This window comes from Bos javanicus, chromosome 18 (genome assembly GCF_032452875.1).
Source record: "Bos javanicus breed banteng chromosome 18, ARS-OSU_banteng_1.0, whole genome shotgun sequence".
Lineage (NCBI taxonomy): Eukaryota > Metazoa > Chordata > Mammalia > Artiodactyla > Bovidae > Bos > Bos javanicus.
The window spans coordinates 25,824,497-25,963,109 of NC_083885.1; the positions used below are offsets into that span (position 1 = coordinate 25,824,497).

The window sequence follows — 138,613 nt, forward strand, 5'->3', positions numbered from 1 at the left end:
CCCCTGAAGGCAGAGGACAGACCTCCTCTCCCACTCCGTTGTCCCGATTGCGCATCTGGGTGGGATGCACAGAGATCAGGGCCATCTCCCCTTCAGGGACCTCTCTGGGAGTCTCTCAGACCAAAATTACTTGGCTAGACCTTAGGAAACACCTCCAGCCATCCTCAGGGAGGGCAGGAAGGGCGACCCAGCCCCTTCCTCCAGGCCGGGAGCACGCCCCTCAAACAAATCCTCCCACTTCAAAGGCCTCTCTGGAGCACCTAGTGTCTGTTTACGGGGCCAGCTCAGGTAGTGGGGACCGGGTTTCTGGTCGGGTCTCATCCTCTCGTGACAGCCCTGAACGGGCCATCTGACAGCTCTGCGGTGCTCCTTAACCCAGATGGTTCTTATCACACACGACTCTGGGCTGTGGGACTTTGAACAGTAGGACCACTGGTCTCACCAGGCTTGTCTCCCTGTTTGTGTGGGAAATGGGCTGGAATAGCCAGGGGGTGAAAGCTGGCTGGGCCTGTCCAGAGTACCGGAGGCCTCGCACCAGGAGACTCCAAACCTGGAGCCGTTTGGACAAGCCGAGGGTGGGAGATGGTTGAAGGGAGGAGGTGTTCCTGGGAATCCCCAGGGCTCTAAGTGGCTCCAGGCTAAGCTCCAGCCCCCATGGGGCCTAGGAGAGGTGGCCCCTGCTCTGGCTCTGTGGCACCCTCCCTCATCACTTTGCCAGTCCCCAGTCCTGTCTTCCCAGGTGGGTTGCACACACACTCTGGGTTCCAGTCTGCAGGGCTCAGGCTCTTTACAAAAAAGCATCTGGGAGTCCCTCTGGGAGACCCAGATGCCAGATGGGTCTCCAGGTGTGGAACCTAGCAGTCATGGTTCACAGAGCCCTTGCCCTGACCTGTGACTGGGAGAGAGGAGGCGACCAGTCAAGTGGAGGTGGGCGGAGGGGCAGGCCAGTGGCTCCCATTCACCCTCCCAGCCTTCCCTGACGAGGAAGTGCCTGGGGTCCTGTCAGATTCCCACCTGGCCCCTGTGTGGCCCTGACCCTCCCGGGGCCCAGAGGGCCTAGAAAGAGGCTGAGTCCTGTCTAGACACTATGAGTGAGGAAGGGGAAAGAGAGGCCAGCCAGGGCTGGGCGGGCCTACCCATCTTTTGAGTCCTCCCTGTGCCTCATAAAAAACTCGGAGAAGAGGTTAGCTCACGCAAGCTCAGGCAGCCGGAAAGTGGCCAGGACAGACGTCAGCCCAGCTCTGACCAAGCCCCAGGGCCCTCGCTCACATCTCTCCTGTTATTCCATCTGCTGGGTGGGGGAGGAAAGTGGCCCCGGGGGCCTCCAGGCCTGGCTCCTCCTCTCCTCCCAGGACCCTAGCAGGCCTGGGCTTGAACCTTGGTCTTGTTCAAATCCTAGGCCTGAAGGAGGGAGTGTGAACTCTCTCCCCATCTTCATCCCTACAGCCGAGCTGCATGCCTGGCACGTGACGGGTCTCCTCACACACCCGACATAGCCCTAGGAGGCATTGCTGCATTGCTGTGTCTGTTTTGGTGGTTTAGTCGCTCAGTCATGCCCGACTCTTGCGACCCCATGGACTGTAGCCCACCAGGCTCCTCTGTCCGTGGGATTTTCCAGGCAAGAATACTGGAGTGGGTTGCCATTTCCTCCTCCAGGGGATCTTTCCAACCCAGGGATCGAACCCTGGTCTCCTGAGCTGCAGGCCGTCTCCTACAATGCAGGCGAATTCTTTACTGACTGGGCCACCTGGTGTCTGTTTTACAAAGGGGGAAATTGAGGCTCAGAGAGGCCCCTCGCTTGTGAAAGGAGGATCTGAGAAAAGAATTGTTGATTCCAAAGCTTGGGCCCATCATCACTCCCCAGGAATCTGCTCAGAGCTTCCGTGGCTGCTGGATCCCCACACCCACCCAGATATGACCCCAGGAGCAGTGTCCCTGGTGTGGGTTCAGCAACTCCCAGGGAGTCTGGGCCCCTCTGCAGGTGGTCATGGGGCGGGATGAGGCTAGGAACTCTGCCCAGTTCCCCACACTCACCTTTCACAACTTAACCGACGGTGCCATGGCACAGGAAGGGTGAGAAAGAGGCCACAGGAAGTGGTGACACTGCGGGGTGGGGGCCAGGGAGGGCTGGCTCAGCAGAGACTGGGACCAGAAGGACACACAGCTGCAGGGCTCTGGCCGGCGTGGACGAGGCTGGCCCAGGATGGTGGCGCCCAGGGCCCTGGGGATCCTGCTACTCCTGCATTTGGCCTCAGGTGAGCAGTGGGCTCCTCACCCCCTCCTGCCAAGCCTGGGAGAGCCAGGGTCGGGGACAGGGAGGGGGCATGTCCGGAGCGTGTCCTCTGAGGAGCCCACCCTGACGGCCGCCTCACCTCCTCTGACCTCTGGGCCAGTTTTACTGTCCTGATAAACTTGGGTCAGCAGTCGTCTTGGGTCCCCTTGGCTTCCCCACAGCAGCCTGGACATGGGAGGGGGCCATGGAGGGTGCTCCCCGACCCCTATACCTCACACTGTGGCTCTCTGACAGTCATGGCTCTGGGACATGGGGTGAAGGGATGTGACAAGCCCTTCTCCACTGCCTCTGAGCTCCTTGGAAAGGAGTCTGGGACCCTCTGGAGGCTGAGGCCAGACATGGCCTGCACTGCCCTCCCACCACCACCCCCAACCCCTTTCCCCAGCCACACAGGCTCCCCTTCCCTGACCCCACAATAGCTCCACGGTACCCAGTCACCCAAGCTGAGAATTAGACTTTCCATTCCTTCACTTTGGCCTTTTTTTCCCAAAGATTTTTTTTTTTTTTTCATGTGGGCCATTTTAAAAGTCTTTGTTGAGTTTGATACCTTATTGCTTCTGATTTTTTGACCCCGAGACGTGCGGGATCTTAGCTCCCCAACCAGAGATCGAACCCACACCCCTCACCCTGGAAGGTGAAGTCCTAACCACTGGTCCGCCAGGGAAGCCCTCACTCCTGGTCTGGCACACACCCACACGGTGGTTGTCCAGAGGCAGCCCGAGGGTGCCAGGCTGTGCCCTTGCTGTCCTCCTTCCTGGGAAAGCAGGCCCCCGCCCCGGCCCACCTGGCCAGCTCTCCCTGGCTGCTCTCTGCCTTCTGCAGCGACCCCCTGGGGCAGAGGACGATGCACTCTCCCCATGGGCTGTCTGTTTTTCTGAGCTTTGCCTGCTCCTCCTGTTTCACTCTTGATTCAGTGAGTGGCCTTCATGCCTGTCCTTCATCCCCACCCCTGTGTGTGTCCAGCTTGGGGTCACATGGCTTTGGATTGATCTCTCGGGGCTTCAAGTAATTCTCTTCTCTTCAAAAGTTGGGAAATTCAGGGAAATGCAAAATTCAGTCTTTGGCACAAAATAGGGCTTCCCTGGTGGCTCAGATGGTAAAGAATATGCCTGCAATGCAGGAGACCTGGGTTCAATCCCTGGGTCAGGAAGATTCCCTGGAGAAGGGAATGGCAACCCACTCCAGTCTTCTTGCCTAGAGAATTTTGTGGACAAAGAAGCCTGTGGGGTCACAAAGAGTCCGACATGACTGAGCAACTAACACACATGGACATGGCTCAAAAAAGTGTGAAAAATGGCAACATTGTACCAGAGGTGTGGCAGCAACACTTGAAGGATTAATTAACTTCATAACCAATAGTGGCTCTTGCTTGACCTCATAAGGACTCTAGGCCCCTCACAGAAGTTGTAATTTTCTGGTCAGGCCTCGAAGTCCCCTTGGAGTGACAGAGTTTCCCCTATGGTAAGATGGGTGCTCTGGTTCATCTGTTTAAACAATGTGAGGAGCCCTGAGAGGTTTATATCTTGAGGTCAGTACTCTTGCCTGGAAAATCCCATGGATGGAGGAGCCTGGTAGGCTGCAGTCCATGGGGTCGCTAAGAGTTAGACACGACTGAGCGACTTCACTTTCACTTTTCACTTTCATGCATTGGAGAAGGAAATGGCAACCCACTCCAGTGTCCTTGCCTGGAGAATCCCAGGGACGGGGGAGCCTGGTGGGCTGCCACAGAGTTGGACACAACTGAAGCGACTTAGCAGCAGCAAGGTCTTTTCTTTGTGGGTGTTTTTGGGCAGTTGCCACGCGTTCATTTGTTCTTTTCATTCATTCATTCCCAAATGAATGGAGCCCTCGACACAGTATAAGGCCCTGTGCTCATATACCATGTGGTCCCTACTCTCAAGGGACTCACATTCTAGCAGAGTGACATGGGTGCGTCAAAGGAGTAGGGACCCAGAGGAAGAAGTGTGTGCGTGCTCAGTCACTCAGTCATGCCAACACTTTTGAGACCTCATGGACTGTAGCCTGCCAGACTCCTCTGTCCATGGGATTTTCCAGGCAAGGATACTGGAGCGGGTTGCCATTTCCAACTCCTGGGTATCTTCCCAACCCAGGGATCGAACCCTCTTGCATCTCCTGTGTTGACTGGATTCTTTATCACTGTGCCACTTGGGAGGTATCTAGAGGGAAGCAGACGGTCTCTTTAATAAAGGGTTACCTTCCTGGGACTTCCCTGGTGGCCCAGTGGTTGACTTCACCTTCCAATGCAGGGGATACAGGTTTAATCCCTGGTCGGGGAGCTAAGATCCCACATGCCTTGTGGCCAAAAATCAAAAACATAAAACAGAAGCATTGGGGAGTTTGTAATTTCCTCAGTTTTGTCTCATTGCAACAAAAATTTGAAGTGATGGACAGACCAGTGTTACAGCCCTCGGATGTGCCAGTGTTACAGCCCCATGTAATTTCCTTGGATGGACCTGTGTTACAGCTCCGTGTTACAGCTCGGTTTTTTTTATTCTTCTTCTTTATTTTAATTGGAGGCTAATTACTTTAAAATATTGTGGTGATTTTTGCCATACATTGACATGAATCAGCAATGGGTGTACATATGTTCCCCATCCTGAACCCCCCTCCTACCTCCCTCCCCAACCCATCCCTCAGGGTCATCCCAGTGCACTAGCCCTGAGCACCCTGTCTCATGCATCAAACCTGGACTGGTGATCTATTTCACATACGATAATATACATGTTTCAACGGTATTCTCTCAAAATCATCCCACCCTTGCCTTCTCCCACAGAGTCCAAAAGTCTGTTCTCTACATCTGTGTCTCTTTTGCTGTCTCGCATATAGGGTCATCGTTACCATCTTTCTAAATTCCATATATATGTGTTAGTATACTGTATTGGTGTTTTTCTTTCTGACTTACTTCACTTTGTTTAATGGGCTCCAGTTTCATTCACCTCATTAGAACTGATTCAAATGCATTCTTTTTAATGGCTGAGTAATACTCCATTGTGTATATGTACCACAGCTTTCTTATCCATTCATCTGCTGATGGACATCTAGGTTGCTTCCATGTCCTGGCTATTGTAAACCGTGCTGCGATGAACATTGGGGTACACGTGTCTCTTTCAATTCTGGTTTCCTCGGTGTGTATGCCCAGCAGTGGGATTGCTGGGTTGTATAGCAGTTCTATTTCCAGTTTTTTAAGGAATCTCCACACTGTTCTCCATAGTGGCTGTACTAGTTTACGTTTTTTATTTAGGAAGCAAAGGAAAATACATCCTCGAGGTGTGAGGGTGGGCCGAACCAAAAGACGTGACGAGAAGAGAAGCCCCTGGCCCAGTGTTGGTTCCTCTTTTTTTATGTTTTTTCTCCTCCCCTTGAGCCTGCCCTTTGTAAGTTGGGCTAGCCAGGAGGGCTGTTTGTTTTACCTGAGGTTCTCACTCCGGTCCTCGAATCTTCCTTTGTTCTATTTTCAGGGGCTTTTCCCTTCTTTGTCTTAGTCTTTTAGCCACTGCCATTCTGGACTCCCTTTTCCTTTCTAACTACCTAACAGAAGCAATATTGTAACAAATTCAATAAAGACTTAAAAAATGATCTACATTAAAAAAAAAGTTTAAAAAAGGCGGAGGGGGGGGTACTTTACTAAGCACAGGTCAGGAACAAGAATTTGTGGCTGTCGGCAGAGAGAAGCAGGCCAGTGATGGGGAGGCTAGGGAGGGGTAGGTACTGTCCTGCCCTCTGACCTCTTTGCCCATCCCCCACTCCCCGTATGAACCCAGTTTGAGGTGGTCCTCGGAGACCAACCTCTAGGTCAGAGCAGGATGGAGAAGAGTAGGGTGGGTTTGGAGGGACCCCACTCCAGTACTCTTGCCTGGAAAATCCCATGGATGGAGGAGCCTGGTAGGCTGCAGTCCATGGGGTCGCTAAGAGTCGGACACGACTGAGCGACTTCACTTTCACTTCTCACTTTCATGCATTGGAGAAGGAAATGGCAACCCACTCCCAGTGTTCTTGCCTGGAGAATCCCAGGGATGGAGGAGCCTGGTGGGCTGCCGTCTATGGGGTCGCACAGAGTCGGACACAACTGAAGCAACTTAGCAGCAGCAGCAGCCGGCACAAAGGCCTGGGTCAGGCTCTCCCTGTCTGGGCTAAATGCTTCTGATGACGTCTTCCAAAACTAATTGCAAAAAAAGATGTTTTGTAATCTTCTCTGCCCCGGGTACTTGCCAAGTGCTTCCTAAGTCTGAAGTCCCTAAAATCTCATGGCGGGCCAGGAGGGAGTCTCTGTTTACACCTGCGGAGGTACCCTCTGTACCCCGCACCCATGAGTAACCCCTCAGGCACACAGAGGGCTGCCATTAAAAGACAATGTTCCCTCCCCTGGATCTGACGTGACACTTTCCTTGGCTCCCCTCCTCTTCCTCTCTGCTCTTCTTCCTTCTTTCTTTCTTCCTCCTTCCCTGTTTTCTCTCTCTTCCTCCTTTTTAAAAATTATTCATTTTTATTTTTGGCTTTGCCGGGTCTCATTGCTGCCTGGGCTTTTCTCTAGCTGTGGTGCATAGGCTCCTCATTACGGTGGCTTCTTTTGTCTCGGAGCGTGGGCTCTAGGGAGCGTGGGCTCTAGGGAGCATGGGCTTCAGTAGTTGTGTCTCCCAGCCTCTAGAGCACAGGCTCAACAGTAGTGGCTCCCAGGCTTAGTTGCTCTGCTTCTTGGGGGTCTTTCCAGATCAGGGATCGAACCCATATCTCCTGCAGCGGCAGGTGGATTCTTTATCGCTGAGCCACTGGGGAAGCCCCTCTCTTCCTCCTTTGCTTAAAAAGCAAACATGGATCTTGTTCTGTATATTCTCACCCACCCTGTGCTTTTTCCCCTTAAACAACATATTATGAATATCTTTACAATCTAACAGAAAACTAAAGTTCCTTTATAAGCTACTTAAAACATTGTCATATATAGCCCTAATTATTATAAAATCCACTTGAAAATGTTACTGTTTTACCCTACATTTACCCTAACTTTGGTGTGCTTTTGTCTTTACTATGTATTTCATTTTTGTCTTAAAATTTAACTGATTTCATTTAATGTGAAAGTAATACTGTACATAATTTTTAAAAAATCAAACACTGGAGAAGGGTGTGAAAAAATGAAAAGTAAATGTCTCCCTGCCCACCTCACCCTCAGCTCCTGGTGGGCCAGTCAGAACTTAAAGGCACAGATTGTCAAGATCCAGGCTCACCCCGGTAAAGGAAACAATAAAGCAGTTCATGGAAAAAGACATACAAATAGATGCTCAGACTCCTTCTAAAATAAAAATGAAATCCAATTTTACCCCCAGTCTAGCAAAGATTTGAAAGTTTGGTGAAGTCTAGGACTGTGAGCGTGTGAGTAAGCAGTCACTCTTGCCCATTTGGGTGCAAGTATAAAGAGCTGTAGCCCTTTTGAGAAGGAAATTTGAGGACTTTGAGGACTTCCCTGGTGGCCCAGTGGTTAAGAATCTGCTTGCCAATGCAAGGGTCATAGGTTCAATCCCTGGTCCAGGAAGATTCCACATGCCGCCAGACAACTAAGCCCACAGAGCAAACTGGTCTGTATGCCACAATCACTGAAGCCTGAGTGCGTAGAGAAAGCCTGTCAAAGACCAGGCTGCTGACTGGGTCAGCAGCAAAGACCCAGTGTAGCCAAATAAGTAAGTAAAACTGAATACATCTTTTTTTTTAAAAGAAGGAAATTAAATAATATCTAGCAATTTTCCAAAGTGCGTACATTTTGATATAGAAATGCCGAGGATAGGAATGTTTTCTACGAATTCATAACATACACTGACAAAGATGTAAGTAGCATTATTCAAAATAGTAAATAAAATAAAACAACCCCCCCCTAAATGTTCACCAAGAAGGGGCCAACTGAAGAAGCATTGCAATACCCGTATACTGAAATAGTATGCAAATATATGATGAATGAGATGGATCGGTATGTGCCGACACAGAAAGCTCTTTTAGATATATTGCTAAATGATCCCATTCATGTAAATTTGTAAATTCGCATAAAATGCTTGCATATGCATAGTCATTCCCTGGAAAGTTGTACAATAAACTTTTACAGGTAGTGAATTCTAGAGTGTGACCTGGGAGTTGCAGGGACTTTTACTTTTCATCTTATGTCCTTGTACACAGTTTGTTTTTAAAAACTCTGTTCAGATATTATTTTTGTTGAGAGATAGGTAAATATATAGACACATCCTTCCATCCAATGTAAATACATAAATATGCAAATAGTCTTACAATGCCTTTCTCACCTCCTGGAATAAATAATACTGACTCTTTGTACCCCTACGGTGAGCTATGTCCTTAACACGTATGATCTCTAATCCTCCCCACAACTAGGAAGGAAAGTATCATCAGCTTCATTTGGCCAATGGGACTGAGTATCAGAGAGTTTAAGTAATTTATCTGAGGTCACACAGCTAGTGACCCGAAGCTTGCACTCCATCCCCTACCAGGTGAAAGCTGACCTCTGGTCCTGGAGTCTCCAACTAGATGTTGACCTTGCTCAGTCATTCTGCTTCAGGGAGCCTCATTCTGCTGTATTTTCCACCTATACCAGGAGGTAGCCATGAAGGTTGTGCTGGGAATGTGGGAGAATGAGGCAAACCAAAACAGATCATGTCTAAGAGTTACACCATGTGTCCCACTTGTGAAGGCTTTGAAAAGTCTGATGTGGAACAAATGCAAAAAAGCCAGGCAGACTCCCTGGAGGAGGTAGGAAAGGGTACTCGCACTAACATGAACCTTTATCTATAGTCATGTGCCAAGCCTTTTGTATGCACTTTCCCCGAAGTAGCCCACTGGCCCTGTGAGATGTTGGGGGGTGGGGGGTGGTGCGGCAGGGGCAGGATATTATCTCCTTCACCTTGAAATCGAGGTCCAGGGAGGATATAAATCCATCTCAAGTTCACACAGTTGCTGTGGATGGATGGAGTTGGGGTTCTAGTCCACACCACTAGACTCTGGACCCTGAACTCCTCTACCCTCTGCCCTTGTGGTGCCTGTTCATGCAGAACATTCACATTTTGCATCCCTCCGTTAGGTGAGGAAGATTCCACACCCAAATATGAAGAGCCAAGAAATGTCTGCCAGGGCTTCACCAATATGAACTCGTATGAAGACTTTGACCTTAACAGAACTGCTGGTTGCTTCTCAAAGTGTACACGGTCTCAGGAGAAACTGTGCCATCTGGGAAATTTGCAGAGGTAAAAGGCCCTCTGAGCTGGAGCAGGAATCTGGGCCTCTTCCATAAACATTTGAATTCTAGTTCTTTGTAGACATATGTTTTCATTTCTTTGGGAATGGAATTGCTGGGATATACAGTAAGTAAATGTTTAGCTTTATAAAAAACTGCCAAACTGATTCTCAAAGTGGCTATATCATTTACTTTCCCATAAGCAGTATAAAAGGGTTGTAGTTTCAACACATTTTAACAATACTGTTGGTATTTTGGGTTATAGCCATGTCACTGAGTATGGATGGTATTTCACTATGGTTTTATTTGCATTTAGCAAATGACTAATGATGTTGAGTAACTTTTCATGTGCTTGTGTATTTTCTTTGGTGAAATTCAAATCTTCCTCTCTTTTAAAAAACTGGGTTGTCTTCTTACTACTGAGTTTTAAGAATTCTGGATACAAGTCCTTTATCAGATGTATGATTTGCAAATATGCATTCTCTCCCAGTATATGATTTGTTTTTTCATTTTCCTAACAATGCCTTTTGAAGATCAAAAGCATTTAATTTTGATAAATTCTAACTTAAATTTAAAACATATCAAAGAAATGTTCATCAAGCAAAGCTATAAAATTTTTCTTCTGCTCTAAGTTTTCTGATCTAAGTGTATTGTTTGAAGTCTTATAATTAGGCTCAATTAGCATTTGAGGTTCATTTTTTGTACACAGTGTGAGACAAATGTCTAGCTTTATGTTATTGCCATCATTTTACATTTAGATAGCTAATGGTTTTGGCACTATCTTTTTTTTTTAATTAATTAATTAATTTATAGCTGCCCTGGATCTTTGCTGCTGCAAGGTGAGTGGTGGCTATTCTTCGCTGCACTGCGCAGGCTTCTCATTATGGTGGCTTCTCTTGTGTGGAGCATGGGTGTTCCACACCCGTGGAATATTCTGGGTGTTCGGGCTTCAGGAGTTGCAGCTCACTGGCCTAGTTGCCCCGAGGCATGTGTAATCTTCCTGGACCAGGGATCGATCGAACCCATGTCTCCTGCACTGGCAGGTGGATTCTTAACCTCTGGACCACCGGGAAGTCCAGTTTGGGCACTATTTATTAAAGAGATTATGCTTTCTTTATTGAACTGCATTTGCGAGGGCATTTCATTGAATGGCTAAATACTAGCTCCTGGAATGTCTTCTTCCCACTGAGATAGTAAACCAGAAACAAAACAACATCGATGGGGGCAAATATAGAGGTTAATGCATCCATGAAAGTCTTGAAAGAACCAGAAGTGATAATACCTGCCCTAACTCCATTTAACACACCATCAGTCAGGTGGGTCTTGGAGAATGACACGGACTGTCATAAACTTAATCAGGCAGTGAATCTAATTGCAGCTGCTGTCCCTGATGAGTATGTTTACACAAAGAAATCAACACAGCCCCTCGCTATTGCTATGCGGCTACTACATGGCTGATGTTTTTTTTCTCCAAACCATTTTTCAAGGACTTCCAAAAGTAGTTTGCTTTTTGAAAAAGTTTTTGAAAAAAATTTTGGCTGTGCTAGGTCTTCATTGCAGCATATGGACTTTTCTCTAGTTGCGGTGAAAGGGCTTCCCGTTGTGATATGTGGACTTCTTCTGCTGTGGAGCATGGGGTCTAGTGTGCTCGGGATTAGTAGTGTAACAGCACGTGGACTCTCTATTGGCAGTGAGGGGGATTTAGTGGCCCCGAGGCATTCGGGGTTTTAGTTCCCCAACCAGGATTTGAACCTGAGAGTAGTGAAAGTGAAAGTTGCTCAGTCGTGTCCGACTGTTTGCAACCCCGTGGACTATACAGTCCATGGAATTCTCCAGGCCAGAATACTGGAGTGGGTAGCCTTTCCCTTCTCCAGGGGATCTTCCCTACCCAGGAATGGAACCCAGACCTCCTGTATTGCAGGCAGATTCTTTACCAGCTGAGCCACAAGGGAAGCCCAAGAATACTGGAGTGGGTAGCCTATCCTTTCTCCAGCAGATCTTCCCAACCCAGAAATCAACCCGGGGAATCCTGCTTTGCAGGATGGTTCTTTACCAACTGAGCTATGAGGGAAGATAGTTGAACCTGAGTCCCCTACATTGGAAGGTGGATTTTAACCACGGGACCACCAGAGAGGTCCCCGAAGTCGTTTCCTTTTACTTGGCAGAGCTAACAGTATATAGCCACAGTGTTTCCTCAGGGCCACATCAGGTCTCTTCACTGTCATAAGATAATTCACAGAGACCTCACTCATCCTGACATTCTACAAATTTCACTACATTGACAACATTGCTGATTAGATCTGATGAGCAGAAAGCAGCAAGTAGTGAAGATGCTGTAGGAAGACACGTGTGAACCAGGAGATAGGAGACAAACTCCCTAAGAATTCAGGGTCCCTGCACCTCAGTGAATCTCCTGGACATTCAGTGGACTAGAGAATATCAAGATGCCCCCTCCAAGGTAAAAGACAAGCTGTTGAACTTCACACCACTTACAATGAAAAAAAAAAATGTACCATGAAAACAAACACAAACAAAAAATTATCTCAATAGTTAATTTAGTATCAGACAAAGAAGATGACCCTTAAATAAGTGTCAGCTTTACAATTAAAAATTCAGGTATACATCTATGGAGAAGGGAATGGCAACCCACTCCAGTATTCTTGCCTGGAGAATTCCATGGACAGAGGAGACAATCCATGGGACCACATAGAGTTGGACAGAACTGAGTGACTAACACTTTCTTTTCACTTTCATTTATGCTTTAGAATTTCTGAATATATGTTACTTTCACAACTAAAATAATTTTTTTAAAGTGCTCTGAAAACCAGATCAGAAAATCTTCCCTCAAGAAAGTAAATTCATGGTCTGTTTTGTAAGGGAAAGGAATGTTTGGAATGCATGAGGTGAGCTATTTGTATTGTGAAATACAATTCTCTATTTTATTTGGTAACAATAAAAATCACAAAACTTCTTTGTTTAGATTTTTGAAAGATAAAAAGTAGCATCAATTGGTGTATCTCAGTCAATGGATTTGGACAGTCTCATCCCACTGTTTCTGGCTGGATTTCTAGTTGCCTGATCCATCCAATCTCATTTGCACATGTTTTCATGGATTATATTTTACAATATTTTTGTCCTGTGGTTTCCTTGGAGTTTTATTCCTTGGTGCTGTGCTAAGTCACTTCAGTTGTGTCTGACTCTTTGTGACCCTATGGACCATAGCCCAGCAGACTCCTCTGCCCATGGGATTCTCCAGGCAAGAATACTAGAGTGGGTTGTCATTTCCTTCTCCAGGGGATCTTCCCGACCCAGGGATTGAACCAGAATCTCTTATGCCTCCTGCATTGGCAGATGTGTTCTTTACCACTAGCACCACTTGGGTAACTGTGACTATTCAAAAAACAATGTTGAAATAAAATTCTCCCTTTTGTCTCCCTTGCAAGCCCTCCGTAGCTACTCCTTTCCAGTAGCCTTGATCTGGCTCTATCTGCTCTTGTTCCACTTCTCTCTCATTGCTACTTCAGCCTTCACCTGTTTAAAATTACTTTTAAAACCTGGGCAACACATCTTAGGACCCCTTGCTTAGGAAAAGGAACTCTGGCCAGAGAAGTTTCAGCACCATGGATAGCACCAGTACAGGGACCAGGTTGGGAGGCGGGACTTGCCTCACCCCAACTTTCTAGCCCAGTGGTCCCCGAAGTTTTTGGCACTAGGGACTGGTTTTGTGGAAGACAACCCCTCACCTCCTGCTGTACAACCCAGTTTCTAATGGTCCATGGACCAATACCCATCTGTGGCTCCCGGGACTAGGGACCCCTATTCTAGCCTATGGCAAGAGGGCTACAGTAAAATAAATGACAATTAAATTTGTGTTCTATGTATTTCCAATGCCAGTTCAGTTCCCATAAGTCAGTGTCCATAGAGCTAAGTCTTCAAAGGCTGAATTCCCTGTATTCACTTAGCCCTTAGTAATAAATGTGAATGAGCTCTCACACAGGGGTTTCCCTGGTAGTTCAACTGGTAAAGAATCTGCCTGCAATGCAGCAGACCCCAGTTTGATTCCTGGGTCAGGAAGATCTCCTGGAGAAGGGATAGGCTACCTGCTCCAGTATTCTTCAGCTTCCCTCATGGCTCAGATGGTAAAGAATCCACCTGCAATGTGGGAGGCCTGGGTTCAAACCCTGGGTTGGGAAGATCCCCTGGAGGAGGGCAAGGCACCCCACTCCAGTATTCTTGCCTGGAGAATCCCATGGACTGAGGAGCCTGGTGGGCTGCAGTCCATGGGGTCACAAAGAGTCAGACACGACTGACAGACTAAGCACAGCCCTCACACCACACACTGATCATCCCATAGTTTCAACTACTCAGAAGAATTTCTCCAAAGAAGATTTACACAGACCAATGAGCACATGAAAATGTGCTCAACATCATTAGTCACTCAGATCAGATCAGTCACTCAGACGTGCCCGACTCTTTGCAACTAGAGAAATGCAAATTAAAACCGCAGTGAGATACCACTTCACATCCCCTAGGATGGCTATATTTGAAAATGAAACAAAACAAAGTGGAAAATACTAAGTGTTGGCAAGAATCGGGAGAGGTCCAAACCCTCATCCACTGGTGATGGGACTATAAAATGATGCAGCTAATATGGAAAACAGTTGAATAGTTCTGCAGGAAGTTAAACATAGCATTACCAGCAATTCTGCTCCCAGGTATCCACCCAAAAGAATTAAAAGCAAGTCTTCAGGGGCTTCCCTGGTGGTCCAGTGGTTAAGACTTTGCCTTCCAATGCAGTGGGTGTGAGTTCAATCCCTGGTCGGGGAGCTAAGGTCACACATGTCTCCTGGCCAAGAAACAATAACACAAGACAGAAACAACATTGTATCAAATTCAATAAAGACTTAAAAAAAAAAAAAAAAAAAAAACCTCTTCAAACAAAAGCCTCTACATGAATACAAGCAGCTCTACTCACAATAGCCAAAAAGTGGAAACAATCCAAATGCCTATCAATGGAAACATGTATAAACAAAAGGTGGTATATACATATGAAGTATATTATTCATCCATAAAAAGGAATGAAATGCTTACACATACTATAACATAGGTAAACCTTGAAAACATACTAAGTGGAAGAAGCCAACAGACCTGAGAGCACACACTTCCATTTATATGAAATATCCAGAATAGGCAAACTCATAGATTAGTGGTTGCCAGAGCCTGGGCGAAGAGAAACTGCTTTATGGGCTCAGGGTTTCCTTTTAGGATGATGGACATTTCTGGAGCTAGATAGCAAAGATGATTTCAAATGTTGTGCATGTCTTTAATGCCACTGAATTGCACACTTTAAAATGGTTAAGATGACAAACTTTACATTGTAATGTATTTTGTTACCAAAAAAGAGAAACGTGTACTCAGGGGGACCTCTGACTAGAATCCCTCAGAACCAGCATGAATCCCTCCCATGCACCCCTCTTCTTCTGCAGCATCATGGTCTTCCCTTTGATATCCCGGGTCACCCCTCCTACACCAAAAGCCTGATGATCACTGTCCATGGTATTCCTCCTCCTGTCATCCAGGTGAGCGGACCAGGTGAGTAAGTGACTCAACCTGCAAGACCCTATTTTCCCTTGTAGATATTGGCTGAACTTCGAGACCTATCTGGTGGAGAGGAATCAGACGGACACATTGAATACGTCTTTTTTGACAGCGTTTGTCAAAAGCATCAACACCAATGTCTCAGAAGACCTGTACTTCTCTCTGACCCCGTCTCAGGTGAAGACTCCCTGGTCCCCTTTGTTGGGTTCTGGCCCTACTTTCCTCAGGCATGCTTTTCTGAGAGAATCATGGTCTGTGCTTGGTGTCCATCAACAGTTGTCCTTCCCATGTCACACTGGGTAGTTCTCTGCCACCTGGCTAGTGTGTGCTGGTGAGTTAACTGGGTGAGTGGATCCTGGTAACAGATTGTCCAGGGTGCTAGCATGAGACCTTCGGAAGATCGCCAAATTGAGAATCAGGGTTCTAGTCCTGGACTTTCCCCCACCTGACAAAGTGTCCTCAAGGAAATCCCCTCCCCTCTCTGGGCCCCTGAGTCCTCATCTATAAAATGAGCTTGAAGGCTCCTCCAAAGTCTGACATTCCCATGAGAACTTCTAAAGGGTTAACAGGCAGACTCTGGATTCTGCCCCTAACTAGTTACTGTGATCTTGGGCAAAGTACTGAACTTTTCTGAGCCTCGGTTTCCCCATCTGTAAAATGGGGATGGTATTGCCCACTTTCAAGGTTATCAGACAGAGAAAATGTGATAACTTACAGGGAATATTTGGTGCAGTGAGGGCACAGCCTCCCTCCAGGCATAAAGCAGAGGGTGGAAGTTTGAGCAGCAGGAAAGTGGTCTGTCACTGAGACTTTTAGGTCAGCCTAGAGAAGGAGAGATGGAAGATGGAGGGGCCTTTCTCAACCCTTTATCACATCACCCTAGCAGCTGAGCCCTCTGCATGGGGTAGGCACCGGCCTCTGAAATCACCCACATGTCCTTTTGACAAGGTTCTGGGCTAGGAAGCAGAAAGTTGAGGCTCTCGGCTACAACACTTAGCTCCCTCTCTTTCCATGCCCATGGGTGCTTTTGAGGCAGGATCCAGTGGGACCAGGCTGCAGCCCCAGGGGAACAGTGAGGTCATAGAATGGACGAAACACGCTTGGCAACTACCCATGAAAATTTAATATTTTGACCATCTTAGCTGTTACAAAATGTGTTGTTGGGTAGGAATGGATATCACATTCAATATGAATTCTTGAATTCTTCTTCTTTGTCCTCACTGTCTCCCTTCCTGATGGCCTTTTGCTTTTCCTTTATATCTGAGTCAGAAACCAGACACTCTCACCCTAGCCCTATGTCAGCACAGCAGGGGTCAGAACGCTGGCCAAAAGCACTACCACTGACCCTTCCTCACACCTGCAAACTGACTTGTCCAGGTGTTTCCCCTTCATAATCCACTTTCAGCCTGCCTGACTGGTGGCCACAAGGATACCTTGCTGGTTCCATTCTCCATATTGGGAAAGCTGAGGCTCCACAAGGGCTATGACTTGGCCAGGGGCTCACAGCCTGAACAGAGGAGAGGTTGGACTGTGTCGCCAGGTGTCCCACCACTCAGAGCTGTTCTCGGACCCTGGTGCTGTCCCACCACCCAGCGTACCTCAGGTTCTGAGGGGCAGGAACTGTGTTGGTGACTGGGCTCCTCGGGGAAAGACAGAAGTGGCTGGGTCTGTGGTTGCAGATTCCGAAGCAGGTGACCAAGGATGAGCACCAGCACCCTGACAGAGTCCGGCTGCCCAAGAGCCTTTTCGGATCCCTGAAGAGCGGCGGGCCGATGGTCCGGTTGGGCATAATTGTCCTGGACATCGGTCCAGGGAATGTCTTCAAGGTAAGCAGAGGCACAGGGTGGCTGAGATTCAATGCTGGGTTCACTGGGACATGCTTGCCCCCTCTGGAATCTTTGCTGAGGGACCCAGTGGGGATGAAGGAAGTGATGAACGTCTCCAGCCAAGGTCATCTAGACCCATGTCCTTAGAGTCTGGACCGCAGGGTCATGCTGGTTATTCCCACTTGGTATTTAGACACCACCTGCCCCCATCAGTGTCTGTGGACTTGTATCTGTATCCCAAGTGAGTTCATGTCCTGTGTGCGTCCTTGTCCGTGCACAAATATGCATCTCTTTTCTTATTCCTGATTATATACATAATCATGTATGTGCTGGTGTGACCATGTTCACACTAACACGCATGCGCATTCCCTTGCAAATGTGTACCAGGTATGCCCCAGAGGTGTGTCTGCACTCACACAGGGGCTTGTGCATCCCTGAGTGCTGGTGGGCAGGGGCTCCCCACTGTAGGCATCCACTGTCCTCCATCTCTCGTCTCATCTTCCTTCTAACCCTGTGCTCCAGTTAAGAGGGCAGAGGAGGCCTGGGGACCAGAAATAGACAGCTATCAGATACACAGCATTGTGGCCATTCGGCCTAGAGTGTAGGGCCTGTCCTGGCACAGCCGGTGCAGATTCCAGGGAGCAGCAGGAAGAAGGTCGCCCATGACCCCTTTTCCCCTGGACCTCTGGCTCCAGACCTTTCCCTCCAGGCAAGGTGCACAAGCCCTAGAGGGTCCTAGGAGCCCCCACCAGGGTTGGGTCGGGGGAGCCCCTTGTGTAGCCTGGCTTCCCACGCATCCTTCCACAGGGCTCCCTGCTCAGCCGGGAGGACGGCAGCAGAGTGTTGAACAATCGCATAGTGGGCTTGACTCTGGGTCACATAAACGTCACCGAACTGGCTGAGCCTTTGGAGATCACCTTCTCCCACCAGTACCAGCCCCCCGTGAGTCCCCCACCCTGGACTGGCAGTTCCCGAGGGGCACATGGGCAGGTGGGCATCCCCAGGCATATAGACAGACACGCAGGGGACTCTGCACCCTCCTACCCTCCCACATCCACCTGGGAGAAGCCATTAGGACCAGACACACAATTGTGCCCATGGATACATGTCCAGCCTATGCATGCATGTCCTCCCAACATGCTCCACTCACGTGCTCCCAGAGGGGCCCGGTGGACCTGGGAAACCCACATGCACACACACGGCTTTGCACATCTGCTCACATGTGCGTGCCCCTAAAGGAGCCCCCAGATATACGCCCCTCCCACCCACACCAATCCACACCCCACACGCTGACCTGGGATACATGAAATGCTTCAAATGTGGTTCCTATGTGACCACAGGCTGAGCCTTGCTTCCACCTAATGCAGGCACATGCTGAGACACGGAGCACCCCCCTCTCCCCTCACCCTCCTCTCCCCGCTCCCAGTCACCCCTGCCTCGCCCCTGTCTCCCACTCTCTGGTTTTAGAACATGAACCTCAGCTGTGAATTCTGGGATGCGACTAAAGGTAGGGCCTGGAGGACCTTCCCCGGGTAAGATGAAGGGAGGGTAAGGGTAAGTCGGACTCCAACAGCAGGGCCGTCCCCTCTTCCTTTCCTCTCCGGACCTCTCTCTTCCCTTTTCCTGCCCTCCCCTCTGCTATGCTCCCTCTCCTTCTCCCCTGGGTCATCAGGAGACTGGTCTTCCAAGGGCTGCTCCACAGAGGTCGGAGTCCGCAGGACTGTCTGCCGCTGTGACCACCTGACCTTCTTCGCCCTGCTGCTGGTAATAGTGCCCCCTCCCCGACCATCCCAGCAATTCCAGAAATGCCAAGGCTCCTGGGCCAGGGAACAGGGTGGCTGTGGGCAGGGGCCAGGCCTTTGGGGTGTGCGGGCCTGGCCTCCAATTGATAGGATTCTCGTTCGGGGGAATCACCCACAGAGGCCAATCTTGGATGAGGCCACCGTGAGGGCCCTCATACACATTTCCCAGGCTGGCTGTGGAACGTCCATGATCTTCCTGGCCTTCACCATCGTCCTCTACGTTGTCCTGAGGTGGGTCACCCTGCCCAGCCCCACCCCCCATCTCCTTCCTGCCCTCAAGGACAGCAGCAAGGTAGGGTAGAAACCAACAGAGCAGTGTTAATCCTGTGTTATACTCATATTTTCTCCAAACCTCAGCTTCCTCATCTATAAAATGGGATTGGAGGCTGAAAAGTGTCTGGCTATTTCAGTTACAGGTGGCAGAAACTCAACTCAAATTGACTTAAAATAGATAACACATGGTTCATGGGATTGTAAAACCCAAGGTGATCTCATTTCAGGTGATGCTGGATCCAGGTGCTCAAAAGACGTCCCTGGGACTCCGTGTCCCTCTGATTCTCACCACTTCGCTTTCTCCTTTGTCAGTCATGTCAGGCAACTTCTTCATACTCAGGGGCCTAGGGGAGCCCCAGGCTAGCATCATAGCTTCTCAGCTGCCTAAACAGCTAATCTTCTGAACTAAGCCTCAGAATTGAAGTCTCTAAAAAAACTTTATTTTGAAATAATTATAGACTAACAGGAAGTCGCAAAAATAGTACCTAGAGTCCCAGTTCCTTCATCCAGCTTTCCTCAGTGATGACATTTTCTATAACTGTGAAAGTGAAAGTGAAGTCGTGTCTGACTCTTTGCAACTCCATGGACTGTAGCCCACCAAGCTTTCCATCCATGGGGTTTTCCAGGCAAGAATACTGGAGTGGGTTGCCATTTCCTTCTCCATCTAAAACTGTAGTAGAGTATAAATCCAGGAAATTGATATTGGCACAGCACTGCTCTTTGGAGAAGGAAATGGCAACCCGCTCCAGTATTCTTGCCTGGAAAACTCCATGGACAGAGAAGCCTAGGCGGGCTACCATCCATGGGGTCTCAAAGAGTCAGATGTGAATGAGCAACTAACACACACACACACAGCAGCTAACGAGAATACAGAGCTCATTCAGTTTTCACCATTTTCCACATGCATTCAATTGTGTGTGTGTGTGTGTGTGTGTGAGCATGTTTGCACATACTGACAGGACTGGCTAAATCATTTGCAGGGCCCAGTCCAAAATGAAAACACGTAGCCCCTTGTTCAAAAATCATTAAGAATTTCAAGATGGTGGCAACAAAGCATTAAAACAAGCATAGAGCCCTTCTGAGTGCAGGGCCCTGCAGAGATCACACCCCAAAGAAGTTGAGCCTGTGCATGCCCTGTGTGTGTGTGTGTGTGTGTGCGTGTGTATTCAGTTTTGTCCCTGTACTGCAGAGTTGAGTCTCACTGGTGTAACTTAGACCATGTGCCCATGACTTAACAGGCCCACTGCGGTGAAAGGATGGATGACACTGATTGGTCAGGCCAGATCACGTGCCTGCTCTTGGGTCTGAGGTTCATGGCTGAGAGTGGGGAAGGGTACTCCTTGGGGAAACCCAGGGCTGTTCCTGGAAGAAGGAGGAGCAGGGACAGCAGAAGCTGCTGTAGCTGGTCCCAGGCTCTCCCAGGCCCCAGCCATGGCTGAGGGACCCAAAGGAACTTCTGCTGAAGGAACCTGTGGGAGCAGCCCCATGCCTGGCCTTCTGACCCATGACTGGCTTGGAGCAGCCCTTGGTCTCCTGACTCCCAGTCTGGGCCCTTCCATTGCCCTTATCCACATGCTGGTGCTGCTTTTCTGGGGAGCTGTGGCCCCCACCAGCTCCACCCCCCATCTCAGACCAAACGATGAGTGTAAGTGGTACCACCCCTGCCCCCATCCCCAAGCCCTGGCCCAGGACACTGCCTTCATCCCCAACAAGCTGAGCGTGACTTGCCAGCTGGTTGCCCTGCTGGACCCTGAGAGAAGTGCTTGGAGTGCCAGGAGGAAGTGTCAGTATCTCCCAAGGGTGCCTGGCATCTCAGGTGTGGTGGACGTTATCCCTCATGCCCCCTCCCGGCAGCCCTAAGGGCCCATCCCTCGAGTGAGAGTCCTGCAGGAACTGATTGGCTAGGAAAGTGCAGTGAGCTCCACAGAGCAGGCGTGGAGCCATGGGCTGAGAGCCTGGAGCCCCTGTCCTGCTCTGTGACTCTGAGTCCCTGTCTAACTCTGAGCCTCATCTCCTTACAATTTCTAGGCCTCGGGCATCCACGTGCCATCCATTCAGTCACTCAACCAGTGCAGGGCCTCCTCCTGCTTATTGTGCTAGGCCCAAGGTCACAGCATGGAGAGAGATGGAAATAAGGGTCAGGAGAGTTACACCGCACTCACTTCTGGGAAACTTCCACCTAAGCCTGGGATAAGTGGCCTTTAGAGACAGCCTTCACAGGAGGAAACATCCAAGGAGGGTTTTGAAGGTGGAGCAGGGAAGCTGAGAGCAGAGAGAAGCACATGGGCAAAGTCTGGGAGCTGTGGAGAAGCAAACGGCATTCAGAGTTTCAAGTTGTGCAGTTTGGCTCAAGCATGGAGTCAAGGAATGAAGCCAGAAAGGTCCAGAACCCACAGGGTCCTGCAGGTCATGAGAGAGCCCCTGGACTTGAACCAGAGGGTGCTCACACTGGCAGAGAAGTGGACCAGAGGTGGTCAGATGGGGAGGTCTGAATACCCTTCTTCACTAGCCCTTCTTGCCCTAGGTTCTCCCGGCAGAGGTTCAAGTCTGAAGATGCCCCCAAGATCCATGTGGCCCTGAGCATCAGCTTGTTTCTCTTAAATCTGGCCTTCTTCCTCAATGTGGGGCAACGCCTGAAGGGGTCCAACGCTGCCTGCTGGGCCCGGGGGGCCGTCTTCCACTACTTCCTGCTCTGTGCCTTCACCTGGATGGGCCTGGAAGCCTTCCACCTCTACCTGCTTGTCATCAAGGTCTTTAACACCTACTTCAGCCACTACTTTCTGAAGCTGAGCCTTATGGGCTGGGGTAGGTGTCTCCTGGCCAGGCAGAGGGTTGGCTGGCTCTGTCTGGATGAGGCCAGAAGGGGACCAGCCTTGGGGAGGGCCATGGGCAGTGGCAGCTCCCACTCTGATTAGCTCATAGCTCGAGGGATCGACGGTGAGAGGGGGATGTGAAGGAGGACGTGCCAAGGGAGCCTCAGCGACACCATACGTCCTTCCCTCCTCGCCCCTAGTCCTGCCTGCCCTAATAGTCATCGGTACTGGGATCGCCAACAGCTACGGCCCCTACTGCATCCGTGATGAGAAGAACGTCATCACACTGGAGCTGTGAGTGGTGGCTATGGGAGTCGGGGTGACCTCAGGGCCCTGGGGGCACAAATTAGGGCCAGAAGGAGGTGGGAAGAGGGGAGAATCCCGAGAAGAGAGTAAATCAAGGCCGGATCCTCAGATCCAGCTAGCTCATGGCCTGGAGGGGTAAACTCCAGAGAGGAAGGACAAGGAGAAGGGGCTGAGAAGGGGAGAGGACTGGACCAGGAGGCAGGACGCCCTGCTCCAGCCTGTGGCACCACCAGCCTCTATAGCACCTTTGGGAAATTTTTAAAAGGTACCCCCTTTATCCCTCTGACCTGCCATGCCAGGTGCCCAGCCTGGTGAGTGCAGGGTGAGCTGGATTTCAGCCTCCACCTGACCCCCCGCCAGGTGCCCTTGTGCAGGGCACAACTCTCCAGTGCTTGTAGCAGCTCTGGTTCTATGCAGACTCTGCCTCTGAGTTGCTGTGTGACCGTGGGCAAGTTCGTCCCCTCTCAGAGCCTGCGTCTCCTCGTCTGTACAATGGGGGTTGATCACACCTGCTCTGGGGCCTCTCACCCCTGCAGTATAGGGAACAGTGGAGCCAACTTGAGTCTCTCTCAGGGCTCCCACCTGAGACCCGTGACTCTGTGCTAAGAAGAGTTGGCGGGGCCTTGGTGCTGTGCCCAGGGCCTCGAATGCAGAGTCCCAGGGGCCAGACGGGTAACATAAATGCATGCAGCGGCCTGGGTGGGCACGGCCGCAGACCGGCAATCACACAGCGGCCTAATTGGCAGCTGATTACTGTCCCTCAGGAGGGTGTCCACAGAGCTGCCAGCTGTATGGTTTTATAAGAGAAGCAGAAATTGGCATATTTAGGGAATTCCCTGGTGGTCCAGTGGTTAGGACTTGGTGCTTTCACTGCCATGCCTGGGTTCAATCCCTGGAGGGGGAACTAGGATCGAACCCAGGTCTCCTGCATTGCAGGCCGATTCTTTACCATCTGAGGCTCCAGCAAAGCCCAAGATCCCGTAAGCCAAGTGGAATCTGGATGTATATGCCAAACCTTTCACTTTTAAAAGGGTGTTCCTTAATTCAGTTTTTTTTTCCCCAATATAAGGTGGGGTGAACAAAACATGCCTTTGGGACCAAATTGGCCTTTTGTGCCCACTGGTCTGAAGGGATAGCAACCTGGAGCCTTATGACATCCCCTGTCCTGGGAGAGCAGGGGAAGGATGGATGGACATGTGGGCGGTGCATCTTCTTAGAGAAGAACAGGCTGGGGAGACTGCCCGGGGCTTGCTCTCAGGGGACTTCCTCTGGTCCCAACGGCCATCCATCTCCTCCAGGTGCTGGTTCCGTGAGAAAACTGCCCTCTACGTCACCGTGTACGGCTACTGCCTCATCATTTTCCTCTTCAGCGCGGTGATCCTGAGCCTGGTGTCCTGGAAGATCTTTACTCTGTCGAGTGCCACAGCGGGCAAGGAGAAGGGGCAGCACTGGAAGGGGGTCCTCACCCTGCTGGGCCTCTCGTGCCTGGTGGGCCTGCCGTGGGGACTGGCCCTCCTCACGTCCCTGGGCCAATTCACGGCCTATGTCTTTGCACTGTTCACCTCTCTGCAAGGTGAGGCTCCTGGGCTAGGGAGGAGACGGGCTGCCTTCCTGCACCAGAGGGTGTTGGGGGGCTTTGGGGGAGGGTGTAGCTAGCAAGAAACAGGATTCTACTCAGGCTAGCTCAAATCAAGGGTTGTTGTTGTTTAGTCGCTAAGTTGAGTCTGATTCTTTTGTGACCCCATGGATTGTCACCCACCAGGTTCCTCTGTCCATGGGATTTTCCAGGCAAGAATACTGGAGTGGGTTGCCAGTTCCTTCTCCAGGGGATCTTCCTGACCCAGGGATCAAACCCACACTTCCTGCATTGGCAGGTGGATTCTTTACCACTGAGTCACCAGGGAGGCCCAGTGGTACTCAAGGGTACTGATTTTAAATATCCAAGGCTCCCCCAAGGACCCCAGGGTAGAAAGACTGGCTGACTTCATGGGAGCTGATAGCAGGGTCAAGAACAGCCACCAAAACCAAAGCAGATACTTGCTCCATCTTTTTCTCCAGAGTCACAAGAAGTCTCTCACCTTCTCTTTGTGGTAACTTTTTCCCTCCACTGGCCCATTCTTACCCATGGTCTCCAACTGGCTGCCCAAGATGACCACCTCATCCCTATGTCGTCTTCCCAGTCTGCTAACCGTGGTCTGGTTCAGTCTTTTCTATGATCTTAAGAGAGTCAAGGATCTGACTGGGCCATCAGACGTCCATCTCTGGTCCAGTCATCTGTGGCCAGGAGAGCAAGATCCTGTGATGTGATGGCTATGTGACATGAACAGAGTCCGTGGAGGCGGGAAGGAAATGATTAGTGGAGGAAATGGTAGATAAGCCTGCTCCCTGCCCCCGCAGAATTTTTCCTCCCATATCCAGCAAAGGGGCAGGTACTCAGGGTACATGTGGGGCAGGGTTTCCCTGCCTGCACCTGTCCCGTTTCCTCCTCGTACTTCTGTTTCATACACACAACTTAAAAAAGTATATCACAGCCCGACTGTGAGGGAAAACAGCCCGGAGAGGAACAGCAAGTGTGGCTTTGACTCACAGTCTCATCCTGTCCAGAGCAGTCACTAGGGACGCAGGGTGTCTAGATCCAGTGGGTGCAAACCCACAGGAGCAGAGCTGGCTCCCAATGCCTCACGAGACTGCCTGGCAACATGGTTGGCCGCCGCTTGGGCTCAGGGCGTTGGCAGCATGGGTACAAGCAGTTCTTGTTGTTTAGTTGCTAAGTCATGTCTAACTCTTTCCTGACCCTGTGGACGGTAACTCTCCAGGCTCCTCTGCCCGTGGGATTTCTCAGGCAAGAATACTGGAGTGGGTTGCCATTACCCTCCAGGGGATCTTCCTGACCCAGGGATCAAATCTGCATCTCCTGCATTGGCAGGCGGATTCTTTACCACTGAGCCACCTGGGAAACCCGGGGAGAGGCAGACCTAGGTTCAAATCCTGCCTCCCCTCACCACCTCAACAACTCATTCAGCTCCTCAGATCCTTGTCATCTGTACAGTTGGGATTATCCCAGTACTTTTCTCACCAGATCTCATGATGAATACCTGAGATAATGTGTGTGTGGGACACAGTAAGCCTTCAATATGTGGGAACTATGTTAACAACAGAGTCATTATTATTAGGCCATCAGAGACTGGCCCTAGATGAAGACTCATGAGTCCACATCTGAGAAGTCTCAGGGGTTAAGGTTTGGGGGCACGTCTTGAAACTGTGGATTGTCATTTTTTCTGAGGTTACCCATTATAGCTAAACCTGAACACTTCACCGCACTGAGGTTTTTCCACTGACTGTGAGTAACTCAGTATTTCTCTCTTTCTCACAAACAGAGCCCTCAGCCTACTTTAACTACCCTTGAAGTCTTTTCAATATATTTTTTAACAAGTTTACTTTTTTTTATTGTTGCCTGTGCTGGGTCTTCATTGCCGCACACAATCTCTTTGTTGTGGTGTGTGAAGTTTTTTAGTTGTGGCACACAGGCTTTGTTTCCTGGTGGCATGTGGGATCGTAGTTCCCTGACCAAGAAACCTGTGTCCCTGCATTGGAAAGCAGATTCTTTACCACTGGATCACCAGGGAAGTCCCCTCAATACTTCTGCTGTTGTATAGGGTTTTAGTTCTAAATTTCTTTTAAAAACCCCAAAAGATTTTTACTTCTCCCTTAATGTCTGTACTTACTACAGTTTTCACACCTCACACCTTCCCTCTTGATGAAGCGCATCCTGGAATAACTGTTTATAAGAAGGGCAGTGGTCGTTGTTTCGTATGGTTGAAAATCTCTTCATTTCGGCCTTTGTTATATCTGATAGATATGTATACAGATTTTATTTCAAGGACTGGCTTTCATTCCCAAGATATTGATTAGGTCCTTTTTCAGGAATAGATTTCATCTCGGGGGCTGATGTTTCTGTACATTCTTGAACTTTTACAGTGGAGCGGTTTCGCCTCTGAGCAGCCGCCAGCCCTGGCCCTGCCCCAGGCTCACTGAGGCTTTCTCCTCCCTGACAGGTGTCTTCATCTTCTGCTGGTTCATTGTCCTCTACTGCCCAAGCCAGAGCACCGTGACCTCATCTTCTGGCACTGCCCGGGTTGACCATGCCCAGACCGTGTCTCATGAATAGAGGAAGGCCATGTGGCCAGGCCGGGCCCGCCCTGCACTCTGGACTCAGCTCTAATTCGCCGTGTGACCTGGGGGTGGCGGGGAGGGGGTGCCTGCCTCCTGGGCCTCAGCGCCTTTCTCCGCACAATGTGACTGGGGAGCCAGGGGATGGGAAATATGTTGGGCCATGTTGTCTCAAAGGTCTTATTCAGATACACCTACGGGTCTGAGAGTTCACAGATCCAGGACGGCAGGAGTCTCAAGTCCCTGTGATCCTGAGACCCCTGCCGGTACAAAGTGACACCCTCACCCTGCCCCCACACCCACCACCCGCCCTCAGAGCAAAACGGCCTTCTAGTCTCAGAAAGCCTGAGTTCCAATAAGGAGGTTGGTCCTTCCCAGTCGCTCCCCTTCCTCCCTTCCCCTCATCACTGCCCTCCCACAGCTCCATCCTTGGGCCGCCTGTACCTGAGGGGACACTCAGGGCCACCGCCCGCTCAGGCGTGGGGGGCTCTTGTGAACTGGAGGTTTGTTTTGAGGGGGTGGGGGGGTTGCTCCTCCTCTGGTCTCACCTGGTCTCAGCCACTCTCTCCAGGGCCCATCGTCACAGAGGTCCCCTTGCCGCTCAGGGGCGCTGGGAGCCCCTCAGGTGCTGGGGACCCTGAATATCAAGGAATGCCACTTACTCAATAGGTGGGCTACCTCAAGCAGTCCCCAGTTCCACCTCTGACTGCCTCACGGGTGGCCCTGATACCGACCAGGGTCCTTGGCCTTTCTCAATCAACAGACATTGATGGGAGGCCAGACGAGAAATTCAGGCAAGGCTTTATTGGGGCCCCTGCTGCAGAAGGGGAAAGTGAGAATTAACAACAGGTTGCCTTGCTTGCTCACTCCCTGAGGGCAGGGGTGGTGAAGCCGATTCCTTTCATGGGGTGAGGGTAGGGATATGTCCAGGGGTTTGGCTGGAAGCCTAGCTTAGGTGGTTTGCCCATCCTTCTGGTGGTGCTGAGTACAGGGGGCATGCACAGTACCCAGCTTTTTTCCCTCAACACCCTGTTTTTATTCCTGGCTCTTCAGAAGTGGCATTAGGGACTTTTTTAGTTTTTTGTTTTGTTTTGTTTCTTTTGTCCAGAATTGGCCCAACTGCACATGCACGCAGTTATTTCTAGTCCCATATAGCTTCTCTGCATTTTGTTGCTGGAGAAGAGGTCTGCCCAGGTTGCAAACATTGCAGCAAAGGGTCCCAGGTCCCAGCAGGTCTCAGGTGGACTGACCTCTGACCTGCTGTCTTGGTGGGGGTGGAGGGCATAAGGTTCAGGGCTCAGCACACCTGAGGGCTGAGGAGCCAGTGCGGGGGGAGGGGGTTGTGAACAGAGAGAGGATGGACATTTCTTCTGGCATCCAAGCTCCCATAGTGCCAGGGGAGTGCCTCAGGCCAGACCCAGCTGGGTTTGTCACTTCCAGTGGCTGGGCTTGGTTTTGAAACCACTGGTTTCCTCAGTAGGAAACAAAAAAGAGGCAGAGACAGTAGAGATAGACACAGATATAGAGAGATGGAGAGACAGAGAGAGACAGAAAGATAAACTGAAAGAAAGATGAACAGATAAACTGACCCAAAGAAAGAAAACAAAAGGAGAGATAGACAAATGCAGGGACACGCTGGCCTCCTGGGCCGGCCCGACCAGGAGGGCAGGGCGCTGGCGTCCACCCCTCTCTTCTGCCCTACACTGCACCTCACCCAACTTACTGTTCAGCCTCACTCTTCAACCCCCACCCTCCCCAGTGTGCTTTGCAGAAAGTCTAGCACCTTCCGCAGGTGAGAAGTTATTATTATTAGAGCCTCACTACAACCCCTGGCTGCCAGTCAATTTGCTCCCCACAAATGCCCTGGACTTGGATTTCCCTTCTCCCTCCTCCCACTCAGCAAACAGATGAAAGAAAGGAAGCCCAGGACCCTGGCTTTATGCAAATCACTGTGTTCCTAGAAGGGAAATCTTAAGAGTGTGGACACTGCAACAGTTGAGCCACGTTATCAGTTTTTGGGGACAAACTTGGTGGGTTTCAGGGCTTATCTTCATAGACATCTGTTTCTCACACTGAAGTTCTCAGCAACCTTACCCCAAAGTCTCAGAGCTAGTAACCTGTCCTCAGGAAGAATGGCTGCTTCAGTGTCTGACAGGCCTGGCTTCAAATCCTAGCTCTGCTATTTAGAGGCTGGGTGACCCTGAGCCTGTCACCACACCTCTCTGAACCTCAGATTCACCCTACGTAAGATGGGGCTTGTTGAGTCTTATGTGTGCACACTCAGTTGCTCAGTAATGTCCACCTTTTTGCGACCCCATGGACTACAGCCTGCCAGGCTTCTTGGTCCATGGGATTTTCCAGGCAAGAATACTGAAGTGGGTTGCCATTTCCTACTCCAGGGGATCTTCCCAACCCAGGGATCGAACCTGGGTCTCCTACTTTGGCAGGTGAATTTTTTACCACTGAGCCACTTGGGAAGCCCATTGAGTCTTAAGTGAGGTGGTCAAAGTGAAGTGCCCGACATTAAGTCAGCAGGAGTTAGTTTGCTCCATGAGAAACCCCTTGGCCTAAAGAGAAGACTCATTGGAAAAGACTCTGTTGCTGGGAGGGATTGGGGGCAGGAGGAGAAGGGGACGACAGAGGATGAGATGGCTGGATGGCATCACTGACTCGATGGACGTGAGTTTGAGTGAACTCCAGGAGTTGGTGATGGACAGGGAGGCCTGGCGTGCTGCAATTCATGGGGTCACAAAGAGTCGGACATGACTGAGCAACTGAAATGAGCTGAACTGAAAGCAAATTGTGAGCTTCTGCAACCTGTTTGTTAACTAGGAGGATATGAAGTTCAAAGCTCCCTTTTATCAAGAGGGAGGGGACATATGTATACCTATGGCTGATTCATGTTGATGTTTGGCAGAAACCAATCCAATATTGTAAAGCAATTATCCTTCAATTGAAAATAAATACATTTTTTTAAAAAAAGGCTCTCTTCCAGATTCCTTGCACAGCTCTGCCAAGTGAACCAGCCCTGGGTGGGGAGGAGGAAATTGAGCCCAGAGAGGCCCAGCAATCCCGCCCAAGACCACCCTGAAAGCTGGCCCGACACTAGAGCTGGGGGCTTGGGGGGTTTAGAGTTATTACCTTGTCCCTGACCTCCGAGTCTCAAGGGAAATCCTGGACAGTGGTTTTTTTCTTGCCTTTTCCTTGCTTTCTCACTTAAGACATGCTCAGTGGGATGCGGGACGGATAGAACCACAAGCCCTGGATGGGCGGGGTTTCCAGGTGCAGTTGGGGAAAGCTGAAGGGGTGCGTAGCTAACAGCAGAGATGTCCTGTTTGCTGATTGGCTCTCCACCCCAGGGCCAGGCCGTGGCAGAGGGGCTGGGGTCCCTCACTGCTTGAAGTCGCTGCAAAAGTGGCTCCAAGCACCAAGTTGAGCACATACTAAGACCAGGGAGGGCTATGGCGAAAAAACACCCCAAGGTCCACCTAGACAGACGAAGTTCTCCTGTCACTGATACATCCAAAGGACAACCTAGGAGGTGGACAGCCTGATGGTCAAAAGCACGAACTCAAAGGTCAGCCTGCTTGGTCCAGGTTCTTTGCCCTGGACCAGTTCCTCACCTACTGAATCTGCAATGCAGGGATAACGGCAGCTGCCTGACAAAGCTGATGATTACATGAGATACCAGCTAAGAGGGCTGCCCACCTAACACAGTGTGACTGTGACTAAGCCGGAACTCGGCTTTGGCTGACACCTTATCAGGCCGTAGGCGGCAGTGGTCATCTGTGTGCTGCAGGAAGGGTGTCCCCTCATCGTGGTTCCCTGCCAGGTTCTCTCTGTTCTGTCCCAGATTCTTCTTTCCTAATACTTTTTCATTACAATGTAATAAATAGGTAGGAAGTAAGAAGACCTACTTGCTTCATGCTTTCAGAGAAGTAATTTAATATCAAAAGATAAAAATTGTTTGCAAATTGATCTACAAATACAGTGTAATTCCAATAAAGGTTCTAAGTCATTTTTTAAGCTTTCTGAAACTTATTATAAAATTTATATGAAAGGGTCTCCTTGGTGGCCCAGTGGTTAAGAATCTGCCTGGCAATGCAGGGGGTGTGGGTTCGATTCCTTGTCCAGGAAGATCATTTGCCCCCTGGTCTACATGCCGCGGGGCAACAAGCCTGTGGGCCACAACTCCTGAGCCTGTGCACCCTAGAGCACGTGCTCTGAAACAAGAGAAGCCACCGCAATGAGAAGCCCACAGACTGCAACTAGAAAAAGTCCATGCACAGCAGTGAAGACCCAGCACAACCAAAAGTAAGTAAATAAATAAAAAAATTTTAAACTAAATAAAATAAAATTTATATTAAGGCATATAGGCCTCAAATAGGTAAGTCATCCTTAATGAAAGAGGGCATAGAAGGAAGAACTGACCTGCAGATATAAAGAGTGTACAAGGCCATAGTGGTAAATTCAGCTTGGAGTCTGTGCAGGGATAGACATGAAGACCAGTGGAATAGAACAGAGGCCTCTGTGGCAGACACATGTACACCTGGGGACTTACTGTATGACGAGAGTGACATCATGAGAAAGGGACAAATGATCTGATGATGGTGTTGGAAAATTAACTCTTTGTAAGGGGAAAAATAAAACAAAATCCCTACTTAACTCCTCATACAGAGATGGACTTCCAGCAGAATAAAGGTCTAAATGGCATGGCAAAATTACAAAATTAACATAGGAAAATATGTTTTATTGGAGTATAATTGCTCTACAATGTTGTGTTGGTTTCTGCTGTACAACAATGTGAATTAGCTGTATACATATATCCCCTCTCTCTTGAGCCTCCCTCCCATTCCCCATCCCACCTGACTAGGTCATCGCAGAGGGGAACATATTTTTGTGACTTTAAGTGCAAGAAAGGATTTCTTAAACAAAAATTTGTAAGTGCAAAACGTCAGACCAAAACCTGATAGACTCAAATACATCAAAATTAAAGTTTTCTGTTCAATGAAGGTCACTACAGGCAAGGTTAGTGGACCTGTGACAGAAAGGAGGGAGGTATTTGCAGCATCTGGAACCAGGGATTAACACCTGGAAGTCCTGCAAATCCAAACAAGATAATTCTGCAATAAAGCAAAATGGGTTGAGTTTTTAAAAGACAGTTTCAGAAGAAGAAACCCTTGAAGCTAACACATTAGCACGTGAAGACAGATTTAAAATCTTTAGTAATCAGAGAGGCACATACTCAAATGACAGTAAGAACTCGTTGTACCCCTACAAAACCGGCAAACATCAGGAAGGGAGTGAATATCAACTGCTGACGGGGGCAACTGCCAGGCTCCCTCAGGCATTGTGGGAGGTGGAGAGAGTGTAGGTTTCACCACCTGAAAACAAGTGCAGTGCTGCTGCTGAGCCACCTGTCCTGCTCCTGGTTCTTTAGCCCAAAGATACACTTGCAGGTCTAGAAGGGACTCCACCAATGACATGTGTGGCATTATCTGTGAATAATGGGAGTTGATGGCAAAGTGGGGTGTCCATGGCTAGGAGAGTAAAGAGGAAATTAATGTGGGTGGATCTTTTTTTTTTTTTTTAGTAAAGTCTGGTACAGCTTTTTGTTTGTTTGTTTGTTTAATATTTATTTATTTTCTTTATTCATTTGTCTATGCCAGGTCTTAGTTGCAGCATGCAGAATCTAGTTCCCTGACCAGGGATCAAACCCAGGCCCCCTGTTTTGGGAGCCCAGACTCTTAGCCACTGGACCACCAAGGAGGTCCAGTGGGTGGATCTTAAATACACAGTTCTTAGCAAATATCTAAGCAACAGGAAAGTATTCATACAATATCATTAATGCCAATTAAAAATGCTGACAGCGTGAGAAAGAATGCTCATTTGGTGGGGAGTTGGGGAGTGTCAGAATGATGCCTATGTGGGCTGGGAATGGGTAAAGAGGAATAAACAACTATGCGGAGGAAATTAGGTGTTGCACGAGACAAAAGGAAAAAGGAGACCTATGTTCCATTCCACCGGAGGCGCATATCACATTTTCCTTTTCCTCTTCCCTTCCTGGCCGCCGCCCAGGTGAATTCCCCAGAGAGGTAATTCCAGGCTGAACTCCAGGACTGAAGTCCACACGCCATCTTAGGAACTTTCCCTCCATCTAATTTATCCTTCTCACTTTATTTTATATGACTGCATAATGTTCCAGCCAGAAGAAAAAAAATCATTCTTTATTATCAAGAATTGAGATGATTTCTACATTTTCACCAATAGCAGCAACTATACAATCTCGTCCAGACATCTGCACGATTTATCTGGACCCCACTCCCCCCCACAAGGCGGCATCACAAGTTCTGTGGGCCCTTTCCTTCAAAAACAAAACAGAAGAAGTTATCTTTTGTGACTGCATTGGTACGAAGACAAATATAATCCCAGGCGGACTCATAATGTGCATTATCGGTCTATTCATTTTTTCTTTGGAATTTAAAAGAAATTAAAGTAAGCATTTTCATGGGCCACTAACCTAACAAGTAAGTTTTCTCTGTGCCATGAGATTTATACTAAATCAGCGGTCCAGCCTCGACTAGAACCAGGACTCAGGCAGCCTGACTGTCCACCATGACAGGCGGCCATGCCAGGACCCACACTGGTTTTTATCTGTTTTGATGAAGGCCATACTGACCATGCAAGCAGAAGCAGTGCTGTCCTGGTAAATGTTTAACAACACTTGATGAGAGAAATCTCTAGGATTCTTGCCTGGAGAATCCCATGGACAAGCTACAGTCCACAGGATCGCAAAGAATCAGACACGACTGAAGAGACTTAGCACGCGTGATGAGAGAAAAAGTCCTTGTCTGCAGCATTTGCCAATTTCTGTGGTATAAATAATCTCATGGACAATTTTAAGCTACCTATGTGATAACACTGAACAGAGTTGGAAAAAGATGTGGAATAGCTTACCCTAACATAATATTTTCATTGTATAGATAACAATAGGAATAAATAACCTCTGGAGCTTAGATAACAATAAAATGCAGTAAAATAATTAGGAAGTGATGAGTTTTGAGTATTTCTTACCTCTGCTTTTAATATAGTCTATTTACTTATATGTTTTTGTAATTTAAATTTTACTAATGACTGTGTTCATCAATGGGTTCACAAACATTCCTAAAGCTTTAACCATCAGCTCTTGCAAACCGGCACACAAGCTGGTTCCAGCCCACCACGGGCTGAGGGACACACTGCAGTGTGTCTCCTGGACCCAGACCTGGTTAGTGACAAAAGACTACATTTCCCAGAAGCCTCCTCTCCCATGACCTGCCCTCGGCCTTGAAAGCTGTTACTATGGAGACAGGCTAACAGATGGTACAGGCTGTCCTCAAGGGTGAGATGGGAGCTGGGGTGTGCAGTGGCTGAACCCCACCTGGCAGCGGGGAGGGCAAGGGCGCTGGTGGTAAGGGGGATTCTTCTGCCTGGGGCCTTTCAACCCCAAACTTTCTGGGGAAGTTTTCAGTGTGTGTGTGTGTGTGTGTGTGTGTGTGTGTGTGTGTGATGGTGAAGAGGAGGTTGCTGCTGGGGAGAAAGACGCAGGGAAGGGCTTGTGGGGTGGGGAGAATGCTGGGCACAGAATTGCGGGAACTTTAAGGTGGGACTGCCTTCCCCAAATTGTGCTTTAGCTGAAGGGGCAGGCTGATGCCGGGAATAAGCATTGCAAGTTCTGGCTCAGCTCCACCTCTGATGACGTGTTCTGTGACCTTGGCCCAGAGCCCATTTTAGTGGCTGCCCACTGACACCTTGGCCTCCTCCCCTCCTATGTCTTTCCTTACTCACTCCCCCTCCACTAAACCATCCATTCCTTCTAGGATTTTTACATTTCATTAGGCCCTTAAATGCATGGATTTCAGAGCCAGAAATATACAGGTTCATGTATATTTCTGCTCCTTACTAGCTCTGTGACTTTAGGCCAAGCACTTAACCTCTCTAGGCCTCAGTGTTCTCCTCTGAAAAGTGGGTATCATAATAGTATCTGCCTCATAGGGTCCGTAATGGGAAAACTCAGTCTTCCATCTTCTGTGTGTCTCCTTTACTTCTCAGACAAAACCCTTTGCTTCTGACACTTCTGGTTTCCAAATGTGCAGTTTCCCCCTCACTGAGTAATTCCTTTTTAAAATATTCATTTATTTATTTGGCTGCATCAGTTCTTAGTTGCACTGCACACAGATCTACATTGTGTCATGCGGGATCTTTCTTTGCAGCTCAAGGGCTCCCTAGTCGTGATGCGTGGGCTCAGTAGTTTTGAGGAATGGGCTTAGTTGCTCCACTGCATGTGGGATCTTAGTTCCCTGACCAGGGATCAAACCGACGTCCCCCGCATTGCAAGGAGGATTCTTAACCACTCGACCACCAGGAAAGTCCCAAGAAATTCTCCATGACACCATTTGGGTGTCCTATAATTCAACTCAATTCTGACACTACCTACTTGGAGATGGCATCAGATCCCACAGGTTAAGGGCTCAGTCATACAAGACTCTTCCCACTCACTTCAGATGCCGATAGCAAGCAAGTAGTCGGTCCCTGGGTTACCCACAATTTATGTCCAATGTGGCTACCAACTGGGGGTTCCCATGACCCCCTCCTCGGGTTCTATTTATTTGCTAGAGAGGCACAGGGAAACACCTCATTACGTTTACCAGTTTATTAAAGGACACAGTAGAGGACACAGACAGCCAGGCAGGTGAAGAGATACATAGTGCGAGGTCTGGGAAGGTCCTGAGTGCAGGAGTTTCTGTCCCCCAAGAGGACGTTGCCTTTCCAGCCTGGAGGCTCTCTGAACATCCTACTATTGAGAGTCTTATGGAGGCGTCCTCACATAGGCTTGATCAACTATTGATCCCATTTCTACTCTTCTCTCTTCTCTGGAGAATGGAGGAGGGGCTGGAAATTCCAAGCTTCCAGCCATGGCTTGGTCTTTCTGGTGACTGGTCCCCATCAGGGAGTCATCCAGGGGGTCACCCAGCCTTGCTAAAACAGAAAAAGAAAAAAAGATGTGCCTGGTGTTCTTATCACTTTGGAAGTTATAAGGGGACTGGATCTTTCGTCCACTTTAGTGAGGCTGGGCTCTCTGGCTGCAGACAAGTCCTTCTCTAGGGCACATGAGCATATATGGCATTTCAATGTCCATCCACCCTCCACCCCCCCCACCCAAAGGTCCTCCATCCTGAGAGATGACACAAGGGCTTGGCCAGAAGAGTGTAGGCTGTGTCACTGCCATCTGCCCCTTATTCAGGTGCCTTAGAGGCAGCCCCATTCTTGCCCTCTTTGTGTTCCAAGTTTGGTGATGTTACCTCTTCTTTTTTTCCTTCCTTGCTATTATGAATGGGCTTCCTAGGTGGCGCCAGAGGTAAAGAATCTGCCTGCTAATTCAGGAGACATAGGAGACACAGGTTCCATACCTGGGTTGGGAAACAACAACTGCTTGTCTCCAGTGTTGCCAACCATGGTGCCACCCAGTCTCGTGAGGCACTGGGAACCAGCCCTGTTAGCAACTCAGTGACTGAGCATATAGGTGTCATATCTAAGAGGCCTAAAAGATAATCACGAATAAGTTTCTTTGAATTTAGACTTCCTGGACTTCATAAATATATTTAATAGGAAACTTCATAGTACTATCCATACAGCACTAACATCACCTGCCAGAAGGAGAAAGTAACTGGCGGAATAAATATACAAAAAGCAAAGCAAGGTTAATAAGTCTCAGCTACCTGCTCCTGACCTGACAACAGTCTCAACATGTGACCTGCGTCGTCTCTGCTTTAAGGGGAAATTTGCAAATGTCAGAAAGGTGTTACAGGTGTGCTCACACCACGTGGAGACTTTCTCTCTGATGGAAAGGACGTTTAAGAGGGTCTTGCCTCCTCCCTTTGTGATCTAAACCAGCGGTCCCCAACCTTTCTGGCACCAGGGACCAGTTTCATGGAAGATAATTTTTTCATGGACCAGGGGTGGAGGGAAGTGGTTTCAGGATGATTCAAGCACATACACTTATTGTGCAATTTATCTCTATTATTATGACATCAGCTCCACCTCAGACCATCAGACCTTAGATCCCGGAGGCTGGGGGACCCCTGAATTCTAAAGCACATCAAAGCACCATCCAGGGACACAGCTGGTGTCATTGACTCCATTCTGGCCTGAAATTGGCCATTCTGAGTGCATTTAATCCTCCTGCAGCGACCTCCTCTCTAGACAGTCATAGACACGCCAGAATGGAGGTCCTAAAGGAGAAAGTGGAGGAGGAAGAGGCGGCGGAGCGAGAAGAAGCAGCTGAGCGGGCCGAGAGGGGAGAGAAAACAAAGAGGCCGATGGAGGTGCGGAGGGAGGAGACCACCATGACGCAGGAGATGCTCAGAGACCTGGAGAGGAAGCTGTCAGAGATTGAGGTCTCTGTCCCGGAGAAGCTCTTGTGAGTGTCAGGGATAGGGAGGGAGGGGACTTTGGCCCAGCCACCCTGGCGGGGGTCAGACCAGGGCTGGGCAGAGAGAGAGCAGGTCAGAATGGTGATGCCTGGGCTGGGAGGCAGCACGGGGACCTAGAAGGAGATGGTTAAGAGTGAGGACCATGCTTTCAGGCTGTCTGGTCCAAGTCTCTAACTCCTAGGGAGTTAACCCTCCCTAACTGTGTAACCTTGGGCAAGCCACTCAGCCTCTCTGTGCATCATTTCCCTCATCTGTTTAAAGGGGCATCTGATCAACCCAGTGCTCGGTGACAACCTAGAGGGGTTGGATGATGGAGAGGGGAGGGAGGTTCAAGAGGGAGGGGACATATGTATCCTTATGGTTGTTGTACAGCAGAAATCAACACAACATAGTAAAGCGATTATCCTCCAATTAAGAATAGATTAAAAAAATAAAAGAGCAGCTGATAAGAATGACACTTCCCTCCTAAGTAGTTATGAGGATTAAATGAGGACGGAGTAGAGCCGGTAGCAGCTAAGGTAGATGGAGGGTTCCCTGTGTGCCAGGCCCAACCCCACACAGGCTAATACCACCCTCTTGTGGGCACAGGGCCTTCACCAAGGACACTATCGACACCTCCAAGCTGCCCCTTTCCTACCAAAGCAACACACTCAAGGAGGAGCACCTGCTGCAGGTGGCGGACAACTTCTCCCGCCAGTACAGCCACCTGTGCCCAGACCGCGTGCCCCTCTTCCTGCACCCACTGAACGAGTGCGAAGTGCCTGTAAGACCGGGTGGTAGAGGGCAAGGCCGGGGCTGGAGCACAGAGGGTGGAGGGAGGCGGGCCAAGCACAGACCTCTCCTGGAGGGTGGTGGGGGCAGCATATAAACTCAAATGCCCACAGGCCCCAGCAGACCTGGTGTGCGTCATCCCTGGGGTCTGTGGTGGCTTGGAGCCCCCATGCCCCACCTAAGGGGCAGTTGGACAGCCAGTGTGATCTCCAGCCCCCAAGGCCAGCCCTGTGCAGACAAAGGCAGAACCCGAGTGCTGGCCCCCTTCCTTCCCACCCTGGGACCCAGGGCACGTCCCTGATTCTCACTGGGCCTCAGTTTCCCCACCTGTAGGCCCAATGGCAGGAGATGAATGCGAAGTTACAATGCCGCAGCCCATACATAGGTTGACAAGGGGCTTGCAGACCGTTTGATCTGGCCCACCTGGTGATGTAACCCTTGTGTTAGCTGCCAGCACTTGGAACTCAGCTGTTCCCAACCAGATCCCTAGTCCCCTCTTTCCTGGATCCGGTAACCCCGGACCTGCATTTCTGCTACAGCCATCAGTGGGGGCTGCCCCTTAGGTGGGGTCATGTGTGATCTGGTGCTGGTGAAACCTTCCTTGAATTCACAGGGAGGGAGACTCCAGAGGCCTGGCTCCTGGCCCCAGGGCAGCAGAGCAACCCCTCAAAGGCCACAGAAGCACTAGGTCCCCCACGCTGGGCAGCGGTCTAGAGCCACAGACCCGACTCTTCTACTGACTGTGAACCTGAACAAGTCAGCTCACCTCTCAGAGCCTCGGCTTCCTCACCTGTCAGTGGGACCTGCCTCACAGAGTTGCTGGGGGTCAGGAGGTGATGTGGGACTGAGCGGCGCTAAGTGGGGTAGTGGTGATGATGCGGTAGTGATCACATCACTAGCACAGGATTATGCTAGATCTGGGCAAGAAGGGCCTTGAGGGAATCCCTTCCTCCAACTCCCAAGGCCCTGAGTAGGAACCTGTGGCCCAGAGAAGCCTAGAGAGCGGCCCCCAACCCCATCCTGAGGTCTCCAGCTTCCTTGGAGCACCGTGGTTTCCTCCCAAGTGGCACATCGCCCCAGGGCCTTTGGTCTCTCCCTTTGCAGAAGTTCGTGAGCACAACCATCCGGCCCACACTGATGCCCTACCCTGAGCTCTACAACTGGGACACCTGTGCCCAGTTCATCTCCGACTTCCTGTCCATGGTGCCCTTGCCTGACCCCCTCAAACCTGTAAGTACCACCTGGGGCTGCGTCCTTAGGCCACGAAGCCAGAGATGGGAAACCAGGCAGGTCGGGAGAAGGAGGCTTGGCCAGCCTCGGGCCACAGTCTATGAGTCTGTCGGGGCCGAACCCCTCACCGACCCCCTGGCTGGGAGGGAGGATGGGAATAGGCCCAGAAAGAGACAGCCACTTGCCTGAGGTCACACAGCATGCCTGATCTCTGGACTCCCACCTCTTTGACTCCTTTGCCTCCTTCGGCTTTCAGAGTCTTCTTTTCAGGACTTTAGGAGGTGGAAAAGGAAAGAGGGGGACCTGCTACCCACGTTTCAAGGCCACATTTTTGGGGTTCTGACCAGCTTAATCTCTTTAAGAATGGAGGGTGAAAGGAGGGAGAGAAAAGGGAATATGTACACAGTGGAGAAAGAGAGGAGAGAGACAGAGGTAGAAGGTAAGGGTAATTTGGAATAAAACCATAAAACATCCAATCAAAGATCCTCAGGCCAGAAGCCTCAACATCCAGACGGTCTTTCCCACCAGGAAGAAGTCCATGGCCCTTTGGAATTACAGGCAAATGTGGATTGCACTTTCTGGACATGGGGGCTGTGGTTTTCACCCCATTCTTAGCAGACTCCCTAAACCAGCAAAGGGGAGGAGCCCCATTGGGGTTGAGCCTGCACACTGGCCCTGGCGCCCAGCCCTGGGGAGACTGGCGAGGGGCAGGGGGCAGCTGTACTGACCAGCCTGCTGTGCCCAGCCCTTGTACCTGTACTCCTCGACCACTGTGCTCAAGTACCAGAAGGGGAACTGCTTCGACTTCAGCACACTGCTCTGCTCCATGCTCATCGGCGCCGGCTACGATGCCTACTGTGTCAACGGCTACGGCTCCCAGGACCTGTGCCACATGGACCTAACTCGGGAGGTGTGCCCACTCACCATGAAGCCCAAGGAGGTACGGCCGGGCCCCTGCTGCCCTCAGCATCACATGAGACACGCCATCCTTACGGCAGCCTGTCCCTGCCGCTGAGCTCTACAACTGGGACACCCGCGCCCAGTGAAATCAAACCACTGATGATTTCTCTCCCCTTGGCATCTTCATGCACACAGCCCATTCCTCCAAACTGGCTGCTCCTCTCCACTTGTTGTCACTCAGTTGCAGCTACTGTGTTCCCCACATTAGTGAATGCCACATGGCGACTATCTTCAGCCAAATTCTTCCAAATTTATCCTGTGCATGCGATAAAAAGCCATCCAGTCATTTTCATATACAGAAAAAGCAGACAAATGAACAGATATGTAGTTCTGTCTTTTTTTTCCCCCTTCTCATGTAAAAAGATCCCTTTTTTAACAGCACAAAATTTCACCAAACCACAGCAGGCAGTGGTTGTGCTTGTATATATGCTGACTGAGTACACCATAATGACCCAAGGCAGCTGTGAACGCTCAAAACACTTCTTAGTGAATTTAATTGTAGGAATCATTAAAGCATCTCTGTGCATTTGGAAAATAGCCATGCTACAGGCAAAAAGGACTTCCCAGATGGCTCTAGTAAGAACCCACCTGCCAATGCAGGAGACGTAAGAGATGTGGGTTCAATCCCTGGGTTGGAAAGATCCCCTGGAGGAGGGCATGGCAACCCACTCCAGTATTTTTGCCTGGAGAATCCCACGGACAGAGGAGCCTGGCAGGCTACGGTCCGTAGAGTTGCAAAGAGTCAGACATGATTGAAGCGACTTAGCATGCATGCACAGGCAGATAATGCTTTTCATGAACTAGATTGATTCCAGGATTTTGTGATCCGGGGTCAAGGCCCCATGAGTATCTGCAGCTTGGGGCAGGGGATCCAGGGGCCTGAGGCAACCAGCATCATGCACCTGTGTTACCTGCGTGAGCAACTGGGGCCCCTGGGGCTGTTCTCTGGTGGAGAAGGAGAGGGAGGCACCTGGTGAGAGCCCAGCCTGCTCTCTCAGGCCCAGCTCCCCAGGAAAGATGGAACAAAAAAAGCTCCATCACTGCTTTTGGCTCCAAAGGCCTATGAACTCACATACAGGCCTCTTAGCTCAGCCAAAATTTTAATTATGAAATTGATATCAATAGCTAATGGGTGCTGAGAACATTCCAGTCTATAAACCACTTACATGTTTCTTGACTTGGTTGCTCCTCTCAAGAGCACTGCGTGGTAGGAATGATTGCTCTTGTGTTTTACATGTGAGTGTGTTGAGATGAAATAGCTTTTGTGACCAAAGTCACACAGCTGGTAAATGGGTCCCTGGGGGCTGAGGCCCAGTCTGTCTGACTATGAATGGTGGAGATTCGCTATTTCTCCCTCATACCAGGTCCCCATTCTGCAGCTTCTGTGGTGTCTTTTCCTGGACATTTTCTGGCCACCTAGCACACATTTGTGTACACACGCTCATGTGCACGTGTGCGCGCGCACGCACACACACACACACACACACACACACACACATACAGAGGCTTTGTTCTTTTTCCGAGCCCAGGAAACTCTCACTTCAAGTCAACATGTGAAGCCCTGCAGTGGTAAAACCTGAAAATCTGATTCTCGACAATTTGCCCCACTTTCTAAATCAGATCCAGATCATAGCTAGTCTAGGCCATGGGGGATGAAGAACAGAAGTCACACCTCCTGAGCTCCGGCCTGGATGGGCAACTCATACAGACATTGTCCTGTCTGCATTTGACAGATCAAGCCTGGGGAAAAGGTTCTCACTGAATTTTGCAGAAGATGCTACAGTTAGGGAAATGGGAGGACATACCCACAGTCACAGGTCTGGAGCTGAGGCTCTTTCTGTGTTTGGGGTCAGAGAACCTGCAGACTCCAGGAGCAAGAGTGTGGGTGGCTGCCAATCCTTTTCCTCTCGTCTCGTGACAGAGTGTCAAGGAGGAGGAAAAGGCACCCCCTAAGAAGTACGCCATCAAACCTCCCAGGGACCTGACCAGCAGGTTTGAGCAGGAACAGGAGATGAAGAGGCAGGAGGCGATCAAGGCTGAGGAGGAGAATCGGCGGAAGCAGGAGGAGGCACGCCTCTTGGTGGGTCCACCATCCTCAGCCCTCAAGCCATGAACTCAGCTCCAGAGAAGGGGCTGCTTGGAATGGGGAAAAAGACGCAGGCCACAGGCCATGTGTTTATGGCCTCCAGGTTCAAATCCCCTCCTCCCTCTTCCAAAAACCCCACCTCCATCCCAGTGGTGGTCAGCCAGATGCTAATACTACAGAGCTGTGCTGCCTGGGCCAATTCATTGTGTGCTGTGCAGTTCTGGTGTCCTCCTTGATCCAGACCAGGAGCTCACTGAAGATATACCTGCATACACTCTACATCCATCCTACATCCACCTTCCCACCACCCTCAACCACCCTCCCACCATCCTCGAAAAACCCTCCCACCACCCTCCCAAAACTCTCCCACCATCCTCCCACCTCCCGCCCACCACCCTCCCAAAACCCTCCCACCACCTTCCCAAAACCCTCCCACCACCCTCCCATCACCCTCCCACACCGACCCTCCACCGTCTCAAAACCCTCCCACCACCCTTGCAAAACCCTCCCACCACCCTCCCACCATCCTCCCACCACCCTCCCACCATCCTTCCAAAACCCTCCCATCACCCTCCCACCACCCTCCCACCACCCGCCCATCACCCTCCCACCATCCTCCCATCTCTCCTCCTATCCACCCACACTCTCATCACCCCTTTCATCTACTTTGCTTCCCTCCCTTCTTGTCTTTCCTTCCATATAGTATTTATTGAGGGTCTACTGTGGGATGCAGTAGACCCTGGTGATACAATAATGAACATGGCACAGTGACCCTTTTTCCAGAGGGGTGCAGATAGGGAAGCCATATGGTGTCCCCCTATCTTTCTTTGGATGAAATCTCACCCAGAATCACAACACAGAAAGCCAATAAATCCCAGATACCCTAGAGCTCCAAAAGGTCAAGTTTATAAACCACAGATCGAGCTAGATCCTCCCATTTTATGTATAAGCAAACAGGTTCAGAAGTGGGGTGATGTCCTCAAGGTCACGAAGTCAACCAGAGATGCAGTGTGGATCAAAATTCGATTATTTTGCCAGTTCCTCAGCCCCAGGGAGATGTTTGTACCCCTGATGATCCCCTTCCCATCCATTTGCCTCGAGGTCACCCACCTTTCCCGTGCAGGAGCAGGAGAATGCAAAGACCGACCCCCTGCACGGACTTCGTGTGCATTCCTGGGTCCTGGTGTTGTCGGGGAAACGTGAGGTGCCTGAGAGTTTTTTCATTGACCCATTCACTGCACGCAGCTACAGCACCCAGGATGATCACTTCCTGGGAATTGAGAGCCTTTGGAACCACAAGAACTACTGGGTCAACATGCAGGATTGCTGGAACTGCTGCAAGGTGCTGGGCGGGCCTGGGTGGGTGTGGCAGGCACAGTGGGGGAGGGTGGGTGTGACCAGTGGGGAGAGCTGGCCACCAGCCAAGAGGGCTTTGAGCTTTTCCTGGAGTACCCAGGGCCTACTGCTTTACCCATACATAATCATTCCAGTATGATTATTGTCACTCTGTTAGTTTCTGTATCCTTATAAAATGTGGATTGTTAGTTCAATTGATTTTGAAGTGCAATACACATGCAGAAAAATGCACTTATCCTACACGTCCAGCTCAATGAACTTCCATACATATTTATGTATAAAAACTCAGTGCCAGGACTTCCCTGGTGGTCCCATGGTTGAGAATCCCTTTCAAATGCAAGGGATGCAGGGTCGATCTCTGATGGGGAAACTAAAATCCCATATGCCCTGGGGCAATGAAGACCCAGTGCAGCCAAAACAAAACCCAAAACCTCAGTGCCATTTATAGAAGTTAAAAAATATGTGCACATGTTTGGAGGGAGGTGGTAACTGGATACCAGGGGACTTTCTGGGAGTGTGGATAATGTTCTGTCCTTGAACCGGTCTTTGCCGTATAGTGACACCTCATCTCTTCCTGTAAGGACAATGCCAAATGAGCTCCACATTCAGGCCTATCCCAGGCCAGAGAGTCTCCGAGTCTCTCACCCAGAGACCAACACGGGAAGGGAGTCCCAGCCCCCTCAGGGCCTCCGTCCCCCTGTGGGGATGAGGAGGGCGGGCGAGGACTCTCAGAGGCAGCCTGGAGCCACATTCTGGCCCCTTTGAGACCCAGCTGGGTTTCTTCTCACCCTGGGCTTGGCTGTTCCCCGCCCCCCTCCCTGCCCCTTTAGAGTAGGAGGGGGGTACACTGGCTGTGGGGTGTGCTCAGCGATCCCGTTCTCCATCAGGATTTGGTCTTCGACCTGGGAGACCCCGTGAGGTGGGAGTACCTGCTCTTGGGCACCGACAAGCCTTTCCTGTCCCTGACTGAGGAGGAGGATGAGGGGATGAATGATGATGACGACGTGGAAAACCTGGTGAGCCTCCATGGAGTGGGGGGACTTGACACCCTGTCTTGCTTCAGGCCAGCCTGACACACTTCCCCCACAGATATGTGTCTAGGGCGGGGCAGTTCAGATAGACCACTTATAGATTCCTTGAAGCAGAAGGGCCTGGACCATGCCCTTGTTTTACAGATGGGCAGACTGTGGCCCAGACAGGTCCAGCAACCTGCCCGGGACCCCCAAATGGTGCAGGGAAGGTCTGGGATGTGCATTCAGGCCTCCTGCCCATCCCCCACTCGGCCCCCTCTATACACACACACACAGCCCACTTCCTGTTCAGGGGTTGCCCTGCCCTTTGGAGTAGGGCAATAAGACCCTCTCCACAACCCATCCCTTTCAAGCCCCAGAACCATCCCTCACATCCAGGCCTCTCCTGCATGATCGCCATGATTCTCCACACACGCTTCCAGACCTTGCTTGTCCCTCCTATCAGCCCTTCTGAAGGTCATTGGCCTGGTCATCTCTGATCTCCTACTCAGGGGCAATCCAGGCAGGTCTGCATGAGGCCCTGTGAGTGGAAGTAAGAGGCCCAGATGCCTTCGCCACTGGTTCCGACATCTTGAGCAAACTTCCTAACTGTTGGAAACTTCAGTTTCATCATCTGCATGTAAAATGGGGGAATGGGGTCAGTTACATCACGGTAGTAATAACTGGGGTATTCGTTTGCTAAAGTTGCCGTAACTCAGACTGGGTGGCTTAAACAGTAGAAATTTCTTTTCTCACAGCCCTGAAGACTGGAAGTCGAGCTGTCAGCAGGGTTGGATTCTCCTTAGGGGTGCCCACCCCCGGGTCCTCACACTCTTTCCTCTGTGTGCGTCTGTGTCCTAATTTCTCCCTATAAGGACACCAGTAGTATTGGATTAGGGCTCAACTGAATGACCTCAGTTTAACTTCGATACCTCTTTAAAGATCCTGTCTCCAAATATAGCCACATTCTGGGGTTCTGGGTTCTAGGACATATGAGTTTTGGGGGGATACAATTCAGCCCCCAGGTAACACATGGCCCTTTCTAAGTGCTGTGAAGCGGCTCAGTCATGCCTGATTCTGCCACCCCATGGGCTGTAGCCCTCCAGACTTCTCTGTCCACGGGATTTTCCAGGCAAGAATACTGGAGTGGGTTGGGATCTTCCCGACCCAGAGATCGAACCTGGGTCTCCTGCATTGCAGGCAGATTCTTTATCATCTAAGCCACCAGGGAAGCCCTTCTAAGTGCCAGAAGGTATTTAACTTGCCAATATCTTCGCAGCTACCCGGTGTGATGGGTACTAGTATTGTCACCCATGATTATTATTGCCCCATTTTACTGACAGGAAGGCTTACACACAGAGGGGTGAAATAAATGACCCAAAGTTACACAGCCAATAAGTGACAGCTGGGATTTGACTTGGGATTTGACTGTCCGGCTCCCAAGTCTGGGTTCTCAAAGGCAGTTCTGTTCGGCCTCCTGGGGCTGCATGAGGACAAGTGAGACCACCAGTGTGATGTGTTTGGAAAGACGTGTAGACCCACCTGGAAATGGTGTTGAGTGTTCTCAGCCTCTTCTCCCTGGAGACCAGAGAGCCTCCTCTACTGTGCAGTAAATCCTGGACCACTGGCGCCTCCTGCTGGCCTCAAAATGAGAACAGACAAGCCAAGCGGATGTCAGACATCTGAGCAATTTGGCAAGAAGAGTTTTCTTTTTTGAATTTTTTATTTTATATTGAAGTATAGACGATTAACAACATTGTGATAGTTTCAGGTGGACAGCAAAGGGACTCAGCCATGCATTTGCATGTATCTATTCATGGAGAAGTTTCAAACCGAGAAAATCTTATGCAAGTTTCTGTGGTTACCTAACCTGAAGATCATTTGTCCAATGTAGTTGCTAAGTCATGTCCGACTCTTTGCAACCCCATGGACTGTAGCCTGCTAGGGTCCTCTGTCCATGCGATTCTCCAGGCAAGAATACTGGAGTGGGTTGCCATGTCCTCCTCCAGGGGATCATCCTGACCCAGGATCGAACCCACATCTCCTGCATTGGCAGGCAGGTTCTTTATCAGTGAGCCACCAGTGAAGCCCTTAAACCTGAGTTTGTTTCTGTTTTGCATGTGTATTCATTTGTATTGTTTTTAAATTGAACAGCAGAGAAGTCATACTGGAGAAAGGCCTTATAAGTGAATGCATTCAATGTGAAAAATGTTTTACCCATAAATCCTCTTTCTATCAAAGAATTCACACTGGAGAAAGGCCTTCTACGTGCAGTGAATGTGGGAAATCTTTTATCAACAACTCCAATTTCCATAGACATCAGAGAATTCACACAGGAGAAAGCCCTTATGCCTGTAATGTATGTGGAAAATCTTTTATAACTCTGGCTGACATTTGTTATCATCAGAAAGTTCACAGCAGGGAAGTGCCATATAAGGGCAGTGACTATGGGACCTCCTTTAATCAAATGCACCTCCTCAGTTCTGGTAGGAAAATCCACACTGGAGAAAAGTCTTATAAGTGCAGTGAATGTGGGAAATCTTTTACTGTAACTCTGGCCTTTGGAATCATCAGAGAATTCACAGTGGAGAAAGGCTTTATGAGTGCAGTGAACGTGGGAAATCTTTTATTGCTAGGATGAGCCTTCTCAATCATCAGAGAGTTCACACTGAAGAAAGGCCTTATAAGTGCAGTGACTGTAGAAAATGTTTTATTAGCAGTTTGAGCCTTCTTTGTCATCAGAGAGGTCACAGCGGAGAAAGGCCTCACGAGTGCAGTGAACGTGGGAAATCTTCTCCTGCTAGCTGTGGCCTTCGGTATCATCAGAGTTCATTTGTATAGACTAGGCCTTATTTGCCAGATGGGGAAACTAGGCTCAGAGAGAAAAAAAAACAATAAGGGCAACCAGGCAGTGTCCCAAACCCTTATGTGCATTTATCAGTCAATCCTCCCAAGCAGTTAGAAAACTGAGACTCAGAGCCGTTAAGGGACTTTACCTGAGCTGGTATTGGATGGAGACTCCAGAAGCCCCTCTTTTAACCAAAGGCCTGTGGCTTTGTCTCCTGCATCTGCGGGAAGTGGGGAGGGGTGGGGTTCATATGGGACAGGGCGTGGCTGTCCTCGCCAGGTACCAGGTGGGTAGAGGGGTAGAGCTGCTCCTCCTCCTCCCCTCTGTCTCAGGTCACACCAGGTCAGATCTCCAGCACCGCTGGGGAAGCTGACAAGCCACCTTGGGGGGCTTGGCCCTGGGGGGTGAGAGAGTAGCTCCGACCTGCCTGTAAGTCAGCCCTGATCAGAAGGCCCAGTCCTGATCAGAACTACCCACCCCACCCCCACCTCTCCCAACAGGGCAAGGAGGATGAGGATAAGAGCTTCGACATGCCGCCCTCGTGGGTGGAGCAGATTGAGATCTCCCCCGAAGGTACAGCGTCTCTGGACCTTTGGGGGCATCTGTGGCGGCGGGATGCCTGCAGAGGCTGCCTCGGCCCCTCATTTCCAAACCCCGGCCCCATGTTTCCTGCTGCACCCTCTTCATCTCTTCCTTCCCACCATACACGCTCAGCTCTGCGGCCGGGGGCCTGACCCTAGTCTGGCACACAGGACAGGGCTCAGTTACCAGACCCAGAGTGATGGAGTGTGGCAGGTGCTGGAGGACTGGGGACCGGGACACAGCTGTTCCCCTCCCTCAGCCCACTCTGCCAGGAGGAGACTACGCACAGTACCCAGGGCGGGCAGGGAAAGCAGGGGGGCAGGGCATGCTTGTGCCCCATGCCAACCTCTGCTGATTGCTGAGATTTCCATCTGGGAGTGGCTGGACCCATGGGGAGGACCTAGGCTGTCCCATCAGGGCAGGAAGGGCTGGAGAGGGTGTCATGGGAACCCGGGGGTTGGAGGCTGGGGAGTGGGTGGGCAGAAAGGGCTTCTGGGAGGAAGGCTCATCTAAGCTAAGTTTTAAGGGGTCGGAAGAAGTCAGCACAGTAAGGGCAGGAGGGGATGGTGTTTCCAGCTGAGGTCTGGAAGAGTGCGGTGTGGTCAGGCTCAAGCTGAGATGTCCTCCAGGGCAGGAGCCACCCTGGTGACTTGTCCCCTCTTCCTCCCTGGAGTGGGCTTGGGGGCTGGAGGAGCTGAGCAAACAGCACAGTGAACAGAGGCTGAAGAGTGGCTGGTGAGGCTGGCCTTCCCTTCCCCCAGTCTGGGGAGGAAGGACCCCAGCCCACTCTGTGTCCTCAGCGTTCGAGACCCGCTGCCCAAACGGGAAGAAGGTGATACAGTACAAGAGGGCGAAGCTGGAGAAGTGGGCCCCGTACCTCAACAACAACGGTCTCGTGTGCCGCCTCACCACCTACGAGGACCTGGAGTGTAAGGGGGCAGCTCTAGCTGCGGGGCTGGTGGGGAGGGGGCAGAAGAGCTGGATCCCTGACATGTTATGTGACCTTGGTCATGTCACCACCCCTATCCGTGTGAGTGTGGGCCCTGCTGGTGTGCTCTGTGTGCTGGGAGTGGTGGGACAGCAGCTGGGGGATCTGGCCTGGCTGCTTCAGACACCGATCGGGCCCCACAGGTACCAAGACTTTGGAGATGAAGGAGTGGTACCAGAACAGGGAGGACATGTTGGAGCTAAAGCACATAAACAAGATCACGGGCTTGAATGTCGACTACTTCAAGCCGGGCCACCCCCAGGCGCTGCGCGGTGCGTGGACCCCGTGACTAAGCCACGGTGGGAGCCCAGGGTGGGGGCCTCATGTGCTCTTTAAGAGCAGCCTCCACGGCAGCTGATGCGTGGTGGGAGGAACCAGCATCCTTATTGCCAGGGTTCTTGGGTGGCAAGCAACCGAAATAGCCCCTGCCTCCCCAAGCAAAGCAGATGTGTGGGAGGTCAGAGGAAGCACAGAAAATCTAAGGAAATGTGACAAGTGTTCCTCCAGGAAAGGTAAAGCAGGGCTGCAGCCCATGCTGTGGTTGGGATCAGGTACCCATTCGGGCCACGTTCACAGGGGTTAGGATGCCTACAAGAAAACCAACAAGCACCTCCACAAGGGCAATGCAGGGGGCAGAAGTGTGGCAGTGAGCATGTGGCGGCAAGCCCAGGAGACTGGGAAGCAGGGAAGGACATATCCTGGGAGAGAATTAACAACCCAATCCAAGAATTCACAAAAGAAAAACATAGGCGCAATATACATCTAAAAACAGGACCAATCTCACTTGGTTGAGACAGGAAGGGGAGGGGAGGGAAGGGAAGGGAAGGGGAAAGAAAGAAAGAAAATCAATAAGGGACCAACCTACAACCCTTCAGTTGGCAAAAATGAAAAAATGGCCCTACCACGTGTAAGCAAGAGACTCCTCTTCATTCCTGGTAGGACAGCAAATTGGCACAACTTTTCTGGGGAGCAGTTGGGCAAAATAATCAATGATAGCTTTCAATTATGTACGTTTTTTGACCAGCAGTTCTGTTGCACAAATAGCAGGCAAGAAGAAAACATACATCAAACAGATGTTCATCACGGTGTTGATTATAATAACAAAAAAGCTGGAAGCAGCCTAAACACCTAGCTCTAGGGCATTGGTGACATCACACATGAGGCTTCTCCCCAAGGCCTGGGGTCGAGTTATGAAGCCAGGGGCTCCGGGTGCTCACCTAGGCGTCACCCGGCCCCCACCTACCCCGCAGTGCACTCGTACAAGTCCATGCAACCTGAGATGGACCGTGTCATGGAGTTTTATGAAACGGCCCGCGTGGACGGCCTGATCAAGCGGGAGGAGACGCCCAAGACGATGACAGAGCACTACCAAGGTCGGCCGGACTTCCTCTCCTACCGCCATGTCAATTTCGGGCCCCGAATGAAGAAGCTGGCTTTGAACAGCGCAGAGTCAAACCCCCGGCCCATGGTGGTAAGTACTTGCTGGACTTGGGGATGGGGTGCCTGCCTACTCTGGTGGGCCAAGGTTACCCTGAAGGGGAGGAGCCCCGACTCCGGGGAGCCTTCTTTACTGAGTGACTTTTCCTTTTTTACCATCTCGGGTCTGTCTGATGCCAGACGTCAGCCACTGGGCCACCGAGGTATTATGTCCCTGTGTGGGTATACGCGCTCTTGACTAAACACTTGGAAAATATGTAAAATTATAAAAAGTAAAAAAATCTCAGAATGCCATCTCTCAGCTATTGTCACATATTAATAGATTAGATTTTGAGAGTCTTTTCAAAGATGTGGGTGTGTGCATGCATGTAGAATTCCTGTATCACTCTCTTCCCTTAAATTGTGTAGCTTTTTCCTCCATATCATCACAAGTTATTTTGCACCTATATTTAACTTCTGCACACCAAAGAAGCTCTTTTTAGCAGTAAGCATTGTCAAGTGATAGAGCAGGCTGCCTGGAGAGGTGGTGAGCTCCCCATCTCTGGAGGTGGGCAAGCAGAGTCTGGCAGAAGGAGCTAGAGAAGAAATGGCGCACCACACAGGGCTGGAGCGCCGGGCACTGAGAACCCCTGGGGCCTTGAGAGCCACTGTCTAGCTGGGAGGGGCTGTTCTACATAAACCCCCACCCCCCAAATAACCCCAGACCCCAGCGTCCCTGAGGGTCCTTTGCGCCTGTCCTCAGGGCAAGCACAGAAGTCCCCCTTTTCCACCCTGCCTCCTCCGCATGTTTTGGTGTCCCAGAAAATCACAGAGAGATTCTTCCGCAACCCTGCGAAGCCTGCGGACGAGGACGTGGCCGAGCGAGTGTTTCTGATCGCTGAGGAGCGCATTCAGCTGCGCTACCACTGCCGCTCCGACCACATCACGGCCAACAAGCGCGAGTTCCTGCGGCGCACGGAGGTGGACAGCAAGGGCAACAAGATCATCATGACCCCCGACATGTGTATCAGCTTCGAGGTGGGCTTGGGAGTCTGGTGGGCAGGGGCAGGATGGGGTGGAGTGAAGAGAGAGCCCTGGGGTGGAAGGCCCTGGTACCCCGCCTGGAAATTCATCTTCGCCCCTGGGAAAATCAAGACCTCCCATCTGGGAATAATACTCTTTGAGCTCCTCTGAAAATCGTCTCCTTTTCCATCCTGCGACCAAGGCTGTGACAGATCTCAGCACCTCCACAGGGCTGGCTTTCCTAGTTCCAGTCCTGACTTTGCTGGCACATTCCTTGGCCCCTCTGAGTCTCCAGTTTCTCTTCTGTTGCTAGTTGTGCTTTTAGAGATGCAACAGTTTGAGAGAGGTGAAGCAACTGGCTGGAGGTCACACAGCTAGAAAATGGCAGGGAAAGATTTGAACCCAGGAGATCTGGCTCCAGAATCTGCCCACAACCCCAGCCGTTGCTGCTGCTTCTCCAAGTAAATGTGGCGGTTGTTCCAGGTGGAGCCGATGGAGCACACTAAGAAGCTTCTCTACCAGTACGAGGCCATGATGAAGCTGAAGAATGAGGAGAAGTTGTCCAGACATCAGGCCTGGGAGTCGGAGCTGGAGGTCGGGTGTTCTGCGGGAGAGTAAGCAGATGGCAGGTAGCAGGGGTGGGGGGTGTTTAACCATGTCTGCCCCCACTTCCCAACTCAGGTGCTGGAGATCCTGAAGCTTCGGGAGGAGGAGGAGGAGGCACACACGCTGACCATCTCCATCTATGACACCAAGCGCAATGAGAAGAGCAAGGAGTACCGGGAGGCCATGGTGAGCCCTGCTCCTTGGCTTCCCCCCGACCCCTCCCCCACCCACACCCCGGCCCCCCCCCCCACCTCCAGGGTGCTGAGGTTGATAGGGATTCTGGGAAGAAGCCCTTTAGAGGTGATGAAGTTATTGACACCGTGGTGGTCATCTTTGCTGTGAGCTGACCATTTCCCTGGATCACGCCCCAACACATGCTTAGGATACAGGCCAGGTCCCCCCACACCACCTCCAGGAGCTATGGCCAAGCCAAGACCTCCACTTGGGGGCTTCCCTGGAGGTTGTGACCTGGGCTGGTAGCACCAGTGAGCGGACTCTGGCCACGGGCCTGAGTTCTCTGGCCCCTGCACATACCTTCACATTACCCACTCTGGTTGCAAGACCCAGCTTGGTTTTTTTGAGGCCAGCTTCTAAATCCCCTTCACCAACCAAGTGGAGATTTCTAAAAAAAAAAAAAAAAAGAATAGATGAGGTTGGCAAGACAGGACTGGGCACCTGAGGTCTGGTTCTCAGACCCCCAGAGGTGGGGATGTCTGCCCCCACATCTCTAGCTTCACTGGGCTCTGGCGGCCAACACAGCACATAAAGAAGGCCCCAGGGTGGAAGGGAAAAAAGGGACTCACCAGCAGTTTTTAACGTCATTAACAACCATGCTTTATTACCATTTATCGAGCGAGCATCTGCTGAGTGATAGGTATGTACTGAGGCTCGAGTGGAGACGTGTGAACTCACAGACACCAGAGTTGGCCGTCACCAATAACCATGATCTCAGGAGACAGCGCAGAGCCCTCTGAGGCCTCAAGCACAGAGGGTTTGAGGTCCAGTTCTGTGTGATCACATCTCGATAGAGCTGGTTGGGGGATGTCTGCGGCCCCTGCTGGTCCAGCCAACCCCCGGGCCCCTCTTACAGGAGCGCGTGCTACACGAGGAGCACCTGCGACAGGTGGAGGCCCAGCTGGACTACCTGGCCCCGTTCCTGGCCCAGCTCCCACCTGGAGAGAAGCTCACGCGCTGGCAGGCCGTGCGCCTCAAGGATGAGTGCCTCAATGACTTCAAGCAGCGGCTCATTGACAAAGCCAACCTCATCCAGGCCCGCTTTGAAAAGGTGCAGCCAGGGCCCTGGCAGGGGTGGGGACCTCGGCATCCTCCACCGGAAAACCAGCCCAGGGCTGTTGGCTCACCATCTCTTAGACTTGTGAGGGACTATCAGGCAGAGGGGGAGGAGGCCAGTGCCTGGTGTGTCCAAAGGACCAAGCTGTCCTTCCTCATCCTTGTTTATTGGGTGGAAGGGTGGATGGAGGGGTGGATGAGTGAACAGAGGGATGGAGGTGTGGCTGGCTGGCTGGCTGGAGCATTATAACAACTCCTATAGTTTTTGACTCATGTCTGTGGGTCAGGTACACCCGTGTAGTTCCCCTGCATTATCTTATTTAATCTTCCCAAACAGCTCTATGGTGGTGGGGGTGGGGTGGGTGCAATGACCCTCATTTTGCAGACGACAGATTGGAAGCTCTGAAAATGTACTTTGACCAGAGTCACGTGGCTCTCAGTCCTGACTCCTGCTCTAACCTTGTGGACATGTTGTTGTTTAGTCGCTAAGTTGTGTCCGATTCTTTCTGACCCCATGGACTGTGTAGCCCACCAGGGTCCTCTGTCCATGGGATTTCCCAGGCAAGAATACTAGAGTGGGTTGCCATTTCCTTCTCCAAGGGATCTTCGCCAGTCAGGGGTCTAACCCTCGTCTCCTCTACTGGCAGGCTGATTCTTTACCACTGAGCCACCTGGGAAGTCCTTGTAGCCATATATCCCTCTAAATAAGGCCCCAGGTTTTCTGCCTCTGCTTCTCTGGCTTCTAGGAGAAGGGGTGACGGGGCTGACCTTGTGGGGCTGTCTGGGTCAGCCCTCCTGCTCTCCTTCCCCGTGCCCACAGGAGACTCAAGAGCTGCAGAAGAAGCAGCAGTGGTATCAGGAGAATCAGGTGACCCTGACGCCTGAGGATGAAGACTTATACCTGAGTTACTGCTCTCAGGCCATGTTCCGCATCCGTATCCTGGAGCAGCGGCTCAGTCGGTGAGGAGGCAGGGGTAGGGGGAGCCGAGAGGACCCACAAGGATGTTGGAGCACCAGCTTTTGTTTTTTTGGTTGTGCTGAGTCCTCATTGCGGTGCATAGGCTTCTCCAGTTGTGGCACGCAGGCTTAACTGCCCTGCAGCATGTGGGGTCTCAGTTCCCTGACCAGAGATTGAACCCATGTCCCCTGCAATGGAAGAAGGATTCTTAATCACTGGGCCACCAGGGAAGTCTCAGAGTACCAGCTTTGTAACCCCTACTTGTGATTTCAGACACAAGGAGCTGGCCCCACTGAAGTACTTGGCTCTGGAGGAAAAGCTCTACAAGGACCCACGCCTGGTGGAGTTACTTAAAGTCTTTGTTTGATGCTCTTCACCCCCTACACCTGTGGTCCTCTGAGTCCCTCCTGAGGCCTCAGCAAAGCTGCCAGAGAAAGAAACCTCCCCCAAAGCCTGGCCCTTGTGTTCCCTATGCTCAGCTAATGACCATCCACTCAGGCACACTACCTTCCTGCTTTGCCTAATTTACCTGTAAATAAACACTTGCCATTTGCCACGTGTACCTCATGTTTCACAGACTCCAGCAGCAGCCTTTTTCTCCTTCCCTTCTTTATCTGTGGCCTGGGACCACCTTTACAGCCTTATCTTATTTAATACAGCAACTGCATCCCCATTCCACACATGGCTAATTAGTAGCTGATAAGAAGAGTCGGTGGAATTCAGTCACTTGCAGTCTAGCCTTGAGAACCCAAGTTCTGGAGCACACACCTTAGGCTTGCCATTCCCACTTTGTGAGCTGGGCCACCCCGGCCATGGTGGGGGTGCAAGACCCTCATTTTTCAGACGAGAAACTGGAAGCTCTGAAATGTACCGTATCCAGAGTTTCATGGCTGTCTCAGCCTTAACCCCGGCTCTGACTTCATAAGCATTATATCCCTTTAAACAATATCCCAGTGGCTTTCTCTCAAGACATGTGTGTGACCCCTGCCTCTGCTCCTCCAACTTCTGTGGGTAGTGGCCCTTCCCAAAGCCCACCCCACCCGAGTCCCAAATGAAGTCGGCCTTTATCGGGTTCCAAATCCAAATTGGTGGTCCCCCTCAAGCTGCAGTGCACTCATCCATTAATCGAGGCCGTGGGGGTAGCACTCCCGGACTCCAAGACTGACTTGGACCCGGAATCAGACTCCGTTTCCCTCTAAGCCTCCTGTGTGGGATTCAAGCTGGGGTCCGAGCCAGAGAAGAGGGACAAAGTTCTCAGAGCACGCCAGCACCGAACCCGAGGAAAAAGAAAAAAAACAGCAGTTTCGGTAAAGTGCTGACCAATGCCTCAGTTCAGTTCAGTCGCTCAGTCGTGTACAACTCTTTGTGATCCCATGAATTGCAGCACGCCAGGCCTCCTTGTCCATCACCAACTCCTGGAATTCACTCAAACTCACGTCCATCCAGTCAGTGATGCCATCCAGCCATCTATCTCATCCTCTGTCGTCCCCTTCTCCTGCCCCCAATCCCTCCCAGCATCAGAGTCTTTTCCAGTGAGTGAACTCTTCACATGAGGTAGCCAAAGTACTGGAGTTTCAGCTTTAGCATCAGTCCTTCCAAAGAACACCCAGGACTGATCTCCTTTAGAATGGACTGGTTGGATCTCCTTGCAGTCCAAGGGACTCTCAAGAGTCTTCTCCAACACCACAGTTCAAAAGCATCAATTCTTGGTGCCCAGCTTTCTTCACAGTCCAACTCTCACATCCATACATGACTACTGGAAAAACCATAGCCTTGACTAGATGGACCTTTGTTGGCAAAGTAATGTCTCTGCTTTTGAATATGCTATCTAGGTTGGTCATAACTTTCCTTCCAAGGAGTAAGCGTCTTTTAATTTCATGGCTGCAATCACCATCTGCAGTGATTTTGGAGCCCCAAAAAATAAAGTCTGACACTGTTTCCACTGTTTGCCCATCTATTTCCCATGATGTGATGGGACCAGATGCCATGATCTTCCTTTTCTGAATGTTGAGCTTTAAGCCAACTTTGTCACTCTCCTCTTTCACGGTCATCAAGAGGCTTTTTGGTTCCTCTTCACTTTCTGCCATAAGGGTGGTGTCATCTGCATATCTGAGGTTATTGATATTTCTCCTGGCAATCTGATTCTTCCAGTCCAGCGTTTCTCATGATGTACTCTGCACAGAAGTTAAATAAGCATGGTGACAATATACAGCCTTGACGTACTCCTTTTCCTATTTGGAACCAGGCTGTTGTTCCATGTCCAGTTCTAACTGTTGCTTCCTCACCTGCATATAGGTTTCTCAAGAGACAGGACAGGCGGTCTGGTATTCCCCTCTCTTTCAGAATTTTCCACAGTTTATTGTGATCCAAAATCACTGCAGATGGTGACTGCAGCCATGAAATTAAAAGACGCTTACTCCTTGGAAGGAAAGTTATGACCAACCTAGATAGCATGTTCAAAAGCAGAGACATTACTTTGCCAGCAAAGGTTCGTCTAGTCAAGGCTATGGTTTTTCCTGTGGTCATGTATGGATGTTAGAGTTGGACTGTGAAGAAGGCTGAGCACCAAAGAATTGATGCTTTTGAACTATGATGTTGGAGAAGACTCTTGAGAGTCCCTTGGACTGCAAGGAGATCCAACCAGTCCATTCTGAAGGAGATCAGCCCTGGGATTTCTTTGGAAGGACTGATGCTAAAGCTGAAACTCCAGTACTTTGGCCACCTCATGCGAAGAGTTGACTCATTGGAAAAGACTCTGATGCTGGGAGGGATTGGGGGCAGGAGGAGAAGGGGACGACAGAGGATGAGATGGCTGGATGGCATCACTGACTCGATGGACATGAGTCTGAGTGAACTCCGGGAGCTGGTGATGGACAGGGAGGCTTGGCGTGCTGCGATTCATGGGGTCGCCAAGAGTCGGACACGACTGAGCGACTGATCTGATCTGATTGTGATCCACACAGTCAAAGGCTTTGGCATAGTCGATAAAGCAGAAATAGATGTTTGTCTGGAACTCTCTTGCTTTTTCGATGATCCAGGGGATGTTGGCAATTTGATCTCTGGTTCCTCTGCCTTTTCTAAAACCTAGATCCCCGTTTTACCCCAATCCAAGATGGAAGGTCCGCGGCTTCACGCTGCTCCTGATGTCCCCTTCCTGTTGGCTATCCTGAAATTGGTTTTCCAATAATACGGTTGCTGATTGGTCAATTTTGGACGGTTGCTAAAGCGATTGGTGCAACCGCCCTTGGAGGGCGTTTCGAAAAAAAATTAAGTGCAAACTAGTTTTCGTGAGAGACGGAAAGGGGAGGAAAGGGAAAGCTTGAGGCGGAGGCGGAACCAAGAAAACGGCAGCTCGCATTGGTTCACTAGAGGCCTAGGGGCGGCTCTTGAACTCTCCTTCCTCGTGATTAGTCCAATTCAGGAAAAGAGGGCGGGGACTTAGGAGAGGCGGCAGAAGCGCCTGCTTCTATTGGTCATACCCGAAGGGCGGTGGAGTGCTCGCGGCGGCTGATTGGTGCTGGGGGTGAGGAAGGAGGGGCTCTGAGCCGGAGGTTTTGTTGTGAGGGTCGGTTGTCAAGCAGCGGCCAATCAGGCCAGGGGATGGAGGCAAGTGGGGGTCGCGCCTGGAGCGGAGCCTCGGCCTGCCGAACCGCAGCTGCAGGTGGAGTGGGCGAGGGGGCGAAGGGGCGAGGCGGCGAGGGGAGGTTGAGCCCTGGGCTGGGCCGAGCCAGGCGGGGCGACGCCGGGATGCGACGGAGAAGGCCCTGGGCAGAGGGGGGCCGGAGCCAGTACTGAGAGGAGTGGGAGGGTTAGGCAAGGCCGAGGGACCAGCTCCAGCTTCGGGAGGGGCGGGACCGGTGTGGAGGCCCAAGGGGAAAATCCTGAGAGGCCGGAAGGAGAGCGGGGGGTCTGCAGAAGGAGGGGGGATGAATGGGGACTCTTGAAGCAGGAGAGTGAATGAATGGGGATACTGATAGCAGAGAGAAAGGGGGGGACTTAAGAGGGTCTGGAGAGGCAGGGGCCAAGTTAGGGAGCCCTGGAGACCGGATGTGCACACATAGGCGGCAGGGAGAAGGAGAGAATGGAGAACTAGAGAGGCAGACCTGGGGAATCCAGGAGAAAGGCTTGGGGGAGCGGATAGGAGACTCCATGAGGTCGCCTTTTAATGCTGAAGAGTCATACCGACTCATGTCCAGTCTGGAGGCCTAGTTCCCAGCGCTGTCCTTGGGAATGGCAGGGACCTGGAGTAGTTCCCTTGATACATACTGGACTCCCAGGGCCCTCTTCAAGACTCTCCCTAGAGAAAACTTAAGTCTCTCTCTCTCTCTCTCTCTCTCTCTCTCTCTCTCTCTCTCTCTCTCGGGTGCCTCTCGTGGCCCCCTAAACTTAGTCTCTGACTCCGCCCCCTTCCCGTACGTCAGACAGAACTGACTCTCTCAGATCTATCAGAACTGCAGACATGTGGTCTTTCTTCCCCGCCCCACTGCAGCATTTCAGCTGCATTTCAGGCAGCCAGCCTCCTGGAACAGAACCTCCTCCCATCATCCTGGCCTCTGAGAGAACCTTCTTTTTCTCTGTGCTTCAGTCACCCTGCCTGAGATAGCCCTTCTCCAGATTCTCAAACCCAGCTTGCAGTGGAGCTCTTGTTTCTGGTGTCTTTGGTGGGTGTCTGTTTTTATCAAGTGGCCTTGGTCATCCAGGGAGCTGCAGCTGCAGTTCTGTAAACCCAGCGACCTCCTGAGCTTCCCCTGAGTGTTTACTAACAAGCCATCACCTCTGTTTGTATTCCAGCCCAGTGTTGAGCTGAGATGGCTCAAGCCTGACATTCCATGACCCAGGATCCCAAAAGGCATGCACAGGGTGCTGCTGTGGATGATTTAAAACCACGAGGTGGTCCGGAGACGAGGCATTCCCTCTGCCTGCATGTGTGGAAACTCCCTGCCAACTTGATTGGTGGATCTGGGGGGGATCCACCCCCACCCCACAAGGAAAGCACAGTCTATTGTGGGTGGAGCTTCAGGTGCCAGCCAGCTGAAGGATGGCCACCCCTGTGGTCACCAAGACAGCCTGGAAGTTGCGTGAGTGGCTTGCTTTCTTACCCCCTTTATCCCAGTAGCTGTTTGTTGGTGGGTGGCCTGGACCCTCAACCTTGTCTCCCATTCTTGGCACAAGGGGAGACTCCCAGGCTTTGGCATAAAAAAGACCAACATGCAAATCATGACTTTGGCACTGAGTGACATTGGCTCAGTGACTTAACCTCTCAGAGGTTTAGTTTCCTGTCTGTACGATGAGATCATCACGCTTCCATGCTAGAACTGCTGTGAGATTCAAGTGAGAAAATGAACATAATGAAGCACTTAACAGGATTTCCAGTTAGGCCGGCAGATGGGGTGGTGCCTCTCAAAGATGTCCTTGGTGTTTTCAGACGTCTCTCCAGTCAAGCTCCCCCATCAGATGAGAACATCTTGGGACTGGGGCGGAGGTGAGAGGGTAGGCAGAGGGCTGCTAATAACCTCTGCAATGTATCTGAATCCAGGTACCACCCACCCCCACCATTACTGTAAACTGACAACTCTAAACTCTTTGATCTTACGACGCTTTTATATTCTTAAAACTTATTGAGAATCCCAAAGAGTTTTTGTTTATGGGACTCATATCTACCCACATTTACCACTTCAGAAGTGAATATTGAGACATTTGAAAACATAATGCACAAACACACTGTTAGTGATGATGTCATCACATGTCATGTATCTTCTGGAAAACTCCACCATATTCTTGTGAGCAGATGAGAGTATAAAAGTCAAACTCCATCTTAGTATTATGATAAAAGTAGTTTTGTTCTCCTGGATCCCCTGAAAGGATCTTGAGGGTCCCACGGTTCCCTGGATCATCTTTTGAGACCTGTTGCTTTGCACCTGGTGCCTCTGTGGGCCATGTTCCTCTAGTAATAACTGGTTGGCATAGATCTGGTGTGTCCAAACTGGTCATCCTTTGCTATGAGCTGTCCCTGGGCTGTTTTCAGAAGCAGGGCCGGGCTCCTCCACTTTTTAACTGTGAGAACCTGAGCAAAACTCTCTGCTGCGTCTCAGTGTCCTCATTTGTAAATGAGAAGATTGGGCCATGTTCAAATTGCTCCTCAGTCCCAGGGTTTAGGGAGAATCATGTTATGGGCTCCCAAGGAGGTGCACTTTGGACAGAATGGCTCTGTATTTATTGGGGTTATGTATATATATACCTTTAACAGCTGGTTTTTCCTGAGAAACCAGGAAAGAACCAGGCACTGGGGAGCCAGTGGAGGGCAAAATAGGCAAGGTCCCGGTACAGTGGGGCTTAGAGTCTGGGGAGCACAGCACATGGGAATCAGGTAATCACACTCACCTGACTCTCCTTCTCTGATTTCAAGCTGGAACTTGTGCTTTAAATCAGTTCACTACATGATAGAGGGGTGGGAGTAGAGGAGTGGGGTGGGCTACCTAAACAGCATGTGGCAGGAAGCTTGGTGGGTTTCAAGGTCTTGGAGGAGGCCATGGGCTGCAGCACTTTGGGGGAAGAATGTGGTGTCGCATAGGCTGGTAAGGTCTTCTGGGACCTTACCCAGCCCTTCTGAGGCTTTGCCTTTATCTGAAAGGTGAAGCCAAGCCATCGGAGCATTCAGGTGGGAGGCGACGTGATCAGGCATTTGGGCATCTGCTGACATGTGCACAGCAGTTTCCGTGGGTATAAATTGTCTAAAGAGCTCAAAGGCCAAATGACCTCTGGCTCCTTGTGGCTCTAGAGTCTGAGGAGGATCAGAAAGTGCTTGTTGAAGCCTAGTTCTTTGCACCTTCTGTTGGCATGCAGGTGCTTAGCACTTCTGACCAGAATACAGTGTCCCCCTAGCTCTGGCTGGGATGTGGGGTCCAGAGTGTGCCCCTGAGCTTGGGAAACCAGCGTGAGCCTGGGGCCCCATGGTAGAGCAGCAGCCATCGGCCTGGCCTGCCGTGAGGACTTCTATTTGTTTGCATTTAAATTCGGTACCCAGGCCCGGGCCACTGCAGGATACCATCCTTCAGGCCAGACTGGGAGCTCTTGGGCCAGTGCCCTGTGCCGAAGCCTTCTCTGCCTGATGCCTAAGGAGTGCCCCCTCTCCCCACCCCACCCACTGGTCCCTCCAGGGGTTCCAGCCAATCCCCTGGTCAGGCTGCTTGCAGGGGAGTAGTCTGAGCCCTTCTAGAGGGGCCCAGTCTTCAAATTCCACTTGCCCTAAAATCTGTGGTTCCTTGGGCTGGATGCCCTGTCCCCAGAGCCACCTGCCCAGGCTGGAGCATGGAGACGAGGACCTCATCACTGTCACTCCCCACCATCTCTCAGCGCAGGGCCTCTAGCGGACACCCAGGAAACATTCATGCTATGTATTGATGGCTGTCTCTGCAGGCAGCGGTCCGGAGATGCAGAGAGGGGTGACAGTGGGCCCAGGAGACCCAGTGTGGTGGGACCCAGCCCGAACTTCCCCTGGGAAGGCTGAGAGGCAGGGTGCGCAGCTAGGCCTCCTGGTGGGTCACGTGTGGAGGGCGTCACATGTAGGGAGTGTCTTCAGAGAAGGGGAGGGGCCGTGGGCTGGGGGGTCACAGTGCTCAGGCGGTTTGGCCTCTAGCTGGGTTGGGCAGTCAGTCTGGCCCAACAGAGGCTCATGAACAGATAACTCTGTGACCAGAGCCCCAGGGCACCCATACATCTGTGCTACAGTGTCCAGGGGACAGAAGGCTCCTTGCCGAGGTGTGGACCAGAGAGACGCCCAGCTTCCTCGACTCCAGGGGCAGGGTCCCCTAGGCCCTGGCTCACATTTGGGCCTGCCAGGAGCTCTCACCTGGCTGGGGCTGGCCCCGCCACCCCTTGAGGTGGGATGTCATCTGTGAGGTTGAGTCTGGGACCTAGTCCCCCAGGCAGTTCTGACATCCCCTGTGAGGCATGCCGCGTGGCCAGCATCCTTCCCCAGCCCAGCTTCCCAGCCTCCCTGCGGTCTGAGGCTGGCACCGCGGAGACCCCCAGGCAGGGCAGAGGCTGGAGCAGGCACCGTAGACGGGCCTCTGCAGAGCAGCTGCACCGCCCTCCCCCTCAGCATCGCCCAGGCTGGCCTCCCAGCTGCCTCAGCGCGTCAGCATGTTTCCCTCGTCTGTGTGGGGACACTGTTTCTTTTCTCCCTCTTCTTAGCAGAAACTACTCAGGCCCTGGCTCGGAGTCCCAAGCAGCCTCTTGGTTCCTTGCCTGTTCCTTCCCTGGCGATGCCCTCTGAGACTTACATCTGCTGCACCCTCACCCCCCCATGCCCAAGCCATGGGCCCTCGGGGCCACCCACAGTGACCTTACCTCCTTCTCTGTCCATTTGGCCCTCACACCTGACCCCTCAGTTCGACTGCCTCCTGCTCCCTCCTCACACAGCCCACCTCCTGGATTTCTCCTGGGCCGCAGTGCCCACTCTCCATGATGTCTAATCTGTAGCCTGCCTAGCAGCCATGAGTATTCAGCCCCTCAGAGAAGCTCACAGGATTGTCCTTAGTGAATCTTCAGCAGTCCAGTGAGCCACGTACCATTATTATCCCCATTTACCCAAGGACGAGTGCAGCACTCAGAGAGGGTGAGCAACTTGTCGAAGGCCACACAGCCTGCAATAGCAGAGCGCAGACCAGAGCCCAGGCCAGGATTGTGACGCTGTGGGCTGAAGCCCTGGCTCAGCTCACCTGGGGACAGCTTGTTTGCCTTCGACCTATACGGTTCTGAAAATGGGTTTCCCCAAGCAGGAACACCAAGCGGCAGTTGAGAGGTTCTTAGGTGGTACGTGGGTCAATATTTCTTATTTCAATTGTTGTTTTTATTTTTCTTTTTCTATCATAGAAAAAATGTAGTGAACATATCAAGCTTGTAATTTTCATGCATGTTATTGCTTAAACGATAGAGCTAAATAAAAGTAGCAAGTCAGTTTTTAAAACTGATCATAGTAACTTAATGATAGTACCCATTCATATGCAGAAAAAGGAAAAAATTCATGAGGCTTAAGGGTAGGATGGGAGTGACTGAAGTTGAGAAATTATTTCTGTCTCAGGCCCAAGCCCTGCACTGTCTCACCGCTCATGGGGTGTGTCTGGGCACCAAAGGGAACCGCAGGGAGCAGGGCCCTTCTTCTGGGCTTCCAGTGCCAGGGATGGGGGCCGAGCAGGATAAGGCCCAGCCTGCCTCCATGTGGCCTGTCAGGCCCCCGACTGTCTTCTCCCTCTGCTCTTCCCTGTATAGAGGAGATCGTGGCCCACGCCAGCAATGTGTCCTCGCTGGTGCTGGGCAAAGCCTCGGGCCGGCTGCTGGCCACGGGCGGGGATGACTGCCGCGTCAACCTGTGGTCCATCAACAAGCCCAACTGCATCATGGTGAGGTTCGGTCGGTGGGCGGGGTGGGGCAGATGGGCAGACCAGGGATGGGCGCTGGGAGTGGGCAGCTCTGCAGAAACCCAGCACATCAGTGCTCCCCCCACACTTGTCTGCTCAGGGAAGTCCAGGACAACCCAGATGGCTGGGACAGTGGCCAGTCCTCAGGAATGGGGAGCGGGGGCGGTCATCTGGTTGTGGGAAGGAACTCTGGGGAGCCTGTATGAAAAGGCTAAAATAAGCCTACAGGCCCGAATCTGAGCCTCCCCTGCCCATTGACCTGTCGGCTCGCCTGTCAGTTACATGCAGGGTTATTTTGATTCATTACCCACCTCATTCCACAAAAGGGATTTGAATGCCCCTGGTTGGAGCTGGTTAGAGGACTGGTTCTTTAATAGTGTTAATGAACTGAACTTCGCTTGGCTTGGGAGCCAATACATGAGAGGCAAGTGTTGGTTGAAAGGAAAGGTTGCTTTATTCAGGAGGCTGGCAGCTGGTGGGGAGGCGGTCTTGTGTCCAATAGCCAGTTCCCTGTTATTGATCAGAGGGCAAGAACTTTTACAGGGGAGTTTCAGAGGTGTGTAGTTGATGCAAGGGAGCTACGTGCGGAGCAGCACAACCAGGTCTGGCGTCATCTTGAAGTCGGTTGTGCGGTGGTCCACCCAGCAGCACCTTCAGCCCCACGGTCTGTTTGTTCCCGTTTCTTTGAGGCCAGTTCTCAGAACTGTGGCATCTTAGGCTGTGGTGACAGTCTGGTCGTCATGTAGTCAGCTTCTTCCATCTGGTGGGAGTTTCGATATCTACAAGACAGCTCACAAGATAGGGTTCAGATCAGTATCCACAGTCCTTGAGAAGGAACCAAAGTTCCTCAACTTTGTTTAATGACTAAGCTCTTATTATTTGGTCCTATTTGACTGCTTTCCTTTGCTTCTTCTGCATTTTCCTTATTTCTCTGATTAAATTTGTTCTCTGACAAAAGTTTTTCTCCAGACAAAAGGCAGGCAAAGGACATGGAGGTGGGTGGCGTCTGTCCTAGGAAGGCCCTGTAGGGTTCTGCTCCCATTTCATTAGCACTGTCCCCCTGGTTACACAACTATATTCAATGCCAAAAACCGTTTTCCAAAACAGGAAATCACACAGAAGGGAAACAAATACAGAAATGAGTTATATGCAGTTTGATTATCCAAGGACCATTACACCTGGTACTTGGGTCTGTGTGCTGCTAGGGCCTGATACAGACACAGGTGCGTGCACGTGTGTGCAGACTTGTGCCTATGTGTACACGGGCAAACATGCCCACGTGCACACAAATATATAACAGCATGTTTCCAGTACACTGTCTTACTCTTCTGTAGCCTGTTTTTTTTTTTAATATAGCAACAGTGCGAGTGTTTTCCTGTGTCAGCAAATACCCTTTTACAACACGATTTTTAATAGCTTTGTGGTATCCCATTGTAGGGTTGAGCCTGGCTCCTAGCGTGGAAGTCACCGCCAGGTTTTTGGCTCAGCCCAGCCACAGTGGGGCACATCCTCGTCTCCCTAAATCTTCAAACAGATCTGCAATCATAAGATTGAATCTGTGGGTGTGTACTGCTTATAAAGCTTTCAAAACATATTGCCAAACTGCCCTCCAGAAGTCAATTTACATTCTCATCGATGGCACTGAAGCTTGCCCTCTCCCCCTACAATCTTGCCGCACAGGGCGGTATTCTTTTGACTCTTGACCGAGTAAAGATAAAAAGGAGGTGAGGTTTATTAGTAGAAACATAATCAACTCAGTGTTCTTATGAGATCCAGCAGACAGCTGAGATCTGACCCAAACCGCGGCCAGGGTTAAGGTCAGAACTGAGATCGGGTTAAGAAGAGAATTGAAATTGTTTTGGGGGGTTCACATGTGTTTGCCTCTCCCTGAAAGTCCAGAGTAACACACCCTAATTGAAAAAGACTCAACAGAGGCTGGTCTGAATTGCGAAGAGTGTCCGTGTTTCCAGCAGAATCACTCCCGGGTCCTCTGGTTTCCAGAGCCCCTGCCTGAGAGCGTGGCTGGGTCCTCTGGTGGGGGTCAGCCCCTGGGGACCTGGGGGCTCCAGAGGCCGCTGACGGGTCAGACCTCAGTTCTGCCGTGAGGGCTGGGCCAGGCAGAGTAGAGATGAGAGCAGTTCTGCCTCTGGAGGGCTGGGCCAGGCAGAGTAGAGATGGGAGCACAGTCCAGGAGGACAGTGCTTTGGACTTGGGACTGAAGGGTCAGCTACCCCCCCGCAGGGCCACTCCTGCAGGTGACGTTCCTGTCGGGAGCACAGCGGGCAATGGTTGAGCATGGCTGGGGTCTGGCCCACTTTCAGCCCTGGGAGCCGAGAGGCCTGGGGGGGCCATAGGATCCCTGCTTGATGAGCTTCCCGGGGATCCAGGATTGGGGGCAGCAGCTGAGGGTCTGTTGACACAGCGCACCAAAGCTGCTACCTTCTCTCCTCAGAGCCTGACGGGTCACACGTCCCCCGTGGAGAGCGTCCGCCTCAACACCCCCGAGGAGCTCATTGTGGCCGGCTCCCAGTCGGGCTCCATCCGTGTCTGGGACCTGGAAGCTGCCAAAAGTAGGTGTCCACACCTGCCTCCCCCCACGCATGCCTGCGGTTGTGCTTGTCCCCAGCTTTCCCGTCCAGCCACTTTCTCCAGGAGGCCTGTGCTGACTAGGTTGGGTGCTTCTCTCCTGGTTCAGTGACCAGATGGTGTGTTTTAGGTTCCAGGGCTGCTTTGGGAGGTCATCCTAGATCCCTCACGCGGGACCTTCTTCTCTCCTCCCCTGCCTCTCTCTCTCTCTGTAGGCTTGTAGGATTTTCCTCCCAGTGTCCTCAGGTTTCACAGTGAAGGGCTTTGGTGGGCATGTTCTCGTCCCTGTACTGGGTCCTCACTGGGGTCTTGGTCTGTAGACTCATGCCCTCAGTTCTGGGCCAAATAGGGAGTCCCACTTTCCCTAGAATGGGAGCTGCCTCTCAGCCTCACTGGCTGTTGCCACACGGGAATGTGGGCGCAGTGTTGCCAGGCTCTACAGATTTTTTAAGAGAAGCTGGGAATCTGGGCGTTTATGTGGAATCCACCCATTTCTAAAGGTTGACAGCTAACTCAACATACTTTTCAGAACACTGTGCAGGCTGACACTCAGAGGTCCAAGTAAAACCTGTTTGCTCACTGCTTTTGCCAGCCTCTAGTCTGGACCTCGCAGCATGCCAGGTGGGAGGCCATCTGCTCCCTGAAGGATGGGAGAGGAAGGAGTTGCGTGGTTTTTTGCCGAGTCTGCCTCTCCCAGAAACAATGCCCTCTTTGCTTGGCTGAGACTTAAAGGTCATTCTGGCCTCTCCTCTGGTGCCTACAGGATGCTCTGCTGCAGGGTGGTAGCCAGTGGCCACATATGCCCAGTGGCCACACATGCCCAGTGGCCAGGTTCATTCTGCTCTCGTATAGGTGTTCCTCAAGTTAGGACCTCACTTGAGCCTCTTGGGTGGTACTTGCCCACCCAGTGGCAGACTGTTTCAGAAAGACAGAGCCCCAGGACCTCTTAGATAATAAACGGGCTGCGAGCTTAGCATCTCAGCATGCAGTCCCACTGCCTGGCCACACATAGGACCCACAAGGTGGGGGCATCGCTGGACAAGGGGCCAGGGAGGCTGGGCTCCAGCCAAGAAAGCAGAAAGGCTCAGGCAGCAGGTGGTTCACCTCTAGGAAGCCTCTGCCTGCACCCAGATCCCAGTGGAGGGTGCCAGCCATTCGCCATTCACAGAGGAGCAAGACATAAAGAGAAGGCAAGAGCTGTGATTTCACAGCCGTGACTCTCACGCACAAGGGAGCGTGAGGAATTTCTTGAGGTAGGCAAAGAATGGAGACTAAAGACGTCTGGAATTCCTGAGCCCTGGGCTCCCAGGGCTGGCTGTTCTACAAGCAACCTGTGACACATCCCAGACCTCACTCGCAGAGAGACTGACTCAGGAGAGGGATGGGCCCAGGATCTGGCTTTCATAAGCTTCTAGCTGGTTCTGATGCAAAACCAGGTTGACACTGTCTCCTTTTTTGACAGATGGGTAGACAGGCCCAAGGAGGGCCCTGAGCTTGGTAAAGACTCCACGGCTGGGGTGTCTGACCTCGAATCCTGGTGTCAGGACTCCCATCCCAGTGCTGTCTGCCCTGCCATTTGGCAGGGGTGGGTGGGTTTCAGTGACAGAAGAGAAACTTGCCCTCAGCATTCTCGGCAGGAAGAGGACCTCGGGCCCACCTCCACCCCCACCCATCACAGTGTGGGTGGGAATGATACAGAGGCAAACTGGCACCTCACGCGTAGAAAGGGGTTGGTAAAGGGTTGCCTGGCTGTGGCTTCAGTTGCCCATCACTGTAGGGTCCAGCTGCTCAGCTGGAGGGTTTGGAAGTTCCCATGTGGGGTAGACAGGCCCTGGAGGCCCCTCCTCTCTGCAGCTCCTGGATCCCGTGACCAAGTGGGGCATCAGGAGGCTCCAAGAGTCCTCCCAGGACCGAAGAGCGAGGGCAGAAATCACATCAGAAGAATGTGGTCCTGCCTGCTTTCCATGGAGAGCCAGAGGGCGAGGGCGGGTCAGCCCAGGATCCCACAGGAAGGCGGTCTGGGCTTCATGAAGCCGGCCTACGCAGGGGTGGGACCTGCCGCATCCTCTGGGGTGGGGCAGGATTTTAGAAGCCTGACTCTGGGATGCAAAGCAGGTGGGCTGGCAGGGGCGGCGTGGACTGGAGCATGTGTGAGAGGAGTGTGCACCCTCCAGGGCCTGGACTGGGCTGCATGTGCCCGAAGACCCCTTGGCCAAAAAGGCAGTGCTGAGCCCCCGGTGGCATGTGACAACTACAGTGTGGGGAGGGCAGCTGCTCAGATTTTAGGGTCTTCGAATTTTGTCCTTAAAGCATTATGTCTGGAGTCTGCTTGAACACCTGCTCCAACAGAGCGCTCACTACCTCACAAGGCAGCCTGTTTCACCTTGGCTCAAACCTGAGGATCACTGGACTGCCACACTTCTTTGCGCCAGCACCCCTGGCAAGATCAGTTTCATTCAAACAGCAGATCTTCTAAAAAGCAAGGCATATGAGGCCAGAGAGAAGAGGCAAATTTGAGTGGTACCAGAGAAAGCTCTGATACAGAAACGCAAGCCTCCCTCATCCACCACCTACTGACATCCTGCTCAGATACCACCTCCTCCAAAAAGTCCCCCTGGATTTCTGTTTTCAACCTAGCAGCTTCTCCCCCGCCTTGGACCGCTCCTGCATCCCTCTCCTCGCGCTGTCTCGGGTATGATGGGATGCCTGGCAGGTCATAAGCTCCGTGTCCATAGGGCCTAAACCGAGTGCAGCAGCTGCTCGACTCTGCTGACTCCGGGGCTTCACTCTTGTGAGAACACGTTGGCACAAGCCCAGTGGCACAAGCCACATGGCGCTTGCAGGGAGTTTTCTGGGGGCTCATGTAATGGCAGAAATGGCTGGCATCTCTCGGGAGGAAAATAAGAAAAGTTAGTTGTTAGGGTGGTAGGACTCTAGTTGAGCTTCCTCCCCATCTTGAAAGTCTGTGTAACTGTTGTGTTTTTCTGTGCTGTCAGTATGAAAGCACACACACAAACGAACACTGAAGCTCTTTCTCTGCTCGCCGTCCCGTTCGCTTCTCACACCACTGTCTGCTCTCTCCCTTGTTAGTCCTTCGCACACTTATGGGACACAAAGCCAACATCTGCAGCCTGGATTTCCACCCATATGGCGAGTTTGTAGCCTCGGGTTCCCAGGACACAAACATCAAGGTGAGACACCACTCAGCACCCTGGCTCTCCCAGGACTGGGCCGCCAGTGGAACCAGGCTGTTGAGTCCCACCCGAGGGGGTGGGCTTCGGCTCTGCGGGGGCACCTCCCACTTGTGCTGCAGCATCCATGGCCCCCCAGCCCCACCCAGGCAGGGAGATGTAGGAGCACTGGCCAGACATTTGTACTCGGAATGCCCAGCTTTACTGAGCAGTTTCCAGACCCCTGTCATTTTGGGGTGTAGTGACCTGGAGGTGCTCAGAGCCCCTCTCTGCTCATGGCCGTTTACTGCCCTCTGACCCAAGCTCCAGGACTGAGCTTGGCTAGGCCTCCCCAGCACAGCCCAACTTTGTTGTGACCTGTCCTGACCCCGGCCCCTTTCTACTCCCCACTTTACAGCTCTGGGACATCAGGAGGAAAGGCTGTGTCTTCCGATACAGGGTAAGTGAGGCCCCTCTGTCCATCATTCCACAAGCACCCTGAGGGCATGGAGCCTGGGGCGGTGCCCATACCCTGGAAGGGGCTGGAGGAGCTGCTCATCCAGCCTGGGTGAGAACGTGAGAAACAAGAAGTCCAGATGAGAAACGTGCATCTGGAGCAGAGCAGGGGTGCGCTGGGTGGCCCACCTGGACACCCAGCTTTCCATGCCTCCCCACAGAACCGTGTTCACTGAACTGTGCTCCACAGTTTGTAGGCTGGTAATAGGTGTTATTAAGTGAAGCGGGTTCCTGTTCATATGAGTTTCGAAGCACTGAGTTTAATAATTATTTTTCGAAGTTGTTAGACCCTTTGACATGAGAGGAGGCATTTAACTCTCCAAAAAGAGGCACAGGACACATTGCTCCTCAACCTGTAAGACCATGAGGTCTTGATCTCCTGGAGTGTCCTGTAGGACTGGGGGTCCGTGACCACCTGTGGAAAGGCGTTTCTCTGTGGCACCTCCCACAGGTGGCCGTCTGTCACCTCTCTGCCTGCTCCCGGGAAGCACTAGCTTGTGGAGGGCAGGGAGGAGTAGGGGGTGGGGAGGGAAGCCCACAGGGCCCAGCCCCTCCAGCGCTCATGCTGTGTCCTGTCCTCAGGGGCACAGCCAGGCTGTGCGGTGTCTCCGGTTCAGCCCCGACGGGAAGTGGTTGGCATCAGCCGCAGACGACCACACGGTGAAGGTAGCTCCCAGCCAGACGTGGGCCCAGGGCTGGGGACTGGGGTCTGCTGATCACACCCAGGTTGGGTCTTCACCTCCCTCCCCATCGGGCTCGCCCGCCCCAAGACTGTCCAGAGTGGGAGGTGGTTCGTGGATAAAGAGCACGGGCTGGATGAGAGGGTGATCCGGAGGCTGAGGACCAGGCTGGTCCTGACCTCCAGCCCACCCTGCCCCAGCTCTGGGATCTGACTGCTGGCAAGATGATGTCCGAGTTCCCTGGCCACACGGGGCCTGTCAACGTGGTGGAGTTCCACCCCAACGAGTACCTCCTGGCTTCTGGCAGCTCTGACAGGTGAGGAGGAGGAACAAGGCCTGTGGCCTGTGACTGCCACACCTCTGTCCTTTGGATGTGTTTCTGTCCCAGTCTGTCTTTGGGTCCTGGGTGTCACATCCTACCTGGACTGAACTGACTGCCAACCAAGCCAGCCTGGGACCCAGTCACATCTCTCTCCTGACTCCAGTTCCCCGGCCCCAGTGTCCTGGGCCTTGCTGGGGTGTCTGGATCTAAGGCAGATGTCCACCTCCCACATGCTTAAGAGTGGCCCTGACCTGGGGGTGGGTGGGCAAGTGTCTGCAGAAAAGCGGGTTTTCCCAGCCACCGGCCTGCGGATAAACCAGCATGGGGCCTGGCTTTCTCTGCAGGACCATCCGTTTCTGGGACCTGGAGAAATTCCAGATGGTGAGCTGTATCGAAGGGGAGCCCGGGCCTGTCAGGTAGGCGGGTGTTGGGCGGGGCCTCCTCCTGGCCGTGGGGCATGGCTGCGGTGGCCCTTTCCTTTCTCCACTTCCGCTCTGGTCCTGGGTTCCCCGGAGCCTCTCCAGAGGCTTCTGACGCACGGGCCCCTCTCGCCTGGCCCAGGAGCATCCTCTTCAACCCCGATGGCTGCTGCCTGTACAGTGGCTGCCAGGACTCGCTGCGCGTCTATGGCTGGGAGCCCGAGCGCTGCTTTGATGTGGTCCTCGTCCATTGGGGCAAGGTGGCCGACCTGGCCATCTGCAACAACCAGCTGGTGAGAGAGCCACCGCCCACCTTGCATCTTTCTGCCGGGCCGCCGGCCTCCTCCCGCTCAGGTCCCCAACTCCCTCCTGGCCCTGTGGGGACCCTACCCTCAGAGCCCCATGAAGGGTCCCGCCCCAGCTCTTCCATTTCCTGCAGATAGGCGTGGCCTTCTCCCAGAGCAACGTCTCCTCTTACGTCGTGGACCTGACGCGGGTCACCAGGACAGGCACGGTGGCCCGGGACCCCGTGCAAGACAGCCGGCCTCCGACGCAGCAGCCGCCCCACCCCAGTGCCCCGCTTCGCCGCATCTACGAGCGGCCCAGCACCGCCTGCAGCAAGCCTCAGAGGTGGGGTGCTCGGGGCCTTGGAGGACACTGGGGGGTGCAAGAGGTGAGCCCCCCGGCCTCACCGCCCCCCCCCCTCCCCGCCTCCCTTTGCTCGGCCGGCCCCCCAGGGTGAAACAGAACTCGGAGAGTGAGCGCCGCAGCCCCAGCAGCGAGGACGACCGGGACGAGCGGGAGTCTCGGGCGGAGATCCAGAACGCAGAGGACTACAATGAGATCTTCCAGCCCAAGAACAGCATCAGTGAGGCTCTCCCCTCCCTTCCCATCCCCGCCTAGCCCCACCATTCCCCTCTGGGACGCAGAGGCAGATGGTCCTTTCCAGGATGGTGTCCACGTTGCTGCGCCCCCCTTAGCCTAATTTCTCACCCACATCTGGGCCTGGCTCTGTCCCCAGGTCCTCTAGGCCCCAGCAGAAGCCCAGCAGCCCCTCGGTGCTCAGCTTGCCAGGGGCCAGGGCATGAGGAGGGGCAAGCCTGAGGGTTCAAACCCTAGGAACAGATCACGGTCTACAGCTGTATGTGTACCCTGGAACCACTTGCCCATCTCCTGCATCCTATGGGGCCCTGGGGTCCCCGCTGACTGGGCCCTGAGGGCTCAGACAGCAGCCCTGGGCTGGCCCATGTGAGTCCCCAGCCCCCTTCACCTCTGCAGGTCGGACGCCACCCCGAAGAAGTGAGCCCTTCCCTGCACCCCCAGAAGATGGTGAGTCGGGGCAGAGCCTGGCCTCCCGGGCTCCCCAGTCTTCCTCTTCCAGGCTGCCCCTCCCACAGGACAGTTCCAAGCCTCTCTCTCCCCTTGGGTCTTTTCCCTCCATTCACCCAAAAAGCACCTAGTGTGTGCCAGGTGCTGTGCTAGACCCTGGTAACAGCGTGAAAAAGTAGGCAGGTGCTCACACCCAGTGAGGAAGGCAGGTGGTAGACAGCCGTGTGGGAGGAGGAGCCAGGCGTGGTGAGAGGCACTAGGGCCCGTGTAGATGGGGAACTGTGAAGCTCTGCAGAGGCGGTGCATCAGGCAGGGCTGGGGACCAGGTGAGGAGATGGGAGGGAACAGCCTCAGGTGGGAGGGAGCTAAGAGGAGGGCGGGAGTTTGGGGGGCCAGGTCCCCAGGCCCTGGGAGTTGGGTTTCGCTGCTGGAGGATTTAAGAAGGGGGAAAAACCTGATCTGCTTTATGATTGGAGAAGGTGGGACGGGGCACCCTCATCTTCCAGCCCAGCCTCACCCCTCCCCCGCCATCAGCTTTCTCCTCAAGGGGCCATCTTCCCGAGCCCCTAAAGCTGGCATCCTGAAGCACCTCTCTCTCCCACACTCCTATTCACCATCCACTCAGCACCAACCCCCCCTGCAAAACACACTCCATTCCTAGTGGTGTCAGGGCCACCACTCCCTGGGTCCCATCCACACGTGGTGCTTGGTTCCTGCTTTCTGCCAGACCTGTGGTTGAGTAGGTGGAGAGGGAGGGGCCAGGCCCACCCCCTCCGCCAGACCTCCCCTGTTAGAGGTGAGGCGCCACCCAGAGTCCCAGCCCAAGCCCTGCCTTCCCGCCTGTCCCTTCTCCCGACCTGACCTGACCCAGTGATCTTTCCCTTCTATCTCCAGACATGGCCACAGCCAAGGAGGCAGCAAAGCCCAGCCCAGCCACAGACGCACAGTTCCCGGTGCCAAACATATGTCCAGGCGGAGCGGGCACGGTATGAGGCTCAGAGAGGGCCTGGTGTCCTGAATCAGGGCTGGGGTGACCCTTGCTGGAGAGAGGGGCAGAGGGGGAGGCCTTGGGCTGGCTGGCTGCCTGCTAACTCCAGACCCTTCCAGCTTGAGGTCCTATCCCGGCCCCCAGTTGTCACTTCCACCCCTGCACCCAAGGCCGAGCCTGCCATCTTTCCTGCCACCCGCAATGAGCCCATCGGACTGAAGGCCTCCGACTTCCTGCCTGTGAGTGGGGGGCCCAGGCTGAGAGTGGGTGGAGGCCCATGGGGCAAGGGCAGAACTTGGCTGCCAGCATCCGGGCACCCGTCCCACACAGGCGGTGAAGATCCCCCAGCAGGCAGAGCTGGTCGACGAGGATGCCATGTCCCAGATCCGCAAAGGCCATGACACCATGTGCGTCGTGCTCACCAGCCGCCACAAGAACCTGGACACTGTGCGGGGTGTGTGGACCACAGGCGATATCAAGGCAAGTGCCACCTCTGCCTGGGCTTGGAGCTGAGCTGAGAATAGAGCTTCCTGGAGTGGGGTTGAAGGGGTGGCAGGCGGCTCCGGTCACCACACCTTGCAGTTTTATGTACACACCCCAATAAAGCCCATGATCACATCACACCCAGGCGGGGCCACTGTGTCCCTGGTCCCCACTAACAGGCGCTCTGTTTGCACAGACATCGGTGGACTCAGCCGTGGCCATCAATGACCTGTCTGTGGTCGTAGACCTCCTTAACATTGTCAACCAGAAGGCGTGAGTGGCCATGACGGGGGATGGGAGGTGGGGGGCATGGGCAGGGCCAGGTGCTGAGAGCACGTGTCCCTGGCCCTCTCCCCAGCTCCCTGTGGAAACTGGATCTGTGCACCACGGTTCTGCCGCAGATCGAGAAACTTCTGCAGAGCAAGTATGAGAGGTACGCGTGGGGAAGCCACACCTGCCTCACAGCGGGGCGGGGTGGAGGTGGACCACAGGAAAGACCCCCAGGGCTGGGGCACGTGTTGGGGGGCTGCACCACGCTGCTGTCCCCTCCGAAGTTGGAAGGCCAGTGACCACAAGTCCATGCTGCCTCTGGCCCCGGCTCTGCCCCGCTTTGTCTCCGTGAGCCATGCGCTCTGTGTGTTTGATTCTATCCATCCCTCTGCCCTTGCAGCTACGTCCAGACGGGCTGCACCTCCCTGAAGCTGATCCTGCAGCGGTTTCTGCCCCTCATCACAGACATCTTGGCGGCCCCGCCCTCTGTGGGTGTGGACATCAGCCGGGAGGAGAGGTGAGGAACCCGGGCAGTGGGGAGGGCTGTGTGGCGTGTCTGTGTCTGTGTGTGCACGCCACGTCAGGCAAGAGCACACAGGCCTGCTTGTTGATGGCCCTGGTGAAACAGCCAACAGAGGCAATCACTGTGCCTGGGACAGTCGCTCAGGGCACGCGGTGGGGTTACCAGAGCCTGGGCTCCTCCATGGCCTGGTCTGGCCTGGGCCCTGCTCTTTGGGTCTCAGCCTTCCCCTGGGAGGAGGGCTGGTGTGGTTAGTACAGGATAGGCCCTGGGGTTGGGCGGGGGTCATGGGACTGTGCCGGCTGGCCACCTCCAGTGCTGACCCTATGCCCACAGGCTGCACAAGTGCCGGCTCTGCTACAAGCAGCTCAAGAGCATCAGCAGCCTCGTCAAGAGCAAGTCGGGTTTGAGCGGCCGCCACGGCAGTGCCTTCCGCGAGCTGCACCTGCTCATGGCCAGCTTGGACTGAGGGGCCCAGAGAGTGGGGGCACCCTCAGGCCTGGCCTTGGCCCCCACTCCTGTTCCCTGTGCGCCCACCAGCCCATAGAGCCTCTGCCCGGCCCCCACTGCTGCCCTGTGGCCATCCTGGAGGCAGCAGCGCTGGCCCACTGGCTACTCCTCAGCCCTGAACTCTGACAACTTCTCTGCAGCAACAGTTGCCCAGCTTTGTCCAATTCCTGCTTCCTGGGGCAGTGAACTGAGCCCTGGGGCTGCTGCTGTAAGGGGCTGCTGCTGTAATTTATAAGGTGAATTTTATTAAATTTGTAACTATTCCCTGCTTTCCTTGCTGGGAGGTGCATCCTCGGGCAGCCACAAGGCTCTCCTGGGCCCCTGATGGCTTCTTCAGAGAGCAGACTGTTCCTTCTCCCAAGACCCAGAGGTGGTGCGCCACGCTGGGTGGCCAGCAGGGGGCAGCAGAGTGATGGGCCGGTGGGAAGGGGCAGTTCAGACTAATCTGGGGGAAGGTGGGCACAGCAACTCCCTGTTTCATGGCTAGAAGAAACAGGTGAGGGGTGGGCTCAGGCTCTCCAGCCCAGCCCCTCTGTCTCAGCCACTCCCACCTGTCCAGTGGATGCCTCTGAGGCCAGTCGGCAGCTGTACCCTGCAGGGGGCGGGGACTCCAGCCTTGCAGTGGGGCCACTTACTGTGGTGGCTGATCCAGAGCTCACTGCCCTCCCTCCACCCCCGGAGGCCTCCAGGGATGGGACCAGAAAGGCCACTACCCCATGCTCTTAACAGCTGCCCCTCCCTGCAGGAGCCCCCAGTGCTGGCTGGCCAGAACAGCTCCCCTGACCCAGAGGTCACCCTGCTTCTCCTCCTGAGGCCACTTCAGCTCATTTGGTGCAAGGACCCCACAGAGCCCTGCACATGTTTCCCCAAGGCTGGGACCAGGTGCAGATCAGCACCACTTCCATGGTGGGGAGCCTGGTGGGCATGGCACCCATGGTTGGGGTGCTGTAGGCGGAGGAGGGGGGTAGCACTGACCTATGGCCATTCACCTAAGGGGGCAAGGCCAGGGCAGACGGCAGGCAGTGGAGTAGGGACCACTGTGCTAGGTTTTTGGCAAGCCTTTGGAGAGCTTGAGTTTCCCGTTTATTAGGTGAAGGTGCCAGTACTTGTATGGGTCAATCATGATAAGGATGGGGGGAGGACACTTGATCCTGACTTAGTGGGTGACAAGCCAGCACTGGGGAACCACCCACAACATGCCAACACCCTGCTCCCTGCATCTGATCAGGGGCTCACAAGACCAACTCTTCCAGACAGTGCTTGTGTAAAAAGGTTATTTAATAAGTAAAAATGGCTAAGCTTCCAAAAGTTCTTAAATAGGATTTCAGAGGGAGGAAAATGTCAAGAGGCTAGTGAGCAGGGAGACAGCCTGGTGCCAGGCAGAAGAGGGGAGCAGCAAGATCCCCACCCACTGACCTCCTGCCGGCCATAAATAAAGCCCGACCTGCCGCGGGAGCGGGCCTCCTGTGTACATCTAGGAACGCTATATACACGCCTGGCGAGATGCTCTACTCCCGGAGAAGAGCAGGACAGGGCTGCCCACCAACCGCCCGGCTCCCACAGTTCCTGTGCCTTCTGGAGAGGCCCTGCGGGCTGGGGAGGGTTGGGCCAGCCCAGGCGAGGGCCCACCCTCCTGCACAACACACTTGCCCTCCCCGCAAGGGCCCACACTGATGGCCTGGGCCTGCCCTTCCAGCCTGTGCCACCTGCACCCAGAGCCACAGCCAAGAGACATGGTTTCCTTCTGAACATGTTTCTCATCTCTAAGGGGAGATGGGGTCAAAGAGGCGCCTCCACTCTGGCCTCTGCTTCACAGGCTCCAGACGCTGCAGCAGGGGTGGGCCAGCCACGCATGGAGACCCAGTCGCTGGTCCCTGGTCCGGCAGGGTGGGCATGTCCATCACACAGGCAATGGCCTGGACTTCCCTATGGGAGGGGATAGGTTTTGTCAGCACCGGGACTGTCAGCCTCTGTCCTAGAGCAGGAGGCAGCCGCGCAGAAGCACACAGACAGCAGGCAGCGAGCCCCAGACCCAGCCAGCTTCCCGGCACAGCCCTGCAACCCGAGGCGGCCAGGCAGGCGGGTGGGCGGGCAGCCCTGGGCTGCTGGCCCCCACACTCACCTGGAGACTCTGCAGCCCCAGCCGTCAGGCTGAAATCAAAGCAACAGGTGTCTCACTGGTTGGCTTCCCTTGGGCTGGGACCCACCCCCCAGGACCCTGCTGCCCATACCCCCTTTAGACTCAAAACATTTGCCAGGCCCTTCTGTGAGGGGGTCAAGCTGGGGACTGGAGCCCCAGATTCTAATCACCCATCCACGGCCTAGTTGGGAGGCCATGTCTTTCATGAACCCAGCCTCAGAGAATTGCGTCCTGGGCCTCACATCAGCGGCCTAGCTAGGAGTCCAGAGGGCTGGCCTCCCCTCCTGACACTCCATCTCCAAGGGGCCTTCAGTTTCCCATCAATAAAATGGACCCAGCACTGTCTGCCCTGACTACTTCCCAGGGCCAAGGAAGGTTGTGAAAGTGGTCTGCAGAAGTTTTATAAATTTAAAGCCCACTCCAATAAGGGCAGCCCAGTGGCTGTGATCAGCCTATGGGGGAGGCTCCCCACCCTGGCTCACTCCCTGAAGACTCACCTGAGGGCTGCAGCTTCCTTCTGATGGAGCCTGGGCGGCTAGTGGTCCCAGAGCCGGGGGCCGAATGGGCTCGCGCTGAGGGCTGTGGCGTCTGGCAAGCTGACTCCCACTGTGGGCAGAGAAGGGCAGGTGGGTGGGTCCCCTGCCACCCATGTGTTTCCCCTCCCCAGCCACCCCAAACTGTTTTCTCATCTGCAAAATGGACATGACAATGATACAATAACTATGGGAAGACGGAATTAATAAAGAAGTAAACACTACTGAGCATCTGTGTGCCAGCCTGCACCTCCCTGCCCCACGTCCATGACGCCTAGGTACCTCTGAGGTCAACAAAAACGCCTGGACTGAAGAGACTACTGGGTTTGGGTTCAAGTTCTGGCTCCACCCGCTCTGGTATGTTCCCCTCTTCCCCACTCCAGGCTGTCCTCCCCGCCACACCCTCCCTCCTGCCCATGACCGGAAGTCTTTGACCCAGCGCCGGCGGGGGTCCCTGTACCTCTAGGTGCTCCTGGCTGGACCATGACCCGAGCTCTGTCCTGCGGGACCCAGGGCCCAGCTCCACAGAGCGCACCCTCTCAGCAAACTTGAGGGAGTAGAGCGTCTCACTGGTGTTCTTCTCCACAGGGGACACCTAGGGGACACACGAGAGCTCACTCTCCACCTGGCTGGCCAGCTGTCCTCACAGAACTGGAAGGGGCATCAGAGGGAGCTCACAACCAGGGGATTCTAGAAGGCTCCCTGGAGAAGACGAGAAGGAGGGGAGCTGGGGTGGGGTGGGGGGGCAACTTCACCAAGGTGGCTGAAGTGGAGGAAGCTGCAAGCAAAGAGTGACTGTGGCCAGGTCTGTTGGGAAGGCTATGGGGTGGGGGGCACATGTCACTGACTCTGAAGCTGCTGAAGACAAGAGGCTTTTCTCTGCACAGCCTGCGGGCTACCTGGGCTGCAGGGGAAGGAAGGGGGTGGGAACCCCTGTTCTTGGAACTGGCCAAGTCTGTACACACTGATGGCCACACTGTCCAGCCCACCTGAGGCCCTCACCTGCACCACCATGAGGGTCTTGCTGTCCCCGCTGAGCGAGTCCTGCAGCAGGTAGGTGAGCTTGGAGTTGCGGAAGGGCACGTGGCCCTGACGGGAGCGCAAGGCGGCAATGACATCGCCCAGGGCCGACAGCGACTTGTTGATGTGCTGCGCCTCCCGCAGGCGGCTGCCCTCCGCCCCCGACTTGCCCACGCGCTCCGAGCCGGCCAGGTCCACCAGGTTCAGCTTCCCTGTGGGGAGGGCGCGGGCAGGTCAGGGCCACCCCGGGAGAGGCAGAGGTGGGGGTGCTCAGGCAGGGCGCTGGGGGTCCTGGCTCACCTGTGGTGCGGAGGCCGGTGCTGCAGTCCACGCCGCGCACCGTCACGATGAGCAGGGCGTGCGAGCGCGAGCTGTGCTCGTTCAGGTTGGTGAACTCCGTGGTGCGGTTGGTGTGGCCGAACTCGAACACCTGGAGGTGGGAAGGCCGACGCACCGGCTTTAGAGTGGGGTCTTCGAAATCCCAAGTCCTGGGGCATCCCTATCAGGGGGCGTCACCCGCTACCTCCTCAGCGGGAGGAAACAGGCTCCCAGAGGCCTGCGGACCCAAAAGAGCCTGCATCTGAGCCCTATCCCTTCGGGCGGAGCCGATCCGCTGTGGGCTCCCAGCGTTGGCCCGCCCAGCTCCTCACCTTGTTGATGTCCTCCACGCTCTGCACCTGGAACTCGGTCAGCCCCGGCACGTATAGCTGCCCGCTGCCATCTGGACACAGCCGGATTTCCAGTTTCTCCTGGGGCTCCTGTCCCAGCAGGTCCCTGAGGGCAGGAAGGACGGTCACGCCCTCCTCCCAGTCTGCCTTCTGCTTACACTTGCACCGCCCCCCGCACCCCCCCAACCAGCCTGGAATGTTCTCCCAACCATCACACTTCAGGATGCCTTCCTGGACACCAAGGGGCTCAGCCCTTCTCCCTCCCCAGCCCCAGCTCCTCTCGGGCACTCAGTTTGCTGAAGGGCAGAGGCAGGAATGTTCCCCAAAAGTCCTGGGGTGGTGGTAACTCCAGTCCCCATGCTGCACTGAACCCCTGGAGGCAGGGTTCCCCAAGACCCCACTCTCACTTTTCACCACCCAGTGCAGCCTGCAGGTGGGGTGAGGGCACTTCCAGAGGAAAGGAGGGCCTTGGTCTGGGTGTCCCAGGTGGGCTCAGTGGGCCTCCCCCCTCCTGCCTGCTAGTGCCTGGAACCGGTGGATTCTCTGGGCCTAGTCACAACATTCAACTCCCACCTGAGGCCCCCATCTGAGGGCCCTTCACCTGAGGGCCCCTCACCTGAGGACCTCATTGTAGATCTCTGCGGCACTGACGGTGATGGTGTATTCCCAGTCGGACGCTTTCTCCTGCACCTCAGAGAAGAGCAGCCGCAGGGCCCGCTGGTTGATGCCTGGGTTCTCAGGGGTCCCCTGGGGTAAAATCAAGGCCCCAGTGAGCCAGGCCTCTCCCCTTTCCCCACAAAGGCTGACCTGTGCAGATGCTCCCCACCTGCTCTGGCTACCCCTCCCAGGCCGGCCTCCCCAACTTAAGCTGTCACATGCCAGCCTGCCCCCTAAACACCCTCCACCAGCTACAAGCCGCTTCACCTCCTTGGGCCTCAGTTTTCTCACCTTTAAAATGGCCCCACCCTGCCAAGATTGGGCCTGAGACTTAAAGCAGAGCACCAGGTGGAACTTGGCCTGGGCCCTGCACACAGGGCCTGCTGATGGACACCTGGCCCTGCTGGGCCCCCTGGGAGGAGCCACTGGGAATGTGTGACTTCCCTGCTGCTGCCCAGAGTTGGGGCTCAGTGTCAGGTGGGCAGTGAGCCAGGTTCTGCAGGAGAGCTGGCAAGTGAACTGGGGCCGGACGGGCTGGCTGGCCTTTCTAGAAACAGTCTGGAGTCCTCACCTGGGCCTCCCTTTGGATGGCACCTTCCACCCCCACTTCCGCTTCTGCCACTGGGGCCTCAGTGTCCTCCCCACACCCTCCAGCCCCGTGGCCTCTGCCCCGCTGTCCCCTCTGCCCCACATTCCTCTCTGACTGGCTTCGGTGTCTGCACCAATGTCACCTCCTCAGGGAAGCTTCCTTTCCCTCCAAACACCAGATCCCCCCCCACCTCACTGTTGGTTCCTTGTTCCTGGCTGAATTTTCCTCTCTAGCACCTGGAGGACACATGGTGACTTGCCGTGGGCACTGCCATCTCCCCATGGGTGGGCCAGCTCCTCGGGGCAGGCGCTCTGGTCACGGCTGAGCCCCAGGCAGGGTGCCTGATGCACGTGGAGCCTCAGCCTGGATGAGTTGGAGGATGGGTGCCCCTGGTGTCACCTCAACTCTGGGCACCCCAGACAGAGCTGGGAGCCTAAGGGTGTTGCACACACTCCCCTCAACCACCCCCTCCCCCTTCCCATCTTCTTTTGGCCTGCCTCTCACTAAACAGTCTAATCAATCCCTTCTTGAGGGAAAAGAAGGTCCAGATTGGGGAAGAAAGGCCCACCACGGGAGCCTTCCCAAAGGGTGTCCAACAGCCTGGGCCAGCAGGGCCCTCTCCCAGCCCTTGTTGGGACACCAGGTCACCTGCCCTCCTCCTCTACCTGGAGAATCCCGTAGCAACCCTCAAGAGCCAGGGAAATGCTAACAAACCAAAGACACGCCCTGTGACCAGCTTTCCATTTTTGTCTACAGTCAAAATTCTTCCTCCTCTCAACACCCCTATTCCAGGCCACAGTCCATGGAGGCATGGGGCGTGGGGGGGGGGGAGGGGTGGCACATGCGTGGAGATGAGGCCCTGCAAGCTGCAGGTAAGAGCTGGGCACCCCACAACAGCCTCCATTGGCCAGTCTCTCCCACTGCCCAAGGATCTCCTTGAGGGTTGAGGTCCCCCCTCATTCATCCCGACACGCCCAGAGCCCAGCATGAGCAGCCATACAACAGGAGCCCAATACATGTGTGTGGTTGAAATGAGGGCAATCCTGAGATACGTCACAGCAATCTGCCCTGGACTCTTAGCCCAGGCCAAGACACCTCTGGGGCCAGAGGCTGTTGTCAGCACACCTTCCCCTCCCCCGTACCTACTGGGACCACGCAGGTGTGCTTAGGCAGGGCACCCCCACTTCAGGCCTGGTGCCTTAGGGTTAACACAAATAATTATGGGCTCAGCTCTAAGGCTGTGAAGCCCAAGTGAGGCAAAACATGCCCCACACAGAACCTCAAGACCAATGAGGGGCACCCCCATCAATAGCAGCAAGGGGGCAGTCTTCACTCTGAACCCCTGCTCCACCCAGTGGGTACCCACCTCCATTGTGTATGTCTTGCCAGCACCCGTCTGGCCGTAGGCGAAGATGCAGACATTGAAGCCATCAATGCAGGAGGTGATGAGGGCCTGCACCTCCTGGAACACCTGCAGAGAAGACGTAGGATGGAGGATGTGGAGCTGCCAAGGCTGCTGGCCGCCCCCAACCCCAGCCACCTCCTCCTGACCACTCCCCTTCTTCAGCTACAATATGGCACATGTTATCATGGGCAACCAGCTCACTGTGGAGGAATTTGTGACTAATGAGTCATTTACACTAGTCATCAGTGGGCAACCTCATTGCCGAAAGACTGAAAGGAAGTCAGGGTAGTAATTACTGCCCACTGGCACCTGAGGAAGGGGCAACCTGGGCCAGGAGCTCAGGAGCCCTCCCCCAGCTTTTCCCCCTCTCAAGGGAGAGGCAGCATGTGCCTGGCACCTCCACTGGCTTGCCTGCCAGCCAGCAACAAAGGACGGGGGCAAAGATAAAGCCTAGCCTGGGCACAAGCAAAACAGGCCTCTCAGGTTGGCCCTTGCAATGTGAGGGAAGAGCAGATGCTGAAAACACCTGGCTCACACAGGCTGCAGGCTCCTCCCTGGGGTCTGCGCGAGCAGCATGGAATCCCTAGAAAGGCCCGTGGGGCTGATAAAGGTGGTGCTCCTGGCTGGAGAAGCCTGCCTCCACACAAGCCAGGGTCCAGTGGGTGGGCGGGGCCATGTGAGTGGGAGGGGCTGAGAGTGGGTGTGGTTGATTATGGGCGGGGACGGTTGGGTGGGAGGGGCTATGAGGGTGGGTGTGGCTATAAGGATAGGAGGGATCACCCGAGTAGGATGGGCCCAAGAGTGGGTGTGGCTGAGATGGGCGGAGCCACGGGGGGGTTGCTCTAGCTTATACATGCATCTGCCCTTCCGAAGCCCTTTTTGCCTTCCCACCCTCTTCTCTCCTCCAGAGGTAAAGAGAGGGACCTTGTAGCCCTAGGCTTCTCCATCCTGTCTCCCCTCCCTTACGTTTATTTTCGTCCAGCCCTCACCCATCTCTCCCCCTTCATGTGAGGTGTGTCTCTCTGTCCCTCTCTAGGCAGGGGCCACACTCACGTCCTGCTGTGAGGCCTGTGAGGAGAAGACCTTGTCCAGCTCGAAGGAGACAGGCTTTCCTTTGTGCAGCAAGTGAATGATGGAGTCGTCGTCGGGATCAAAGGTCACAGCATTGGTCGCCTCAGGTCCTTCCCCGTCCTCTTTGGTGACTGGCCGGACACGGGCAATCACCCGGATGTTTCCTAGATTTGATGGGGCAGGAGAGATGGGTACAGGCCAGGTCAAGACCAGATTGCCTCCACACTGGTGTCCACTGGTGTCTGGAGCGGGCCAGTGGCTCAAGAGATCCTACCTTCTTAGTAAGGCCCCCAAGGGCAAGGTGGCCCACAAAGCTGTTCTTAGTCATTCACACTATACTATGAATTCATGTATCAATACATTTTTTGCTAAGCAAAGCAACTGAGGGTGGCAGCCTCACCTTGGGGACATAGAGGAAAGGTCAGTTTTCAGAGTTGAGACTTTGTACCTTGCACCCAGTTTGAGTGGGATACCAAAATGGACAACTCATTACACATCTGGACTTCAGTTTCCTCACACACACAATGAGGGGCTTGGATCCCACTAAGCCTAGGAGCTTGTTCTCATTCTAGAAGGGCACTGTGAATGCCAGGACAGAGTCTGGGAATCAGATGGGCTGACGGGACCAGGCAGAAGATGGGCACAGGCAACAGAGCAGCCCCGGGGTTGACTGGGGCACAGATTCAATCACGCCACCCGCCTTGCTTCAAGCCCTTAGAGGGGATCCCAGAGGCTTGAATGAAGAGAATGAAGAGAAAACTCCCCATCACATCTAGCATGGCCCCACCTCCCTCCACCTGTCCACTCCAGCTCACAGTCCAGGTCTCAACCCTGGTTCCACCTCCTACAAGAAGCCCCCTCGACACCCTCAACTCTCAGATATTTAGGAGCTCTGAGAACCCCTCCCCAGCCCAGGTAAAGGGGCACTGATGGGGTTCTCAGGGTGATTAATGATCACTGTCTGCTCCCCTCCACTGAAACTGAAGGGAGCACCATGAGGGCAAGGGCAGGTTCTGTGGGGTCCAGAGACATATCCTCAGTGTCTGGAACAGCATGTGGCACAGGGCAGGTGCTCTCTGGACCGCTGGGCAGTGAACGGGTGCTCTCTCAAGCTTGACCAAGCCCTACATCAGAATAAGTGACATTCTAGCCACCCACCACCCAGTACTTCAATGCCCTGCTCCTCCAACACCTGGCAGGCTGCCATGGGCACGAGGAAAGGCTTCAGAGTTGGATGGATCCAAGGTGCAAAGTTTGTTTACTCGCCATGAAGTTTTGAGCAAATTCCCTGTGACATTCCTGTGCCTCCGTACCCTTATTTACCAAGAGGGCATCACAACAGTCCCTCAAAATGACAGGGCACAGCTCCAAGGACTGGCACTGGGGGCCAAAGGGAAGGGCAGGAGCACCCCCGAGGCAGGTCAGGGCCCCCTCTGCTGGGCACCCCCTAACCCACACGGCAGTCACCTTTCAGCCGCACGAGCTCATTGTGGCACTTTTTACGCAGCTGCAGCTCCCGGCGGTACTTGCGCAGCAGTTCCTGGTTGTTGCTATTGACCTCCTCGATGGCCTGGCCAATCTGGTGGGGGAAGGGCAGTGCCATCAGGGGGCCAGTTCCACCCACCTCACATGCCCGGCCGCTGCCCCCCCACTGACAGCCTGCTCATCGCTGCCTGCCCTGGACTGGGCACCTAAGCTGAGCTGTCACACGTCAGATTTTCCCAATAACCCCTCTGGGTAGGTACTGTGACCAGACCCATTTTACAGAGCAAGAAACTGAGCCCCAAAGAAGCTAAGCCAACCTCAATGTTGCCCTGCTGATGAGCAAAGAGCTGGGACTCAGCCCTCACTCCACAGCACCAGCCCTTGACTACAGGATTCAGTTGGACCCAAATCTCAGCTCTGTTCTGAAGAGCTGGGAGACCAGAAGCAACTGGCTCAATGTCTTCGAGCCTCAATTTCCTCATCTGTAAAATAGGAATTCATAGGAGCTGGTGATAAAGATTTCAAGTTCCATTCATAGGGAAAAGAAACAAGATGCAGGCTACACTCACACCTGTTCCCCTTTGTTGGGAGAAAGGGAAGTGCGTGTACATGCACATACATGTCAATAGTTTTCAACATGCTCAGGATACCCTTTAGGGGACATGCTGGGAGAGGTTTCTTTTGAGGAGCGGGCTGGGTGGCAGAGAGAGGCCTTTCCTTTTCATCCGACACCCATCTGTGAAGTCTGTAGTTGCAACATGTCCATGTATTATTGACATGATTTTTTTTATTAAAGGAGAAGAACTATTTTCGAGTCCCCAAATATATGTCTATCCTGCGGAGCTGTCACACAGACTCAAGGAGCTGATGGCTATAAAAGGCTCGGCATGTAGGAGGCACTTTAGAGACGTTGGTTATTCTCATACTGCACAAGTACAGCTTGAAAAAATTAAATTAAACCTAACAGATGTAAAGATATGTGTAGCATGTTTGAGATATAAAGATATGTGTAGCCCATTGGAATATAAAGATATATGTGACGTGTTTGCTTTACAGACTCATAACAAGACAAATATCCAAATACCTACCCCTGATCAGACTGTTTTTCCAATGGTCTGAGGACAGCTGTGTGTGTGGTAGGGAAGGGAGCTGCCGTCTGCGGGTTTGTCTGAGTTTGAGAAGGGCGTGGTAGGGGATGCTGTGTCCACCCAGGGGCTCCAGAGCCTCTCCCAGCCCCGCCACCCAGGGCCTGCACTCACCTCGGCCTTGACACTCTTGAGGGCCTCCTGCAGCAGCAGCGGGAAGCCGCGCACCTGACGCTTGAGCCCATTGTAGTCATTGGTCAGGGTCCGCAGTGCTGGCTGCAGCGTCAGCAGGTTGGTCCGGACGCCTATGGGGACACAAAGGGGTGAGAGGCAGATGGGGTGAAGGGCCGTGGTGTGGGGAGCAGGCTAGCGCTCAGCCGGCCAGCTTACCTGCCAGGTTCTCGTGTACCGCCTTCATCTCCACCTGGGCTCTGGCGAAGGCCTCCTCGATGGCCCGGTTCTTGTCCTCCTCCAGGGACTGCATCTCTTCCAGCATCTGCCCGTGGGCCCTCTCCAGCTCCGACTCGTACATGGCGATCTGAAGCCAGGGTCAGGAGCTCAGTGCAATGCCCCACGGGAAGGTGAGATGCCCCCCACACACACACACATGCACGAGGGAGGGATAGGATGGCCGTCTCTCTCCCCAAAAGGGCTGCCAGCTCCGTGCAGCTACTTCCCAGCATCAGCCCAGCACCATCCAAGGTCCCATAGGCCCTGGGAAGCAGGGGAGAGGATCTCTCATCAGTTATGATACGGACCAGGGTACCCTTCCAAGAGCGTTGTGTGCCAGGCCCTGAGTCAATCTTGCAATGAGGTCAAGCCTCACCGGGAGCTGGGTTCTGCGATCAGACCATTTTACAGATGAACAGAAACTTGCCCTCCTTGGTCACGACGGCCAGCAGGGAGAGGGGGACTGGAACACGGGTCTGTGGGACCCCAAGTGCTCAGCCTCTGCACTGTGCCAGAGTGCGACCCCAGCGTCATGCCGCCCCGACAGCCACGCGATGACCCACACACCTGCGCCCGGAGCTGTGCGGTCAGCTGGTGCGAGCTCTGCAGCTGCTGCTCCATCTCCTTCAGCACCTGCCTCTGCATGGCCACCTGCTCCTGCAGGTGCTGGTTCCGGGCCTGCGACTCACTGAGGGCCTGCTTGGTCTTGGACGACTCTACCTCCACTGTCTTGATGACATACTGCGAGGAAGGGGCGGAGGGGCAGGCACACAGAGGTGTGTGGGTGCCTTGCCCTCACCCTGGGACCCTGAGGGGACCCTCAGGAGCATCCCACTAACATCCCGCAGAAAAAAACTAGAGGAGCCCTGAGGTCTTGGCTTTCCAGAATGCTGCAGGGGCCTCCTGGAATCTTCTCATTTTCACGAACCCACGAGGAGCCTGGCTGTGGCCCAAGACTGGGCACAGAACAGACAAGGAGGGCAAAGACGAGAGCAGAACATAGTGAAGCATCACATCCATGCCTGGCTCATAGCAGGCACCCCAAGCCTCGGTTGCTGGACGCCTACATGGCCTGACCCTGGACAGCAGGAAGGGGAAGGGGCCAGGCTGAGTGCAGACCTGGAAGGATTCCTTCAACCCCTTGCACCTACTTATTCACCAAGACAAGCCTGTTCTACGTCTGGCCGTCCTGGGCTCCAGAGACCAGTGCCGAGGCACAGCCCAGGTGCATACAGCAGGCAGCCACCCAGCCCCGGCTCACCTTGATGGGCGGTGACTGGGCGCGCAGGCTGGCAATGGTCTCGTGGCTGTCTCGCAGGCGCCGGCTGAGCCTCTCCTCCTCCTGCGCCTTCTCAGCCAGGCAGTCCTTGAGCCGCAGCTCCACCTCGGCCAGCCGGTCGGTCTTCTGCTGCACCTCCAGGTTCAGCTCTGACAGCAGGCCTTTGTTCTCCGCCACCTCCAGCTGTAGCTGGGACAGTCTGTCGCGGAGCTGGGCGCTCTCCTGCAGACGGACAGCCACAGAGGCATGGGAGGTGGGGATGGGTCAGGTGTGAGACCAGCAGGCAAGAGTCAGCGTGAGGAGCTGGGGTGACTGCTGGGAATCAAGCCCCCTGTCCCCCGACCACACTGGTCCTGGGCCCACCTGGCTGTGCTCGCAGCCCGTGCAAGGGGCCGCCGGCTTGGCCCTCAGCTCCTGCAGCTCCGCCTCGCAGCGCCGCATCTCCTGCCTCAGTCGCTCATTCTCCACCATCAGCAGGTCCCGGTGCTTCTCCAAGTCGGTGCCTCCCTGCAGAGAGCCAAAGTCGAGGTGGGGGCATGTGGCCAGGGCAGGTGGGGGGAAGGATGGGGCAGCGGGGAGGCAGAGACAGTACAGGGTGCAGTGGGCAGAGGGCCAAGACGGGGAGGAAGAGAGAAGGAGTAAAGAGAAAGAAAGGCCGGTGATGGACGGAGAGAAGAGAGAAGGGGCTCCAGAGAAGATAAAGACAAAGATGAGGGCAGAGGAGAGAAGAGATGGAGGAGGGTGGTGAGATAGGAACGGCTCCTGGCTACACCCCAGCCCTCTCATTCTATTTTCCTGAGTGTGAAAGTAACAAGGAAAGTCATATTTATATACACAGAGATCACACTCCTGCTTTACATCAGCAAACAAGTATTAACCTCCCTCCCATTATGGGTCATGCAAGCTCGTGGTGATAAGTACCCTGGAAGCTTCTCCCCACCCCTCAGCCCCGTTAGGATGGCGTTGTTGGGCTCACCAGCTCAGATCGAAGGCGGCTCACTTCCTGGGCCTGGCTTATAAGCTTCTCCTTCAGATGTTCCACCTGCCAGCACAAAGCCGGGGTGGTAAGCCTGGTTCCTCACTCCCAGGCCTCTCGCCCAACCCCATGGCCCCAGCCCTCCCTGTGTTCATACATCAGACCACACCTGAACTCCAGATGCAATGCACCTGACCTGGTCCTGACAGCTCTCAGCACGCTCTCCCATCACAGAACCGGCCAGCTTGGGCTCTCAGGAGTCCAGGGAGCAAATGCAGAGAAGTGACCCCTGGGCCCACTCCAGGGGCAGCTTGACAGGGGCCTCAAGGGGCTGACCCTCAGGACACCTGCCTTGCCCAGACCCCTGCCCAGGCCTGTAGCTACTTTTGTATTTGTAACTTTATATCTTTTTTTTTCTTAAAAGGCCTCCAAATTGTATAAACTCCAGGTACTACAAAATGTGGATTGGTCCTTGTCCAGCCCCTAGAATTTTCCACTCTGAGTGGTTCCTGGGGAGTCTGTCTGTGGAGACACCAGCCTGCCAGTGACCAGCACAACTTTAGGATCTGCGTCCACCCTGGCTTCCAGTCTGCCTTGCCGGAGAGCCGTGGGATGTGCACTCCATCAGGAGGTGAGGGTGACCTGGTTCAGCCAGAGCCCAAGGAGGAGAAACCAGCCCCCAGAGAGCAGGGTTCCAGGGGGGCTGCCTGTTCTCCCCGCAGGCCTAGACCCTGGTTCCACATCAGCCTGCCCCCAGGAACTCTCCCCTTGGAAATAACCCAAAATGCAGATGAGGACTTTGGCACCAGCATTCATCAGAGCACGTGTAGGGATTTCCCTGCAGAACATTCTGTGATGACCACAGGGAACCTTGGGAAAGGTACCGTGAGACAGTCAGGCTTCCTCCACGGAGATAAGGAGATGCAGTTTACACAAGCAGGCCACAAAGCCTTGGGCTGGCTATTACTACACACCAGGAGACAAAGCCTACTGCCTACAGGGTCCACCAGCCAGAAAAGCAGGTGAAAGGCAGAGCAGGAGCAGACGCCCAAGATCCAGCTGAAGAAGGTGGGAGTGCGGCGTGAGGTGGGGACACAGGCCCAGTGTTGCCAAACTTCTGACCTTTCAAGCGAGGCCAGACATGGGGATTTTCAGGTTGTGCATATTAAACCTCCCCACTACGTATGGCTGAGATGTCATCAACAATCGGTTGAGCACAAGCTCAGAACCAACCATCTCCTGGGGCTGGAGAAGGCAGCTGAACCACAAGTTGGTCTCTGCTTCTCTGAGCGGGTTGGGGGAGGAACTGGGTAACAGGCGTGACCCCACCTCCGAGGAAAAGACCAGTGACACCAGCGAGCTGCTCCCTTATAGTTGAGGAGGTGGAGTACAAGACCCAAGACCCAGAGAGGGGTTGGGAGGACCAGCCTGGCTGCCCAAAGCCTGCTGGCTGACAAGCAGGTGACTTAAGGGAGGGCACCCAAGAAGGTCACCTCTGTCACCTGCTCCACCAGCACATTCCTTCCTAGCAATGCACGGGACGTGGACCAAGGCAGGTAGCAAAGCCTGTGCCACTTCTCTGCCCACTCCAGCGCCCCCTTCTGTTAAGAGCCTGACACACAGAGCGTTCAGTCCCTTTGCCCTAGACGGGAGTTTGAATAAAGCAGCCTATCATTCCTTAGTCATGAAACTGGCAACAACCTGAATGCCCAGCATCAGGGGACTGCTTAGGTGGGTCACGGTAAATGCACTCATACACTACTGTGTAAATGTTACTTATATGCTTATCATGAATTTTAAATGATGTAGGGAATGGCTCCTCAATGTATTAAGTCAAAGAAAAATACAAAAACAAAATTGGATTTGCAATACAAGAAAGTAGAGGGTGCTGGATAGCAGGATTATGTTTGACAGACGTTTAGCACTTTGCAGTAATTTTTAAGTCTCAAAGAATATATATTTCTCTTGCACTCCTCCCACCCTGAAATAGGTGGAGTCCACCTCGTTTTGAAAGGTTGGGGTCTCCCACCTCCCTCCCCTTCCTCAGAAATCACCCAGTAAGATCCACTTGCCCCAAGTTGGGGCACAGAGTCGGTGCCCCAACAGACTGCTTCCTTGGCACCGGGCTGGGGGTGTTCAGACCTTGTGTGTCCCCGATGCCACTGGCACTCAGATCCAGTGCAGAGAAAGTGGGGGTTTCCAGTGTTTACCTGAGGGGGGTGGTCAGGATGCTTACCTGCCACCTGCCTGCAGCCCAGTTCCTATTCTCTTCTTACATCACAATCGGAACTCTAGGAGCGCCAAGCCACTGTCTGGAATTTCAGAGGGGTACCCCCAAAAGGCAGAGGCTGCCCTGGGGGCCCAGGCTAGGGGTGAGGTGGGGCATGAGGAAGAGGCTGTAAAAGGCTCCTCTTGTCAGAGATGTGAGTCCCTCATCCTCTCCCGGTTTGTGTCGGGCAGTGGGGGACACACCAACACCGCTGGTCAGGCAGCAACCACCCCATGGCGTGCGGTGGCTGCGCCCCAGTTGGCCAGCTCCACTAGGGGCCTGGGAATGAAGAACACGCGCTGCCCAGGCGCAGGACCCCTGCCCGCCACAAAGAGGGCTCGGCTTTGGGGGGAGCCACGGGGAAGATGGCAGCTTTCTCCCAGCCTGGGAGATGGAACAGGTGAGTCCCTCAGAGTCAGGGAAAACAGTGGGCAATGGAGACAGAGACAGGAGGCAGGCTCAGAGCAGAGACAGGGAGCTGAGGGTGAGCCTGACCAGAGGGCAGAGCTTCCTGTTGGAGGGGGCCCCACAAGGCCCCCCTCCGCCCACCCAGCACAGCTCTGAATCAGCAACCATACCGGCATCTGTACACAAAGAGGGTTCAAAGAGTCAGCCAGAGGGCCAACCAGGCTCCTAACAGGCTGCGGTGACGACCCCCAGAACAGCACGCAGGCAACCCCAGGCTGAGAAGGGACCAGGCTGAGTTTGTGCAACACTCTCCCTGGGGCTTCCCAGGTGGCACCAGTGGTAAAGAATCTGCCTGCCAGTGCAGGAGACATAAAAGACACAGGTTCAATCCCTGGGTTGGGAAGATCCCCTGGAGGAGGGTATGGCAACCCATTCCAGTGTTTTTGCCTGGAGAATCCCAGAGGAAATACAGTCCATGGGTCGCAAAGAGTCGAACACGACTGAAGCGACTTAACATACACACACTGCCTGAGCTCAGTCTCCTTGTCATCCAGAGAAACTGAGTCACAGGCCTGGTGCAGGGCAGCCTCAGGGGAGACCTGGGAGATGGGGCCCGTCTGCTGACCTGACGCCAACCCATAGTTACATCTCCCAGCAGAAGCAGGCTCAGCAGAGGGTGGGGCTGCTCGAGCTGGTCTGCGTTTTCCCAGTTGTCTGCACCTCTCAATGCAGACAACCTACTGATTACCTACCCTCGACCTCCCACCAAGCCTGGCCCTCCATCATCAGCTGTCTTTGGAGGAACAGAGGGCTGTCCCAGTGGCGAGACCAAGGGGTTCCTGAGCTGGGAAAATGAGAGGGCCTGGGATCCAGACAGCCCCAAGGAAACACCGTCCAGAGGCCCGAGGGGCAGCCCCGGGAAGCATACTGTCTTGCCCCCAACACACTCCCCATTCCACGAGACCTGACTCCTGGCTGCCTACATATGTGACCAATGACCAAGCCTGTCTGGCTACGTCCACCCACCCTGCCTCTACTGCTGGGTTTTCACATGTGAGTTCTCTGCCACCAAGGGTCACTGGGATCATGGACTCTCAGGCCAGACTTGCCCAGCTTTCTAATACAGACATTGCCCTAATGTGCCGGACAACCATGGATATATCTCAAGTCCACCATGCCTCTCTCCATATCCTTGGCTGTAGAGTGAGGCTACCTTACCGAGGAGGTCTGGAGGATTAAGTCAGATTACAAGAGATAACATATATGCAAAGTGCTTAGGACAGGGCCCAGCACTATAATGAGTTCTATTAATAGAATGAAAGTTCAGATATGCAGAGATATTTGTCTGTTGTGTCAGCGGTGTACTCCCAGTGCCTAGAATGGCACCTGGTATACAGTAGGTGCTCAGTAAACACATATAGAAGAGTGTTGAATGCCTGAGTGAGTGAGCTGAAAGGCAGGGCACGGGGCAGCAAAGGTGGCACAGGCTGGGGCTCACTGAAGGATGCTCCCTGCCACCAAAGGCAGGAGTGGGTACTGGGCTCCAGGCAGTGGCTACCATGTGGGAATGTCGGCCCGGAGGTGCCACATCTTCCAATATTTTATGCCAAAAAAAAAGGAAGCTGAGGTTTTTATACGAACTTAACTAAGATTTAAATGGTGGCAACTAACTTGAGCATTAAAAAAATCAGGCCAACTGGAACTAATAAATTCAGCCAAGTTGCAGGATACAACACATTAAAAATCAGTTGTGTTTCTATGCACGAATACTGGACAATACAAAAAGGAAATTAAGAAAACAATTTCATTTACAATAGCATCAGAAAGAATAAAATATGTAGAAATAAAGCAACGATGGAGGCAAAACCTTGTTCACTAAAAACTATAAAACGTTGCTGGAAGAAATTAAAGATGATAATGGTAATGGAAACACATCTTGCATTCGTAGTTTGGAAACAATATTGCTAACATGTCAACACTACCCAGAGCAATCTATAGATTCAATGCAATCTCTATTTAAATCCTAATGACATTTTTTGCAGAAATAGAAAAGTCCATCCCAAAATTCATATGAAATCTCAGAAGATTTCAAAAAAAAAAAAACAATTTTGAAGAAGAATAAAGTTGGAGGACCCACACTCCTTGATTTCAAAACTTACAACAAAGCTCCAATAAACCAAAAAGTGTGGAACTGGCATAAAGACAGATATATAGACCAATGGAGTAGGACAGAGAGCCTAGAAATAAACCCTCATATATCTGGTCAACTGATTTTTGACAAGGGTGTTAAGATTTCTAATGAGGAAAGGATAGTCTTCAACAAGTGGTGCTGGGAAAATGATATCCACACGCAAAAGAATGAAGCTGGACACTTACTAACACCATATACAAAAATTAACTCAAAATGGATCAAAGATCTAAACACAAAAGCTAAAACTATATATAAAATTCTTAGAAGAAAACAAGGAAAAAGCTTCATGACATTAGATTTGGCAATGATTTCTTGATTAGATCTTTACTTTGAACCCCTCAATCCTCTGAGGTACATACTATTATTATCTCCATTTTACAGGAGGAAAAACTGAGGTCCCAAGAGATTAAGCCTTGGTTAATCTTGCTCAAGGTCACTGGACTATTAAGTGCTGGCGCTAGAATTGGAGCCCCTGCAGAGCCCTCAGTCTTAACTACTAGGCCACGTGGCTTTTCAGCAAGAGCAACATGGCAAAGCCAGTTGAGTTCAAAGACAAGTCTGGACAAGAATAGGAACCAGGAGGCATCCTGAGAATGAGGTGGAGGGTACTCCACGGTGGGCTTTTCTTAGAGAAGCAACATATAGAAAAGCCAAGAAGGTCAATCTGTGTCAAATCACAGTGAGGCTGACAGGAAACCAGAGCACACAGACGTGACACCTCACGAGGCACAGCATTTTACAGTTTATGGTCCACTCTTCTGTCCAGTTTCACAACTGAGCTGCTCAGTAACCATGAAGCAACATCTATTAGACCCAGTTTAGAGATGGGTAAATGAAGACTCAGACAGGAAGTGACTTACTACAGCTGCACAGCCAGTACTCAAACCCTGCGCACGTGATTCCAAATCCAACACTCCTCCCAGTAACAGTGAGGGTACTGATGGCGGTGACACCAATAACACTGGTCCTCTCACCAGATACTGTTATTATGTCCATTTTACAGATGAGGAAACTGAGGTGCAGAGTGGTAATTAACTAACCCAAGGTCACGCAGCTGATGAGCAGTGCCAAAGTCAGGACGTGGATGGGACTCCGGGCCCCTCAGCTCCACAGGGTCAGACCCTTCCAAGAGTGGTTCAGAGACCTGAACCTTCAGGCGCATCTCCTGAGATACTTTTTCAGACAAGAGCTTGCAGGAATAAAACATGATCCAAGACCGGGAACCATTCTGAATTCTCCAGATCATCCAGAGGAGTGGAGGCTGGGATAAGGGAAGGGGTCAGGACTGCCTGGAAAGCTGCAGCTCAAAGACACCAAAAAGGCTGAGATGCTTAACACTCAGCTTCCCGTCTAAAAAGTAAGTCAATTTTGCTAATTAAAGGGGAAAAAAATGTTTCTTAAACATTCATTTAGGGGCTTCCCTGGTGGCTCAGTGGTAAAGAATCTGCTTGCAATGCAGGAGCCACAGGAGATGTGGGTTTGATCCCTGGGTTGGGAAGATCTCCTGGAGAAGGGCACGGCAACCCATTCCAGTATTCTTGCCTGGAGAATCCCAAAGACAGAGGAGTCTGGTGGGTTACAGTCCATGAGAGTCACAAAGAATCAGACATGACAGAAGAGACTTAGCATGCACACACACAAACATTTGTTTAAAGTCACAATAGGCCACATATTATTTCATTTATATGAAATGTTCAGAAAATATCAATCCATATAAACAGAAAGCAGGGCACAGGACTTCTCTGGTGGTCCAGTGGTTAAGATTCCATGTTGCCAATGCAGGGGACACAAGTTTGATCCCTGGTCAGATAACTAAGATCCCACATGCCATGCGGTGAGGCCAAAAGATTTTTTAAAAACCCAGAAAGCTGGGCAGTGGTTGCCAGGGGTTGGGGGAAAGGGGACATGAGGAGTGACTTAATAGGTCTTTGAAGGGTGACAAAAATGTTCTAAAATTAGACAGTGGTGATGGCTGCATCATCACCTTAATATACTTAAGACCATACATTGTATACCTTAAACGGATGAGTTCTATGGAATGTGAATTCTATCTCAGTAAACTTCTTCAAAAAACAAAACTTGTTTCAAAAGTGAAGTGCCCAGACAAACTAAACCAAGGGAAGTCGGGGAAGGAGGAGCTCTCCCCGCTACAGGTCCTGATCTCCCTGACAAAGGCATCTGGTAAGGGCCCGCATGCCCTCTGTGTGCGCCCGCCAGCAGAGACTTCGTTACTCTCCCACCTTTACATAAATGCAAGTGACAAATGTCTGTCCTCCCCTAGACTGCAGCTGCCACAGGCCAAGGCATGCCTGTCCACCTGGGCACCCCCAATGCTCAGCTGGGTGCCTGTACAGACCAGGCAACCAGCAGCCATCTGAGGCAGGAAGGCAGGAGGTAACGGTGATACCAAGTTGGTGTGTTACACCTGCCGTGAAGAGCTCCCACGAGTGGGGCAGACCAGCCCCGGGGCAGCAAACAGTGGGGTCAATGTACGAGGAGACAGACAGACTGGGCACCAGGGAGGCCCCAGGGAGGCCCACCCAACTCAGCAAAGGATGGGTGGTCAGGACAGAGAGAGCCTGAGGATACACTTGTAAGCATTTTTCCAAAACGCTGCATCTGGAAAGTGCACGAGGACTTCCCTGGTGGCGCAGTGGACAAGAATCCACACGCCGCAGAGTAACTAAGCCCGTGGGCCACAACTACTGAACCTCAGCGCACCTAGAGCCTGTGCTCCGTCACAAGAGAAACCACCACAATGAGAAGCCTGTGCACCGCAACGAAGAACAGCCCCCGTTGGCCGCAACTAGAGAAAGCCCACATGCAGCAACGAAGACCTAGTGCGGCCAAAAATAAAAAAATACATAAAAGTGCATGAAAATAATCCGCTGCCCCCGGAACTGAGAACAAGTCACGGCATCCAGTAATGAGGAACAGAAGATCCACAGGCTGGGCAATCACAGAGAAAGAAGCTGGTCCACCTGAAGGCAGGGCGTTCTACAGAGAGCCAGGCCCAGGAGCGCAGGCACAGGTTCCAACACGGAGATGGTGTGCAGACAGGGCTGGGGAGCTTGGGGAAGTGGGAAAGGTCAGACTCAGGCCTGAGAGACACTGACAATTAGAGTGGGGAGTTGAGCCCCAGGAAAGGGGCCTCGGGGCTCACGTGATGGTGGGAAGGAGTGAATTGGCCAGGCACTCGGGGGAAGGCCAGGGGTCAGCCCAAAGGGCCTGTGGCATCCCCAGCATCCTCCTGGCCAGCTAATGCAGGAAACAACACTGGCCAGCATGAACCTTTGCTTTCTCTGGCTCCCAGAGATTTGTGAGCTCCCTTCTCTCCCTGGTACACACCCCAGCCTCTCTTCTCCTGCCAGTTTTCCATGGGGCGACCTCTGCGATGAGTTTGGTCCATGTGGGCTGCCCGAGCCAGGCCACCTCAGAAGATGGAGTGGACTCAGCACCAGCCTCAGAGCAGGAATATCCCTGCACCTTCCTGCTCCGCCCACGTCTACACATGCTGCCTGTCACTCATGGAGATGCGGATCTGGCCCCCTGGTAACCACGAGGAACGGCACGTGGAAGACCAGGACGGGAGGCCCAGGCCTCCATGTGTTCCCAAGCCAGGGGAGGAGACCCCATCTGTCCATTGTGCGGGTGGCCTGGAGGGTCCCAGGTACCCTGGGCGATGTCCTCTGACCTGTTCCATGGTGGGCAGTGGCCTCAGCCCGTCCCACCCTCCCCAGATACCTGGTTCTGCAGCTGCGTGGACGCGGCTTGCTGTTCACTGTCGCGGACAGCCAGCCTCTCCCGCAGGGCCACCAGCTCCTCCTGCAGCTGGGCTTTCTCCTCCCGCAGCTGGGACATGGCCTCCACCATCCTATGTACCACGGGGGCGGCACTGGGTGACCCCGACAGGCTTGAGCACCTCCCGCTGCCAAAGGGCCTCCCACCTATGAGCAAAGTAGCGGCTGATCAGCAGGGCAGCAGAGGCCTCAGCCTGGCTGAGGACAGGGGGCCTGTCATGGCAGGATGGACCATGGGGATGGGGAGTGGATGTAAGCAGAGGGGACAAAGGAGCTGGGCAAGGGCTGGGGTAGCAGCAGGAGTTAGCGGGTGCCGGTGGGTTAGTGGGGGGGCCTCCAGGGCCTGCCTTGGAGGAAGCCACTTTAGTGGGAAGTTTCTGGTGGGTAGAACTGCCTGGACCAGGAGTCAGGAAAGCAACTTCCACTCATTACTCCCCCAAAGCCTATGTTCTAGGTTTGATGGGCAATATCCTCTCCATGGCCAGCCTGCAGGGACCTGCAGTTGAGAAAGATGTGCCTCTGGCAACCGCTGTTGTCTCCCCAGAAAACACTATCCTTGGTGGAAAATGATTTCTTTACGCCCCAAACCTTCTCCAGAGTAGAGAAGAGAGGTGGGGGCTCACCAGCCTGGCCCCTGCCCTCCGCAGGGAGTGATCACTGCACAGAGAGAGAGAGCAGGCGGAGGTGTGCGTGCGCAAGGGACAGACAGACCAGGACACAGGAACAAACGCAGCAGCATACAAGCAGGAACATCACCAAGCGTGCTCCCAGGCAACCCCTGTGGGACTGAGTGCAGGGACCACACAGGCAAGAGGGAGGGATAAATACTGGGGTGGGCGGGGGGTCTCCGCCTTCCACCATCCTGTCACCAGCAGAAGAGACACAGACAGACGGACAGGACAGAGACACAGAATCAAGGCCTGGGACCTGCTAATGGGGCCTGGCATGCCCATCACAGCCTGCTTTGATGGCACCAAGAAGGACCACTGTCTCTGCAGGTGGGGAGCTGGCAAGGGGGTGGGGCAGTGGACAGAGGAGAGGCTGGAAGGGCAGGGATCTGCCTCCCGCCTTGGCAGCCTAATCCGGGTCCTGGCCAAAGTAGGTGAGGCAGGATGAAGTGTCCAAGAGAGGCGTGAAGAGTTGCTGCAAGCCTCCACCCTCACGGAGCACCAGAGCGTCCAGGCTCCCTCACATGAGGTCCCAGAAGCTGCAGCCCTGTGTGGGCAGGATGGCGGGGAGACCCCAGACTCCAGAAACAAAGCCATCTGCACCTGAAGTCACACAGCCCAGCTTCAACCCACAGGAAGGTGACAGGTGTGTTCAATGAGACGGCAGAGAAGCTGAAACGGCAGCCTGGCTCTTGGACTAAGCGGGAACGTGGGGCACATATGGCACTGATTCCAGGCTGGACAGAACAGCTCAGCACTGGGCCCAGGAGGGGTGGACAGTGAGAAGACATCCACTATTGAAGGAGCAGGCCCTACACACACAGACTCCCTTTCCCTTCCTCCCAACCCCAAGGGTTGGCTCTGACTCAAGGCCTTCTGGAGAGCCGGAACGGGGGCCAACGCTGGTTGGCCAGGGGGCTCTGGCCAAGCGGCCTGCATGTGACACAGCATGCATGTCACACACAGCTGGCCAGGCTTCTGCTCTCTGTTCTAGAGAGCTCGAGGTCAGATGGATGCTTCCAGGCCAGCACCCAGAGCTGCCATAGACAGCATGTGACCAGCACAGCCCTGTGCTCTCTGCAGATTGCCATGGGGTGGCAGGAAACGCTCTCAGCTCTAGGTCCAAGAGTTGGCACTGCCACTTCAGAGCTGGGTGGGAGGATCCCTCTGGGGCTTCCCTTGTGAAACAGGGACCATGGTCCTTGTCCAAAGAGGCAACCTTGGGCAGGCACCTGGAACCCATGAGGGGTACACGGGTGTGTTGCCCAACAAGACAGGAATAGCCCTCCTTGCTGGAACACGGCTCATCTCACCCTCAGCCCACAGCCGGGGGGCTTCATCCTAACCTTGGCATGGTGCCCATGTGCCAAGGGAGCCGCAAGGGGCCTGGAGAGCATTTACTGGGGAGGAAAAGACCTTGAGGAAGCTAACAGAGAACAGCAGAGAAGGGAGAGATGCGATTAAAGGAGAACTTAAAAGGGGGCTAAGGGACCACTGCACCATCATAGTAGGTCAGCTGTCCATCCACATTCTCAGAAGACAGTTTCTTTCTCTGAGACCCTGCCTGGACACTGCCCCTCAAGGGCACCCAGGCTCGGGGAAGCTCAGCCCCGGACCCACAAACCAGAGTCAGAACTCTGGACTGGCTGGACAATGGCCCTGCTTCCACAGCCTGGCCAGACCCCAACACCCGGCCCCAAATGAATGCTGGGCCCAGACAGGTGAAGGAGGCCCTGGATCAACCTCAGAGAAGGGGGTGGCTCCTTCCACCTTGCAAGTTCAGACACAAATCAATCTCTGGTGACAGGAGAAGGCAAACAAGAGGACGGCCAGCTCCTTTCCCCACTCACTCTTGGCCTTCCCCTCGGGCTTCTTGAGAATGCCCTTCCCCAATAGCTGCTGGGCTCTGGGTTCCTGCTGGGGAACTCCACAAAGGGGGCCCACAGAATCTTCCAGAACTGTCAGCCTCGCCGGAAAAGACTGGAGCCATCAGCTCCTCTTTCCCAGCCTCGACACAGCAGAGCAAATCCCCGTCCTAGGGCCTCTGGGTCCCTGACGGACCCACAGATACACAAGTGGAGGGGGTCAGGCCTCTCTCTGCAGGCGGTGGCGTCTTCGCGGCTGCCACCCTTGCCCTGCTTTTGACAGGCGCTGGGGAAAAGACAAAAAAGCAGGGAAATTCAACCCCAGCGTGTGCTGGCCAAAGCTGCTTATCACCGGCTGGCGCCCAGCGGCACCGGGAGGAAGGTGTCCCTGGAGTCAGGATGAGCAGGCTGGGGTCTCCGAGTTCCATGTCAAGGCGGCCACTCCAGGCGAGGAGGACAATGTCTGGGGACAAGAGCCTCCCCTCCGACACCAGTGTTAGCCAGGGCTGTGCCAGGCGGGTGGGCAGACTTCCTTTACCTGTTTTCTCTACATTCATGGCGCCACCAGCTTCCTGGGCCTCCCGGTCCCTCCTGGGGGCCGGCGCCTGCCTCTTCAGGGGCTTCTCTTCTTTCGTCCCCTGACTCTTGCTCTCGCACCCCTTGTCCTGCAGGGCTTGCTGCCAAGACACAATCAGAATCCTCACGTGAAGAGGGGGGATCGCAGTGGGGAGGGGACCCCAGTGGAGCCTGAAGATGGTGCATGCTCCCGGAGCTGGTGAGGTCCCCAGACCTAGCCGGTCCACCCCTCACTGTGTGGGTAGATGGGAACAAGGAGGCCCGGAGTCCGGAAGAAAATGCGCCCAGATCTCACAGCGAGAAAGGGCAGTGAGTTCCCCTGGCCCTCATTGGCAGCCGGCCCTCAGGACCAGCAAACAAGGTTCTTGGGCACATAGAAATCCTCAGGTGAAGTTCAGCTGGCCGACCTGTGAGCCCTGAGTCACCAGTGCAGTGGCCTGCTTGCTTCAGGTGTACCCTCGACCCACCATTCACAGGCCTGTCCAGCCCCAACAGGCACACAGCAGTCTCAGGGCAACAACCCCAACCCGTGACGTCAGCTGCCTCCATCCCCCTGCAGACAGCACCAGCCTGGGACTGCCAAGGAGCGGGCACACAGGTCCACACGAGCAGGGCAAGGCCATGGTCCACGTGCAGGCATGGCTATCTGGGACCATGAGACCTTGTCTCCAGGAAGGAGGAATCAAGGCAAAGAAGGCTGGAGAGAAGAGACCAGTGAACTGGCAGGGAGATGAGGCGAGAGGCAGAAAGAGGCTTTCAACCAGAGAAAATCACGTGCAACTCACACAGGACAACAGGTAAGGTGTGAACAGAACCACAGGTAAGGTGTAATCCCATTTAAGGATAATGGAAATAAAAGAGGCTTGCCCCTCCCTCTCCAAATCTGGTTTCCTCTGGAGGCTGGGTGATGTTACAGGGGTATCATCTAAATTTGGGGGGTGGGCTTCCTTGGCGGCTCAGTGGTAAAGAATCCACCTGCCAATGCAGGAGATGTGGGCTCAGTCCCTGAGTCGGGAAGATCCCCTGGAGGAGGAAATGGCAACCCACTCCAGTATTCTTGCCTGGAGAATCCCATGGAGAGAGGAGCCTGGCAGCAAAGAGTCAGACATGACTGAGCAACTGTGCACACACGCAAACTCTGGGGAAATCAAAAGAAACTTGTTGCAAGAGAAAGTGGAGAGAAAGGAAAGGCTTTATGTTTCATTCTGAACCTTTCTGGCATTTGCATTTTTAAGCTTGTAAGCATCTGTGGTGTTCTGCTTTGTTATCTTTGATAACAGAAGCTATCCAGAATGGGAGATTACAGGCACTTTTTGGTGTGTCTTTGTGCCAACCTTATTCAAAACAAAAAGACAACTGCTATATTTAAAAAATATTCCAAATCTAGAGTCGGAAAGGCCTGGGTGTGAAGCCTGACTCAGGTGAGCTGTGTGACCATGGGCAAGTTACTTAACCCTCCCTAAAGCTTCATCGTCCCATTCTTAGAACAGAAACTCCACTTTCTACTCCAGAAGGAACGGTCGTGATCATGTCTCGTATTTAGGAAAATTCCCGCCGACTTAATTTTATCCCCACCCTCTGACCAACTGCCACACCAGCACGAGCAGCCTTGTCACTGGCGGCGGCAACAGCGGCAGCTGGAAGTTTCCATTTGCCGTCCAGAGCAAAGGTTACACTATTTCTGGCCGGTTGGCCAAGCCACAGGAAGGGCAGACAGGCCCCTGGGGGTTGGGAATTTCTGCAGCCCCAAACGAAGCAACTCGGGTTTTAACTGCTTGAGAAGCTGGTGGGGGAGGTCACCAAGCCCACCAGGTCACTTCACTGGGTCTGGGTCCCTGTTTGAGCCTCACAACCCCCATCTCGAAGCTCCTATAAACATAACGAAGCTTGACCAGCCCAGAAGAACACGCATGTGGAAACTGGTGGCTGGCGGCAGCGTCTCACATCCTCAGTAGATCTGCTGACCCCAGGACTCAGCAGCAACCACAACCCAACAGCCCATAATCAAAATTCAAGAACAGAGCCTCCACCCAACTCAAGGCTGCCTGTTTCTGACCACCTCCCGATTTAACTACCAATGGCTTGAGTTCGATTAAAAAAAAAAAAATGATTCTCCAGTTTTTTTAACTGTTCCTGCACCAGACCTGCATTTCTAGCAGAACTTACAGTTAAAAAAAAAAAAAAAAACAAAAAAAACCGGACCATTCAGTTCTATCTTCAGATGAACCACACCAGAGGGGATGAGAAAAACCAGGAAGCCCAAGACTATCTCTGAAGCAACAAGCAAGGGGTTCATGTTCAGATCAGGACTTGAAGCCACACGTTCAAAGGGCACCTATCTCCCACACCCACCCTGCCTTCCATCTGCATGGGTCCCTTCAAGGTAGCCCCTGCCACACACAATCTTTCTTGTGGGGAGGGGCCTTGGCAACACCTCCTGATAACTCTGATCCTTCATCCTCAGCCATTATGTCAATGTTTGCCCATCCTGGCCTCTCTGCTAGGCTGCCGGGTCTATTTCTCTTTTTGGCTGTGTGCCAGCACAGTCTTCTAACACAGAGTAGGCACTTGCAAAAATATCTGTTAACAGATGCATCCATTTAAAAAATTACAAGGACTTCCCTGGCAGTCCAGTAGTTAAGACTCTGCACTTCCAGTGCAAAGGCCTCAGGTTCAATCCCTGGTCAGGAAACTAAGATCCAACATGCTGTGTGGTACAGCAAAAATAAAACTGCAGAGCCTGTGCTATCCTGAAATTGCTCAAAGTTTTAGGTGTACAAATGCATCGGTATTTGTTTAAGGAGCTCTTTGCAATCAGAAACCATACAGAAGATCAGTGAGATAAACCCTGAAGTAGAATATTATGCGGCAGTTTAAAAGAATGAAACAGTTCTCTATATATTGACAGGCATGAAGAAATCACCAAGACTCACTGTTGAGGGAAAGAGCTAGTCACAGAATAGAAGGCAAAAATAAAGAATAAAAACTGTATAAACGCAATCAAGTAGTTGTATAGAAAAGATAAATAAATTAAGAGTGGATTTCTCAAAGACACAGGACCACAGGAGACATTCAGTTTCTAGATATTACATGCCACATGTGTGAGTTCTTTATACCATTTTTAAAGCTGATCATGTTCAGACCCCAGCTTGCTGTGTGACCAGTAGCAAGTCACTTAACCTCTCTGAGCCTCCTTTACTTCACTCATAAAACAGTAACTATGTCTTGGACTGATGTGAGACATATAATATATGCCACAATGTCTGGTATAAAGCCAGCGTTCAGTAAATATTATTACTGCTATTAGGACGTCTTCATTCTACAACCAAATACTATACATATAAATGTAAAGTCGGTGTTTTGAAAGTCCCATGATAACTGACTTGCAGTGATGACTGCAAGAGAAAAGAAATCAAGTTTTGGTAAAGTCCTCACTTTAAATGAGGAAATTTAAGTATCGCTGCCCCCATGGACTCATATGCCCCAGTGGGAAAATACAGCTCCCCTAAAATCCTGCCCATCTTTCTAATAGCTTCTCACTGAAGGCCCCACATTTCCCACTTTAACACTTCAGTCAGGGCGTGGCTGAGAAGCTCCTGTCATCTCCTGTGAGATTTCCCGCCAGATAACCTAATAAAGCAAATTGTCCCATGTAGGCAGGCTCCCAGTGGGTGTGCTATGAGGAGCTTGGCAGGAGGTGTGAGACCCATCTCCTTCGTGGCCTCCTTCCCCAGAGGAGCCCAGCGGCTGGTATTCAAAGGGCCATGGCATACCTGCCCGGCTAGACACCTGGCTTTTCTGACAGCCCCTGGACTTACCTGCAGGGTCAGGTAGAGCCTGTGGGGGCTCCCGGGGCCAGCCCAGTCCACGCTGAGGGCTCGGCACTGAGCCAGGGCCGGGCGAGCTGCACTTCGGGTGCCCGAGTCCTCGTCACCGCCAGCCGGGCTATCTTTTCCACGCCCTGTCCCAGGACAAGAGGAGACAGGTGAGATGCCGGATGCTGGTTGGAGGCTGCTGGCCAGGGATCAGTGGCCAGAGCTGAGGCTTAGCTCCCCTTTCACACACTCAGGGCGGCCCAGGCACCGCCAGGAGGGACTTACACGCCCTCACATGCTTGCCTGGCACAGAGGGAAGGCCTGGCGCTGAGCAGGGGCTGCGCTCTTTCTTCACCACAAACCGCCAGGGGATCCTCTGCAGGAGGTCGCCCAAGACCTCCCCCCGGAGGTGGCGGCTTCCTCTCCCTCCACGGTGGCCTTAGGGCTGGCACGTGCCCACCAGCAACCCAGTACAGAGAGCAGCAGAAGGAAGCCGACGCCACCCCGGCTGTGCTAATCCTCACAGGAGGTGCACCCCGGGGCCGTGACCTCATTACCAAAGCCGCCTCTAGGTGGCAATTTCTCCCCTGCCTTCATAAAGAGCAACCCCACACTGGGTGGCCTGGTCCTCGCGGCCTTCAAAAGCGCATCCAGGACCAGTTAAAGCACATCCTCTCGAGTCTCTGACACATCGCCTCCCTCACCGGATGGCGGGAGACGGCTGACTGTGGCTTCAATACCCATTCACCCGTAATCCCCAGCCCTCCACCGCAGCTTGTGGGGCTGGACGGGATGGGAGAGGGGACACCCTGAGAGGTGTGAACCGGAGGCCCGGAAGGGTTAATAATATGCCCAGGGTCACCTGAAGCCAGTGTTCCAATCCCATGTGCTAACCCACCTTCTGCTTGCTGTCCCTTCTCAAAGTGGCAGTAAGTGGGGGAGGGGGGGCGGGTAGAGGGGCCTAGGGACACCCATACTGGCTGAAACTCTACCCAGTGGCAGGCACCATGATTGGCATTTCACACACAGGATTTCATTGGACCTTTGTCTTAAATTTTAAAAGTGGATAAAAGTCTGTATGGTCATATAAGCCTCATAATACTAATTTAAGAGAGCAATATGCACATGCAGGACTGGAAGGAACTATATAAAATGTTTAGTGACAAGCTTCTAGGTGAGTCTTCTTTTTTATACCTTTCTGTGGTTTTTTTTTTTTTTTTGGCTTTCCAAGATAACATGTTTTTGTTTTTCAATTCTTGCTTTCTTTTTTTTTTTAAGCCAGAAAAGCAATACTATTCATTCATATTACAGTCTTAATCCTTTGGACAATCTGGTGGAGTAGAGACCATCTTCAGCTCCTTCCAGACAACTGGGGCCACCTGATTCAAGAGCCCAAGCTTTCCCAGGAGGACTCCAGGGTCAACCCCAGCCTCACTGTCCCCGAAGAAGAGACAGACCGTGGAGGGCAGCGCTTTGGCTGCCACTGATGGTACAAGTGAGGTGGGAGACAGGGAACTGGAGCTTGCTATGTGCCCTCTCTGGGCCTCGGTTTTCCCTTCTGTACATGGAGGGGCTTGGCCTTATGTCCCAGAAGGGCTCTGCTAACTTAGACAGGCTGGCCTTCTACAGCCCTCTCCCAGTAGGTCCGGAGCAGTCAGACAGCAAACTCCTGAAGGCCCCCTGCCTGAAGACACACCCTCTGCCCCCACACTTCCATGAGGACCTGCCCAAGCCAAGGCTGGCAGACACCCAAGGGCAGCTCCCCAGGCCTGATGATCTAGCCCCCACCGGGAATCACAGAAGCCGCCCACTTCTTGATGTTGGCAGCGCCAGGGGACATGACCCAGAAAGGAGAACCCGTGTTGACAGCTCCCCCAGGGGGAGGGAGGGCCCAGACTCGGGGACTCCCTCACTACCCACCTGCTGTCGGGGCCACCTTGGATGGCACCTAAAAGGAGCGCATGGCACCCACCCTCTGCCAGGCCACGCTGGGGAACAGCCTTTCGTCCACTCCGCGCTATCCGCCGGAGAGCCCCGGCGGGATCAAGTGTCGGCACAGCGCAGGGCGCCGGGCAGCTCTGTACCTACCTTGTTTACCAGCTGCGGGCAGAACCCGGGGCGAGACCACGAGTGCTCGGCCGAGGACGGGCGGATCACAGAGCCACAGCGACCCGGCCGGTCAGGGAGCGCGTGGCTGTCCGCCGCGTTCTGCGCTCCGCGCTACAGACTGCGTTAACGTTTAACTCGGCGTCCCGGGCCGGTCTTTACAGACGGGCGGGCGCGGGGCAGGAGCGCCCAGAGAAATTGACGCCCTGACTCCACGCCCGGCTCGCGGGCTGCCGGTACCCTGTAATTACCTGACAGCTCTGACTGAGTCTAGGAACTTGCGAGAAACCCCAGTCTCATCGTTGGTATCTGGAGGAAGGAAGGGAAATAAAGAGGCATTTTAAAAATGCGGACTCACCAGTTCTCAACCTCCCCGGGCCGGTGTGTGGGAAAGGGCGGGCGGCCGGGCTGGCTGGGGCGGGGCGAGCCATCCCCGGGTCGGGCTCCCCGGCCCGGCCCACTCGCCACAGGCCGCGCAGCGAGGGCGTGGCTCCCAGGTTCCACGTCCTGCGAGACGGGACCATGGCCCGGCGGGGCTTAGTAGCCTCCTCCGGGCACCGGGCAGCCTGCGGAGAGAGCAAGAAAAGCGAGATTGAAGCCCGCTGGCCGGCACCTTCCCCCGCCTCAACCCCAAGCAGATCGGAGACTGCCATCTGCAAGGGTCCAAGGGACTGGGTCACCTGTTAACCCAAAGCCCCAATTCCAGCGTCCCCCAGGGACCCCCCTGGGCTCACGCAATGAAACAGGCCTAGCACCATTTCAGGGTGCTCATTAAGGAGAAGGGAGGCTCAGAGGTGGGCAAGCAGCCCACCAGGTGCACCTGCAGCACAGTTGGAGACCCCACATCTCAGCCCTCCCCTCGGAGCCTGGCAGCACACAGACAGGGCACAGCCCCACATGGAGGCACCACCAGGGCCTCCAACAGCATCTCCATGAATCTACTATGAGGGGACCCTGACTGTGGCCCTGACAAGTCAGGCTTATATACATCAAAATTCTCTTTAAATCAGCTCATTCATGTATTCAACTAGCCCTCACACTGTACTACGACTGGCAGACACCCTGCTAGGACTCGAAAATACAAAGATTCATTCATTCTTCATTTAATACTTATTTACCCAGTACCTGCTGTGTGCCAGGCACCTGCCTGGGGTCCTCTTTGATCAGCAGAGACATGGCCTCAAAGCTCCCTGTCAGGAGGGAGGTAAACACTTCAACAAACCTTCACAATCAGAACAGGAGGTAAGGGGGCTCCAGGTGGTATGGAGAATGGGGCTGGGGGTAGGAAACACTGGTCTGGGTAGAAAGCCCCATAGGGCCCTTATGCACTGAGCAAATGAACAAGACAGACATAATTTACTTTACAAGTCTATGGAACACCTATTGCGTGCAAAGTGACTCTGAAGGCATTTAAGGTGATACACCAAGCTACAGTCCCAGACTCAGACAATAAGTGATGCCATGTTTGAAAGAAGCCAAGTCAGCTCGGAGAGGTAATGTGGAGTTTGCTTTGGGTTTAAAATGGAGTTGGAGGCACCCAAGGATTTCCTAATGATGCCACCTGGGCTAGAGACCACTCTCCCCATCCCTCACTGCACTGATTGCTTTCTACCAGACTATTTAAAGCTATTTAAACAGTGTCCATTCCCCCTGACCTTCTACGGTTCCCCAGGGTGAGTCCCATGGCACCCAGCCTGGAGCAGCAGCTACATCCACACCAAACAGCTGGTGAAGGCTTACTGGGTGAATGCCTTGATAGGAATGCACACGAAAGCCTGAACTGAAAGCTTGGAAGACAGCAGGGCTAGAGATGAAATCACTGAGTTGAGAGGCTGATGGGGGTCACCGTGCTACAGGTGAGGATCCAATCATCAAAGGTAGTGCAAGATGAAAGGCAACCAGGGAGGACAGAGGTGACTCCGAGTGGGAAGGAAAGCTGGAGAAGGAAGGTCAGAGGTGGCAGAAGCAACAGACAGGTGCAGAGTCCTCAGAGGTGACCAGGAGTGAGGAGAGGATGGTCAATTACCAGGGAACCATGCCACGGACAGATCAAATTGGAAGAAAGGTCAATGGAGCAGAGCAGAGGGCAGGCCTGGGAAGGTCTAAGGTGGGGTGAAGGTGGCTAGAGGAAGCTGCCACTTCCTTCTCTTTGGAGAAGTTGGCTAGGACGGGAAAGAGAGGATGTGGAATTTAGAAAAGGAGAGATCTGCACATTCTGGGTCAACAGAGGAACAGGAATGACTGAAGCATCGAGAGGCAAGAGAAGGAAGAGCCCAAGGATGGGTTGCGTGAGGTTCGCAGAGCTGAGCCCTGGAAGACTGAAGAAGACCCAAGAAGGCTCTTGGCTAGGGAGTCCTGGTCTCTGCCTTCCTTGATTAAGGAAGACACCTTGGAGGAGGAGTCTCCTGGGTGCCCTCTCCCTGGCAGGGGTCAGGACTGCGGGCGCAAAGGGTAGAATGGACGTTAATGCTGCCTATAGGCAGCTCCGCTGAGGAAATGGAGATAGACCAGTGTGGAGTGGAGATGTAGCCAGACATCCCCTTCTCCAGGCTACTCAGCACAGAGCTGGGCACACAATCTGCCCTGAGGATCAGCTGCCCAGTGGGTAAAGAAGGAGGGAGTGAGACAGGCTCCACCTGCATGCTGAGCTGCTGGAAGGTGAGATGGCAAAGGGCACTGAAGGTCGATTCCATGGTTGAAGGAGACTTTCACGTGCCTCTGGGCTTAGTTGTGTTGGACTCTTTGCGACCCTTTGGACTGTAGCCCACCAGGCTCCTCTGTCCATGGGAATTCTCCAAGGAAGAATACTGGAGTGGGTTACCATTTCCTTCTCCAGGGGATCATCCCTACCCAGGGCTCATCCCAACCTAGGGATCGAACCTGCGCCTCCTGTGTCTCCTGCATTGCAGGCAGATTCTATATGCGCTGAGCCATCAGGGAAGCCCCTAGAAGACTTTTAAGGAGATCAGCTAAGCCTGAGGGGCAGGGACACAAGGACACATTATTTCTTGGCTTTCAGGAAGGGAAGTTGGGAGGCAGGAAGATATCAGGAAGAAAGAGGAAGGGTGTGTGCAAGATCCTGAAGAGGAAAAAGTAGCTGAATTTACCAGTCTGTGGGATGTGAGAGTCAATTGCATCAAGGACTTTCAAACAGCCCAAGACTCAAAGACCTAGGTCATAGGACGGGGTGATGGGGGCACGGTGTGGTTACGACCAAAAGCTAGTTCAGAGCCCAGCTGCGCCACTTAGTAGATGTGCAACCCTGGGAGAATGACTTTGTCTCTAAGCCTCAGTATTTCCATCTTTGAAATGGGAGAACTCTACCTTAATAGGGTTGGTGTAAAGTTTGGACAATACATATACACAGCATTAAGAACAATACTGACATATACAAAGAACCCTCCCCCCCACAAATTTAATGTTTCAGTGACCTAAGAACAATACTGACATATACAAAGAACCCTCCCCCCCACAAATTTAATGTTTCAGTGACCTATGTCCAGCGGTGGGTGAGCGCAGGGGCGGGCTGCAGGAGAGCCCCATCGACCTCTCCATGTTTAGGCCAGGGTGGCAGAGGTGCAGCCCCCTTCCCCCAGACCAGGGTTGCTGCAATGATTGAGGGACAGACTTGACAACTGCCCAGAGACCACTGCCCAGGAAACATAGTCTCCGTCTTCCTGGGAGAGGGGGCAGAAGGTCTGGGAGGGTGGACAAGGGCTGGACCTCCCCTGTGCACAGTCACACATCCTGGGTATCGCAGGTCAACCCAGATTTCAAAGCCTCTGTTCCTTGGTGCCCAGAAGGAAAGCAGAACTCATTACCCCCACATCCCTCAAGTCCAGTCACTGCAAATACAGGGCCCCATTCTCAGACTGCATTCTTCGCAAATGACGCTCTGGCCAAGGAGAGGGCTACTTTTATCAAGGGCATGGGGAACAGCCTGGGCCAGCAGAGTTGCTCGCTCAGCCTCAGGCGGACAGAAAGCCAGAGAAGGCGAAAGGCCAGGTGTGGCCAGGACCCCCAACCTTGAGACAAATGTGTGTGGGGGGGGGGGGGGCGGGGGGGAGCTGGTGACAAATCGTACTTGAGAATTTAAATACAGCTTCCTCTTTAAAATCTGCCAGGACCAGGCCCTTCACTGCGCCAGAGTTCCGCTCTAACTCACAACAGGGTGCTGACAGAGGTGGCCTGGGCTGGCCCTCCCAGCTGGGAACCCCTCCCCACCAGGCTGCAGCTGTCAAAGGCTCAATTTCCCCACTGCCCAGGGGGACGCCGGCCCAGGCCCTCCTTCCTAACCTGCGGCTAGCCCACCCCATCCCGGCCCTGCGAAGGGGAAAGTCAACTGCCCAAGGGACCTACGCGGTGGGAGGGCTGGAAACTGCAGCGTTCAAGGGAGCCTTGCGGACCCGGGGACCTCGGCCCGGGGAGGGGGCGGCGCTGACCGGCACGCGGTTCCCCGGCAATCTCCGGCTTTCCCGGGCCATTGAAATCGGAAAGGGGGTCCCGAGGCTGCTCGCATTCCAGGGGACGTGTCGCCCCCATGCTCTGATCGGCTCCGGCTGGACAGCGCTGGGGGCGGGGGTTGGGGCGGGATAGCGCAGGTCTGGGTCTCCCGGGCCCGGCCCTTCCCGCGCCCCACCTCGGGATTGGGCAGGGGGATCCCGGACGCGACACCCCGAACGACGGGCTGGGCGGAACCCGAGCGCCCAGCCCTCCCTCTTCCCGCCCGAGCCCCGGACTCACCGGCCTGGCGGAGGCAGGATCCCGGCGTCGCCGCAGTGCCCGGGGCTCGGCCCGGCCCGGCCCGCCGGCGGGAGGCAGCTCCACGCCACCGCCTCCTTGGCCCGCCCCGCTCCCGCCCCGCTCCGGCCCCTCCCGCACACTTTCCACAGGAAATGATTAACTCGGGCCGCGGCGCGTTCCCATGGCAACCGGCTCAGACCCCGGCGGGGGGCGGCGGCACGCGCGCGCGCTCCCGCGTGCACACACACAGAGACTCACACTCTCACGCGGGGCCGCCCGCTCCTCTCAGACCTTTCTTCTGGGTCTCCCGGCGCTCCGCACAATCCTGTGCACACGTGCGCGCTCACCCCAGACGCACACGAGCCGTCCTACGTGCTCACATACAATACAGGCGGCTCTCACAGGTTTGCACACACGCTCTAGTCAGTCCACATGAACACATTCACAGTTCTCACACACATCCCAACGTTCGTTCCTACGTGCGTGCTTTTGCACTTAAACTGACATTCTCATCCACACCTTCTCAAACCCTAGTACAAAACTTTTGCACACACTAGTTACTAACACACAATTCTCACAAGTGCTCCTTCGCCACCTTTCACAGTTTCTCACAAACAGTAGTACACTTTTTTTAAACTTTCTAGCACACACACTCTAGCTAGTATGTGTGCACACTTGCACATTCTCACACACTTCCAATGTGCACTCACATTCCTGTATGGAGTTCAGACTTTCCCCCTTGTTTTCCCACAAATGCTGTACATGCTTCTTCACATGCTCTTGAACTCTTCCTCACATTCCACAGAGCAACATTCCTATGTTGCTAACCCCAGTACAGACTTTCATGGGCTTCCCAGGTGGCTCAGCTGGTGAAGAATCCACCTGCCAGTGCAAGAAACTTGGGTTTGATCCCAGGTCCAGGAAGAGCCCCTGGAGGAGGAAATGGCAACCCACTCCAGTATTCTTGCCTGGGAAACCCCATGGACAGAGGAACCTGGCGGGTTACACTCCATGGCATTGCAAAAGAGTCGGACTTGACTTAGCAACTAAACAACAACCCGCTTTGGTGAGCACACATGCACATGCATGCACTGTCACACATCAGCACACCCGTTTTCACACATACATTCTCACTAGCTCTAGTAGGAGTACACAGGCCAGGTTGCCTCCCTAGCCAGGGCACCACCTGCTGCCCCCTGCTCCTCCCTGGCCCTGTTCCCCTCTCATACCCCCTCTCAAGAGATAGATGTCTTGCAGAGCAGGGAAGCTGTTTGGGATTTTTTAAGGTAAAATATTCCTTTAATCTCCAGTGAAAACACATTCAGAATGCCGGCTGGGAGCAGACAGCAGCTCCTGGTGTAGACCCAGACGGCCTTCCTCAGAGGATGTCCCAGAAGCAGCCTGGGGGAGGCAGGGAGGCAGGGAGCCTGCCAGCCAAGGAGAGCCAGCTGACCCGGAGGAGCCACTCTGTTCTTTGTCTCCCAAACAGAGGCGGCATTTTATTCCAGAGTCAGCAGCAATATTCCCCCTCCAGGGTGCGGAAGGAGGAGAGAGCAAAGAAATTCAGGAGCCAGCCCAGTGCAGGCTGATGGTTCCCGCAGATAATCCCAGGAGGGTGGGTGCTCTCTGCCTCTTCCTGTTTAACAGGAGGGGAGGATGAACTGACTGGAGGGGGACGTGCAGCTCCAGGTGGATTCTGTCTCATGTTGCTGAGCAGGCGCTGGGCTGGCGGTCAAGAATCTCAACCAGAGGCAGAGCCAAGGTCCTGGGCCTCAGATGGTCCTGGATGCTAGACCAGGACACTCCCAATCTCCTACTAAAAATGGGTTCATGTGTTTTATCTTCTCACTGAGATGTCCCAGTGCAAGCCCAATAAAGGGTGCCTGTCACTCTTCTGGTTTTTGTTTTTATATTTTTGTCCAAGCCACAAGGCATGGGGGATTCTAGTTTCCGGACCCAGGATCAAACCTGCGTCCCCTGCATTGGCAGTGCGGAGTCTTAACCACTGGACCACAAGGGAAGTCCCGAGTCGCTCTTGTGGAATGGTTTCCTATAGAGTTGGATTTCTAACTAAGAACCCCAGAAAACCCTCCCAATAGGAGAGCCGGTCATAATTTGAGAGGCACTTTCTCTTTGACTGCCCCGCAGACAGCAGTGGTCAGGGGGACTGCAAGGTCAGATGAGGACAAATTTTCTCTAGATCCTTGACCAAGTATCTCCTTTCATTATAGACCCTAATGTTTGACTGGGCAGAGGGATCGGGTGGGAGTATCTGTCTTTCCAAGTCCTGATACAGAACCGGATGCCCTGTCTTACTTACAGCCGGCACGTTGACATTAACTGCAGGTTCCTTTCGACAAAGCCGAAGCCAGATTTTTAAATTAATAATAACATTTATTGTTCGTTTCCTCTGATTACAAAAGTAATAGATGTTCATTGTAACCATAATCCCACCCACTAGAGATAAGTGCTGCCAACATTTTAGTACAGTTTTTTTTCCTCTCTGCACATAATAGCTACCATTTATCACAGTTATCACTGTGCCAGGCACTGCGCTGAGCTCTTTAAAAACAAGATCTCGTTTAACCCCAAGCACCTATGAGGTGGGTACCATCATAGCCCCCATTTTCAGGAGGGGAAACTGAGCCTCCTAAAGTTCATTGACAAACCCGGTGTATGCTACTGCTGAGATATGAACCCAATAGGGGTGTGTGTGTGTGTGTGTGTGTGTGTGTGTGTACATGTTGTTGTTGTTGTTTGGTCGCCAAGCTGTGTTTCACTCTTTGCAACCCCACGGACTGCAGCCTTCCAGGGTTCTCTGTCCATGGGATTCTCCAGGCAAGAATACTGGAGTGGGTTGCCATTTCCTTCTCCAGGAGATCTTCCTGACCCAGGGATTGAACCCATGTCTGCTGCATTGGCAGGTGGATTCTTTACCACTGAACCACCAGGAAAGCCTGCGTATATATACATATACACAAACATACAGTATAACCATATATATATAGGTGCTGGAGTTTACTAAGTTCAAAGCACCAGTGAAGGAAAAAGAAAATTGAGATGGTTGAGGAAGCATTTGCCAAATTCCAGTAAAACTCTGACTTGAAATGCAAAACCAAATTGCTTTATGATTGCTGGAATTTAGTTTAAGGTTGCACAATGTCAGAAACTACATATCAGTGACTTCGGGGTATATTTCTATCCCAGAAACTTCACTGATGGTTTGATATGGAGGCTGCCAATTCTCCCCAGCCACACGGAAAGTGAAACTTGGCCACCCCGATGCTGAGGTCCTGAGCCCACGAGTGAGGACTCTTGGGTTCAGCCTACCTGCCCCCTGGCAGAGGCATAGATGCCCCTGGGAGGGCCATAAGAATGCAGTGGCCAGAAGCTGAAGCTCCAATACTTTGGCCACCTGATGCGAAGAGCCGACTCTTTGGAAAAGACCCTGATGCTGGGAATGATTGAAGGCAAAAGGAGAAGGGGGCAGCAGAGGATGAGATGGTTGGATGGCATCACCAACTCAATGGGACGTGAGTTTGAGCAAACTCCAGGAGACGGTGAAGGACAGGAAGCCTGGCATACTGAGTCCATGGGGTCACAAAGAGTTGGACACGACTGAGTGCCTGAACAATGGAACGCTGCAGGCTCGTATCCACATTGACCCATCCTCCAGGAAAGAGGGGGCAACACCATTGTTGTTCAAAGAGTCTGAAAACCCTTAACTTCAGGCACCCATCTGAGAGGTAGTCAAGGGGTTCTTCTGCATAGAGGGCAGCAAAAAGGGGGTGATAATAAGCCAGTTCTGTTTGATCTGATTCTTGTAGCAATCAGAGTTAAGCACACCTAAGATGTACACGATTTTCCAGTTCTAATGACTGAAGTTGAGACTCAGTCACCTTCAGGCCTTTGTAATGCTGTTCTCTAGAGGCCTCTCTTCTCACCTCATTCCTACCAGCCTCCACCCACCTTCACCTGGGCAGCTCCTGTTTCTCCTTCAAGCTTAGAGGTCACCTTCCTTGACCCTACCAGGCACTACAGTCTCCTGACTGCTCACTCCCCTGCAGCACCCCCCATGCTGGATTGTAAAGGTCTCTCCTGTCTACACCATCGTCTCCTTGAGCTCAGGACTCATTCCTAACTGGATTACAGGGAAGGCCTCTGCTACAGACTCTGATCCAACAGGCAGTAGGTGCCTGGCATCACATCAGGTAAATAAAGAACGAGATCACACAGGGATCACAGAGGGAAAGAACAGGCTGCGCTAAACATGTATGAACAGACTTTCTTCCCGTGTAAATAACATAAAAGACTTAATGAGACGTACACTGCTGTATTAAACATGGATAACCAACAAGAGTGATCGGAAGATTGAAGGCAGAAGGAGAAAAGGATGATAGAGGATGAGATGGTGGGATGGCATCACCAATTCAATGGACATCAGTTTGAGCAGACTCCAGGAGGTGGTGAGGGACAGGGAAGCCTGGCATGCTGCAGTCCATGGGATCTTGAAGAATCAAACATGACTTGGTGATCGAACAACACAGCCAAGGACCTACTGTACAGCACAGGGAACTCTGCTCAATGTTATGTGGCAGCCTGGATGGGAGAGGGGTTTGGGGGAGAATGGATACATGTATATGTATGGCTGGGTCCCTTTGCTGTTCGCCTGAAACTGTCACAACACTACTTGTTAATTGGCTATACCCCAATACAGAAGAAAAAGTTTAAAGAAAAAAAGGAGTAAGTGAAAGGATTCTTAGGGAATCATTCCAATGTGGTCAGTTAGGAGCCCCCTGCCCCTGTGAAAAGCGTGATCAGTACATGTTCCTGTAACAAACAGCTTCTTGAAGTCAGAGGGTACCTCCCGGAGCTGAGTCACACAGTAAGTAATTCTGACTCAATTAGCTGCTGTTTTGAAGCCTTTCCAGTAGACTTGATACATCCCGTCATGGACAGTGCAGAAAGAGCTTGGAGGATCCCAGGAGGGCACAGGCAGGGCTCTGCACCCAGCCCTGCAAGCACGAGTTTGACTCCTCACCAGCAGCAGGACTCAAGCCTTTGATCTCTGAGCATACTTGGGGGCTGGCCCTTTGCAGGGGTAGGGGGGTGCTGGCCTTTGATTCACACCTCCCAGCTCTGAGGAAGTCACGCTTCTCAGTGGACGTGAAGGTGTGGGCTCTTAGATGACCCCGGGGCTGGACTGTTAATCCTGACTCTCCTCTGTTACAGGCTCAGCTTAGCACTCAGTGCCCATCGGGTATTTGAACAAATGGTCCCCGCCTCTCCCCTCTCCCCTCCCCTCTGGGCCCTCCCTCCTTCTAAAAGCTGTATTAACGAGGAAAAGCTTGCTCCCACTTCCAAAGGTCTCTGCTGGGAATCAAGGCAACCTTCCCCCCAGACCACTCTTGCTCTAAAATATTTAGACAGTGACTGACCTGCTGCATTTGCCAGGGAAGTTGGGCTCAGCAGTGCTTCCCAGCTCCCAGGTGAGGGGAACCTGAAGCCTCTTGATGATCTGAGGAAGAATTTGGCAGATACCCCTCTCCCAGCATTCCAGGGCAGAAAGGAAACAGAGAGTTTTTTCTCCTTATCATTTCCTGTAGTCTAAAAAATGAGAGGAATGCAGACACTAAGGAGATATGTACTTAAGTATACCAGGTAATAAAGAGATGGAGGAAGGGTGACCGAGGGAGATGAGCCCTGCCTCCATGGCTTCCCTCTGAGTCAGCCCTTTCCTGGGATCATCCAGAAGCCCTGGACTTCCTTTCCCAAAAAGCTCCCTCCCTGGCTCTCTTCTTGTTCCTAAATCGTTCTCTCTCTCCTTGTTCTAAGCCAAGACATGCATTATTCACATCATCCCTGCTTTTTTTCAACTTCCCCATTCATTTTTCCCCATCTGCTGCAAATTCTAGATTGCTGGGGTAGGGGTTTGTTTTTTAACTTCAATTTTTATTTTTTCCTGCACAAATGTAGTAGAAATCAAGAGAGGACAAATCACCCATGTCCCCAAACCCCACCACTCTTCACTTATTGTCATTGGCCCAGATTTTCTCTCTAGTGAAAGTGTGACAGTGTTAGACGCTCAGTCATGTCTGACTCTATATGACCTGTGGACCATAGCCCTCCAGGCTCTTGTATCCAGGCAAGAATACTGGAGTGGGTAGCCATTCCCTTCTCCAGGGGATCTTCCGGATCCAAGAGTCGAACCCGGTCTCCTACATTGCAGGCAGATTCTTTACTGTCTGAGCCACCAGGGAAGCTCAGAACACTGTTAACTTTCAAAAGACATTATTTCTGTAGTAAAGGGAGACAGTAGAGAGCAATGGTTAAAACTAGGTTTGAGGGTCAAGTGGTTGGGGGTCTGAACTCTGGCTCCTTCACTTCCTCTGTGCCTCAGTTTCCTCCTGTGACAAGGTAACTAACTCATTGGGCTGGTGTGAGAAGTAAATAAGAGCAAACACGTTACACCCAGAGCCCGGCATCTGGTGCACCAGCTGTGGTTATAGTGGGAGGCAGACCGTGGAGACAATTTTCTACTCTGCCTTTTTCTCACGTTACATCATAGAACAAGGGATTTTCCAAGTGACTTTTTCCTACTAAGGTCTCCCCTTTTCTGAACTGTAGGACCAAGACTGAGGATGAGGCCCAGGGCCCATTCGACCTTGGGCTTGCACGGTGTGGGGTACACCTAGCACCCTGTAAAAAATGACTGAAAAGAATAAACATTTTAAATGGCTGCATAATATACCTCTGAACGGCTCTGCCACCACTGAACTGGCCGTTCCATGGGATCAGATATGTGAGTAGCTCCCATTTTTACACATTTATAAACAGCATTGCTGTGACATCTCCCTACACACAGCCTGTTCATGCCCTGGGGACAGGGTAGGAGACAGGAGAGGGGGAGTGGGGTTGTTAACTTCATAAAATCTGAATAAAGAGTCTGATCATTTTTTTTTTTTACACTTTCTAAACATGTTGCCAGATTGCCATCAGATGGGCTGTACCAAATTTACACTTTACGCTGTCGCTGGCAGCATTTAAGACGAGAGCTACTTTTTGTACTAATTTACAGTTTTTCTCTTGGATCTGGAATTCTCGCCTGGGCTGGTTCCCCCGTGAGGCATGAGGCACATTAGACGCCTGAGCGATGGCTGTCAGGGAGGGGAGTGTCTGGTTCCTTTGCTGGGTTTCTGTCTGCTGGGCTGGCCTAGGCCCGGCTAAGAGAGCTGAGTCAGCGCACCCCCTTTCTGTCTGCTCTTCAAGCCCCCAGACACCTTCACAGGTGGGTTCTGGAACATCCCACAACCTTGGCAGACTGCTCAGGTGGCCATCAGCATTACTAAGATTGTCTCTGCTCTGACCCCAGCCTGCAACCTCATCCTGTGTTCTCGTGAGAGCCACTCATATGCTCAGTCGTGTCCAACTCATGTGCGACCCCATAGACTGTAGTCCTCCAGGCGCCCCTGTCCATGGGATTTCCCAGGCAAGAATACTAGAATGGGTTGTCATTTCCTACTTCAGGGGATCTTCCCAACCCAGGGATCCAACCCATTTCTCCTGCATCTCCTGCATTGGCAGACAGATTCTTTACCACTGCGCCACTTGGGAAGCACCTATCAGTCACTCCTGGAAAGTAAATCACTCAAGAGACCCTGGTATCTGCAATCACTTTTCATTTCTCAGGGGGCAGGAGCAGGTACGCAGAGGCAGCAGCCGGGTGAGGGAAGCTATGTTTTCCGGACAACCACAACCCCGGCTCCTGACCACCTGACAGCCTCTTGGCGCTGCCAGTATGGCTCACCCAGCTTCTTCAGCAGCCCCATGGCCTCTCCCCTGCCTCTGGTCCTCCTCCTCTGGGGGTGGCCCTTGTTTGCAAACAGCCACGGGAAGTTTTGATGCTGCTGATTAACCAGACTCCCACAGCTCTGGGTTGTTAGTCATCATGACAAGTCTCAACCTTCCGCCAGCCCTGCCGACATCACCAGCTCCCAGGTGACGGGGAAGCAGTGACTAGGACCTGGGCAGTTTCAGTGGCTCCCATCGTCATCTTCACGGGGTGGGGGAGGACCGCCACCCATCCCAAACAACCAGAGTGTGCAGGGCCTGGCATTCCAAGCTAAATCGATGTGATTTAACTTGCTTCTACCCAGGGATCGCCATGTGCCAAGCACTGGGCTAAACTCTACATACAGGATTGCTTTAGGTTTCATTTAATCCTCACAATGATATGTGAGGTAGGTGTTATAATTCTCATGTTACAAGATGGAGAAACTGGAGTACAATGTTATAAGAGTGACTGGGCCCAGGAATGTGTAGGGGGCAGCTGGGGGAAGGCAGCTTGGAGCTGAGAAAGCGGAGTACTCCAGGCCAGGAGTTGTGTTCCCAACCACTGCATGACTTTGGGCAGGTTTCTTCCCTTCTCTGGGTCTCCTGTCACCTCCCTGGATAAATGAGGAGGATGAGTGGGTGAACTAAAATCACAAGGGAGTGAGTAGGCAAGTTGGAAAGAATGACTGTGGGATTCTGAGGTTCTGCCGCCTGAAGTCCTGGTCTGAGGGAGGGGTAATTCCAGCTGCGAACCTGGGGCTCTGGCCTCACTGTTGACAGTTGCTTGACAAATGAACGCCAGGAGAAGAAAGGAGAGGAGTGATTGCCAGGGGCTGGGAAGGGAGGGGGAAATGGGGAGTGCTGCTAATGGGGCTTCTTTGAAGAGGTGATGAAATGTTCTCAAATTAGGTTATGGGGAATGGTTGCATAGTTCCGCAAGTATACTGAAAACCACTGAATTGTACACTTTAAATGAGTAAATTTTATGCTATGTTAATTACATTTCAATAAAGCTGTTTAAGAGAGAAAGGAAAGAAGAAAAGAAGGTAGGAAGGGAGGGAGGGAGACCACACAGAGGTTGGGCCAGAGCTCCCTCTGAGATTTGCCTCCTGGAGGCCTCACACCCAGCCCCTCCCAGTCACCCCCTCCTGCAAGCACCCCGAGCCTGGGAAATGTATGTACCAAGACACCCAAGTGGCAGGTGATGGTTCCAGATTCCAACCAGTAGTGATGGGAGCCTCTGACCTCCTTGGAAGCAGAAGGAGCCTTGAATCAAACAGCAGGTGCAGGCCTGAAGGGATGGGGAAGAAGACAGATGGAGGCCAAGTCAGGGCACGTGGCTAGGAGGAGACCCTGAGCGTCAGAAGTGTGGCTCTGATGGGAAGGCCCAGGAAACAGAGAGCCTGGGCTGGCCATGGTCCCTCTTGGTGGCCTAAAAACATCACAGCATCCCAGAAAGTGAGCATAGAAAATACCTTCTGCCGCTGAGGGCCCCTCAAACTGGTACAGTCTGGCACTAGTGGGGTCCCAGACAGATGCAGCCATTCCAGAGGCAACATCGACCCAGACTTGACCCCGAGCCAGGTGCGCAGGTGCGGGGGGACCCAAAATGAAGGCAAAATTGGCCAATAGGAGTCAGGAATTCATTCTACTTCTGCTGTTCGGGCAACTTAACTGCTGCAAGAAGAGATTCCCAGAGGGTCTTAGAGGCACAGTTTTCCTGTCTAGATTTCCAAGGGCAGACGACCCAGAAAGCACCTTCCGCCAGACAAACCTCCCCCGTCCACGTAGGCACATCCTCTTGCACCCACCTCTTTGGGCAACTGGCCGTGGACAGTCTGGCCATAAGGGAACAAAGGAAGCTCTATCCTGGAGATTGTAACTGCCTCTGAGCGTCTCAGCACTGGGGTCAAACCCACGTGCCTGGCAGCCGGGCTGACAAAGGCTGAGGGGACATACCCCGAGGCTAGGGGCTCCTGGCTTATTCCTCCAGCCCTGGAGTACATGTGCTGCTATTGGCCCTGTTCTGTGGAGGTGACCCCAGGCAGACTGGCTCCAGGGCCCAGGTTTGTTTGTTTGGTTGGTTGGTTTTTTATGGCTGCACTGGGTCTCCGTTGCAGCGCATGGGCTCAGGAGTTGTGGCATACAGGCATGTGGGATCTTCCCAGATCAGGGATCAAACCCGTGCCCCCTGCATCGGCAGGTAGATTCTTAACCACTGGACCACCAGGGAAGTCCCTTATTTATTTGTTTATTTATTTGGCTGTACTAGGTCTTGTGGTGGCATGTGGGCGCTCCGATCTTCACTGTGGCATGCGGGCTCTATAGTTGTGGTATGTGGGATTTAGTTCCCTGACCAGAGACTGAACCCGGGCCCCCTGCATTGGGAGCACAGAGTCCTCGCCACTGGATCACCAGGAAGGTGCCAGAGGCCTGGTCTTAAACCATTGTACCATACAGCCTCTTCAGGGTACAGTTGGTGGGGTCCTTGTCGCCCCGTGTCAGTCCTCCGCATACATTCAAGGCTCTTTGCCATCTGCCTGCAGCCTCCCTGCCCAGCCCTCTCTCCCAGTGCTCCACCCAAGGCACTCTCCTGTTCTGAGTTTACTATGTGTCTGCGCCTCCCTGCATTCGCACATGCTGTTCTTTCCATGATGACAGCCCATTCACCAAGTGAGGCCCTGGAGAAATATCACCTCCTCGTGGGACCTTCCTGCTACTGCCTAGCCAGAGTGCCCCCAGGACCATCTGCCCTTCCCTTAGCTCACTCAGGACACTGAACTGGAGCTTCTGGAGAACTAGTCACCCTCTCCCATTACCCTGGAGCTCCCTCATCCAGGCTCCCAAGCTGTGTGATCTTAAGCAAGGCACTCAAACTCTCTGAGCCTCCATGCCCTCATAAATGGCTGTCTTAATTGTAATAGCTATTATTCGTATGGGTAATATTTACTGTGCACTTACTATGTGCCAGGCACTATGTGCTAAGTGCCTTATGGGGAAGGTCTCATTTAATCCTCACAGCACTCTAGGAGGCGGATGTTATTATTATCCCTTGTTACAGATAAAGGAACGATCACTTGTGTTAGGACAACTGCCTTTATCACGATTGCTATTCTTTCTTCTGCCGCAAAGCTTAACATGTAGCAGATACTCAAATCCTGTTTGTTAAAGTCAAGTGTGGTTAAAAATAGGAGGGGACTTAGATAGGAAATGAGTTCCAGAAACATGGCCATGCACACGTTCCAGAATGTTGAGATCTAGCCTTGTCCTGGCTGAAATGATGCCATCTCTGGAGCCTGATGCTGGCTGACAGTGGAGACCGGGGACTGGGTGGCCCACTTTGGATTCTCCCATCAGCCCTAGCCTTACCTGTAGAAACAGATGCTGCCCACACCAGCCCTGCAGTGCTCTGAGCCCCACAGTTAACAGGGGTTTTCTGTTGTTGTTTAGTTGCTAAGTCATGTCCAACTCTTTGCGACTCCATGGATTGTAGCCTGCCAGGCTTCTCTCTCCATGGGATTTCCCAGGCAAGGATATTAGAGTGGGTTGTCATTTCCTTCTCCAGGGGATCTTCCCCACTCAGGGATCAAACCTTCCATGTCTTGCATTGCAGGCGGATTCTTTACCACTGAGCCACCTGGGAAGCCCCCGCCCATCCCCACACTGCAAACAAGCCTCCTAGGTAAATGGTGACTGAGGCTCTGGGGGTCCCAGGTGGTTGACTGAGGGCAGAATTTGTGCATATTCATAACTAGAATAGCCTCAGAGTTGACTTTGCCAAGCTCAAAGCCAAAGGTGCAGAGCACCCTGTGTGTCCATGCGCCAAGCTCCAGATGTCACAGTGTTTCCTAGGGGTCCTCTCCACCACTCCACACATTTCCTGAAAGCCTCAGGGGCTGCTTGCAAGGTCTCTGCCCATCACTCCCACTAACTGACCAAGGACCACATCAGCATCTGGCCTAATTGCAACCAGGATGCTCTCCATGACCAACACGGATCCCTGACCCCACAGCACCCAGAAGGCTGCACCCAATGCTGGAAACATAGACTCAGAGAAAGTGAGGGGCAAACAGCTGAGAAACACTCCACTCAGGGAGAAATATCTACTGTCTTGATCAGGCTCAGACACGCAGCTCAGATGGTAAAGAATCTGTCCACAGTGTGGGAGACCCAGGTTCAATTCCTGGGTCAGGAAGATCTCTTGGAAAAGGGAATGGCAACCCACTCCAGTACTCTTGCCTGGAGAATCCCATGGACAAAGGAGCCTAGTGGTCTACAATCCATGGGGTTGCAAAGAGAATGACACGACTGAGCGACTAACACTAACTAATGCTCATCCCTTGGCAAAGATGCCTGGCTTTGTGGTATCACAGAGTCCTTTTGACTCACCACCAGCACCTCCAAGACACCAGATTCCTCTCCTGGTCACTGCTCCACCTGGACACACATGCAGTCCTCGGTGCCTTGATTAAGTCTGTGCCCTGTGGTAAGCTCTGCTCCAGGGGACCCAGCATCCATTCATACAGTGGACTCAGCTGGGCTACCCTCTGTCCAACAGACAGGCTTTTACAGCCTTGACCTTCAGCTGGGGCAGTCAAGAGTCCTGTCCCCTCTCCCTTTGAGGCCTCCTTGGCCCTAACGTAAGTTTGTGGACATAAGCAGAAGGAGAAGAGGGCGTCAGAGGATGAGATGGTTGGATGGCATCATCGATGCAATGGACATGAATTTGGACAAACTTCAGGAGATGGTGAAGGACAGGGAGGCCTGGTGTGCTGCAGTCCACAGGGTCACAAAGAGTTGGATATGACCAGGTGACTAAACAACAAGAAGCAGGAAACACCATGTTCAAACCCTCCCACCATGCGACCTGCTACTCACAGTCACTCACTGTGGGGCCCATTTGAGGGAGGGCACCTCCACTTCTTATTATTTCTCAAGCCCTCACAATATCTCCATTTACAGAAGTGAAAAACGAAGCTCTAAAAGATCAAGTGGTCTGTCCAAGGAAAGTGCCAGAACCAGGCATTCTGTGGCTACTTCTCTCCGCTGCTCACTCTTACCTGGAACCCATACATCGACACTGCTTACCACAAACCCAGAAGCAGCAACGGGCCCCTGAGGGAGGCAAGAGATGAAGTCAGTCTGTCTTGGGGTGTCGGAAGGATTCCAGAGGCCCGCGCGTCCCTGCCTGCCTGCCTGCCGAGGGAGGGCCTCGGAAGATCTGCCTCCAGGAGCTGAACAGAAGCCAGGCGGAAGGCGAAGGATCTGAGCACCACGGGGGAAACGCTGGGCTCGGAACTGCCCAGTGAATCGCAGCTGATGCTCTTCGTCTACAAGTTAAAAAACCACAACGAGCTGTGGAATGACAGCCGGCTGCCCAAGTGTCGGAGGAATGTTGTTGCCAGACAGGTTGACGAGGTGTCTGCCAAGACAGGCTCCAGAAACCAGGCCTGGGCTGTTGCCACGCCAGGCGGCTCCTGGGAGGCCAAGGCCACAGGGGCAGCTGCCACCCTTCCCACAACAGGGGCCCCTGGAGATTCACCGCAAACCTCAGTAGAACCCCTCTAGATGCATGGGGGCCAGTCATTGCCCCCAGGGGCAGCCACCTTGTCCAGGCAAGGCTCACGGAGACCAGAGCTGGGGCAGCCACCCCACCCCACCTGACTCCTAGCAAGGTCTGAGTTGGGAAGGCTACAGGGCTTTCCTCCAACCAAGTCTGTAGCCATGACAACCTACCTTGAATCATTAATAAAGATAATTCCAGGAATAGTGGGTTTCTCTGGTAGCTCAGTGGTAAAGAATCTGCCTGCAGTGCAGGAGACACAGATGTGGATTCAATCCCTGGGTCAGAAAGATCCCCTGGAGAAGGGAAATGGTAACCCACTCCAGTACTCTTGCCTGGAAAATTTCATGGACAGAGGAGCCTGGCTGCCTATAGTGCATAGGGTCATAAAGAGTCAGGCACGATTGAAGTGACTGAGCACGCACAGGCATGATAACAGTGGCTAACTTTTCTAAAGCACTTAGCCATGCCAGGGATCACGCTGGGCACTTTTTCTGGATCTTCAAACTTATTAGTTTCCTGTGGCTGCTGTAACAAATGACCACAGACTGGACAGCTTAAACCAGCGGTCCCCAACCTTTTGGGCATCTGGGACTGGTTTCGTGGAAGACAACTTTTCTGTGGACAGGGGATAGGGTGGGGGTGGGGAACTCAGGCGGTCATGTGAGCAATGGGTACCAGTCTGTGACCTGGGGGTTGGGGACCCCTGGCTTAAACAACAGAAGCTTACTGTTGCCCAGTTCTGGAGGTTAGGGGTCAGAATTCAAGGTGCAGCAGAGCCACACTCCCTCTGCAGGCTCCAGGAAAGAAACCTTTGCCTCTTCCAGCTTTTGCTGGTTGCTGGCAGTCCTTGGTGTTCCTTGATTTGTAGACGAATTCTTCCAAACTCTGTCTCCACATCATGCTTTCCTCTCTGTGTGTCTATTCAAACTTTCCTCCTCTTATAAGGACATCAGTTGTATTGGATTAGGGCCCATTCTAATCCAGGACGAGCTCATCTTAACTTGACCGTCTCTGCAAAGACCCTATTTCCAAACAAGGTCATGCTCTCAGGTGCCAAATGGACATGAGTCTGTAGGAGACACTGTCCTACCTCCTGTATCACATATAATCCTCCCAACAACCCTGGCACTGCTCTTATCCCCATCTTACAGGTAACATGACTGAGGTTCAGGGAGGTTAAGCAACTTGCCTGAGGTCACACAGCTGGAGACCCTGTTTTACTGATTCTAGAACCCACGTTATGTTGTCCCGAGCACCATGTTCATCACCACCTCCTCCGGGGCCCAGTGGTTCAATGTTCACAAGGCTTTTCCTGGCCGTTGTTACATCTTCCTGCCATCACAACCTCAAAGGACCCTGTTTTCAGTTTACAAAGGAAACAGAGACTCCATTAATTAACCTGGCCACGGAGAAGGCAATAGCACCCCACTCCAGTACTCTTGCCTGGAAAATCCCATGGACGGAGGAGCCTGGTAGGCTGCAGTCCATGGGGTTGCTAAGAGTCGGACACGACTGAGCGACTTCCCTTTCACTTTTCACTTTCATGCATTGGAGAAAGAAATGGCAACCCACTCCAGTGTTCTTGCTTGGAGAATCCCAGGGATGGGGGAGCCTGGTGGGCTGCCGTCTATGGGGTCGCACAGAGTCGGACACTACTGAAGCGACTTAGCAGCAGCAAGGTTTCCCTGGTTGCTCAGCAGTAAAGAATCCGCCTGCCCATGTAGGAGACGCAGGTTCCATCCCTGATCTGGAAAGAGCGAAGGAAATGGCAACCCACTCCAGTATTCTTGCCTGGGAAATCCCATGGACAGAGGAGCCTGGCGGGATACAGTCCTTGGGGTCACAAACAGTCAGACGCGACTTAACGACTAAACAGCAACACAAAGGTCAAAAAGTGGCAGTCTCTCAAACCCAGGTCCAGCCCTGTCCACAATGTAGACTCCAAATGGGGAGTTAACGGGAACATTTCAAGGCTTTGTCAAGGCAGTCAAGGCTATCTCCCCGGTGTGATCAACGGCTGCGCTGTGTTTACTGATAATACCAACTTCAGCTACACCTGCCAAGCTCATAGAAGGTATTGTAAATCTGCGGCTTAAATTCACCTCCTCAGGTTTCAGCCCGTTGTCCAGGACTGTTCTCTGCCAGCAGTAAGGCCAGCTGTTTCAGTGGTTACAAAGCAGAGAAAAACCAGGTCAAGAATCCACGAGGCTCTCACAGCTCACATTTGAGCCGCAGAGCTTGGGCCACAGCAAGAGATCCAACGGGCACCGTTTATCCGGTCACTCCTGGCCCAGAAGGGCAAGACTCAGACACAGGCCCATCAGCCCAATGCCAGGCATGGCTCCGAGCACCATCCAGCTTTTTTCCACTAAACCACATAAGTACCCATGCGTATGTGCATGCTAAGTCACTTCAGCTGTGTCCAACTCTGTGTGACCCTATGGACTGTAGCCCGCCAGACTCCTCTATCCATGGAATTCTCCAGGCAAGATTACTGGAGTGGGTTGCCATGCCCTCCTCCAGGGGATCTTCCCGACCCAGGGATTGAAGCCGCTTCTCTTATGTCTCCTGCATTGGCAGGCATGTTCTCTATCACTAGCACCATCTGGAAAGCCAATACCCATGAAGTAGGTGCTATTGGTACCCCTATTTTTCCAGAGGAGGAAACAGGCTCAGAAGAAGTACATGCTCTGCTGGTGAGTGGCTACGCCAGGACTGGGCCACAGCTCTGCTTGAGTCCAGAGCCCCAGTCTTGGTCTCTAAGGAGGGACATCCATGGAGGCCCGGAGCCTGTAAGAGTGACCACTGTGATAGAAGTACCTTAGAACATGCAAGGGACAGAGTGGGCCAGAGGGGGTTTTGAGGGAGGGAGGCCAGGCCTAAGGACCAGAATGCCTAGCAAGCCAGTGTGCTATGGAGCCATGCAGGGTGTGAGGGGATGCAAACAGGCACAAGCAGGAGGGTAGGACCCTGGGGGACCGCCCTCTGATCCACTGCAATAGCCAGAGAGGTTTAACATGAAAAGGAGACCACATCACCTTCTGACTTTAAAAGCACCATTGGTGGGACCTCTCTGGTGGTCCAGTGGTTAAGACTTCACCTTCCAATGCAGGGGGTGCAGGTTCAATCCCTGATCAGGGAACTAAGATCCCCTGTGCCTCACAGCCAAAACATAAAACAGAAGCAATGTTATAACAAAGTCAATAAAGATTTTAAAAATGGTCCACATTAAAAAAAGAAAGAAAGAAAGAAAGCACCAGTGGCTTCCTGTGAAGCTTACAACAGAATCCAAACTCCTTATTGTGGCTGATGACCCTAACCCCGCGGCATCCCACAGCTCAGTCCTGCTCGAGCTGCACAGGCTTCCTTCTTGTTTTCCAAGCATGACACTGAGCCTTAGTACTTGCTGTTCCCTCTGCCTAGAATGCTGTTCCCTGAACTCTGCATGCTGGCTCCTCGTCCTTAGATTCTTAGCTCAGCTGTCCCCTCTTCAGAGTGGCTTTCCGTGGTCGCCAGTCCAGAGTCAGTAGCCCCCCATTCTTCTCCAGTAATCCTCCTGTTTTCTTTCCTTCTTAGCACATACTACATCCTGCAATTGCTGTTTGTTGATTGTTTGCCCTTTAATCTTCCTCCCATGAAGCCAAGGACTTCCTCTTGTTCCCTGCTGACCTCAGCACCTAGTACAGTGCTTCACCCATAGTAGGTGCCCAGTGGATATTTGTTGAATGAATAAATTCACTAGAAATATGGAGTCATAGATGGATCACCCAGAGAAAGACCTGGGAACAGACTGGGCCAGCAGTTGTGATGGGATGAGAAGAGCAGCCCAAGAGCAAGGCCCATGTGGAAGCTGCTGGGGAAATCCTGGGGAAAGAGAGAAGTATAAGCCACAGGGGCCAGCCTGGCCACAAACAAGGGCAGAAATGCACAGAAAAGAGGTAGTTTTCTTAAGAGCAATGCAGACAGAACTCATGCCAACCAACGGGCACATGCCACAATGGAAAGGCTAGTGAGAACTTAAGGGTGATTTGTCAGAGTGACAACAAAAGGTAGGTCCCAAGGCATCCTACATCCATTCATTCATTCATAGGTACTGAATATTTACCATGTGCAGTGAGTGAGGAAGGCTGTTCTGGAGGGCGCAGAGTCAGGGATGGGGTCAGAGTAAAGGACGTAGGGGCTACTTTGGGTTGCTGGGCCTTCAGCTTGGAAGACTTCCTGGAGGGGGGTGACCAGGCCCTGTGAGAAGATGCCCTACCTCAGGCTGCGGCACGGGGCAGGGGCAAAGGCAGAAAGTGGAGCCAGGTGACTCTGCCACTTCAGTTCCAGCCACAGAGAGACCAGACCAGGGAGGGTTCCTTGGTTCATATCCTGTTCCAACCCATAACAGGGACTCAGATCAGAACACAGGACAGGGACTCAGATCAGAACTCAGACCAAGAACTCATGTCATGGACTCAGATCAGAACCAAGAACAGGGACTCAGATCAGAAGGCAAGGGTTTTTAACCTCCCAGAATATTGGAAATAAAAAAAAAAATAAACAAATGGGACCTAATTAACCTTAAAAGCTTCTGCACATCAAAGGAAACTATTAGCAAGGTGAAAAGACAGCCTTCAGAATGGGAGAAAATAATAGCAAATGAAGCAACTGACAAACAACTAATCTCAAAAATATACAAGCAACTCCCACAGCTCAACTCCAGAAAAATAAATGACCCAATCAAAAAATGGGCCAAAGAACTAAATAGACATTTCTCCAAAGAAGACATACAGATGGCTAACAAACACCTGAAAAGATGCTCAACATCACTCACTATCAGAGAAATGCAAATCAAAACCACTATGAGGTACCATTTCACACCAGTCAGAATGGCTGCGATCCAAAAGTCTACAAGCAATAAATGCTGGAGAGGGTGTGGAGAAAAGGGAACCCTCTTACACTGTTGGTGGGAATGCAAACTAGTACAGCCACTATGGAGAACAGTGTGGAGATTCCTTAAAAAACTGGAAATAGAACTGCCTTATGATCCAGCAATCCCACTGCTGGGCATACACACTGAGGAAACCAGAAGGGAAAGAGACACGTGTACCCCAATGTTCATCGCAGCACTGTTTATAATAGCCAGGACATGGAAGCAACCTAGATGTCCATCAGCAGATGAATGGATAAGAAAGCTGTGGTACATATACACAATGGAGTATTACTCAGCCATTAAAAAGAATACATTTGAATCAGTTCTAATGAGGTGGATGAAACTGGAGCCTATTATACAGAGTGAAGTAAGCCAGAAGGAAAAACATCAATACAGTATACTAACGCATATATATGGAATTTAGAAAGATGGTAACAATAACCCGGTGTACGAGACAGCAAAAGAGACACTGATGTATAGAACAGTCTTATGGACTCTGTGGGAGAGGGAGAGGGTGGGAAGATTTGAGAGAATGGCATTGGAACATGTAAAATATCATGTAAGAAACGAGTTGCCAGTCCAGGTTCGATGCACGATACTGGATGCTTGGGGCTAGTGCACTGGGACGACCCAGAGGGATGGTATGGGGAGGGAGGAGGGAGGAGGGTTCAGGATGGGGAACACATGTATACCTGTGGTGGATTCATTTTGATATTTGGCAAAACTAATACAATTATGTAAAGTTTAAAAATAAAATAAAATAAAAAGAAGTAGAGAAACCAAAAAAAAAAAAAGAAGGCAAGGGTTTTTAGACTCAGAGGTGAACTTTCACCCCATAACCCTCTGCACCCATCTGCTCACAATCTCAAGGCTCTCACGGTTAATTGCCCCCTCTTTTCTTACAAGGGAAAGTCCACAGGTCAGCCACCTTATCTCAGTCGGTATATGGAGAGCAGTTCTGGGTAGAGGATGGCTGGTGACCTTGACGACAATTTGCTGATGTTAGAGTTTCAGAAGTTAAAAGAAACAACACTTGCAAATAAAACAAGAAAACTCTCCGGGACACAATGGCCCAGCAGTTAGGAGGTTTGACTCCCGAGTTAAAATCCAGGCCTACCTCTCTCTGGCTGAACCACTTCAGGCAAGCGCTTTAACCTCTCTGAGTCTATTTTCCTTGAGTGCGCAATGAGTATAATTATATCACTTGTCTTTCCAAGGGTGGTTGAGGAGATGAATGAGATATTGCATGGAACGATCTTGGTACATGGTGGGCGACATGGTAGCAGTTATACACAGCCAGTTACACCCCAGGCACTGCTGGAGGGCCCTGCAATCTACAAAACACCTGGCCTGTCCTCTTCAAAAACATCAACATCATGAAATACAAAGAAAAGACCAGGGCATTGTTGCAAGTTGCTGTTGTTTAGTGGCTAACTCCTGTCGGACTCTTTGCAACCCCTGGGACTGTAGCCCACCAGACTTCTTTGTCCATGGGATTTCCCAGGCAAGAATACTGGACTGGGTTGCCATTTCCTTCTCCAGGGGATCTTCCTGACCCAGGGATCAAACCCACGTCTCCTACACTAGCAGGTGGTTTCTTTACCATGGAGCCACCAGGGAAGTCCAAAGTCTGTAATTATAGAAGGGAAAAAAAGAAAGGAATGCATAATCCCTGCCCTTGAAAGGATGCAGAGAGCCCTGGCATGTCCCTCTGGTGGCAGACTTCCAGGGAAGGTGATCAGCCATCCGGGTTTGCCCGGGACTGTCCTGGTTTTAGTGCTGAAAGTCACCCATCCTGGGAAATTCCTCAGTCCTATGTGAACTTGCATAGTGGGCCACCCACTTCCAGTATTCCTGTATGGAGGAATACTGTGGGCCCCTGTGGGTCCAGTGAGCTTCCCTGCCCTGGTGGAGGCCTCCCCTGGGTTCTCTCTTCAGTGGGGGGACAGGTTTGCCATGAGTGGGCAGAGTACAGGCTAGAGACCTCATCTCACCCAACAAGAGCCAGGCCAGAGATTTACAGGCGAGTGAGGTGTTCTCAGAGAACAAGATTTCAAAGCTCTGTGCTGTGAGGCCCCAAGAGTGGAATGAGGCAGCTTGGTGAGGCCAGTCCCACCCCATTGACATCTCTTGACTGGTTGCTCACTCTGCCTCAGGCAAATAGTTAACCGGCATCTGAGGCCTACTCAGCTCTCACTGTGATTGGAAATCTGTGAGAAGGATGGATGGACACCAGGCCTCTGGCCTTGTCAACCAGGTGCTTCATGGCTGAGGAATGTGACCTACAGCTCACACAGCCTGGCTGGCCTAGCAGGTTGGCAGCTGCCTGGGGCAGGCCCGTGGGCAGTCCAGGCTGCTCATGACCTCCTGATAGGACTCCCTTCCTGGGTGAGGTGGAGCAAAGGCACCCCTGCCAGTCGTCCTGAATCACAGCCCGGTTCCCTCCCTCCCATCCCTCCCCAACAGATGTCGAGGGTCTGTGCTATAGCCCCCCAGCCTCGAAGGACTCTGAGGAGAGTAAATGGGGTTTGCACATGTGCTTTGAGCCCCAGTGAAGAAAGCCCTAGGTATCATGATTACCACGAGGATACCAGCTTGCATGTAGCAGGCTCTCAGACCCCCTGCAAGGAGGGCGCCCCTCCATTGAGCTTGGCCGCTGTGGGGCCAGCTGTGAGTCAGCCTTTGACCTTGGCCACCTTCTTAATTTAGAAGAGTAGCAGCTGCCCACCCAAATTAGCCGCTCCTTGCTCAGCCCCCAGTTCTGCCATTCACAGGCCTCTCCTCTCAGGTCCTCTTGAAAGTCAAGTCGGCGTATTGCCCTGTGGCGTTGTTCTCTGGTTGGACTGTTTTGACACCAGACGAGTTCAAACAGTACAGACTCTGATGAAAGCAAGCCTTCCTCTCACGCCTGAACTCTGTCCCAGAATTCACTTCCTCCGAGACGATCACTGTGGCCAGCGGCTGGTGGATCCTTCTGAGAGATAGTCCCCGCATACCGGAAGTGCCCGGCTCACCCACAAGTGTCAGCACAGCACACACTCTGTCCGGCACCTTGCTTTTCTTACTTCACTCTCCCAGAGAGCCCTCCAGATCACAGAGAGACTTGCCCCCAACTGTTGTGTAAAGGGTGAACACACCCAAATGATTAACCACCTCTGTTGGCTGATAATTGAGTTATTTTTAGTCTTTTGCAACCACAAACAATGCTTCCAGAAATGTTTCAGTCCCTGGATCTTTGCTGTCACTTAAAAGTAGTTGTAGATATTCCCAAAAAGTGGAATGGTTAGCATTAGCATTTTTAATTCTGGGGTAGGGACCACTGACTCCTTTGAGAATCTACTGCAAAATAAAAAATCCTCCTCTCCAGAAAAAAAAAAAAACAAAAAAACCTATACAATGATTTACAGAAATTCAGATTTCTGAAGGGAGATTCACAGATACCATACTAAGAAGCCATTGCAAGGGGAACAGAATATATGTAAGAAAATTACATCTGACTATCACTTCTGTGTGTGTCTATGTATATAGATTTCATCACGATATAGGAAGAAACCAATTTGTTACACTGACAGTCACAGAAATAGCCAGCAAATTTCCAGTTCAGATTCCAGAAGTCAGATTCCTTATCACACTTTGTTCACCAGGGCACATACCTCTCATGGCTGTCGTGCTTCTTGACCTCGGCTCCCCAGAACCTGGCTGTGGAGCAGCTGCGCTGGGCCAGGGCTGCGCCTCCCGGCAGGCGCGGGGCCTCTAGGCCCCTCAGACCCTGCCTGCAGCTGTCGTCTCGCCTCGGGATGTGAAACCAGACCCTGCCCCTGGAAGGCTCCAGAGCTCGCACACTCACTTAGGTATTAATATTTTATGCCGGTAGCCAATGAGCACTCGGGTTAACAACAGTCTCTCCAGGAAAACACCATGCAGAGAGAGTACAGACTTTGTCATCTCTCAGTCAGGATTCACGCTGGACTAAAGAGGGACTGCCCTGGTGGTCCAGTGGCTAAGGCTCTGTCCTTCCACTGCAGAGGCTGCAGGTTTGATCCCTGGTAGGGGAACTAGGATCCCACATGCTGGGATATGCAGCCAACAATAGCAAAGAAAAAGAAAAGAAAGGGAATCCACTAGAGAAAAGCTAAAAGGAAACAGAGCTGGGAGCAGGCTGTGGCTGGTCAGAGTCTGGCACCAATGAGTTCAGGGTCTGAGTCTGGGGCCCTCAGAAGCCAGAAGCTCCCCTTGGGCCCATCCTGGTGTCCAGCTGGCCCTGAGACCAAGGGCCCTGCCCACAGTGAGGACAGAGAAAGAGCTGAAGCCAGAGAGCCAAGGGCCTTGACTGTCTCCCAGGCCACTCCCCTGACAGAGCTTCATGCAAGACTGTTTCCACAAATCCAGAGCAGAGCCAAGGAGCCACCTGGAGCCTGGCTCTGAGGAGGCATTCAGGACCTGTTATCCCTCCCCTTCTTCTTCCTTTCCTTCAAAGTTCCTGGAGTTCAAACTCTCTTCAGGCCCTCCTGCTGCCCACACAAACCACTGTGGTTATTATCAGGGTGACAACACCCCCGCCTCCGGTACATGGTCATTTCCTGAAGTGGAGAAGTCAACAGCTTGAGTCTCAGCAACCAAAAGGCCACGGATTTAGGGGAAACTCCCGAACACTCCATGAATGACAAACCTTCCAGTGGGCAATTTGGAGAGGAAGGAACTGAGGACTCTCATTTCTGGAAGCCCATGTAAGTTCTAGAAGGTTCTGTCCTGGAGGCTGTAGCCACCTTGCCATCTGTGGCTTGTGTGTGGGTGTGTGAGCACACTTAGTAGTGTCTGATTTTTTGTGACTCCCATGGCTGTAGCCTGCCACATTCACCTGTCCATGGAATTTTCCAATTGGAACAAGTTGCCATTTCCTTCTCCAAGCAATCTTCCCAACCTAGGGATCAAACCCATGTCTCTTATGTCTCCTGCATTGCAGGTGGATTCTTTACCAACTGTGCCACCTGGGAAGCCCCTTTGCCATCTGTGGCTTGTGTATTGAGAAAAAAAATTACCCAGCATCCACTGAGCAGTCACTGCAGACCAGGTAGCATTGTAAGTGTTTTCAAATGTGTTCACTTTTATTCCTCCAGCGGCCCCTTGATGTGATTCCAGGATTATTCCACTTGGATCTGTAGCCCAAGTGGCTCTACCCTGGGCCGCACCCCGCCCCCAGGCATGGGCTTTCCCCTGAGCGGCTTCCTGAAGGAGATGGGAGGAGAGAGCAGCTCCAGGACCTCCTGCTCCTCAGGATGGAGCCCCGTGTGTGTGTGTGTGCGCGCACGCTGTCACCTGCGTCACCTTTACAATTGCCTCTTGAGGTAAGACGTGTGTTTACATCCCTTTCTCAAGTAAGCCAGCCGATGTGACGCAACCTGCCCGTCACTCAGTGGCAGAGCAGGGATTTGGCCCCAGGCTGGGCCGTCAAAGATCAGGCCCTCTCTGGGCGCTGCCTGTGGCGGCCCACGTGGGCACGTGGCCTTGAGGAAATGGAGCGGCAGCGGGGCGTGGCGGGGTGGCGGGGGCTGAAGCCTTTGCAATGTGGGCGGCAGGAGCAATGTTTTCAACAAAGTCTGGTCTGCATCTTTGCCTAGATGTGCTTGTGATTGTCTCCCTGAGGAGACAGCCTGGGGTGGGGCCTGCTGGCTCTGGGCTGGAGACCGAGCCTGGGTTTCTCATCCCAGCTTTGCCCTGACAGATCCAATCTCTCCACAGGCCTGGGCAGAGGGTGGGCTCTGCTCACTCTTCTGGCCATGATGTTTTGTGAGGCAGGAGTGGGAAGTAGAGCTGATGGCATAAACCCTCACCCATGCAGACCTTTGACTATGTGCCTCAGAAGCAGCCCACCCGAGGGGAGCACCCAGTCCCCCTAACAGCAAGCCCATCACCCCCCAGCAGAGGGCAGTGACAGCAGCCTTCCCAGCTGAGCACTAACTAGATGCCAGGGGCTGGAGGCCACCTCTACACAAGCTGATTGCTATGGACCAAAGCAGATGCTGTCACTACACCCATTTTACAGATGAGGAAACTGAGGCTTAGGAAAGTCAGTAGGTACAGTAAACACAATGCCCAAGGTCTATAGTATTTGGGGGGGGGGGTCCATGAAAATATTTTAATATCACTTAAAAGCAGAAGGAAAAAAATTCAGGATGAAGAAAATGGCTTTACACATAACAAAATATTTATCTTTAATGCCAACATTGTGGTAAATACATTTTTAGAGTTTTCTTTTTAAAGAAAAAGAGAAAGGGCTCCCCAAAGGCAAAAGTGCTGAGAGGGCTTCTGAAACTTGTCATGCTAAAACTTGAACCTAGATCCATGCCCTCTGAAGGTCAGAGCTGTCAAAGAACTGCCCAGCCTCTCCCCTGGTGTCAAAGGAACAGCACCACCCAGGAATTCCCTGGCAGTCCAGTGGTTAGGACTTGACCCTTTCACTGCCAGGGCCCCGGGTTCCATCCCCGGTCAGGGAATTAAGATCCTGGTGTATCCAAAAAAAGAAAAGGAACAGTACCAGGGTCTTCCCGGGAACTGCAGTATGCACCTGTCCCTGAGAACAGAATGGCCACTCGGCCTTGGTGCCACGCTACCTGCTGCTATCGCTGGTGTGCAGGCCACCCGGGCTTTATTCCTGGCCTCCAAGAAGCCACTGGAGCAGAGCAGTCATAGCTCCGAGGCCGGTTGGTTCATGGGGAGAAACTAAGGAAAAATGTGAGCCCCTGGAGGTGCCCACCTGGGAGAAGCAGAAGAATGACAAAGATCATTCAGAAAAACACTCCCGCTTTCCTCCTCACCTGAAGAAAAGAATAGATAGATACCCTGGACTGTAGGAATTCTGTGTTTGATAGACTCACTATAGCCCGGGTGGACAGAGAGCCCGGTGGAGTAACACATGCCTGGATTTGGGTCCACAGTCTGTCATTTAATTTACTCTGTGACCTTAAGAAAGTTACTTTACTTCTCTGATTTTGTTTTCCCTTCTGAAAAGTGGAATAACAACAATACCCCTTCCTCTACTCATACCCCTCCAATAGGGTTGCTGTGAGAATTGGTGGAAATAAAATGCTTTCTATAAGATAGACATTTCAACTAGCAAAAGACAGAAGAATACTCATTTGTTTGGGAAAGAAAAAAAAAAAAATTGATCCCAGCGTCCCTAGAGTCTTGGGTAATTGTGGTGCTGTGCACTTGCCTGAGATGTGATGAATTTGGAGAAGCCGCCAAAACCACCCTAACTGAGGACAGAACATGAGGTCGGCCTCCTTGTCCCTCCGATAACCTGACCCACGAAAAGGGAGTGTCATCTCCGATGAAGGCGTCACCGGAGCGGGGAGTTCATCAGCCTGGTGACTTTCGCCACATTTGAGCCTTGCAAGCCCAGGATTACACAACCGCAGGCAGAAACCGTGAAATTAGAACAGAGGCATGAGTAATGAGCAGACCCAGGGTTCCCTCCAGGTGAGCAGCGCTGTTGCCTAGCAGGTGAGCCTGTCTTACACGAAGGCTCAGGGCTATAGTTAGAACCACAGCTGTTCATGGTAGGGAGGCTGAACCCTGCTAATCCAACACGGAGCTTCTCAAGGTTCTAGAAACCCGTGGCAGGAGGCAGCCCCCTCCCACAAAGCAGCACTTCTCAAACTGCACTGCACACACGAATCACCTGGGACGTTAAGACGCAGCTTAAGATTCAGTGGCGGCTCAGTGGTAATAAATCTGCCAGGAGTGCAGGAGATGCGGGTTCGATCCCTGGGTGGGGAAGATCCCCTGGAGGAAGGCATGGCAACCCACTCCAGTATTCTTGCCTGGAGAATCCCATGGACAGAGGAGCCTGGCAGGCATACAGTCCATGGGGTCACAAAGAAACATGAGTGAGCACACACGCATGCATACATTAAGATTCCGTGGGGCTTCAGATCCTGCATCTCTGACAAGCTCCTAGGTGATGCTGATTTCAGATCCTGCATCTCTGACAAGCTCCTAGGTGATGCTGATTTCAGATCCTGCATCTCTGACAAGCTCCTAGGTGATGCTGATGCGATTGCTAGGAGGAGGACCTAGTCGTTCCTCTGGTCCCATCGACACCTGAGGCTGCCCTTCACCAGGAGGACCAGGGCCCTGAGCAGTTTGCACTCCAGAACTTGGGATTCAAAGAGCCAGTAGCATTACCAAAAGTGAGATCCCTCACAATTTCTTTATGGGGGGGTTGGGGTACAAAATGAATTAAATGTAAGCATCTGTGGCAGCATAATTTGTGAAAAGTTAATTTTCTTTTCTCCCAGCATACCCACTCCCTTTTCGGGCAGGTAGCAAGACCTTGCGCTCTCTTGCCACTGGGATTTTAAAGGACAGCTAATTGCAGCCATATGATGCTTTCCTTTTAAAAACAGAAGGCTCCAATAAAGCCGAATCCTCTGCCATTACCCCTTCTCCTAACTCCTCCCTGCTTAGAACTCCCCTGCTTATGTTTATGGAAAAGATTTTTGCAGAATCATCTTGGACTGTCTTTTTTCTTTTATAAAAATATCAGCCCAAGGACCCATGATGGGGGAGGGGACTGTGGCTCCTTCTTCCCATCTTGCGTGAGATGTGGTAGCAGGAATAGTAAAGCTTGGGGGTTGTCAGCCTCCCCTTCAGCTCCACCAGGACCCCCTCCCCTAACTCTTGAACATAGACATTTAGCTATGATACTCTGGGGATGAGGGTCTGAGCACCCTGGGCCTTTCTCAGCAGTGGGGACAAGCCTGGCACTGGGGAGCTGAACTGTGCAACCACTGAGCACCCATACAGGATTGACCTCAAAGTGGTGCTTCCAGCCATGTCCTGGGCTCCTGGCTCCAAGCATGTTCCAAATGGAAATGGCCCCCAGGGACACCCCTTTAGGATCCAAAGACCAGGACACCCCTGGTGTCAGCATCAGAGACCAGAACATCAATGGGCAGGGGCCTTCCCCCCACCTATGGTTGAGTTCGCCTTTATGATGACACCTGGGAGGAGAGGAGGCCTTAACAACATTGAAAAGGAATTTGAGGCCACCCCCCTGCTCCCCAGGGGAGCCTGGAAATAGCACCAGAGCGCATCCATAGCAAGTTTTAAAGCAGTGCCATACCCACTGCATATACTTAGTTTAATGATATTCAGTATTTAGGAAAGCATTTACCATTTTACTTTTAAAGTAATACACGTATGGTGGTTTAGGCACACATGATCAAATACATTGTTTGATTAAAAATCACTAAAGGTTACCATCTGCTAAAATAATCTTAGTGCTGTTTCTTAGTGGAGCTCTCCTCATTTCAACTCTTCCAGGCCTAGGGAACATCAGTTGGTTCCAAGTAAACTGTGCTCCC

General features: G+C 52.8%; 4 protein-coding genes and 2 long non-coding RNA genes across 17 annotated transcripts; 4 read left to right on the top strand and 2 right to left on the bottom strand.

Moving 5' to 3' along the window:
- Positions 1-1,985: 1,985 nt before the first annotated feature.
- On the top strand, positions 1,986-29,306 carry ADGRG3 (adhesion G protein-coupled receptor G3). Of its 2 annotated transcripts, XM_061387331.1 has the most exons (12): positions 1,988-2,255; positions 9,384-9,546; positions 15,173-15,311; positions 16,814-16,960; positions 17,768-17,902; positions 18,428-18,467; positions 18,633-18,724; positions 18,881-18,993; positions 21,560-21,840; positions 22,049-22,142; positions 23,453-23,727; positions 26,210-29,306. In XM_061387331.1, the coding sequence occupies exons 1-12, from the start codon at positions 2,204-2,206 to the stop codon at positions 26,320-26,322; spliced, it is 1,644 nt and encodes a 547-aa protein (XP_061243315.1). In that variant the 5' UTR covers positions 1,988-2,203; the 3' UTR covers positions 26,323-29,306. The 2 variants fall into 2 exon arrangements, with proteins under 2 accessions (XP_061243314.1, XP_061243315.1); XM_061387330.1 differs by having other exon boundaries at positions 1,986-2,255; positions 18,633-18,993.
- Positions 29,307-33,647: 4,341 nt separating this feature from the next.
- On the top strand, positions 33,648-54,487 carry DRC7 (dynein regulatory complex subunit 7). Of its 2 annotated transcripts, XM_061387338.1 has the most exons (18): positions 33,648-33,705; positions 36,552-36,783; positions 37,385-37,559; positions 38,672-38,797; positions 39,543-39,737; positions 41,679-41,837; positions 42,967-43,185; positions 44,087-44,215; positions 47,558-47,630; positions 48,440-48,568; positions 48,771-48,899; positions 49,878-50,098; positions 50,866-51,081; positions 51,550-51,660; positions 51,748-51,858; positions 52,763-52,957; positions 53,783-53,922; positions 54,194-54,487. In XM_061387338.1, the coding sequence occupies exons 1-18, from the start codon at positions 33,684-33,686 to the stop codon at positions 54,285-54,287; spliced, it is 2,676 nt and encodes an 891-aa protein (XP_061243322.1). In that variant the 5' UTR covers positions 33,648-33,683; the 3' UTR covers positions 54,288-54,487. The 2 variants fall into 2 exon arrangements, with proteins under 2 accessions (XP_061243322.1, XP_061243323.1); XM_061387339.1 differs by lacking the exons at positions 33,648-33,705; positions 36,552-36,783 and adding an exon at positions 38,181-38,400 and having other exon boundaries at positions 37,474-37,559.
- On the bottom strand, positions 35,002-36,449 carry LOC133230233 (uncharacterized). Of its 2 annotated transcripts, XR_009730795.1 has the most exons (3): positions 36,083-36,449; positions 35,774-35,904; positions 35,002-35,342 (listed from the first exon to the last, which is right to left on the bottom strand). It is a non-coding gene; the product is annotated as an uncharacterized LOC133230233 (long non-coding RNA). The 2 variants fall into 2 exon arrangements; XR_009730796.1 differs by lacking the exon at positions 35,774-35,904.
- Positions 54,488-57,442: 2,955 nt separating the features above from the next.
- On the top strand, positions 57,443-75,395 carry KATNB1 (katanin regulatory subunit B1). 3 transcript variants are annotated; one of them, XM_061387342.1, is made up of 20 exons: positions 57,443-57,581; positions 58,712-58,998; positions 63,191-63,321; positions 65,792-65,909; positions 69,016-69,116; positions 69,514-69,555; positions 70,194-70,277; positions 70,492-70,607; positions 70,958-71,029; positions 71,175-71,325; positions 71,472-71,662; positions 71,770-71,900; positions 72,311-72,361; positions 73,256-73,347; positions 73,469-73,588; positions 73,680-73,829; positions 74,029-74,105; positions 74,191-74,265; positions 74,503-74,619; positions 74,959-75,395. In XM_061387342.1, exons 2-20 carry the CDS (start codon positions 58,959-58,961, stop codon positions 75,089-75,091), a joined length of 1,992 nt encoding a protein of 663 aa, XP_061243326.1. In that variant the 5' UTR covers positions 57,443-57,581; positions 58,712-58,958; the 3' UTR covers positions 75,092-75,395. The 3 variants fall into 3 exon arrangements, with proteins under 3 accessions (XP_061243326.1, XP_061243324.1, XP_061243325.1); XM_061387340.1 differs by lacking the exon at positions 63,191-63,321 and having other exon boundaries at positions 57,462-57,581; XM_061387341.1 differs by lacking the exons at positions 57,443-57,581; positions 63,191-63,321 and adding an exon at positions 57,849-58,581.
- A 997-nt stretch (positions 75,396-76,392) lies between these two features.
- On the bottom strand, positions 76,393-107,370 carry KIFC3 (kinesin family member C3). Of its 5 annotated transcripts, none has more exons than XM_061387333.1 (21): positions 107,314-107,370; positions 106,547-106,754; positions 104,086-104,228; positions 100,230-100,368; positions 97,103-97,305; positions 88,491-88,556; positions 87,878-88,021; positions 87,497-87,736; positions 86,803-86,976; positions 86,176-86,323; positions 85,960-86,090; positions 84,683-84,794; positions 83,198-83,379; positions 82,106-82,210; positions 80,110-80,240; positions 79,476-79,599; positions 79,126-79,255; positions 78,808-79,037; positions 78,266-78,400; positions 77,770-77,878; positions 76,393-77,058 (listed from the first exon to the last, which is right to left on the bottom strand). In XM_061387333.1, exons 1-21 carry the CDS (start codon positions 107,362-107,364, stop codon positions 77,033-77,035), a joined length of 2,931 nt encoding a protein of 976 aa, XP_061243317.1. In that variant the 5' UTR covers positions 107,365-107,370; the 3' UTR covers positions 76,393-77,032. The 5 variants fall into 5 exon arrangements, with proteins under 5 accessions (XP_061243317.1, XP_061243316.1, XP_061243320.1 ...); XM_061387332.1 differs by lacking the exon at positions 107,314-107,370 and adding an exon at positions 77,255-77,283 and having other exon boundaries at positions 106,547-106,712; XM_061387336.1 differs by lacking the exons at positions 106,547-106,754; positions 107,314-107,370 and adding an exon at positions 106,171-106,254.
- LOC133230232 (uncharacterized) lies at positions 97,238-106,171 on the top strand. Of its 3 annotated transcripts, none has more exons than XR_009730793.1 (6): positions 97,238-98,156; positions 98,261-98,472; positions 100,363-100,466; positions 100,827-101,064; positions 105,394-105,582; positions 106,065-106,171. It is a non-coding gene; the product is annotated as an uncharacterized LOC133230232 (long non-coding RNA). The 3 variants fall into 3 exon arrangements; XR_009730794.1 differs by having other exon boundaries at positions 105,394-105,571; XR_009730792.1 differs by having other exon boundaries at positions 105,394-106,171.
- Positions 107,371-138,613: the final 31,243 nt, after the last annotated feature.

Bases quoted from the DNA above. Each gene is read 5' to 3' on its own strand.
- ADGRG3 (XM_061387330.1), top strand. From the start codon at position 2,204: ATGGTGGCGCCCAGGGCCCTGGGGATCCTGCTACTCCTGCATTTGGCC. The intron at 18,468-18,632 runs GTAGGGCCTGGA...CTGGGTCATCAG, and splicing joins ATTCTGGGATGCGACTAAAG to GAGACTGGTCTTCCAAGGGC. The intron at 22,143-23,452 runs GTGAGTGGTGGC...CATCTCCTCCAG, and splicing joins AACGTCATCACACTGGAGCT to GTGCTGGTTCCGTGAGAAAA.
- DRC7 (XM_061387338.1), top strand. From the start codon at position 33,684: ATGGTACAGGCTGTCCTCAAGG. The intron at 38,798-39,542 runs GTAAGTACCACC...TGCTGTGCCCAG, and splicing joins TGCCTGACCCCCTCAAACCT to CCCTTGTACCTGTACTCCTC. The intron at 53,923-54,193 runs GTGAGGAGGCAG...TTGTGATTTCAG, and splicing joins CTGGAGCAGCGGCTCAGTCG to ACACAAGGAGCTGGCCCCAC.
- KATNB1 (XM_061387340.1), top strand. From the start codon at position 58,750: ATGACCCAGGATCCCAAAAGGCATGCACAGGGTGCTGCTGTGGATGAT. The intron at 73,589-73,679 runs GTGAGTGGGGGG...CGTCCCACACAG, and splicing joins AGGCCTCCGACTTCCTGCCT to GCGGTGAAGATCCCCCAGCA. The intron at 73,830-74,028 runs GCAAGTGCCACC...CTGTTTGCACAG, and splicing joins GGACCACAGGCGATATCAAG to ACATCGGTGGACTCAGCCGT.
- KIFC3 (XM_061387333.1), bottom strand. From the start codon at position 107,364: ATGTCTCTGCTGATCAAAGAGGACCCCAGGCAGGTGCCTGGCACACAG. The intron at 77,879-78,265 runs GTACAGGGACCC...CTCTGCCCACAG, and splicing joins CCAGCCAGGAGCACCTAGAG to TGGGAGTCAGCTTGCCAGAC. The intron at 77,059-77,769 runs GTGAGTCTTCAG...CCCCTCCCATAG, and splicing joins AAGGAAGCTGCAGCCCTCAG to GGAAGTCCAGGCCATTGCCT.